Here is a 144179-nt window from a genome sequence, read left to right on the forward strand (position 1 = left end):
AGGAGGAGCCGTGAATGTGCTTGTTGAAGGAGTGGAAAAGTGAGGAATGAAAGATTCCCTAGAGTCCAAAAGATTTGCTAAGTTTCTTGTTGGGAACCTGGAAGGTCTCTAGAGAATGTAGAGCTGGGGCAAACCCTTTCCATCCTTATTTGCTGATTTAACTCTTTCTCGGCTTATTAGATACAAGCCAAGGCTTATCTTCTTAATGCAGCTTTTGCTGCCATCCCTCTGACAGTCTTGTCATCCCATCCCTCACAAGGCTGCCTATGTTAGGAGAGCCTTCTCTCTACCTTCATCTCCTGCAGCATTGCCCCGGGTGTGCTGGGGCTTTCCATTCTTCTGTTTGTTTGTCTAACCATTAGATGTTGGGCCCTCTGAAGACAGGGACTCTGTTTTGTTCATTAGTTCCTTAACAAGTACCTATCATGGTGATTGACACTATATGAGAACTCATTGCCTATATGGTGAGTCAATTGCTTTTCCTCTGGTTCTCAGTAGTTTGTATCTATTAATGAGTCTTATTAGCGGGTTGTTCCTGAATACTTCTCTAGCCTCTGTTGCCCCCGTTCCCTACCCTGCACTAGTTTCTGAGGGTTGCTGTAACAAATTACTACAAACTGAGTGGCTTAAGCTAATAGAAATTTATTCTCTCACAGTTCTGGAGGCTTGATGTTTGAAATCAAGGTGTTGGCAGAGCTGTACTCACTACCAAGGCTTTAGGGGAGAATACTTCCTGGCCTCTTCCAACTTCTGGTGGCTTCAGGCAACTTCACTCCAAACTCTGCCTCTGTCTTCACATGACCTTCTTTTTTGTGTGTTTGTGTCTTCTCCTTTTCTATCTCTTAAGAGGACATCAAGTTACAGGAAGTCCCTTACATACGAATCTTCAAGTTGTGAACTTTCAAAGATGCAAACGTGTGTTCCATCAACATCAGGCGTGAGTGAAATTGCAGCTTGCCCTCCGTCTCCTATTGCTGACGATCCTTCAGCTCTACCATCTCTCACCTCCCCTCCCTCCTCCAGTCAGTAACTCTTCTTGCCTCTTCACTCGATGCCAGTCCCTGTATGCCAGCTGTTGTACTGGACTACTGTACTTTTCAAGGTGGTGTACTGTAAGATTAAAAATGTTTTCTTTATTTTTTGTGTTTGTTTTTTAGGTATTATTTGTGTGAAGAGTATTATAAACCTATTACAGTACAGTACTACATAGCCGTTTGTGTTAGTTGGATACCTAGGCTAACTTTCTTGGACTTATGAACAAATTGGACTTACGAACGTGCTCTCAGAATGGAACTCGTTCATATGTAGGGGACTTACTGTATCAGATTTAGGGACCATCCTAATGCAAGACGATCTCTTCTCGAGATCCTTAATTACATCTGCAAAGACCCTTATATCAAGTAAGGTCACATTCTGAGTTTCTGAGTCCACCATTCAACCCACTACATCCTCTCCCACCAGTTTTTTTCAGTCACATGGTTTGGTCAACACCAGAGATGGGATCATTGGGTACAAGACAACCAGCGTGTCCCAACCAGTGGGCACAGAGGTTACTCCATACAGTGAGGGTCTCATGACCCTGCTCAGACTAAACAGTACCAATGAGACTTGATTCCAATTTATCTTTATGGGAAGCAGATTCTTTCATTTTCATTGGAAATGTGGAGAAAAGCATGTAGCCCTGGGAGCTGCTGGCAGCCTTACTGGCACTATGAAGAGAGACCCTGAAGAAGAACAGAGCCTAGAAATGGAGGGTCATAGGAGGGAGGAGAAAAGAAAAGAAGGGAGAAAGACCGAGAGAGAATCAAGAAGTCACATTTTTTCTTTGAAGCCCAGGAGAAAGCCCCACCTGATTTGTAACTAAACAGGTTACCCAGATTATTGGCCAATAAATCTTTTCTATGTTAAGCCAGTTCAGGTAAAAGTTTCTGTTATTTGAAACTGAAGATTCTAAGTTTATTTATACAATCTTTTGGGGAAAATTTAGCTCAAGGTGTGGACTCTCACGAAGATTATATAGAAATCTAATGTGTACATTAGGTTTATCTTCTTATATACAGTTGGCCATACTCCTTATTTTAAAATTAATGCTAATAGTCTTAAGTGAGCTGCAAACCCTAGGGGAGAGGCTATTAATAACTTACATTCATTTCTCTTCTATCTATTTCTGTGTTTGTTCCATGGTCAGTTCCACAGACCAACAATATTTTCAAGACTTTTCACTGTTTGAGAAGTTTCTCCTGAGATATGTGAAGCTAACATTTAAGGAATTTCTCCCATGTGCCACACACAAGACTGGGTGTTTTAACAGGCAATCTCATGTGCTCTTCAAAGCCAACTTGTGTATTAGGCACAACTGCTCCTACTGGCAGGTGCAGCAACTGATGCTGAGAATGTACTTCACTGATGTGCTTAGGATTACCCAGCTGATATTCGATGGATCTGGGTACTAACTCAGGTCTATACCACCCCAAATCATATCAGTATATCCTCCAGGAGCCAAGTAGCAAATGACAGGCTTGTAGTTTTCAGGGAGCTTAAAGTTTAACTGGGGCTATAACATCAACATGCATAGCATAATCCATTCCAATGAAAGAGCATTAGCTTAGAAGTTGGGAAATTTGGTGTCTTGACTTGGTGAAGGATACATAGTTGTGTATCAGGGGTCTTGATACTGTCTAAATTGTACATGGATTTTTGTGGATGAATGCAAATGTGCATTTTTCTAGGGAAAGAGTTTATAGCTTTCTATATACTCTTCTAGTTTCTAAAACCCCAACATATTCCAGACCAAGGTGGTATTTAAGGAATGGTTGAGATCAAGTAAGATTCTAATTGAGAAATTAACTGTGGAGAACTTTTTATGTGCACTAATATCCCACAAAAGATGGAATTCAAGTGAGCTGGAAAAGTTAAGGATGTCTACTATGAAAGGTGGCTTGATGGGATGAAGGCACCTGGAGGGTGAGGAATGAGAAAGGATAGCCCAGAGATTTACATCATATGGGTATTCCTGGAACTCGGTATTAAATTTTTCAGCTCAAGCTAAAGGAAAGAAAGATTTTGAGTTGCTGAGATAGCAAACAATTCACTTGAGGAAGAGAAGCATGACCTCTAGAATCTTTATAATTCAGAGAAACTTAAATTGCCATCGCCAGTGGTGTCAGGCCAAAAGAATATTGGCTTGAACTACAAGAAAGATTTGATAAGTTGGAAGGAAAGATTTAGTACCATTAAACGTAGAGTGATCTTTTGGAGCAAAAATATGTATCACTAGGAAATCTTGTTCTTCTTTATTCATGTTAATGCATCATTGACAAACGTGGAATCATGATGATGCATTGCTGTGTGTTTCTCCGAAACGTCTTCCTCATGTGTCCAGCCTTCTTCTTTTCCCCTGCTGACACAATCCCTAAGCCCTCACCTGCTCCTTCTTAGGCTATCTTTTAGCAGCCTCCCAGCTGTTCTCTCTACCTTTATTGTTTCTCCAGCTCAAGTAGGGAAATGCAGATGTCCTGAGATCACAAGTCAATATACAAGAGACTGCAACTTACAGGAGACAAAATGCATAGGTTTCCCTGATGCTTGAGCTCCAGAACCTTCCCTCTGGGTGTTTCTCAGTTCAAGCAAGCCATTTTCTTAATATTCTTCAGTGGACATACATTTGTATCTTCCAAAAGAGTCTTCAGTCCTTAGTGTGGCTTGACATGGCCTATCCTTGCCTCTCTGCCTTCTCTTCCTTACCACTCCCTGAGTGACCCCTGATGCTCTAAGCATTTCCCAGAAGGTTGGGGAAAGACTGAGTGGGATGCCACCTGTAAGTGACAGTGTCTGATTTACAGCTGGGTTGGACAGGTAGGAGTCTCTTTGTTTCCTTCCCTCAGAGCTTAGGCATACAAAGGTGGACTCCTCTCTTCTCTGGCCATTTATTTTTATTATTTTATTATTATTGCTTTTATTTTATTAATCATTAATAGTACTATTTTAATTTTAGATATTAGTGATTTATTCCATATCCTTTCTGTCACACAGCAGAAGGAATAATTACCTGCCCTGCGACAGCTACACTATGACCAAGATGAAAAGGAGACTCTTTGCTGACAGATTCAAGCACTGTATCTTTACATCCATGTTGTATGAGGGCGGGTGATGTCTTTGAAGAATATGGGTAAAGTAATGGAAAAAGACAAAGCTCATAAAAGGACATTAGAGAGAGAATATAAAACACACAGACACACTTTTGTGAGCTGCTACGCTGCATTAGCTATGAAATAAACATTACATTTAATTGTCATAACAATGCTACAAGGTCAATACCATTATTATACATATTTTATTGATGAGAAGACAGGGGTTTAAAGATGGATGGCTTGGAAGTTCAAAGAGAAAGAAGGACAAAATCAGAAGCCTGCTGAATCTGCCAGCTTTCATAGGGACAACTTTAACTCAGCATCATAAACTTGGAAAACATCCCTGTCCAGGCCACCAGATTACGTGCTGGTACTGAAGCAGTTTCCAACCGGCTTAACGCATTCTCTAACAAAGCAGTGAAATAACACTTGGCTTCCCCCATGAGGTCTTAACCTTTCAGCCTGATGGCCAGTCCTCTGATTTACACTTGCCCATGGCCACAGGGGCTCACTCTGCCTCTGACCTAATGACATGCCTAAGAGCCATCCCACTGACTAAAGGAGCTTCTGGGGTCTAGGTTTTACTACTAAGCTGATTTCAAGTGTCAGGGCTGGTTTATCAAGTTAAAGGGCCAAAGATAAAGTAAAAGGCATCCTTCCTTATCTCCCTACCTCCCCTCTCTACTCCCACCATCCTCCTCCACCTGAGCCCTGCTGAATGAATCTTCTTTAAGACAGCCTGGTGTATGTGTTTTCCCTTTATCTTCTTTCTTCAATGGACTTTCAAATTGTTTGGCTTTCTTTCAGAGTGGTCCTACAATGCTGAAAGCTCTGGGAGAATTGTGTTAATTCCAGTCCTTTTTTGACCCTTATTTGGGTCACTGTCTCTTAACCTGTACTGTCCAATAAGGTCACCATTATTTAAATTTAAATGAATTAAAACTAAATAGAATTCAACGCTCAGTTCCTCATTTCAAGTGCTCAGTGGCCACATGTGGCTACTATATTGGGCTGTGAAAATATAGAATATTTCTTCTTTGCAGAAAGTTCTATTGAATAGTGCTGTCTTAAATCCTACTTGTGGGTTTCCAGCTTCTAAATGGTAGAAATCTCCCAAACAGTATTCAGAGTGACATCAGCATTTACAGGTTAAAGTTGAGTTTGCTTGGCATGATAGTGGAAGCTTTTCTCTTGGTTTCCAAACTACCTTTCTAATTTCCTTTGTGTTAAAGTTATAGACTTTGGAGGGGGCTGATTTGGGGATAGGGTGGGAGATGTGGGGAATCTGTATGAGCAGTACCTAGCTGTTTTTTTCAGGGCCCACAGCTGACTGGAACATCTATCACATCTCCTCAGCTGTGTGCTGGCTTCCAAAGTTAATGTGAAATCTGGCCAAATTTTATTACCTTTGTGCAGATGGTGGGAAAACAAATTTTCAGGACATAGTTTTGTTTTTATTCTTCTTCTCTGATCTGCCATGCCTCTCCCTCAATCATTCACCTCCTCTTCCTTGTTTCTCTTTAATTTTTATTTTTCTCAGATGAACCCCTTTGGGCACATCCATTTGTGTCTCCTGTTCCTGAAGGTAGTAAATATGGTCCTGGTGAAATTATAACTATTTATAGATATTTGGTTTTATTTTTTCATCTCCTACTAAAATCACCTATTCATTCACTTCTGCATTCATTCATGCATCCATTTGACAAGTATTTTTTGAGCATCTACAATGTGCCAGGCCTGGTGGCATCCGTAAGCAACATCTGTGGGGTCTTGTGCATTTATACATTCACCAAAGTTATACATCAGGAAAGAAGATTATAGATGCTGGAAATTATTTAAAAAATAGTATAGCAATTCAAGTGTGGTGTGTGGTAAGAATAAGTGCAATGAGTTAAACATGCAATAAGACAATCAATCTAATGGAGTCAAGGGATTGATCAGGTTTCACTCTGGAGGCTGCATGCAAGTCGGGCAAACATCTGGAGAAGGTGGGTGTGGAGGTGCAGAGCATTTCAGAGCATTTCACACCTGTGTCAGGAGACAGCAAACCACTTCCAAAGCACTTGCCTCAGACCAGAGTGTCTATAGGGCAGAGCTCTATAGGGCAGAGAGAAAGGGGGAGCAGAAGGGGTAAACATGGTACAGATACTGGATGTGAACTAGGATGATCATAACATTTATCATTCAAACAGGGATCCTTGAGATCGTAAAAGTAGGTGCTTCTCATGATTATGCTGGGATGCGCAGCATGCACTGAGACTGTACTGGGTAAACTGGGGGGTATGGTCACCCCACTTTATCTTAAGAGCAATAGAACATCCTTGAGTCATTCAAAGTTGAGATATAGCTTGAGCAAATTTGCATTCTAAAATGATCTCTGTGCAAACTATTATATATAAGATGGAAAAGTGTCCATCATTGGATGAATGGATAAAGAAGATGTGGCACATATATACAATGGAATATTACTCAGCCATAAAAAGAAATGAAATAGAGTTATTTGTAGTGAGGTGGATGGACCTAGAGTCTGTCATGCAGAGTGAAGTTAGTCAGAAAGAGAAAAACAAATACCGTATACTAGCACATATATATGGAATCTAAGAAAAAAAATGTCATGAAGAACCTAGGGGTAAGAAGGGAATAAAGACACAGGCCTACTAGGGAATGGACTTGAGGATACGGGGAGGGGGAAGGGTAAGCTGTGACAAAGTGAGAGAGTGACATGGGCATATATACACTACCAAACCTACAACAGATAGCTACTGGGAAGCAGCTTCATAGAACAGGGAGATCAGCTCGGTGTTTTGTGACCACCTAGAGGGGTGGGATAGGGAGGGTGGGAGGGAGGGAGACGCAAGAGGGAAGAGATATGGGAATATATGTATATGTATAACTGATTCACTTTGTTATAAAGCAGAAACTAACACACCATTGTAAAGCAATTATACTCCAATAAAGATGTTAAAAAAAAAGATGGAAAAACAACAAGGTCCTACTGTACAGCACAGGGAACTATATTCAAGATCCTGTGATAAATCATAATGGAAAAAAATATGAAAGAGAAGATATATATGTATAACTGAAAGACTCTGCTGTACAGCAGAAATAAACACAACATTGTAACTAAACCATACTTCAATAAAATTTTAAAAAAAAGTGATCTCTGATTCCAATGAATTGCTGGATTGGGGGTAGCAAGAATAAATGTAGCAAGGAGACTGTTATGCAGACCAGGGTGGTGAGAACAGAAATAGAAGCAGCCTAGTTCAGGAGACAGTAAAGAGGGGGGAAGGGAAATCTACAACTTTGGTATCTGATGGGTAGGGACCAAAGAGAAGAGGTACATCCAGGAGGCCTCTGCTGGAGACTTTGGGAGTAGATGGAAGTGCTGGAGGAGGCACAAGGAGTTCATGGTGGACATTTGAGTTATCAGTGATGCTGGCACCTCACCCTCAATGCCCTTGGTTTTCTCACCTCCTTCTCTAATGTGATCCCCAAGCTCTGTCTCCAATACCAGATTTGCTCTCTGACTAGTTACCAGAGCTCTGACTGCTTTCTACATGTATAGTTAAGATTGGCAAGATATTTCACGAAAGAAGACATACAGATGACCAAGAGGCACATGAAAAGTTGCTCAACATCACTAGTTATTAGAGAAATGCAAATCAAAACTACAATGAGGTGTCACCTCACACCAGTCAGAATGGCCATTATCAAAAAGTCTAGAAACAATAAATGCTGGAAAGGGTGTGGTAAAAAGGGAACCCTCCTGCACTGTTGGTAAGAATGTAAACTGATACAACCACTAAGGAGAACAGTATGGAGGTTCCCTAAAAAACTAAAAATAGAACTACCATATGACCCAGCAATCCAACTACTGGACATATACCCTGAGAAAACCATAATTCAAAAAGAGTCATGTACCACAATGTTCATTGCAGCTCTATTTACAATAGCCAGGACATGGAAGCAACCTTAGTGTCCATCGACAGATGAATGGATAAAGAAGATGTGGCACATATATATAATGGAATATTACTCAGCCATAAAAGGAAATGAAATTGAGTTATTTGTAGTGAGGTGGATGGACCTAGAGTCTGTCATACAGAGTGAAGTAAGTCAGAAAGGGAAAAACAAATACAGTATGCTAATGCACACATATAGAATCAAAAAAAAAAGTACTGATGAACTTAGTGGCAGGGCAGCAATAAAGACATAAACATAGAGAATGGATTTGAGGACATGGAGGGGAGGGGGAAGCTGAGGCAACATGAGAGTAGCATCACCAACATATATACACTACCAAATGTAAAATAGCTAGTGGGAAGCAGCAGCATAGCCCAGGGAGATCAGCTTGGTGTTTTGCAATGACCTAGAGGGGTGAGATAGGGAGGGTGGGAGGGAAGCTCAAAAGGGAGGGGATATGGGGATATATGTATGCATATGGCTGATTCACTTTGTTGTACAACAGAAACTAACACAGTATTGTGAAGCAATTATACTCCAATAAATATCTATTAAAAATAAATTAAAAGAATAAAAATGCAGCTCCTACCTGAGACATTGAATAGACTGAACATCTGTTAAAATATTTTGAAATAGGAAAGTCAATGATAAATCTATAGAAGCATAGCTGTTTTTCTCATGGACAGAAGATTAGATGGCATTAAAGTGGGCAGAATTAGCATTCTAGCGATAGCATCTTGAATTATAGAGTACTCAGCAGCCCATGCCACAGTACCTTGTAATTTAGAGTTCTTTATCTTTCAGTATTGTGCTTGGTCCCGGTTTCTAGTTTTCTTTTATTCAGAGTCAGTCATCACATTTACTGTCTTTCCTGGCATTGTTTATAAGGGCTCTGGCTCCTTCATGGAGCAGATTCACACGTACTATATTTGGGTCTTAAATCAATCACAGGCTGAGAAACTGCACTTTATTCCAAGCAATTCATTTAGTATTTTATCAAGAAAATGTAATTAGGAATTTCTGAAAACAAGTTTCCAGACAATCAGGGGAAACAGCCACAACCAATTTATAAGATGGGTTGTGGCTAGCTGGGTGGAGACCTTAACCATTTTTATCGTGATGTAATTCTGTCACTCTCTTCCACTGACCTGCTGGGAGGTGAACATGATTCCTGATGTGCAAAGGAGAAATGAGAGATAAAAAGCAAACAGAAAGGTATGCTTGAATAGCCCACTTTAATTAAATTCAATTTATAATGCAATCTTATTTTGAGACTTTGAGTAATTTGCTGAGTGAAAGGCTGGGTGACAGACTAAAGTAAATAAAGGCACACATTCCAGAGGCTGAGGCAGGAGGTAGGCTAAGTACCTGGGAGGGAGAGGATCAGTCTCACTCAAAGTCCCTGGAAAAATCCCCTGCAGAAACATTCTTCCAGCTTCATCCTTAAGAAGTAAAGTGTGAAACCCTGTGTCCAGGTCCAGGGTGGCAAGTGCACGCTTCTGTGTATGTGTTTGCAGGCAGGTACAGAGACCATCCTGTATTCATCCAGACCCACTCCTACTTCTTCCTGGGCTCACTCCTCACCCTCAGCTCACTTCCAGCCCTCCTTGCAGTTTGGGTAACCATGTGACCGATTCCAGCCAATGCAATGTGAGCAAACCTGATGTGTCCTCTTCTTAGCTCTGGCCCGGGAAAGGTCTCCTTTTTCCTCATTCTTTGTGTCAGGGTCAAATCCCATACACTGCTTTGCTTCTGTATAGCCTGGAGGCTGAGAATGGCTTTTACATTTTTCAATGGTTGAAGAAAAATCAAAAAAGAATATTGAGTGACACATAAAAATTATATAAAATTACATAAAATTTTAGTGTTCATAAACAAAATTTTATTAGAACACAGCCATGCTCATTTGCTTATGTATTGTCTATGGCTACTTTCACACTATAGTGGCAGGGTTGAGTAGTCGTGAGGGAGAAGGCCTCTTCCTCCACAAGCTATATACATTTTTAATATATTATATTATATATATTATTCTATATTATATTATTTATTTTCTATTTATAAATTATAAATGGATAATAATAAATAGTATATATTGTTAATAATAACATAAATTATTTATATTAATTATAAATATATAATTAATTATATTTTATAATATAATTTTTATATGTTATTGCTATTATATAATTTATTTATATTTTTATAAAATATATAAATATCAAAATATACAAAATCTATTCTATATTTGTATATCTATATTATATAGACATATTTATAAATATATATTATAGCATATAAATAATATACAATATACATATAGCATATCTTATATACATTTTATATTATTTTATATATTTAATATATTATATATTTTAATATATTATACATATAAATTTATTATTTATAAATGTATAATACATTATATATAAAATACATATACATATATATATTTTTACCAATGTTTGAAAGATTTTTGGTACAGTTTTTTTTTTTTTGACATTCTTTTTTCTTATATCCTTTTCCATTTTGGTTTATCACAGGATATTGAATATAGTTCCTTGTGCTATACAGTAGGACCTTGTTGTTTATCCATTCTATGTATAATAGTTTACATCATATATATATATATGTATATATATATATTTTTTTTTTTTTTTTAAATTCACGGAAGGGCCCATGTAGAAAAAAGTACTTAGGATCCACGAAAGCCATGATACAGCCCTGTTTGCAACATAATTTTAAGTGACTGTAGTATGGCCATAACATACTTTACTCAATCAATTCCCTATTATTGGACATTTGGGGTTTTTCACAGTTGTGGCTGAAATAAAAATAGTAAGTTGGACATGCTTCAGTATAAGTTGCTGAATATAGCAATGCTTATTTTTTTGGAGCTACTCATCTTGCACACTTTGTCTTCTAAAAGTATCTATTGCATGGGCCCCTAAAAGTGTTATGGGCACCATGCCTGTTGTGTGTCAAGAATAAACTGGCCATGGTTGTAAAGGAATCTTTAAATACTCACTGTGAGTGAATAGTCAAATTTCATATTTTGGACTTTCAGTGGTGGGACTTTGGATGAATATTCTCTTATGTTTCCTTTTTCTTTATTTTCAAAAATCATCAACACTAACTATGTATTATACTTAAGAAAAAAATAGACATGAACTTTCTAAGACATGAGTCAGATTGTGCATCTTCCCTGCTCTACCCCCTTCCCTGGATCTGTTTCCTGTAGCTGTGTTTCCTCAGGTGTGCCACGGGGGCCTTTGCATCAAGACCCTTGGCATGGACCCTTAGGTTTAAGTCTTTAATCCCTTTTGAGTTAATTTTTGTGAGTGGTGTAAGATAGGGGTCCAATTTCATTTTTCTCTCTGTGGATATACTTCAAAATTGCTAAAAGACTAGATCTTAAATGTTCTTGCCATAAGAAAGAAATGATAATTGAGATGATAGAGGTGTTCCCTAAGCTCCGGTGGTAATCATAGGCAGTGTATAGATGCATCACACCAATAGGTTGTGCACCTTCCATGTATACAATGTTACAGGTCAATTACATCTCAAGAAAACAAAACGAGAAGAACACTTGGCAGACAAGTTAAAAATGTAGTTTGCAGAATGGTCCCTTAGCCCATCACAAGTCCCTGGAGCTGGGGCCCAGGAATTTGCATTTCTCTCTCCTCGATGGTTCTCCTACATACACAGAGAATTGTAGACATGCTGGCTTTTGGATCGAAGCCCCAAATGCATTTGACTTCAAAGTGCTTCACACCTGGACCTACCCACATCTACAGACCAGGTTCTGCCTTCTCCTAACACTCATCTTCATCCAACCCTCCCTCCCCAAACCCTTTCCTCCCCTTTACCTCCAGCAAGCAGTCAAGGAGGAAACAATAAGACTTTGTTCCAGGGCAATTAATTTTATGCAAATTTTAAAATAATGGATTTACAGGATACAAGAGATTTAGTCCTTTGCTATGCCCTTGCCACCAAATCTCCTGCTTCTTAAATTCACTGAGGGACTTGGGGTTTGATTCCTCAAGGCACCTCTGTGCAAGGATGGAGAGACCCTTCCCTCATATCCCGTCTTTTTCCTCCTGTCACCCCATACTACCCCACTGATTTGAAGGCGATGTTCCTACTGTGTGCCTAGGAGGTACGTGCGTGCACACACACACACACACACATACACGTACACATACACCTCTGTGCTTTTGGTAGTCTTCTTTCAACCTGGAACACTGCTACTTACCCTTCCAGTCCCAAAGAGAATGTTTTGTTTTTTGGGCCATTGCTGGATGGATCTTTGCCATGGCACGTCTACAATGATTTCAGCCTTATTAAGGTTTTGTTTTTACTTAGGTATGTTGATTTTAGAAAGAAACCCTAAACAGAAGGTAACTGCGGAAATAAATGCAATGCAAACAAAAGACTGAGTTCTGCTCTGGGTCAGGTTGGCAACTGAAGATATGTTAAAGACAAATTAGCACTGAATGGAGAATTTCTCCTTGTTTCCCACAAGGATAAAGGAGACCAAAAAATGGGCACCATATCCCCATGTCACTACTGTTATTTGACACTGGTCAGTGCATCATCTAAGGTCACATTTAGGAAACCTATGTGTGGTGGAAGGAGCAGAGAAGCAGTCTCAGAGGAACCTGGGGAGAATCACACCTTGCTTCTCCAGCATCCCAAGCCTCAGTTTCCTCCTGTGATAAATGGAAGTAAGTGCAACAGCTTTGCCATCTCACTGAGTCGTTTTAGGGACACGAGACCTCAGTGTTTTTAAAAACGTTTTGTTCTACTGAACATTTAGGGGCTAAGACAGGCATTTTTGAAATTTGATGTACTATGTTGATTGTCACAATGTTTAAGGGGCAAGGGACACATTTAGTGGATGGGGGTCAGAGAGATTAATTCTGCATATGAGGTAAGGTACTGACCATCAAATAATAAATTCTCCTGCGGTCTGTGGGCTCTCAATATTCCCCAAGCATACATTAATATTCATGTGAGTTACCTGCTTAACAGGTGAGTTCCCTGCTTAGTATGGCCTGAGCCCAGAAAAAGCTCCATTTTGCATATTAATAAAGTCTTCTTCCCCTCCACCCTCCCTTCCCTTCCTTCCCTCCTTTCTTCCTTCTTCCCTCCTTCCCTTCCTCCATTCCTTTCTTCCTTGCTTTCCTCTCCATTAAAAAAAAAATTGTCCTGAAATAATTTTAGACTCAGTAATTACAAAAATAGTACAGAGCTTCTGTGTACCCTTCAACTGGTTTCCCCCAGTTATAACATCTTACATAACCATAGCTCAATGATCAGAACCAGGAAATGACATTGGTACAATACTAAGTAATCCAGAGAGCTTATTCTTATTTCATAAATGTTTAAATGAACTCATTTATTTATTTTTTATCTTTAGTTCTATAAGATTTTGTCACATCTGCAGATTTGTGTATGCACCATCACAATCAGGATAGAGAACTATTCCTTCACCCCAAAGAAACTCCCTGGTACTGCTACCATTATTCATTCACTTTTGAGACATTCCTTTAGTTCAATAAATATTTGTTGAATGAACTAATAAAATAATAAATTAATATATAGATAGAGCCTCATTTCCTGGATCATTGGAAGAGTTAACTTAGTGATATCATAGCCTGAATGAGCACCTTGTGATAGAACACATTTTTGAGGATGATACCAATCCAGTAATGCAAATCAATACTTAAATCAGGACAATTACTACCTCATACAGCAGACATAGTACCCCGATGCCAGTTCTCAGTCAAATCAATTTAATTAACTAACAAAGGTAGTTGTTATGGCAACAATGCTACTAATCTGTCTCAGCAAATACTCAGTATAATTGACCTGTTGCTAGGCAACAACCAATAGGTTGGATGACAGATGATGACAAATTTCATCTGGTGCAGATGTTGCTGTTCAGTCACAAATAAGGCCTCTGGTCAAGGAGAAGTTTCCCAGAGAACATCATCCAGATGTCGATACAATATTTCTAAAGACCTACTATTGCAGTGATACACAGAAACAACCAAAACCCAAACCCACATTGTTTTATAGGCTGAAGGTCTAGCAAAATAGATATTATGAAAATTAGGACCAGAATGTGTACACATACTAAGCCCTATTTAAAATGATATCATTATTTTAGATTTTTAGAGGTGTGCTCAGTATCGCTGATGAATATTCCCTTTATCTCTCTATGTAAAAATAAAATACACATTTATAAGTATATACCTCTGATATGGAAAATATATAATTGGGAATTAGGCACATAGAATGATTTCATTCAACAATTCCACAGCTGTCCTGACTCTCTCTCTCCCCTTTGGTACTCTCATTCATGATGGCCTATACTTGACAATTTAAAACTTTACTTGTTTTCATTTGGGAAACCAACTAATGATTTCCTAGATTGCTAAGTAAGAGACATATCTCTTATTGTCTGCCTCCTTTCATCTGTAAATACAAGTGGCATATTCAAATGAGTGCCAAAGGGAATACAAGAGTAAGAATAAATTTTTTAAACAACACACTGCCCTTTTACCCATCCATATACCGCAAAACTGCAGAAGTGGGCCCGCTTGCTGGCTGAGCTGACCCCTGATAGAGATACTGAGAGTCTGGCTCAGGGGGGAGCTATGTTTTGTAGCATGAAGCCCTATGGCATCATAGCGGACACATGAGGCTCAAACTCTGAAGATTAGGGTCAAACTCATTCTTGATACTCTGAGCTGCATGGCCGTGGGTGAGTCACTTCTTCATCTGGACTCTGGGGGGATCCAGTAAGTCCTTCCCAAGCCCTGGGGACTAACTCTATGGTTCTGATGAGGCATCTTGTGTCCCTAGCCACAGGGGACTTAGTAGAAGAATTTGAGAAGGTTCCATCCAGCCCAATCCCATCCCCACCCCCTTACAGGAAGGAGGGCTAGGGACACCTGCCCGAAAGGTACACAATGTTGTGAACATAGGTGAATCTATCTATACCAAGACCAGCGTGATAACCATGTCGATATTAATGCTAAATAGTTATTTAAATAAGGTTTCATGAGAGTTATTGTTCTTCACAGAACTCTATTTAGAGGATGAAATGTGCCTCTTTGATTCACAAAGTGAGAAGTCTAGATAGTACTGTAATTAAGTAAAAGGAGGAGAGGGAAGAGAAAGTGGAGGGAAAGTAAAGAGAAGAATAAGAAGAGGAGGGGAGGGAGTGAAAAGGAGAGAGGAAGAGGGAGGGACAGAGAGAAAGGCAGAAAGGACACCTACCTTACTTTTGGGAGTGCAATTCCGATGCATTTGTGTTTGAAACATACATCGAAGTGTCCTTTTCTGATAATGTATTCTCAGGCTATTGGTCCAGTATTTGAATATATATATATATATATATATATATATATATATATATATATATATATATATATATATATATATATATAGTTTCTTTGAAGCAACTATTGCATAAAGGGAAGCTAATTTGGGAGGAGCAATTTTCTCAGAACTGATTGCAGAAACAGCCATACAATTATCTCAACAGAACACTTAGAACAGTGCTGAAAGGGCTGTGTCTTCTGATTTACCCTCATCTCCTGCATCATGGTTTAACTTCCTGCATCTAATCACTCCCAGAATGAGACAGACTGAGGGTTCACCTCCTGAAAATGACCAGTGATCAGGGAATACCCAAGGGTTGCAGTCTCAAACTCTCTCTTTTTGCCCTTCAAATCCTCCCCTCTCTCAGCAGACTGATATCTGAAGCAGGTACCTCCATGTCACACGCCTGCCTTCATGTAAAAGGTGCCTTTAGCCAAACTACCTAACTTTTCTGAGCTCCAAGTGATCAGTGTTTCAGATGGGAAATATTTCCAGGTATACTTTGTAAAGTGCTATACAAATGTAAGATGGGAATAGAAGTCATAGTAGAAATAACTAGAGCGGTATTTGGACATGCTCTTCTTTGGCTTGAACTTGAGAAATAAAGAGAGTGTATACATATTTGTTCCAGGCACTATGGTTTAGGCAAGATCAGGTAATAGCTAAGAGTGTGTGCTCTGGACTCCAACTGCCAGGGTTTGAGTGCCAGCCTGGTGAGTTAGTAGCTGGGAGACCCTGGGCAAGATATTTAATTTTTCTAAACTTCCATTTACTCTTAGGTAAATTGAGGAAATTCACAGTGCTTCCTTTACAAGGGCAAGGCAAGATTCAATGCTGCAATCTGTGCAAAGTGCCTGGACATAGTTTCCATTCCAGAAATGTTGGCCATTATTATTACAAATATCATTAAGCTCTCCTGACAATGATCCCCTGAGGTTGGTATCCTCTGCATTCTCCCCTCTGAGGAAAATGAGGCTTAAAGAGGTGAAGTAGTTTGCCCAGTGTCACCCCCAATAAGGGAGGGTGGGGACCAAGCCCAGGCTGCTTCCAAGGCCCACACTCTATCCACTCAGCTTAATGAGAGTTTCAGCTTCACGCTTCTCTCCCCTTGATTAGGTGTTAAATATTTACCATCTTGCCTTTCTTCCTCTCTACCCTCTTTAAAAATGGTTTAATTAAAATCATTCATTGAGCTCATGATAAAAATATGTAAATGTGATGATTTTTGTGAAATGAATCTATTGTTTCCCTTTCATTCCCAAAGGACTGTGGATAAGAGAGGATCGAGATTCAGGTCTTCCAGTGAATTTGAACAAGCATTTGATAATATGTTGTATAACTGATTTCAAGGTCTGGTGGCCACAGGCAGGACCCAGCAATTCATGTGTGCAAAGCACAACTGGACTCCCAGGCAGGGGCTGGTGGTGTAGGGGGAGCATTGCCTCAGTATTTCTAGGAAAATTGAGTGGAGTGAGTTTGAAGAGGCAGAGCTGGAGGAAACCCATTTGCATTTCCCCACTGGTCCTCCCCATGCTCACCTGTCAGAAGGTAACCGGGATGGTATTTGCTTCCTTCCCCTCTGAGGTCACAGCTGCAGAACGCTCATGCCCCTCCCCTTCCTCCTGCCCCATGATCCTGCCTGGCCTGTGCACTCAGTATAACTCAATGCTCTTCCTTTGTTCCTTAAGCACCTGCTCTATGCTATATTCTGAGGGTTCAAGTCCTTGCATTCAACACCTATTAGCCCAGTGAGAGTCACTGAGCCTGGCAGTGGGCTAGGTGAGTGCCCCCTTTCTTCAGATTTCAAGAAATCTAAGAATGGTCATGTGGACTTCAGAACTGCCAGCCTAGCCTGGGTCAGGGGAAGGACAGGCTCTTACTCAAGCACTCTTGACATTTTTTGTGCTCCCAGCCAATCATAAAGAAAAACAAACAAAAACAAACAAACAAACAAACAAAAACATGCCTCCAAAGTTTACTCTCCAGTCTAGCTTGGCTCGTTTAGGGGTCATTTTTTTTTAATGGTTCCCAAACCCTCTGGTATTAAATAGGAAAGGTCACCACAATAAACAGCCTCCACATCTAATGGCTTGGCACAGTGAATTTTATTTCTCACTCATAGATTAGGAGTGGGGATTGGGCAATAGGTGGGGGAACGCTGCTTGGTGTCTAGTTATTCAGGGATCAAGTCTTATTCCACTTTGTGACTCTGCCTTCCTCTAGTTCTCTCAAACGACAAGGATGGTTTGGGAAGCTTTTTTTTAAAAAATAAAAATTAGGATTCACTTTATTTATTTGTTTGTTTATTTATTAGTTATTATCTTTTTTAATTTTTTTAGTTCATATTGGTGTATAGTTGCTTAACAATGTTGTTTTAGTTTTGTGTGTACAGCAAAGTGATTCAGTAACACATATACAAGTATCTATTCTTTTTCAAATTCTTTTCCCATTTAGGTTATTACAGAATATTGAGCAGAGTTCCCTGTGCTATACAGTAGGTCATCTATTTGTTGATCATCTAATTTAAATATAGAAATATGTACATGTCAATCCCAAACTCCCTAACTATCCCTTTCCCCCTGTTTATTTTGTGAGTCTGATTCTGTTTTGTAAATACAAAGAACCATAAGAGACTACTGCAAGCAACTATATGCCAATAAAATGGACCACCTGGAAGAAATGGTCAAATTCTTAGAAAGGTACAATCTCCCAAGACTGAACAAGGAAGAAATAGAAAATATGAACAGACCAGTCACAAGTACTGAAATTGAAACTGTGGGAAGCTTTTACGGGCCAGGAAGCAGTGCAAACTTCTGCTCACATTCCAGAGCTCAGCCCCATGGCTGCACTACAAGGGAGTCTTGGAAGTGGAGTCCAGCCCTGTGCCTGAGAAGAAGGGGAGCATACAGGCTCTAGTGAGGGCCACACCTGTGTACTGTGGATTCCTTTACAATGTGAAGTCTTTGACGACAGGGATGATGGAACTGCATATGCTGAGCACCTTACTCAGTGCCTGGTGCTACTGTGTAAGTGGCAAATACTCCCTGGGGAAAAATGAGTGACTGAATCAGTTATTGAACAACCTAAGCTGTTAAATAATGATCAAAACCATGGACACAACCTCCCATCATTTGGTTATAGCATATGCTTTAGTCTACTTTGCTGTGTTGAACAATGCAGAAGGGAAGGGTAGCATAACTTGGACGTTTCCTAATCCTTCTCTAACTTTTCAACATTTCAATAGAAACTGCTTTCATCTCACACCCTTCTTCTCTGGACAAAAGTTTGCAGGGTGAGAGGCTCAGCTCCTTTAGGAGGTATTCTTATCACAGTTTTATTCCCTCCAACTCATCCCAGTTCCTCCCAGTTGCACTAACGTTTTATTTCCTTCTCCAGTCACAGAGAAGATGACATGAAGCCGTATCCTGCACCCTGTGTACCAAACAGCTCCTAGGAAATCTCTCATCTCAGACATCTAAACGTTATCCTTGATATAGGAACAGAGTTTTTTAATGTATAAAATCCTTTTCTATCTTAAAAATTTCGCACATTCAAGAGCATTGTTTTTCCTTAGACACGAAATGTCTAATCAGAGCCTCTAGGTTGAGTCCTTTGTTCTTCATGGCGTCTTCCCTTTCTAGGGTATATGATACACAGTGAATATATCATAGATTCAATGTTGGGCAGCATAGGACAATGGGATTTACTGGAATGTAAACCACAGTATTTTGGTAACTCAGAATACTGTTGCTCTTACAGTAGCTGTATTAAAACAAAAGTTGAAGAGCAACCTTATACTTCCATGTTCCACCTGCTTCCCCTTCTACACCCCCAGATTTCACAACACAGGGGCCCAAGGGGATCCAAAAGGGATCCTGTGATGGTTAACTTTATGTGTCAACTTGGCTGGGTCATGGTGCCCAAATATTTGATCCATCAAAACATCATTCTGGATGTTTCTGTGAGGGTGTTTTTAGATGAGATTAACATTAAATGGATGGATTTTCAGTAAAACATATCTCCCTCTAGCATGTGGATGAGCTTCATACAATCAGATGAGGGTCTCAAGAGAAAACACAATAAAATCCTCCCCAAAGTGAGAGAATTCTGTCCCCAGTCTTCAGACTCAAGACTGCAACATCAACTCCTCCCTGGTTCTCCAACCTGCTGGCCTGCCCTGCAAAACTTGGACTTGAAAGCTCCCATAATCTCATGAGCCAACTGCTTAAAATTCTGTCTCTCTGTCTCTGTCCCTCTCTCTAAATATATATACACACACACACATTTTGCATACACATATGTATTTTCATATACATATATGTAACATTATATATAAACATACATACACATACATATATATGTAAATGTGTATATACACACATGCATCAGGTAAAAACAATAACTCCAAATACCCCCTTTTTCCCAAATAGGAGATCCAAATAAAAAGTTTCAGTCAACTTGAAAATATAAAGTTTTAGAAATGAAGATGAAAGAGTCAAATGTCTACTTACATTTTTTCATTAATTTATTTACACATGCACATTTAAAATACCTGAAAAACACAGTACTTACATTAATACTATGAATGAAATAAATCCTAAAAATAAATAAGCATAGACTACTTGGAATTTTTGAATCACTTTATCAATTTGCATTGTATTCAGTTTAATTTGTTTGTTTGGAATTTTACAAAATCAAGAATTTTGTAAAGGTAGCACATCAATAGTACTTACTTAACATTTCAGCTCAAGAATTATCCCCTTGAGACTTCTCAAAGAAAATGAATATTTTAAGAATCTTGTTTCTCAAGATTCTTCTCTACTCCCCTTAATTTTAAGAAACACAACTTTTGAATAATGAAAGCAATCATTTAAAAAACTTGAGAATTCCTGATTTCTACTTATCCCATGAAAATGATTTTCAAAAAGAGAAACTTACAGATGCTGTAATAATTGTAGTTAAAAATACCTCTTCAGCTTCAGGGCATTCATAGTAATTTGAAGAGATTATTGACCACACTGATAAGGAACAGAAAGAACTCCTTTGGGAGAGTCAAACCAGGTTAGAATATGGGCAAAGTATCTAAAAACTGGATGAAACTAATTTTTTGTTCTACATTAAATAATTGAGAGATTTTTCTAAGTACCTGAAAACCTACATTTAGACTAATTCCTTCTTTTCTGAAAGTCACTTTTAGGGAAAATGCATCACTTTGTACTCAGATATATACAAGAGTGACCAGATAATTTTCTGCCCAGAATATTGGTTGGTTGTGGGGAGAGGAACTGACCTGGGGGCCACTTTAGAGCATCTTTCTCCCTTCCTCCCTTCAACATTCTCAATTTGCTGAATCTGGTGTAATGCAGGAAATGCAGGAGTGAGTTGTTTTCAATTCTTTAGACATGACATACTTTCCTCAGGGTGGTGTTGCCCCATAGACATATAATGTGAGAGACACACACAAAATTGTAAGTTGTCAAGTAGCACTTGAAAAAGGTAAAAAGGAAACAGGTAAAATTAATTTTAATAATGTATTTATTGAGCACAAAATATTATTTTTACATGCAGTCAACATGAAAAGCATTCATGAGATATTTTCCATTCACTTTTTTCCTAATAAGTCTTAGAAATCTAGTGTGGATTTTATACTTAGAGCACAACTCATTTTGGACCCACTACGTTGCAAAGCTCAATGGCATCTGTGGTTAGTTTCTATCATACTGGAGCATGCAGCTTGAGATATAAGTATATATATACATACATAAAAAATAAGAATAAGAATATACAATAATATATAGGTATATATATTTGTATATATTCTTATGTCTATTTTTATATATATTTTATATATTCTCTATATATGAATATATATTCTCTCTATAAAATATATATTATATATAATAATACATTCTATATATATTCTTACATCTATTTCTATGTATATTTTATATATATCTTCTTATATATATAATGTATAGAAATAGATATAAGAATATATATACTCTATTTCTATTTGTATCTATTTCTATATATATTTTATATATATATATATATATATATATATATATATATAGTTTGTGTTTTTTTCCAGCATAGAGGAACCAATTCTAAAACTTGCTGAGTGATTAAGTACATATTTTTAAGGGATGAGTTGGGGAAGTGGGACATTTATTTATTTATTTCCAGGCAGTTTTGTTCCAAATACATGAGTGTCATTTCAGAAATAGACACTTCATCAGTTTGGATCCTACTCTTGCCATTTTCTCTGCCATTGAACTAGAGCAAGCTGGTCTCATGCTCTCCTCCTCTGCAATTCATATCACTCCTTTTCTGTTAAGGCTCTGGGCTTGAGGTCCAAGTGTTATGGAGAGCTCATTCTTTGAAATATGTTATTCTGCTGTCTCTTAAAGCCTTCAAGTCTTAAATAATAATAAAAAATCAGAATGGAATTCAAGTTTCACTTATTAGACATTCAAGAGGAAATATTACTCTACTTGATGTTGACTATTTGAAACAATAATTAGTAATGATTAAAAAACTGTCATTTATTGAAAGCCTACTCTGCACTCCACCTATCCAAGGTACTTTGAAGTTTACTTTTACTTTATTTAATCCTCATAACTATACCATGAGAGTAAAAATACCTGATTCATAGATGGTTAAATGTGCCTTAAGTGAAATCCTTTGCTCAAGAACCCAGAGCTGGTAAGACATAAATAAAAAAAATTAAACACAAGTTTTTCTCTTCTGGTTCAGGTTCCATAGTATGATCCCGGGGCTTATGATTTTGCACTGTTTAGAGAATTTCTTCCAAGTAGCATTACTGAACTTTTATGTATTGCAGAACATCTGGCCCTAAAGTGAAAATAACCATGTTTGAGTCCTGACCCTCCTTTTATCACTTACTCTATGGCTTTGGAAAAATCATATAGTTGTCTTCTGCTTCCTCCTCTGAAAAATGGAATAATGAAGTACCCCTCAAATGTGGATTCATGAAGCTTGGGCATCTAAGTATGCTAGAGCATGAATTAAAACCACAAACACTAGAAGTAACCTGTTTATTAGTAGGGCAATAACCTAAATAAAATAAAAATGTGTCACATGTTTCAACAAAAATATTAGATATACAGGCATTAAAAGTAAAATTTTCAAAGAATATTAAATGTCTAGATTCTGGATGCAGTGTTAAGTAAAATTTTTTTAACTATAGAAAAAACAATATATACCATATGATCCTAATTTGGTAATTCACAGAGACATGCATAAACACTTAGGAAAAAATAATCCTGCCAAGAATCACATTTATTGTGGTTATCTTTGGGTCATAAATTACAAGTGTTTTTTTCAACAGAGTGCACTTCTATATGTTCCAAAATTTCTATAATGATCACATGTTAATTTATCTTCTTTAATAAGAAAAAAATATATATATTTTAAGTGGCATCTTTAGTTCCCAGGAAAAGTTCACTTTTAATGAAGACCATTTGATTCATCAAATAAAGTTTTCTACCTCCTACACTTAATGAACTATTTTAAGTCTCCTCTTTCCTTAGACACCTACTGTTCCTATTAATTCTAATACACTATCAGCCCTCATTATAACACCCCTGAGGGACCGTAGGAATAAGTGTTTTTTCCAACAGGCACAAAGTGAAGTCACAGGGAAAGTAAGGAAAATTGGAGACTTTCTAGTTCCCTTATGACCTAAGTGGTTTTTTCCTAAGTAAGGCTTCTGTGAGTTACTGTGTATATATCACAACAGTTGTAGATGAAGCGGTTGATCTTTTATGTAATAATGGTTTCTTGCTTTAGTTAGAGATACAAGGAGGATTTAAATGTCCGGCAGAACCTAAAGGCTCTCTAAAGGGGAGTGAGCCCCAACTGTGCTTCTATAGAATTCCAGGAATTGTGAAAGGAATTCTAGAAGATGTGGATTTGGTTATTTAGCTGCTAGTCGCCGAACATCCCAGAGACCCTAGTCTGTAGAAGGGCACTGGAATTTCCCCTCTCAAAACTGTGCAGGTGAAATGGAACATCTGCTAACACTGTTTGTGTTAGTGAGGGAACCATAGCTATTAGAACCAAATGCTAGTTCCTGTCTTCTGTAAGACTATTGGGAAGCTCTTCCCCAAGTTCTCCAATCAAAACTAATCTGACTTTGTTCAAATGTGAACACAGTGTGAAAGTCTCTTGATGCCTGTAGGGAGATCAAGGTGGAGAAGAAAAGGACTGTGAAATCAAGAGCAAGGGCAAGGTAGAACAACTGCTTGGAGTCTGAGATTCATCGCAGCTTGATTGTTCTTTTTGTGTGACGTGTGTGTGTGTGTGTATACATGTGTTTCAGTTTAAGTGAATAATGGAGTTGAAAAAATATATATTTCTAAAACTGATGCCCGCTGTGTTTCTCTAAGAATAGTCAATCAAGGAGGGTGTGTGATGTAGTGGGTGAACACTTCCTGTCAAGTCAGAATGATGGAGTTCAAGGTCTGCACCATGCACACAGGCTGAAGGACCTGTGTCAAGTTCCTTCAACTCTCCAAATCTTAGCTTCCTCTCCTGGGAAGAAGGGATAAGACCATCTTTCTCACAGTGTTGTGATGAGGATAAACTGAGTGGACAGACTGAAAAAACAATGGGTGATGATTATTGCACTCTAGTTAATAGATGACTCTTTTTCTACCTGATATAGCAAAAGATCACATTCTTTGAATTCAGACAAGAGTTTTAAAAGTGCTCCTCCATGTGTTTTCTCATTTACAGTCTTAAGTAGAATTGTTCATGGTGATAAAATATGAAACTGTGGACTGGATCAACCTTAAAATCTTCTCTGAGAGTCTCAGGGGCTTGTCTCTCAGGTGTTCCCTAACTTTTCCTTGCCGGATTCAGAGTAGACCAAACAGCAAGTTCAGATCTGTACATTCCCTTCAACTTTTTGTTTTTTTTTTAAGGCACTTGGTCCCAACTGCAGATGCCTAGAGGAAGATTTACAAGGGAACTGAGAAATTTTGTGTCTTAGGAAAGTTGTTTTTTTTTTTTTTTGGAGGGGGGGTACTTTACAAGCCAACATAAAAAAAAAAAAAGGTCCTTTTATGAAAGCTATCCATCAAATGTCAGGGATAATAATCAATTTTCTGTCACAATGAACTGATAAAAGCTTTCAGTAATAATGTCATGGGGGGGAAATTTGTGTTGGAACTCGAAACGCAGAGCCCTGATATCAAACGAATTCATAAAAGCTCAATGCCGCTGTAGCCCTCGGAGGCATGACAAAATACAATTTCTCACCCACAGGATATGGAATAATTCCCCTTTTTTATTTTTACACTGAGAGGAGCAAAAGGAAATCTGAATTTCAAAAAAAAAAATATTACACAATCCTGTTTTTGCAGGGGAACATTAGTGATCATTTTGGCCACTGATATCAGAAACCGTTCTGGTGATTTCTCTCACATCATGCAAATGGCTGCATAATGTCTGCTCGTCTTGGAATGTAAAATCAAATCAGCATTCTAATGCTACAAGCCGGTGATGAGCTTGAGAATAAATATTCAGGAGCACATAAAAAAAATCAAGGCAATCAAGAGGAGCCAGCGTCCTCACTCGGACTATAAATCTTTGTCTATTTCAATTGTAGGGCTGGCCGAATCAGTGTAAAATTCCAGCAGGGATGTCATCAATTTCTGTTAACCTCTCTATTCCTCTTTGTGTTGGCTCTGGGGTGATGGATTGGTTTTGTCACTTCTGCTCCGTTCACAGTGTGTTAACATGGAAGGGTGCAGGCAGGTTATGAGGAAAGGTTATTGCTGTCCCAGCCCTGACCCTCCCTTTCTCTCTTCTGTAGGATCACAGGGTCCTTTCACATGGGGTCTCCTTTCGGTTCCTGGATGCTCAGCTCAAAGACCACATGTTGGCTGGTCCAGTGCTGAATCACACTAACCCTAACCCTAACCCTAACCCTAACCCTTTAGAAGCGAAAATAGGCCTATTGATTCAGTTTCCAAAGGATCAGCTGGCAGTATATTAAGATAAGGGAAGGGAAATGTTAGGAAACTGGACTCCAAACACAACTCAGGCTCTGAGTTACTACATGGCCTCAGATATACCTGAGTCTCTCTTGGTGTCACTTTCTGAACTGTAACTGGCTTTTTCCAGCCAGAACACCAGTAGTTAACTGTATATTCTCACAGCATGCATAGGCTGTGACTTCAAGGTTGCAGGACAAAGTATGCTGTTTATTAACACATAGCTTATAACTGTGTTGTCCAGTATGGTAGCCCCTGGTCACATGTGGCTATTTCAATTTTAAAGTCATTAAAGTGAAATCAAATTTAAAATTCAGTTCTTCTTTTCACTAGCCACATTGCAAAGTGCTTAATAGTCATCTGTGACTTATAGATACTCTATTGGACAACACAGACATTCAACATTTCCATCATCATAGAAAATTCTATGGACAGAGCTGGCTTAGATTGAATTTATCTATACGGGTCTATGACTTTCAAAGTATTCACCAAGGGAAGGCAGATACTTATTTCAATAAGGTTGCCATTGTTGAAACATTGGAACTTAGTTATACAGCTATTAATCAAAGATGAAGCATGTTCATAAGGTAATGGCTTGCTTGGAAATTGACTCTAAAGGAATTCCAAAGACGTTTCAAGCTTGTTTTGAGTGATGACAAAGTTATTGAAATAAGTATGATAGAAAGAGCTTGTGGGCATTTGTTTCAGAGGGATCTGAATTCCAGACACAAATCTAACACGTCCTAGTGCCAAGACCTTGGGAAGTTCATTGAAACCCCTGAGCCTCAGTTTTCTCATGAGTGATATAAGAAATAATAATATCTTATCCATAAGTTTTTTTCTGAAGTTTAAATGAAATAACATTACAAAGAAATCTAGGAGGGTGCATTGAACAGAGCAGGAACTTAAAACACTTTTGCTCACATGATGTGAAAAATTTTGTACACCCCATCTTTAAAAAGTATTATGAAACTGTGCATTACAAGGGTAGGTGCAATGGTAATTTTAAACTACTAGAACATAGAGACAAGCACCAAGTATCATCTTGGGGTAGTGGTTGTGATTTCCTTATTTTGAAGTGGACTCTGGCAGATGGGTCATCTCCTGGTTCACCTTCCATCCTATCTCCTGAAGCCTAAGCCTTCCTGGACTGCCAGGATTGCCAGTTGCAAGCCTAGATCTCCATGAAATGGTGGATCAGCCACAGGTTCAGCAGGACATGCATGGGAGTCAGTCCCAGGGTGCTGTCTGTGGACTGGCAGTCCCCAAGCCTGGGATCTCATGTGGGTGCATTGGTCAGATTGTCCATGTCTCCAACTCCCAATAACCTTTATTGCCAAGGAACACTGGAGCCCCACGTGCAAAATGTGTCCTCCTGAGCAAAGCCCTTCTCCTTCTCAAAGGTCTTGATTCCCACTCTAGTCTCTGCACTTGGAGCCTGTTCAGTGGCTCAATATCCACCCCTTGTCTCCACCCCCAGAGTTAGTACGGACACTCCAGTATGGCTGAAGTAGGACATCCTGGCAAGGATTGAAGTCTAGAGACCTCTTTTGTTTCACGGAGTCAGAGCATTTCCACCTCTGGGTAACATGCTCAGGCTGTTTGTATCCTGAGCCACAGATCTTTGCCTTGTGTGTGGTGAGTGCACTGTAAATGTAAATATTTGATATACATTAAATAAAAGTGAATGAATCTTATGTGATAACATTATTATACAACATGTTAAGATATTACCAATGTCCAGAAGACTAGTTTGTTTGACAAAATAGTAGCATTATTCAATAACTATATTTGACTCATCGATTAATTAACAAACTTGTTAACTTACTGGTTGCCCTATTACCTTGTCCTAACATGTAAGGCTAGTAGTGAAATATATGGAGTAAACAGGATTAAAAGAAAGTAAGTGAAACAGAAGGAAGGGAAAATAATGTTGTTGTCAATGCACATTAGGTGTCTTAACGCCCAATATCTAAGGTAAAAAATGTCTCCATAACAGCAACGTTGCACTGAAGTTCTACCACAGGTCAATGATTTTCCTATATTATTTCTAAAGCTCACAACCTACTTGTTTTTTAAGCCAACCAATGCTCAAAGAGGTTACTATAATTAATTTTATGTGTCAACTTGACTGTGTTAAAGGATGCCCAGACATCTGGTAAAACAGTTTCTGGGTGTGCCTGTGAGGGTGTTTCTGGAAGAGATGAGCATTTGAACCAGTAGACAGAGTAAAGCAGATTGCCCTCCCCAATGGCAGTGGGAATCATGCAATTCCTTGAGAGTCAAAATAGAACAAAAATGTGAAGAAATGGCAAATTTGCTCTCTCTGTTTGAGGTGGGGCATCCACATTCTCTTACCTTCATATATTGACACTTGATACTTGGATATTGCTCTCAGAATGAATTGCATCACCTGTTTTCCTGGGTTTCTAGTTTCAGATGGTAGATCATGGGACTTCTCAGCTTCCATTATTACATAAGCTAATTCTTTATAATATATATTGTTTTATATGTATATATACGTATAAGTATATATCCTCTTATATACCATATTATATGTTTTATCACATATATAAAACATGTATAAGTTATATATGCATCCTTTATTATATACATATATATATTTGGTTCTGTCTCTGTGGAGAACACTTACTAATACAGAGGTTAAAACACTTGCTTAATGTCACTCAATAAATATTCTGTTTACTAATTCAGGCCTCTTTTTCTACCATATGAAGTTAATATTATAAAATCCAGTTTGGTGAACATCAAAATCTAGGAAAATGTACAATTATCCAAGTCTGTCGATTTCCATGATTTAGACAAACTACTGTATTTGGAAATGGATGTAAGTACATCAAATAAAGGTCTGTAACATATAATCTATAGTCTGGTGCCCCAAACAGTGTGACAAGATATTGGTCTGTCCTGAAGAAATTAATGACTACAGTTTAGTAGCAACAATTCCTAGGGAAGCAGAACAGTGTGTGAGTACAGCACAAAATCACTGAAGTAAGACCATGCACAGTGGAATTCTTGCTTTTCCAATGACCAGCTCAAGGACTACGAGCAAGTTATTCACCCTCAAAGGTCTTTGGTTTCCTCATCTGTAAAATGGGGATGCTGGTACCTACCTCACAGGGCTGTTGTGAGAGCTAAATCTGATAAACTATGTAAAGCATGTAACACAGTGTTTAATAGGGCTCAATCAATGACAGCTATTAATAGTTTCATAGTAACAATTCTTTTTCATGGGACTGGAGTGCACAAAACTTGTCCACATGCATGATTTCACTTGGTCCTTGCCTGCTCGAGTCAGTAGTGGCACTGAGATTACAATATCCATTTCAATGATGGGGAGACTGTGTTTCAGGAGGCTGCACAGTCCATTTGATTTCAAGTCTACAGTGTCTAGAAACAAAGTTGGTCTAGACAAATAACCCTCAAAGGAAAGATTTAACACATTAGCTGAAATAAGAGATTAACATTGCTCTGAGGCCAAATTAATAAGAAAATAGTCTGGTCAAAACTCCCCTTTGAGCTATGTGTATACATGTGATTGGACAACTGCATTTAGGGATGTAGAATAAGTTGACCTCAAGGTGGTGGTGGTGGGAGGGTATGTGAAAAATCCAGTAACAGGATAAAGGCAAGTGAAGGATGTATCTTTCTGAGTGTCACTTGTCCACTAGATTGCAAATTCCATGAGTGCAGGGATCCACCTGTTTTGTTTCTATCTCAAAAATACCCAGAGGGATGTCTGGTATATCATGAGCTTTCATGATTAGTGAAGAGAAGAATAAGTGAAAGATTGAATGGAGAAGTGAATGAATGAAACCACAAGGGAAATCACATCCTGACTGGTTAGTAGTTAGTAGTTATGGATAGAATCATGTGGAGAACCCTTTGAAAGGTAAGATGTCTGGACCTCATCCCAGACCAAGATAATCAGAATCTCTGGCTATGGCTCTTGAGCAAGAATATTTTTATTAGTACTCAGGGTGAAACTAATTTTCAGCTAGGAGTGAGAACCACTGATCTAGTCCTATCCATTAATTTAACAGATGGAAAAACTGAGGATCCACCAGCAGAAAGGACTTGCCCAAGGATTTGAGGCAAATCCATAGTGCTTCTAAAGCTAGGGGCTTTTGACATGAATCTGTGTGCATGTGTGTGTATGTGTGTGTGTAAATGCATACAATGATTTCTCATGCTGTAGTTTCCTTACACAAGCATGTGAATCTTTTGCTCCCTGACAGTCTTCCTCCATTGATCCTTTTTTTTGTATGTCTCCTTCCCTTGTAACCATTTTTTCTAGGGTTTTCCCCCCTTTAGAAGCTTCCAGTGATCTCTTTCATCCACAGACTGGGTGACGTTCCTCTACTCTGTGCTCCTAAATTCCTCTGGGTTTTCCAAGGTGAATGGGTTACAATGTATTTTTCTTGTGAATCCCTACACTTGTATCGCCCATCATATGGTGAACTCAAGGGCAGAAAGGATGTCTATTTTATCTACTTGTCTCCAGAGCTTAACACATGGGCTCAATTAATGGATAACGAATTAATGTGGGCCAGTTGCTTTACATACATAAAAGTGATTTGTATATACATATACATATCTGTGCTCATGTATATCATTTGCATAGGACTCATTTAAAACTTTATCATTTGAATGTATGTATGATTAAATGTAAGTGAGATAATTTAATCTAATTTGACAGAATTTATTGAGCACCTATTATATCCAAAGGTCTTTGTAAAAACAAGAGATTAATGAGAAGTAGGACACAGTCTCTGACCTCAGTGTAGCTCACAGGCTACTTGGTCAGACTTACTCACTAATTATAACACAGTTATTTTTTCAGTGTGTTAACTGTTATGACAGACCAACAAGCAAAACAGGGAGCAAAAACAATCTGATAGCATGTGGTATATGAAACATTAATCAAGTGGTTCTTAACCTTCCTTTGGAGGGCCTCTTTGAGAATTTGATTAAAACTGCTATGGAGACTCTTGTCGGAAAATGTGCACAAGGCAGATCCACTGAGGATTGCCCATGGACCTGTTGGCCACCCACTGATGCAGGATAAGCTTCTTGGCCCTGGTCACTACCTCGGTGGGGTTCAATGGCACCCCACCCTTGAGGTTTATGTGCTATCTATTAAGCCAGGGGATTTTCCTTTCAATAAAATTTAGCAACCCAGACACTAAACATGTTTCTAGACTCCTTACATCGGTCTCACAAGGTCTGAGGAGACCAGGAAGAAGTTTCATTTACTTCAGAGACACCAGGATATACACAACCAAGTGAGTTTGCTGTTGATGTGGTTTTAGCTTGACACGTGATCTGGAGAAGAAAACTGTAGAGCATTGCTGGCCATATCAGAGCTCAGCCACTATATTGACCATTGAAAGCAGCACATTCCCATTCTTCATGAAATGTAGTATCACTTCCTAATTTAGATTCTACATGTAAATGGATACCTCAGTAAGCTGAACTTGGACTCCATTTCTCCTGTGACATCACTCATCATCCCCTTGGCTGAAGCAACTTAAGGGATATTTTTCGCTTGGCACTCTGAAAAATTATTGAGGACCAAAATAGCTTTGCTCATGTGGGTTATATCAGTATTTACCAAATTAGAAATTAAATGTTTAGAATATATAATTATTAATTTATTTAAAACTAAAAATAACAAATTCATTACCTGATAATGGAAAGAAAATGTTTGTAATAAAAGATAATGAGTCCAACCCCAAAGTAAGACACTGAGAAGAGTGACATTATTTTATATTTTTGTAAATCTCTTTAATGTCTGACTTAATAAAAGACAGCTGGACTCCCATGTCTGCCTCTGCATTCAATATGTTGTGATATGTTGTTTTGATTGAAGTATATGAAGAAAACCCAGCCTCACATATTTGTGTCATTGGAAAAAGAAGGGGTATTTCATAGCTCTTCAGATAATTTGGGATATTCTTCTTTGATACTATGCCAAAACTTGACAAGAGGTAGTTTCTTAAAGGTTCGTTGTAATATGGAATCTGAAACCATATCAATGAGCTTTTCATGCCCTGTTATACTGAAATCTATTGGTCTGTCTTGAACTTTAAATGTAGTTAGTGATAGACTCATGCATGACTTTGGAAAATGGCTCACTGAGTTATGCAAATCTCCCAGATGCTGATACATTTCTTTATGTGTTATTACCCCCCAAAATCACCTTCATTAATATTACTACTGATCTCATCAGAAAAGTCTTTAATATTGGAAAGGAGTCAGAATCACGATAGCAGACACAAGTTTTACAAAGTTCTAATTTTAACTTGAAAGCTCTAATTTTATTATTGGCAACAAATACTATCTGTTGTATTTGTTCAAGTGAAAACTTCAAGCTCATTCTGTTCATTTTCAAAAACAGAATCTGCCAAACCCCAAGATCTGAATAATCATAGTTTGTCTGTAAGTTGTTGCTTCAAATGAAAATGGTATTCTATGAAGAAAGCGCTAGTTTAGATCACAACTCAAATAATCACACAAGTGCCTTTCCTTGAGACTACCATCCAATCTCAGTATGTAGCAGAAGTGCTGTATACACACTTCCCATTTTCTCAGTCACAATATTATAGAGACTTTGAGCTAGGTAGAATAATGGTCCCTCAAAATGTCCATGCTCTAATCCCCAGAAGCTGTGAACGTCACCCTACAAGACAAAAGGAACTTTGCAGATGTGATAAAGTTAAAGATCTTGAGATGAGATTTTCCTGGTTTTTCTGGGAGGGCCCAGTCTAAACACATTGGTTTTGTGAGTGGAGACATTTTCTTGGTTGTATTTAGAGGGGTAGATGTGACTATGGAAGAAAGACAGGGAGAGACACAAGGTGGCTGACCTTGAACTTAGAAGAAGGACGCCATGAGCCAAGGAATGCAGGCAACCTGTAAAGCTGGAAAAAGCCAGGAAATGGATCCTCCCCTAGTGTTGCCAGGCATGGATGCACCCCTGCTGACACCTTGATTTAAATCACATGGTAAGGTCCATGTCAGATTTCTGACCTATAGAATTATAAGATAAATTTGTATTGCTTTAAGATACTGTGATAATGTGTAGAGCAGTGGTACAAAACTAAGAGACACTTGAAGTCCCAGGTCAAGACATAATAGCATGAATCATTTTTATAGTTTCATGATGGACATTCTTAAATAAACCTGGAAGAGAAGGTGATGACTACCACTATTATTCAGTGCCACTGCCTTTACTAGTGTTAAAATGCCAGTAGTTTTGCCCACTTTGACTTGCATCATCAATGCAAAGGCCAATACAGTGAAAAAAGCAAAGGGCATCTTGGTGTTATTAAAAAAAATACCCTGACATCACAGACCCACTGAAAGAGTCTCAAGGTCTACCAGGATCTATGGACTACATGTTAGAATCACTGAATTGAGTTGTACAATGATTCTTTGAAGAATCCTGTAAATTTTTATCATGCCCCCTCTCATGTTCAATTTATAAACTATCCCAAGAATTGAATTAGACAGTGATGGGTTTCAACAAGCTAAGGTGAGGTGGATGTTTGGGCATCTTGAATCTCACTCTTTGAGAATTCCGTCCATAGTATTCAGATAAGTGCAAAGACATTGCTGGGAAATTCTCAGTGCAACGTTGGATTTTAACACATCAATAACCTTCTATAAGTTTTCAGTGATTTAATTTTGGTTTCTCTGTATCTATTATACCCCAGCATTTATTGATTTAAGGAAAATGAAGACATAAATACACACATCCTTCCATTTTGATGCATATTTCCATCCATTTCAATCAAGTTAGTCACTTGATTTCTTTCTCAGAGAATAAAATCGATAAAATTGATGAAGCTTTCCCATGTGGGCAAACTTCTTTGGGGAGTAAGTTGCAACCATTTGAACTGGAACACTTGGAGCTAAAAATGTATGCTGTGGGCTTTCAGAACCTGAAGATGTGCATTTAAAATGTTTTTAAGTGCTCTCATTAACAGATATGTTCTTTTTGATTGATTGGTTTTCAAAAAAAAAATCTGCAAGGGAACAAATTCAGTAATAGTTGAAAGTTAAAAGCCACAGAAATGTTTCGGTGGAAGAAACCAAAACTCTCTCTTTGATGAGAGCCAGGTGGGCATGTGACATCATGTCAACCCAACTGTGTAACATTAAACCAGACAGAACAAATAGATCTTTTGTTTCTGATTTCCAAAGCAAGGTCAGTATGATTTAGGTGAGGAAAACAAAAGCATTTAGTTTGAGAGTCACTTAGACAATTACGACTTTTGTTCACATAACAAATCTCTCTAAATTGTGGCTCTCCTCCATGCATGTGATATAGAACAATTTTATTAGCAACCTCAAAGTCTTCTAAAGAGGACAGGTTATGGAAACTGTTCAGCTCTTTGCTTCCTAAGGATCTCAGGAAGTTGTAGGTATAGCAGTATCAAGACAGAGGTAGAGGAAAAGCTGAATATCACTTCACGATGGAGGTGGGTCAATTGGGGATTCTCAAGGAGAAGATTCAAGTGGAAGGAGACAGGAACCATAAAAGCTGAGTAATGAGAGAAAGGTAGGACAAATAACCCTTCTGATGATACCAAAGAGGGGATTTCACCAAATGGACACACTGGCTGGGATTTCTTTAAGCTTATTGTTGAGTATGAAAGCTTCAGCAAAATCTACTGTTCTCATTAATGGCTTTGGTGCACATAGACTCATTCTGAGGAACACGAGTGAGTTTTTGAGTTATGCTTCAAAATTGTCACACACAACTGGGACAGCTGATATCTGAATACCATGTGAAAGCCAGCTGAAAGCAACTTATGTGAAAATACCTGTTGAGTCAGGAGCACTGTATACGTTTTTTTTTTTTTTTTTTTTTTGCGGTACAAGGGCCTCTCATTGTTGTGGCCTCTCCCATTGCAGAGCACAGACTCCGGATGCACAGGCTCAGCGGCCACAGCTCACGGGCCCAGCCGCTCCCTGGCATGTGGGATCTTCCGGACCGGGGCACAAACCTGTGTCCCCTGCCTCGGCAGGCAGACTCTCAACCACTGCGCCACCAGGGAAGCCCTAATTTTTAATTTTATATTGGAGTATAATTGATTTAAAATGTTGTGTTAGTTTCAGGTGCACAGCAAATTGATTCAATTATACATATATATACATCCATTCTTTTTCAGATTTTTTGCCATGTAGGTTATTACAGAATATTGAGTAGAGTTCCCTGTACTATACAGTAGGTCCTTGTTGATTACCTATTTTACATATGGTAGTGTGCATATGTTAACTGACCCATAGGTCTGTATTGATCCAGAATACATGGTGTGGCTATCCCAGTGGTTAAATATGTATAAATATAAGGACAATTAGTCTGGGCTTTAATTTTAGTCCAGTGTTAAAGACTTATTTTTAAAATGCTCAGTTGAATATTTGATATACACAGAAATTCTTCAAGCCAGTCTGTGCAATGAACTCAGGTGCCCTCACTCACTCTGTCTGTATGGCAGCCACTAAAACAGAGCTGTGGGTACCCCAGCCCCATAGGAGGCCTGGAGATGTGTATACAGGACTCTCACCTTTGTCTTGACTCCTCATTTCTTTCCATTTGTCCATTCTTTGGGTTTATCTCTTATGCTTGACTGTAAAATTCACCTTCCCTGCCTTGACCCTTGTCACTTTCTAAAGGTTCTTTTTGCTATTCCTGACTTCCCCCAGCCTCTTCCCCATTCCTGACTACCTCTGGATAACACTACTACCAGGTATGGCCTCTGGGACCCAGTCTTCATCCCAACCCAGGTGGCTGCTTCATAACCCAGGAGACTGGGTCACAGGGGAAGAGAATAAGGTAAGGTCATGTGGAGCAGACCTTTGTTCCAGCATGGTCAGTGATCACCGGGCCCATCTTGTTCACCACTGTGTCCCACTGTTTCTAAAACAATGCTTAGAACACCACAGCACTGAATGCTGAATAAACCAATAGAAGAAAGCGCAAGGGACTGGAGTGTGTTTATGAACTGAAACAAAAGAAAAGTTCATGAGCAGTCTCTCAGTACAGTCCTTAGGTTGACAACTTGGTAACAGTGTGAAAACAAAGTAAGCCAAAGAAATACCTCCCCTGAGATGCTTCATTACTTTCCCCATCTAGGTGTGAATGCCATTAAGGCAAATTATTGCCTCTCAAATATTTTTAGCTCGATGCCCATTTCCATCTGCATTTGCCTTAGAGGTACATGTTTTCAACTAAGTAATAGGACATACAAATTAAATGCAATTTCCAATTTAAACCTGTACAAGTGTCACTTACCAAGTCCCCCCGATAGTCCCAGGGGGCTGCCCATAGCATTGCTGGCAAGTATATTACTGTACTTGGTTCCCATTATTTAGTCCAAGAGATTCTTATTAAAATAAAAGCTGGTAATAAAGTTAATATTTTATATACTGCACAGCCACAGCGAATGTTTGGGCCCTAATAAATAGATTTGTTTCTGTTATCTTTGTTCTCATTTGTGTTATGTTTTATTTTATTGTCTGACATATACATATAAATACCCTCCTATGACATTTCAAGATTAAAGTTACCATGTACCACAAGCATTTAAAAATTAAAAATGGTTATAAGAAAAGGTTAGCATATTCAGGAGTCCAGAATTCTGGATGGATGCTGAGCTCTCAAGAACCTGGACTATCGTCTTAAACTGGATCTAAGCATCAGCCTGGGTAATAAACTGAGACCAATAAATAAACCATTGGATCTTCATTGGTTGACACTGCACCTTGAGACTATTTTCCCTTGTCTAGCTTTTCTCCCAATCCGCCCACCTGACAGCTGGGTGGGCCCCTCAGCCTCTGGTTCTGGTTACCTCCTATTTCCCTTAGCCCAACCGAGATTGACCTGACTTGGTTACTAGACCACGAGCTCCTTCATGGGAGGGACAGTGCTGACTCGTGTCTATTTTCCAACAGTAATGCAGTGGGTGCAGAGTAGGCACTCAGTTAAAGAGGCATTGTTGAAATCCATTTAGATTTAGGAACTCTCTGGCTAACGAGGACCCTGGCTTTTGCAATCAACTGATTCTTGTATTTCCCTCCTTTCTCCCCCATCACACAGTTGCTTAGCCCACAGCCCTTGGGCACACTTCTGGCATTATCTGTGCTTGCTCTTGGATATCTACTTCTGTTCCTCTACTAAGTGCACCTCATTTAATTTTTTTTTCAAATAAACATTGCAAGAAGACTTTGGCCCTGTAAAAAGTGGAGATTTGAGTGACTCACCAGCACAATCGATTACTTTAGACAAATCACATAACATTCGGACTATTTTCTCGTCTGGAAAATGAAGGGACTGCATTAAGTAACAGAACTCATCTCTTTCATGTCCTGCATGCTTTATGCCTGATTCTACAAGGATCAGGGGCTGGATAGTATTAAAGAAAACAAAATTAAAATAGCAAAATTTATGGGCTTTCTATCTGGCCACTATGGTTGTACAGTCTAATACTGCTGTAGTGTATTTGGATGGAGAGCTTTAAGATCATAAAATGATTTCCTTGAGAAGGACCTGTTTTTCCAGCTGGAGAAGGCATGTGGCAGTCTTGGAAAGCAAAGCACTCATTCACTGAACCACTGAGGAGGCTCAGAAAATGTTTAGAGGGAGATTGGAAAGCCACTGGGTTCTGGGTTTACCAGGCAGTGTGGCAAGAGCAGAATGAGAAAAACAAAACTAAACTAAACAAAACAACAACCCATTCATTCATTCATCCATTCATTAAAAAAATGCTGGTTGGAAATTTGCTATATGCTGTGGATGCTTGTGTCATCAAGCTCAGCTCAGAATATTTAGAAAATAAAGCAGAAAAAATATGAAGTGGAAGGCTACCGCCAGCTCCTGGAAGGTCTATACGTGGAGAAGGGGGTGGGTGTTATGTAAACTTTTTCTCTCTATGCGTACAACTTTTCATGTGCTTTCAAAGATGGTGGGCACATAATTAGGCATTTTGCTCTTCTCATTTTTCATTAATAACGTAAGCTTTTCCATGTTGCAGCATAGCTTTCATCATTATTATTTCATTCTACCAGAATTTAATTATTCTTTGCTCTGTGATTGGTTGTTTGGATGTTCCTTATTCTCCTTGTTTTATTACCAATAATCCTTCCATGAAAATCTTTGTGAACCTAACTTGTATTTGTTTTTAGTTTATTTCCTTTGAACAGGCCTTCCAAAATATTAAAGTATTGGAGCCATTTTTTTCTACTTAACTACGTATCAGTTTTAGGAAACCTTGGTTAACTCTTTCCCATACGAGACAAAAACAATCACCTTAGCTTTCTCAACTCTTTTCTTTCTTCTATATATTTTTGTTAGGTACCTTGTAATTTGTCAAGTGTTGGGTGATACCGCTCTGCCATCGTGACTCCTTCAGCTGTATGGTCAGAATTCTTTATTTAAATGGACTCAGTGCTCACTTCCAGTTGCTTTATTTGTTTCCCCCTTCCTGAATATATTTTTTATGATTCCTTTTTTGCCTCCATGGGTTTCATCATTGAGTTTCTCAAAGGTGCTCTCTAATTCTATCTTCCCTCAAGTTTTCCCTGTTTGAGAATGTTTCATATATTTAATGCTACACATTCAGCTATGGCTGATAGTAACTAACATGTATTGTTACAGGATTCTAATTAACAAATGACATTAATAAGAGATAAAGGAAAAATAATAGTAACATGGCCCCAGTGGTGACATTATTCATGTCTCTCTCAGCACTGTGGCACTTAAGGTTGGAACCTGGAAAGGACAAAGGTTTAGAGCTGAGGTTTTCACACAAAATGAAAGCAAACATCAATCCAAAAGATAAACACTTCCTGAAGAACATTTTTGCACCAATCGTTGCACAAAATGCTACACCAAACTCATCAAGCTTTGAGGGACCCTTGGAAGTAAATGGAAACAAGCTTGAAAAACTCTTATATTCTACCTTCTGGAATAAGTGTGAAATGGTCCATTTCCATAATGGGCAGGTAGAATTCTATTAATTTAGATTTTACTAAAGCATCACACTTAACATACTGACCTCTGTGAAAAGGAAACCTGGGTGAAGCTAGTACCACCCCAGGGAGTACACAGGCATCAGTGTGTGAGCCGGGAGAGATATCAGAGAGCATGCCCCATCAGGAGAGTGAGGGAAGGATCTGGGTTTCTGGGGTTTCAAAATCATAAGTTTGAGCCCAGTCCTAAGGAAGACCACAGGAAAGAGACTCAAAGAAAGTATATCTCCTAGAAGCTGTAAGTGACCTTCTTGACCTTGAAGTCAGGTCCTCAGTCCCAAGATGAGTTGAGAGTCTGCTGAACGAGAAAGTTGTGTTTTCATATGTGTTTGTCCTCTGCATTTGAAAGGGCTAAGGATTAGGATGTGAGCACCCAGAAAACAGGGATCCTCTAGCTGAGCTCTCAGCTTCCAAATAACAATTTCTATGCCACCAGGAAGAGGGCCAACATGGGGGATCTGTGGTAGGGCAATACGGATGGTAAAGATTCACATAATTTCCAAGAAATTCTGGAACCACATTTCTTAACCTGATATACACAGCTGGCTGGGGCCTTGACAGTATCAATGGGGTCCAGCTCCAAACACAAAGCTTCAGCCACATCCCAAGTCACTTCATATGTTTGGCTGATGTCCTGCGAGGGACTCTGTTCCACTTGTGCCTTGACAGATGACAATGCTGACCTCTGCATCTTGTTGGACAATCTTGGAGGCCTGGCTGATTGAAGCAAGGAGAGACGAGAGGCACAATCTCACCTTTCCACACTACAAATATACCAGGTACTCCATCCAAAGTTAGAAATGTGCCTGACATGGAGAAGTATGGCAAGTGTTTTCTAGATACAGGGAGGCCAGTTGAAGATCTAGCCGGGATACTGTAGGTTGGTTTAAATTGTTAATATATGAGTATGCTTTCATGATGTGCTCTGCCAATGACTCATTTATCCAATGGGGTGGACAAGAAATCTAGAAATCATTCTTGAAATCTCTTTCTCCCTAGCTGCCCCTCCCCAGTTCAATCACTGGCCTACTTCTGGTCAATTTCACACACTGAAAAAATATTCTGAATCCATCTACTCCTCTCCATTTCGCCCATGTCGGGATAGATCTGGTGACCCTTGTTTTCAAGAAGCCAACAGTCATGTTACTGTTTTTTCCATTGAGTTTTCTCACCTGGGATCCTCACCTTATCATCCATGATCCACACACCTCTGACTATTTAAAACCTTTAAGGAGCTTCCCCTTAGTGAGACTCAAACCTTGTGTGACCTGGCCATCTCCTGCCTTTGCAGCCTCACCTTCCTCCTCTCTCCCTTTCTCTTTGTACCAGCCAAATGGCTCTCTTTCAATTCCTTGAGTTTACTATGTCCTGCCCACCTCAGGGCCTTAGCCCATGATGCTCTGCCCCAGGTACTTGACATACCTGTTCTCCGCCTGTTCACCAAATAAACTCTTATTTATGTTGAGATCTCAGCTGGACTGTTATTTCTCCAAAGCTTCCTTGACAGTCAGACTAGATAAGGTCTCAGGAGACTTTCATGAACACACCCTATTTTTCCTTCCAAATCTCATCACAGTGTGTGCTTGTGAATATGTACAATTATTTGTTTCTTTTCTTCACTGGGCAGTAGGCTTCCTGATGGTTGTGTCCATCTGCTTTGTTCACTGTGGTGTCCCTACCTCACATCACAGAGAGGTGACAGCTGTTTATGAAGGTGGGCAGAGGAAAAGGAAGAGTAATTGACCTAGACTGATATTTAAACTTTTAGCTTATTACATCTCATGAGCTAACATCACTTTTTAAAATAATAATAAGATAAGCTCATATTCCTAAAATCAGCTGATTCCTGACTACGCCATGGGTGTAGGCCCTGGGGTTGAAGTGGAGTGATAGTTATGATCATCTAACTCCAAGGACTGACAAGCTAAAAGGAGAGGCAAGACAGGCAAATGTGTCCTTGATGGGAGGGACCATGACTCATTCCAATAATCACAGCACCTCTACTAAGGCTCGGACCATGCTGTTCTGTAATTACCTCTTTACATGTTTGTTCTCCCCACTAGGCTAATGATTCCACAGAGCGCAGAACTATCTGGTATTAATATCTGTGGTCCTGAAACTTTGTGGAGGGCCTGGTTTGCAATGAGTAGTTCAATAAATATTTCATCCACCAATGAGTGAATAAATGAATGAATGAACATCAATAATATTGAGTATTAGCTGGGGGAATTCTTTGTTCATTTCATATTTTTAATTTGGAAAGAGGCTACAAATGGCAAAGTTGTCTAGAAAACCTTCATCTCTGAGCTGGTGAACGCTCACCCATAATCAGCAAAGTCCATGGGTAGAATCCAGCTCTCATCCCCCAATAAGAATGCAGATGGTATAAAATAAGCATATTTAAAAATATGCATTGCCATGGGGTTGTATATCTATATAATGATACCTCTCACCATCTTGTGAATTCAGAGCCACTCTCTTTGCTGCCTGTTTTCTCTCCTGTAGTTGTTGTCCTTGAAACTAAGGCACAGTCAAGGTGCTTGATGAAGCCAAATGCTTCACTGATCTAAACAAAGGGCAGTTGGAAGACGTCTGGTTGGCATCCAGGGAGGGGGAGCCTCCGTGGAGAGACATGTCACATCCTTCCCTCCAGTTTTTTCTTTTTCTTTCTTTTTTTTTTTTTTTTTAATTTCTTGGCTGGGGAAGCTGAGATATGCATGTGGGTGAAGGGGAAGTTTTCTCCTGGAGAGGATTTTTCATTTTCTTTTTTTTATTTTCCCAAGGACCAGGGTCAGGAAGAATCCACCCCAAGGGTAGTTGGAGGGAAGAAAAATAACAAGGCACACGAGTGTCTGGGGACCACAACATTGCTCACATCCTCTATAATCATCAGTGCATGGCTTGGCTGTCTTGGTAATTTACATAATACCATCCTGACACCTTCACTTCAGTTATCCATCACTACAGCAGTGGTGCTTTCCTTCCTGGCACACGCTTGCTTGCTTTCTGTCTCTCCCTTGGTATCTCTCCCATCTCCCATTTTCTTCTTCTCCCTCTCCTCTTGCCCTCTTGCATGTTTATGCCTCTCTTTCTCCCTCTCTCCATTTGTGCTGATGTTTATCGGGCCAAGCAAAAAGAAGAAAAAAATAGATGGATTTCACATCATTTCTGTCCTTCTTGTTCAACTCACAGACATTCAGTAAATGATGAAGCACCAAGTCAATGAAGATGGGAAATATGCAGAAGAGAGCTCCCTTTTTGTGTAACAAATAGTATCAGTGGGGTGGGGGGAAGGGAGTTACTTTAATAAATTTATACATGAACACTGTAGGGGAAATGAGGACTTCAGTTTATCCATTGTTTTGAACATAAATCAGTTTACATTTTGCATTGAACATAAATTTGCAAATAGAGAAAAACTGGACACTGAGTATTCATCTTTCAGTATAATCCAAAGAGTCCATAAATAAATAAATCCAAGACTCACATGTACCTAGGAATATCATCAAGGTACTGGGCTGATGATTTTTCTGAGAATGTTTCATTTGGTTGTATCTATATGGTTGGGCCAAAAGAAAATGGAAAAATAATTGGAGGGATCAATAGTTTTTTCCCCTTCACACTATATGTTAGGGAAAAATAAATGACTGGAAAATTATATAAAAATACATAATAAAACTACTGCATAGAGTACATATTTTGTGATCTTAGTAATATACAGAGAAAATTATTATGAAATGTTTGACAAAGATTGAAGAATGCCAAGATCACTAGGGATGGAATGGCAGTTCATACCTATCTCAGTTTTGAAGAAGAATATTATTTAATTGAATTGGTTTTAATGGTTTTTCATAAACTTCATTCTCTCTTTTTTTAAATACCTATTCCACCCCATTGCTCTCCTTATTATTCTTTTTCTCTTTTGTTTTATTCTAGAATAGACAGTGTAGATAAATGGGACACATAGGTAAATAGTATCAGCTCTCAAAAACTTTCTTGAAAGGCAAGCCAAATGTTTTAGTCCTGCCTGTAAAGCTTTTTAAAAAAGAGATACTGATGCTTAGATCCCCACCAAGACAACTGGAATTGGAGTTTTCAAATGCAGAGCAGCCACTAAATTCCTACATATTCTAATAGCAAGCTCTCCACATGCTCTCTTCTTTTTGTCATTTAAATTTTCCCCATGCCCTTCTGGAATTTTCTAGACTCTTCTCTCTTGGTGGGATGCCATTAAAGCAGTGTCTGACTAGCTTTTTTATATAAGAAAGTAAATCATTAACAGGGGTCTTATGCTTATCCATAGGGACTTGTGGCTACCCGTACCAGACATCATGCTAAGAATTTCATTATATCACATGTCCTCACAACTCTATATGGTAAGAACTATTATTCTGTCCATTATACAGATGAATAAATTAAGGCTGGGTGGGGGCAGTAACTTGCCCAAAGTCACACAACCAGGAAGATGCAAGGGTTGTAAGGAGACAATAGAAAGACAAGACACATTGTAGGCATCAACAAACGATGACTGTGTGAGGTCACCATTGTTATTTTAGTCTCGGGGACTAAAGATCAGAAGCATCAGGGAGTAAGTTTGCCTGTGGTCAGCGGATGGACTAGCTTGGGAGCTTCTTGACGTCAGGGTTGAATTTATTTCTTTTGTGTCTTCTCAGCCCCTGGAACTACATTTGGATAGCTTTACTAGAAGTCAGCAGATATTCATTCACTAAAGTGAATCTCATCCTAAACACAGATTCCTATTAAGGATCAGGCTGTGCTGGGAGGGATGGACACATGGGTTTCCTGCAGGGACACCAGGTGGTACCCAGCACACTAGCTCTATTGATGTGGCACACAGCTCTTGTGCATCTCTATGCACAAACCCATCCTGGTTTCTCCTTGTTGCCTTTTGTTATAATAATGGCAAAGAACCCACCCAGTTTTTTATCTCACTAGCCAACTTGGACATTTCTAGTGAGAGACAAACCAGGGACTGTTGCAAAAATTGTAGCCATCTTGGTGTATTGAATTCAGATGCGAATGCCTCTGTCTCCATCACTGAACCAGACAATGCTACAAACAGAGGCTGTGTCTTAATCTTCCTAGCATGTCCTTCCTGAGCAAAGTACCTGCACAGAGGAGGACTTCAGGCTTCAGAACCATCCTAGCCATGGGGTGTGAGGGTCCTCTCTGGTTTTCCTCTCCCTGTAGCCCGGGATCTAGCACAGAGCTTGGCACCTGGAAGAGCACAGTTATTACTTGTGGAATCAGTGGATAAATGAGCAGAGGCATGGAATGTGTTAATATTTCCAAGTGTGACCTCACTGGGAGAATTCCCATTGGACAGGTCTCTCAAGGGATCCCTCTAGAGAAAACTGGCTCCCAAAGAAGAATAATATCTATACTCTTAATCCCTGCCTTCTCAATGGGCAGAGCTTTACATTTCTGCTTGCACACCCAGATGACAGACACCTCAAACAAAACAGAGTTTATAATGCAAGAAGAAGAAAATATATGCTAGAAAGGCTGGAAGAACCACAGCCTAGCTGAAGGGAAGTTTTTACCAGAAGCCCTGTGTACCAACTCAGTAGAAAACTCTGACCCTTCATCATTCCTCTAGAAGCTTCCATCACACCAATACCAATTCATGTCCTCCTGTTATAAGCTCTCACAGCATCCCGTGTGCTTTGCTTACATCACTGTCTACTTGAATTTTCTTTGTGTACATGCATCTTTTCACTTTCATTTATTCATTCAACAAACACTTTTGGAGCATCACTCACATTTCAAGGGTCTCTGCTAGATGTCTTGCCTAATGTGATGCTAGAGTCTGATCATTATCTGTTGCCCTAAGTAAAATGCAAGGTCAATGGAATCAGGGATCATAAATACACCTTGATCATCACTGTATCCCCACCAGTACCTGCTACATGGCAGGTCCTCAATAAACATTTTGCTGAAGAAACACATGAATTGAATGATCCAGGCCCTGTGCTGGACACTGGGGGTGCAGCAGTGAATCAGAAATGGCCCCTTCCCTGCCCTAGAGGGGCTCACACTCTTTGAAGTAACCCTTCTACTTAAGTCATAGCACATCAGATTGTAGCAAGGCACTCTGTGCCAAAGTAGAGACAGCCGTCAATATGCAACTGCTGGTGTGACAGGAACTTCCCCTGCCCCGTCTCCCCCTACCCCCCTCTCCAAGTCCTAATGAGCTGCTGGGAGTGAGACATCATGTCAAACCCAACTCTGAGTTCCCTACAGCACCTTCCACAAGACAGGATACCAGTAGGCACCTTGGGAGTGCCGGTGAATAGGACATTTGCATGGAGCCTCCCAGTCCACTAAAAGTCAGAGTCCTCAGGGCTGAATGTAACCATGTTGACCAAAGACAGAAACAAGATAACGATAACAGAGTAAAAGTGGAGTTGCCATGAGCTGAGTCCTCACCCGGTACCAGGCACAAACTAAACACTGTTCAGATGTGCCATTTAATCTGGACAGTATGCTGAGGGGTTACATTCTCATGTCCTCATTCTATAGGATCAGACACTTTCCCAGGCTAAGACATGTTTGCCAGGGTTAAACAGCTAGGTATGGCAGACCCAGGATCCTGACCCAAGTTTCCCTATTACCAGAGCTCGTGATCAGAGCCATACAAAGATGTCGGTCCTCCACACAAATGTCGATGGATCACTACAACAGGGGGTCACTACAACAGGGGGTGACACCCTGCTGTCCAGTCTCCTTCCTGATCAGGACAAATCCAAGTAGTGGCAGTTATAAGAATTTCAAAATTTGTCCCATATCTTCATTCATACATACTATCTAGGTAACACTTTTTAAGTGTCTTTATTTTCACAATTATTTGACATATGCTATGAAGCTCTCTGCTGGAATGTTCATGAGGTAATTGTGTACAGAATATATTATTTTTTTCCTAATAAGTCTATAAAGCTAGGCAGAATACACTTGGAATTTGCATGCAGAAAATAAATCTTATCAAACAACCAATATTGTGCTTCTGTCAATGATGGTTGTACTGGATTCTATTAGAACTTGATCAAGCTACATTGGTAGAAATCCTACCAACCACCCCAAGACCCTGGAACACACACACCAAAAATAAAAAAAGGCAGAAAGAGGGAAGGAAAATCAGAAGTCATTTGAGTATTTGTGGTGGGTGCCTTCTTTTTCCACAAGGTTTTGTTTGGGTATTGTTTTTCAAACCTACAATCTGCAAATTCAAAAAAAAAAAAAAAAACCTGGAGGCCACTAGCCTTTCACAGTGGCTTTAATTTTTTTTTTGGTTATGAAGTTACTTTACTAAGATTGGAGTTTATGCTATAAATTGAATTAAGGCACAAATATATACAGTTCATTTTGTCTTTTAGCACTATCCCACTCTTACTTTCTTTTGTGATAAAGAAAACCATTAGCTCCTGTCAGAATCACAAGGAAGGAGATCATTTTTATTGAAATAAGATGGAAATGATAGTGTCAGGCACTGAGTCCGAGAGATAAAATATTACATCTAATAAACACACTACATATGGGATTCGACAAGGGGTCCTTGAATTACGGAACAACAGAAGCTTCAGAAAAACAATAACATTAATATTGAAAAATAATGACTAACACTTCCATCTTGGAGAAAGCCTGCATTTTAATCAACAGAAGAGAAATTCAGGAAGCTCTGAGAACGTAACTTAATGATACCCAGCGTACGGAAAGAAGGTCGAAGATGAACGAATAAAATGATAGACATGGATGTCTGAGGATGTCTGATTCAGAAAAAATCAGGGGACTTTACCAAGAGGTAAATGGTATTTAAAATACTGCAGAGAAGTAAGTTAAGGTACAGATGGGAGAGTCTAACTTAGTAAGTAGTTTCAAAGGAATTGATCCGTGATGGCTGTCTGGTGTGCTGGTGACAAAATTTCCAGATCTGTACTCAGTGTCATAGGGGCCATGATTCATGAGTGACATCTACTTTAGGGATGGATAGGGTGGAGGGTGAAGGGACAGAGACTGTTGACATACTACTCTGCATTTGCCATCATTTATCCAAATCAATAGTTCTTGAATTTCCCCTAGAGGACATTTGGCGATGTCTGGAGACATGTTACTATGAGGGTTTGGGGGTGCTATGGGCATCTAGCAGGTAGACACCAGGGAGGCTGCTTAACATTCTGCAGTGTCCAGGGCAACCCATACAACAACAAATCATAATAATAACTATGACTGTTATCATTATTATTATTTGCCCCAAATGTCAGTAGTGTCATGTCAATAGGCAAAAATCTACTTTTCCCATTTCCCAATCAAAAGAGCCCCATCTACTCGTAACTGAGCCCACATCCAGTGCTCTTATGAACACACTTTCCCTTGCATACCTCTTACCCTTCATACCCAGCTTACAGGACAGAACAGCATGATTCACCCAAGACCATATTTGTTTCCTCCCAGGACCTAGCTCTTCACTTGATATGTCAAGATTCTTAAAAAAGAAATTGAATAGTATTAGTCACAATGTCAGAAACTACAGTAATCAACGGACAATTACAATAGCTACCACTTATTAAGTACCTATATGTGTCAGGAACAAAAGTCCACACTTGCCATAGATGGTCTCTGATTAAGCAGACAGACCTGCGGTGAGGCGTCATCATTCCCAAATTACAGATGGGGACATTTACAGAACAGTGTCAAGCTTACAAACCATAAAGCCGGGATCAGTGCAATTCTGTCTGACCCCAAATCTTGGCCTCTTTTGAGCTAGCTCAGGGCTTCTCAAGCTTGGGGTTAATGTCACTTGTTGGGGGTGGGCGTCCTGTGCACTGTAGGATGTTTCCTGGCTTCTACCCACTAGATGCCAGAAACACCCTCCTGCCGCATCATGACAGCCAAAACTGTCTCCAACCAAAAATGTCTTTGGACATTACCAAATATCCCCTGGGAGTCATGGTTGCCCTCAGTTGAGAACCATTGCCTAGACATTATGTGTGTAGGGTTTCAGCCCTGAAACACTACAGACACCATAGAGGGATAGTAAATGGTTAACTAGTCACTATAAATTTGGAAGAAAAAGGAAACAAATTCCATTGCAGTCTTCCTCTTTCTCTGCTGTTTGAAATGCATCTGCTTTATTGGCGACTGCATGACTTTGAGGTGTTTTCTTTTTTTTGTCACTGATTACTTGTTTCCAAGAAAACATATTGGAAGAATCCCACATGTATCCGATTCAGGCCTTTGTCCCGACTTGGTCTGAGTTATAATTTCCTGCCTGTCTTCTGGGCATGATTGCCTGATGCATTTAAGTACAGTAACTATAGGAAAACTTCACTGTTTACTGAGCAGCTACTCTATGACTAGTTCTCTGCTTCCCAATGGATTTGTCTATGACCCTGCTATGTAGAAATCCTCATTCATGCTTTTTTGACAGGGAGTGAAGTGGACCAAAGGTTAAGGATTCTTCTCCTGGTTAGCATGCAGGAGGGAGAAGAGGTCTTTGAATCCAAACCCAGGGTCACTTTATCCATACCATTGTCCCTCCAACCTCCTCATGTCCGTGATATGTATCCATATATTTTGCCTCTTTCTCTGTTATTAAAAAAAAATAAAATTTGATCACTGTTGAAACCAAGTGATGGGTAAGTGAGAGATTTTATGCTTTCCCCCACAACTTTTGTATATGTTTGAAGATTTCCATAATTCAAAAATTTAAAAAAAATTCTCTTTTCTACTTCCCCACAGAAAATGCAATCACTCATCTCATACTTGATGTGAATCTAGGGGCCTAACTACTGATATCCAGTGGCCTGCATTTATTTTGAATCCAAACTCATAAGTTGCCCTTTCTTTTCTGGAAAAGCTGGAGTCTTGCAGGAGAGCTATGTGCTTAGATGCCTCAATGAGCTATAAACTTCCTGAAAGTGCTTGCTGGAGAGTAATCTTCCACCTCGGCCTTCCTGGCCTGTATCCTTGGCCTCCCTGAGTGGCCTGGACCCAGCCTGGACAGCCTGATGCTCACTGCCTTGTGCTCTGTCTTCCTCACTCTCAGTGGCCAAATTGTCCCTGTGCCAGAGTGTAGATAACAATGAACTCTGGGCAAGGATTTGAAGCCACATGGATGGACCTAGAGATGATCATACTAAGTGAAGTGAGCCAGACAGACAAAGACAAATATCATATGACATCACTTACATGTGGAATCTAAAAAAAAAAAAAATGATAGAAATGAACTGATATATATAAAACAGAAACAGATTCTCAGACATAGAAAACAAACTTAGGTTTACCAAAGGGGAAAGGGGGTGGGAAGGGATAAATTAGGAGTTTGGGATTAACATATACACACTACTATATATAAAATGAATAAACAACAAGCTCCTACTGTATAGCACAGGGAACTATACTCAATATTTTGTAATAACCTATAAGGGAAAAGAATCTGAAAAAGAATATATTTGTGTGTGTGTGTGTATGAGTGTGTGTGTGTATAACTGAATCACATTGCTGTACACCTGCTATTAATACAATGTTGTAAATCAACTGTACTTCAATTAAAAAAAGAAAAAGAAAAAAAGACAAATTTACAACAATAACAACAAACAAACAAACAAATTAAGAAAACAACACAGTGCAAGGAAAGATTTCAAAGGAGACTTGCAGACAGTGTTCCTGTACCTTTCTCACCTGTTCATTATTTAAACTCTGAGAAAAAGAGAGAACTGGGGTGGGGAGAGGGGGGAGACATTAGCTCCTGAATATTTCAGGAGCATGTCTCTGTCCTAAAATGCAGTCTAGAGTCACTCCTAGAGAAAAGGCAAGGGAACAAGTCCTGTGACCTCCTTGGGTGAATGGACCCAAGGAATTCCCATTTTTTTCCCATCACAATGAAAGCAGGACCATAGGGTAGGCCTATCAGATTAAAGTTTTACTATGAACCCCATAAACATAGCCCTCCTCATCACCAGCAGGCTAAACATAGACATAGTGAATATAAATAGCAACTTTCTAACCTGTTTTGAAGATGAGAAAGCATTATGTGAAGCTGCCTTGAGAAGACAGAGCCTGCATCCCTCACCTTCTTTCTCTCTTTCTATCCCCTCTCCCCTTACCAGCACCTTCATACATGAAGAATTGCCACATCTAGGTTGTCCTGACCTGTGATCTCATTGAGAAGAAGAGTAGGACAGAAACGATCCATCCTGTTAACTTCTCCGCAAGAATCTAAATGTTACCTCTCCATCGGTGGAGTTGAGGTCCTCTGGGGTAGGACATTTAGTCCATTCAGGCTGCTCTAACAAAGTACCACTAACTGGGTGGCTTATAAACAACAGAAGTTCCGGAGGCTGGAAATCTGAGATCAGAGTGCCCGCAGGGTTGGGTTTTAGTGAGAACCCTCTTCCTGCTTGTAGACTGTCGACTTTTCCTTGTATCCTCACATCGTGAAAAAACTGGTCTTTCTGTGAACCCTTTCACCAGGGTTCTAATCTCATTTAGGAGGACTTCACCTTTATGCCCTAATCCCCCTTCAAAGACATCACCTCCTAATACCATCACAGGGGGGTTTAGGATTGCAACATAAGAATCTGGGGGGACACAAACATTCAGCCCGTTGCAGACATATTCTACAGCAGGTGAGTTCTCCAAATCATCTTTTTTCATGTATTATTTCAAAAACATCCCTTGCTCCTACTGTGAAATATCTGATACTGTGCTGAGCACTGCAGGAACAGAAATACTGCTACTACAATGAGTACTGCTAATGACAATAATGATAATGAATAAAAGCTTTGCTCTAATTACCCACAGAAGAGGGGGGAAGATAGGGAGGCCGCCAGAAGCACAAAAAAGCTATGAACACATCACTGTTACAGGTCAAAGAGAAGAGAAGAAAAGGGAGAAGACCAGAGGCTATTTTGCAGAATGAAACTAGATATAAGGTGTTAGGTGCGTAAGAGTTCAGTGGAGGGGTGGGGACGTGGAGAAAGAGATTTCCAGTGGTGGGAATGACAGAGAGATGGTGGAAGGAGAGGCGGGGCTGTAGGATGCCACTGAAAGGATAAGCCTGGACTAGATAGGGTTGTCCTGGGTGTGGTTTTTGTTTTTAACAATTTTATGGAGGTTTAATTGGCACACAGTTAAACTGTACAGTTTTTAAGTGTACAATTGGATGAGTTTTGACATCCTCCAAGGATGCCATCCATCCACAACCAAGATAATGGACATCACCATAATCCCCAAAGCTTCCTGCATGTGCTTTTTAGTATCTCCCTCTGACCTCTCCCTCAGGTAACTGGCTCCACCCCCAGGGAACTGCTGATGTATTTTTGGTCACTTTACTGATTTGTTTCTGTTTTCTTTCACTCAACATACTTCTTTTGAGATTCATCCCCATTGTTGAAAGTTTGGGTACCACTTTCCTTCTTATGTCTGAGTAGGATCTCATCACGTGGACATACCACCATTTGTTTACCCATTCACCTACTAATGGATATAACAGTTGTTTCCAGGTTTTAGCTATGACAAACAAAGCTGCTATAAACATTGTGTCTTTATATAGACATATGCTTTCCTTTCTCTTGGGTAATATATGTCTGGCTCATGTGATAGGTATGTAGTTAATATTTTAAGAAACTGCCACACTGTTTCCAAAATGGTTTCATTTGTACAGTCCCATTGCCAGGATGTGAGAGTTCCAGTTGTTCCAAAATTTTCTGTAATACGTGGTATGATACATCTTATAAGTTTTAGTCACTCTTTTGGAGTGTAGTAAGCTCTCTTGCTGCTTTCAAGATTTTTCTCTTTATAACCAGTTTAAAAATGTGTTTATGATGGGCTTTGGTGTGGTTTTTGTCATATTCCTTGTGTTTGGGGTTTGTCAAACTTTTTGGATCTGTGGGTTTACAGTTTTAATCAAATTAAAAAATTTTTCTCAGCCATTGGTTCTTCAAATATTTTCCTGAACCCTTGTGGTGAGCAACCTCTAAGACACCCCCAGATGGTCATCACCTCCTGATATTCACCTTCTTGTGTGGTCTCTTCCCATGCTCTGCCATGGACCACTACAACATGGGAGAAGTGATGGTATGTCACTTGCAAGATTAAATTATAAAATGCATGGTGCTTTCTGTTTTGCTCTCTTTCTTTGATCTGGAAGAAACCTGCTACCATGTTGTGAGGACACTCCAGCATCCCTGAGAAGACGTCCTGCATAGGGTTGCCAGCAACTACAAGAGTGAGCTTTAAGTGAATCCTCCCTCAGCTTGATGACTATATCCTGGGCTAACAGCTCAAATGCAGCCTTATTAGAGGCCCTGTGTCTGAACCATCCAGTTAAGTGTGCCTGATTCTTGACCCTCAGCAACTGTATGAGATAATAAATGCTGTCTTGGGTTAAGTTTTGGAGTTATTGCTTATGCAAGTATAAAGAATGAATACAGCCTCTTTCCCTTTCCTTGCAAAAATATTAGACTGACTGAAGTCATCCTACAGCTCATGGATGCTTATTTCAATTTTTTTCCCATCTTTTTTTCTCTGTGTTTCATTCTAGAAACTATTACTTTGGCTTCAAGTTTAGTCATATTTTTTTCTGAAATACCTAATCTTTTATTAATCCTATTGAGTGTATGTTCTGGTTTAGACATTATAGTTTTCATATCATTTTTTTTTTTAAAATAAACCACTTGATTGAGGTATAGTTGACATATTAAAAACTGTACATATTTAATATACTAAACTTGATGAATTTGGAAATAAGTATACATCTGTATACTTATCAACAATCTATGCCATAATCATATCCAACACCTCTAAAATTTTCCTTTTTCCCTAATTATTATATTATTATTATTTCTAATTTGTGATAGGAATACTTAACATAAGATCTGCCTTCTTAGCAATACTTTAAGTATACCATATAGTACTATTAACTATAGACCCTATGCTGTACAGAAGATCTCCAGGAATTATTCATCTTGCATAACTGAAGCTTTGTTCCCTAAGTCAAAGGGTACATAGACAGTGTAACTTTGACCTCTAGAAATCTGATTTGGCCTTTTTTATATCTTCTATGTCTCAACTTTTTGAACCTAAGGAATATTGTCATAATAGCTGTTTTAATATCCTCGTCTTCTAATTCTCTTGTGCATGAAATTTCTGTGGTCAATTTTGATGGATTAATTTTTCTTGTTACCACTTATTTTTCCTGCTTCTTTGCATGCCTAGTCATTATTTTTTTTTTTTATCGAATGCCAGACATTGTGAATCTAGCTTTGTTGGGGGTTGGGTATTTTTGTATTTGAATAATTATTTTTGAACTTTGTTCTAGGACCTGGTTAAGTTACTTGGAAAAAGCTTGAGTCCTGGCACTTTGCTTTCAAGCTTTGTTAGGTTGGGTCCAGAGCAATGATTAGTCTAGAACTAATTTCCCGACTACTGAGGTAAAACTGTTCTGAGCATTCTATCCAATACCCTGGGAATTATGAGTTTTCCACTCTGGCTGGTGGGAACAGAAATTATTCCTGGTAAGTTCCAAGAACTGATCCCTCTAATGTTTTCAGATGGTTCTTTCCCCAGCCTTTGGTAGTTTCCTCACATGGATACAATCATCTGTACTCTGCTCAAGGCTAGAAGGAGACCCTTCTCAGAATTCTTCTTTCCCCGTAGTTCTCATCTTTCTGCTACTATGCCCCACAAACCCTAGCATCTTGACCCCCTTAGCCTCCCAGCTCCATTGCTTCAACTCAGGAAGACCCCTGGGTTCTGCCTCAGTCCCATGTTCTGAAAACTCTGAGCAGAAAACTGGGGAAACTGCAGGATTCACATTATTTATTGCCCACAGTTCAGGGGTCCCTGCATTTTTTTTTTATCATGTCAATGTGATTAAAACTATTGTTTCATATATTTTGTGGTGAGGAAGTTAAATGTGGTCTGTATTATCCATGTTGGCAGGGAGTAGAAGTCTTTCCATGCGATTTTTGAAGGATCTCTGACTGATGTATGCAGCAGAGGCTGGGATGGTTAGGCTGGAGACAGGACATCTTTGGAAGAACGTTGAAATGTCTTCACAGGGGTGGGAGGGTTTGCATTAGGCTGGGAAAGTAGGAATGGAGAAGATGGAAGAGAATCTGGAGACAGTATGAAGTTAGAACTCTTTTCTAGTGAGAAGGAGCCAGAGGTGATTCCCAGACTTCTGACCTGGTGACCCCAGCTTAGGCAGGATCCTCAGGGAACTCCTCCAGCTTCTTTCTGGGACAAGCATATACTTCACTGTTCCCCCCATTTGGTTCCTTATCGTACCATGGAACACAACAAGGAAATGCTTAAAAAATGCATTGGAATGTGGAAAAGACATGCAGTCCTAAAAGGAATATGAAAATAAGTGAATATTATCTCAAGAGGAAAAAAAAAATGCACCCTTAACAATAGAGCTAATCAACAGAGCCTCCTCCAAGAAATTAACAAGAATCTTTCTGTCTCTAGATAACCACTTCATCTTGACCATTGTTGGGGATTTTTTTTAATTCCATAATTCATGTTCTTCTGCTATTATTCTTTCCAGAGACTTAATCTTATTTAAATTAAAAAATCACACACCTTATTAATTAAAACACCAGATGAGAGCAATTGATAATTCATGCAAGGGAAAGCAAACATCTTTTCTATAAATATTTCTCCTCTTGATTTTTTTTTGTACAGTATATCCTTGTAGATTATTTATTTAATTTATTTTTTTAACATCTTTATTGGAGTATAATTGCTTTACAATAGTGTGTTAGTTTCTGTTTTATAACAAAGTGAATCAGTTACATATACATATACATATACATATGTTCCTATATCTCTTCCCTCTTGCATCTCCCTTCCTCCCACCCTCCTTATCCCACCCCTCTAGGTCGTCACAAACCACCTAGCTGATCTCCCTATGATATGCTGCTGCTTCCCACTAGCTATCTGTTTTACGTTTGGCAGTGTATATATGTCCATGCCACTCTCTCACTTTGTCACAGCTTACCCTTCCCCCTCCCAATATCCTCAAGTCCATTCTCTAGTAATTACAAGTTTGGATTAGAACATAAAGTGGTTTCCCAAAGCTTAAATAATAAGCACCTAAAGAATCAAGAGGAGGACAGGAATAAAGACAGAGACCTCCTCTTGATTCTTTAGGTCCTTATTATTTAAGCTTTGGGAAACCACTTTATGTTCTAATTCAAACTTGTAATTAATAATAACCACTTAACATGTGCACAACGGTTCACAGTATAGAAAGCTCTGCTTTTTTCCATTATTTAATTTCATCTTTTTAACCATCCCATGAAGTGGGAAGGGCAAGGATTAATCATCCCCCACATTACAGAGGAGGAAACCAAGGCTGTAAGAGATGAAATAAGATGAAATAATTTCCCAGTGTCACACAGTTGCCAACTCAGCATCTGACTCCAAATTCAGGAGTCCTACCATTCTACCATACTCTGGGTTTTTCTCACAACTGAAGAATGAAAATTTTTACTTTTTTTTCCAAGTAGGATCTAGCTCTTAACATAACTCTACGCTGTTGAAACAGGTGAGGGGAATCTCTAACAACAGGAGAGTTTAAGTAAGGAAAGCATTGCTTCTTTCAGATTCTGTGAATGATAGCTTGATGGTTATATCAATACAACTTCAAAACAAGGAGAAGAGAGTCAAACCATCTTGTATCACATGTTATTTGGTGTCACGAAAGACAAATAAAATGAATAAATCTTGGTAGGTCTTGAATTAATTTTTCGCTATAGAAGTCAGTCAATCTGGTTTTGAGACTATAAAAATAATGTAGTTTTATTGGAAATAGCAAGGCAAATTTTCTTCTTGCCTTTAATGTCTATCTTCAATTTACTCTTTACCAAGTGGTCCTAGACAGTTTTTGAAATCAGCCAGCCTGATGGAGTTTTTGGATTCATTCTCCAGGCCCAGCTCAAGCTCCATTTCAATTCACAAGACCTTTCCTTTTAACTAATGCCACAGAGAACCTCCTCTACTCTGGACCACCTAAAGCCAAGTCCTTAAGAGAGTGGACCTAAAGTCCGTTTGTGTTCCATGGGGTGGACATCAGCTTGTGTTCTTTACCACGAATGCTGTGTTGTTTCACTGTGACCAGGATATAGATTTGGAGTCTGATGAACTTGGAATCAAATCCCTGTATGACTTTGGGTGCATTATCTACCCTCTTTGAGTCTCAGTTATTTTATCATTAAAATGACTTCAATAACCATTAAATGGGGTCTTGTGTGTATAACTCAAATAAATCCCAGGGCCTGGTGTGATGCTGCTTTGGCATACTGTTACATTCAAACAAATACATTTCAGCAACTAAAAAGTAGCAGAAAGTACTTCACACCTTATTTATCCTCTTAAGGAAATGTCAAAGAAAGAGGAAGAACACATAATGAATACACATCAGATATCTAAAAATTCCACTTTTCCCATCACTATCACATTGAAAATCCCCCAATTCTAATTCTCAACATTTTCACTCTCCTGCTTGCGATTCCAAATGTGACCCACACATTTTGCCTGTTTCTCTTTTTCTCTTTCATACATGGATCATTTGGTCTTTCTGGCTTTTTCTGTTTTCTCTCTTTCTTGCTTAATTCCCAAATTCTTCACAAGAGAGGAGGGTCCTTGATGTGAGCTGGCATTCAGGGAACTTTCTCCTTTACAAGTCAGAGGAATGGGTAAGACTGTGATTGTTCATTCATCAATAATTTTGGCTGAAGAACATACTTATTTCTGAATATATCTCATGTGACAGCTGACACAGTGCCTAATACATGGTTGGAACTCAATACTGTGCAGGTCCTTTTAACACAACCACAGGCAGAGTTGTGATGGTAGCTCTCAGCATGTGTATTCCCCATCTCCCCAAGTAGAAGACAAACTTCTGGAAGTCTATGAACCATGCTTAATAGCTTATTAAGTTCCTAGAACAAAGAACCATTCTCTGGTAAGTGTAGGTAGTCCATAGATGGGTCATTCATTTAATACAATGTAGTTCCTTCTACGTGTCAAGAATATTGTGCTAGACTCTTGAGATTTAACATGAAGAAGACACATTCACTACCTTCAAGGGTCTTACAGGTCTATGGAAGAGACCAGTGCAAAAAAAAAAGAAGCACCAGGTCCCTTCTACCAGACTGGCACATCCATCCCTCATCTGCCATGAGTTCTGGCTGCTAAGAGCCTACAGCTTCATGCTTCTCCAGGAAATGATCATGGCCCATGGAGTTGCCTTGCCCAGTGATACCTAGGAGGTTAGACACCCCCCCTCCCTTGTCAATAAGGACATGGCCTGTAGCCACTGAATGGTTGAGAGGGGGCATAAAAGCCTTGCCCCTGACTTCATGGCAGGACAGTTCATGCTCCAGAGCTCCCCATGAGATCGGGCTAAGACTGGGCTTCAGCTGAAACCACATCCTCTTCCCTGGCACTATCTTTATAGCTTTTACCTGGGAGTTTTCCCTCACTATACTACTTGCAAAAGAATGTCCATTCAGGCTCTGAAGCTAAGAAGCCTGACTTAATACACAGTGCTATCATATAGCTCAAGGTATGGTGGGCAGGGAGGAGAGAAAAGTACTCCTTAGAACATCTAGGGAAGCTTTACTAGGTAGGGGTACTCACATTTCATTTTGAGGGACACATAGAAGTGAGGAGGGTAGGCAAGGGATGATATATACAGAGTACCCATCAGTAATACCATGTGCATAATAACTGCTCAAAAAGGAATTTCTGCTCCTCCTTTCTCAATATAGACAAATAAACTATAGCAACCAAGTCATCAGAAAGTGAAAGAGCACAGCATTCTCAGAGAATGTTGAAAAGGTTTGTTGTCTGGAGCTCAAGGAGCCTGGTGGGGACTTGAAGGAGAGTGAGGTCCCTAAGGGGTCTATGTACAGTGATTTTGCTTGTGTACAGTGGAGAGCCAAAAGAGGTCTTCAATCAGAAGGATGATGTTGGGTCTGTGCTTGAAAAGATAATTCTGGTGGCAGAGGGAGGATAGATTGGAGCTGTAGGACAGGGGATCAGACAGAGAGTCATTGAAACTGTAGAGACAAGAGAAGCTTAAGAGATAGAGATGATCACTTAGCAGGATGGAGGCTTTAGACTTGGGGATGTATTCAAAAGGTTGTTAAAAGAATGATTCTTCAGGGTGAAGTGACCAGTAGAGAGGGAGCCAGGAGCCACTATAATAGTGAATGACAATATGCTGGCATCTTGCAGTGATAAAAATATTAAACCTGGACAAGGACTACTCCGTGAGCTTTATTGGTAAAAAGACAATTTTAATGAATGGTGCCACCCAAGTAAAACAAACATTATCCTCTTATTTGAAACCCCCTGTGGAATTTAAGACATCCCTGTCGTATTTAAAAGAATGCATTATTGTGAGTGCTAGGAGAAGGTCAGCATTCATTAGCAACTCTACAATAATAGCCAAAAAGTGTGAAGAGTGAGCCTGTGATTGAGGGAAACAATTTCAGTTAGAAAATAGACTCTCATTTCTAACTCTCGCAAGGTTATAACAGCAACCAGAAAATGAAAACACTTTTATTTTTCAAATTTATGAGAAAAGTCCTCACTACCCACTGTCAGTCTAGCTAGGAAAACATCTTCAGCTGATGTCGCCTTTTCTTCTCTGAACTTAAATAAAGACAACTATCAAGCAACAAAGACAAGAAGAGAGTGTGATGATTTCTCTATAAAATGCAAATGAAAATTAAATTGTTAGAGAAGGTTTCATTTTTAGTGTAGAAACGGAAACAGATGGATCTTCATGCCATTGTTCTGTGCGTACGCGTGTGTATGTGCATTGTCTGAACTGGCTATGTAAATGGGTGTATGTTTGAGCTCTCTGAGCTGGATGTGTATGTGGTCTGAACTGAGTGTTTATCTGAGACTGTTGGGGTGAAGTGCCATATTCAATCCAACACCCTTTATTTTTTAAGGTGTTACTATGCTTTCACATACTTTGTTTCTTTTGCCTTCCTTTATGCTGATGGATATGTATTAGAAAGCCATTTTATATTTTTTAAATTGAAGTATAGTTGATTAACATTGTTGTGTTAATTTCTGCTGTATAGCAAAGTGACTCATTTATACATATATATATATAAATATATATATATATACATTCTTTTTATATTCTTTTCTATTATGGTTTATCCCAGGTTATTGAATATAGTTCCCTGTGCTATACAGTAGGACCTTGTTGTCCATCCATTCTATATGGAATAGTTTCTATCTACTAACCCCAAACTCCCAATCTATCCCTCCCCCACCCCCCTCTTGGCAATTACGAGTCTGTTCTTTAAAGTGGGCCTCAGAAATATTGGGTGACATTCAAGATCTCTGAGCTAATAAAGGAGCAAAGAGCATGGGGCTGGGGCTGTGTGGGGGACAGACTTGGAACAATTTGCTTTACTGTGAAGGTACACACATCCAGCAAGTGACAGAGACAGGATGCAAACTGGAGTCTGCTGTTTTCAAAAGCTTCTCCCTCTCTTATTTGGTAATGTCATCTCTCACACACTAGCATAGAGGGAGACTCTAGAGGTTGGTGCAGTGGTCCCCAAACTTTGCACATTGGGATCGCCTGGGGCACTTCCATAGACACTGATGCCTGGGCCCCCACCCCCTCCCCCCGAACATGGTGAATTAATTGGTCTGGGGTGTGGCCTTAGTTTTGGAAACTGTCACAGATTCCCCAGGTGATTCTCAGGTGCAGATAAGCTTGGGAATCACTGATGTAGTGGTAAAGAGCAAGTTCTCTGAAGCCATACAGACCCGGGTTCAAATCCCAGATCCTAGACTTACTGTGTGACCTTGGGCAAGATGCTTGACTGTCCCATGTTCGGTTTCCCCATGATACTTACTCCATAAGCCTGTTGTGAAGAGTAAATGAGTTAGCAGGTATAAAGCACTTGGAAGTGTTTGCCATTATTATTTCACAAAAACAGTGATAAATGAACACAAAAAAATGAGCCTTTGCCTTCTCTTCCTGGGTATACAGGAGGAAGAATTTGCCAAAAAAAAAAAAAAAAAAAAAAAAGCCACAAAGTCCCCCACCAGAGCTGGAAGAGGGCTTAGGGCTCTCCTTCCCCACTTAACCATGTGCAGGTTTTATTGTTAGTAGCATAGAGGTCCAGAGAGTTTAAGTGACTGGCCCAAAGCCACACAGTGATTACAGCCCTTGGGGCAGGACCCAGGATTCCTTGCTTGCTCTTTGGAGCCAGTTCTGCTTTAATGTGGCTGCTCTGAGAGGCAATAGGGTAGGGCTCCTGGAGGCGGTGCTTGTTGATCCCAAGTAGAAGCTCACAGATTCCCTTTGAGCTGCAGTGGTTCCAGGTCCTACCCTCTCGAGGGACAAACCTCAACTGACCAGCCAGGTGGGTGCCGGTCATGTCTTCTCTATGTGTCTCTACGACATGCTCTGGCTGGTGGAGAGAATGTCTCTCTAAAGAGTCTCTGAATTGGAATCATCCCAAATGGGTTTGATTTGCCTTTCAGCATTTTGAAGGGAGACGTTTTCTCTCGTTTACCAAAGCTATCAGCTCAGCCACTCTGGAAAAGGAGGAGTCTCCTGGCTTTGTGCAGTCACAAACTCTAATCACAGGGGAGGTACCTGACTCATTCTGCGTTTGCATTTTCAGAGGTTGCTTAACTGGAACATATCTTTTCAAACAAAGTCCTTGGGAAAAATGTTGGCTTTTGTGTGCTGAGAGCCAGTAGTAGGAGTGGCAGAAAAGTGCTTTTTGGAATTAAACAGACATGGGTTGTATGCTGATGTGTGACACATGGATGCCTCCTCTTTGGTGCACCTTAATTTTCTTATCTTTAAAGTGGGGTTAATGCCTGCCTTCTACTGAAGCAATGAGATCATACCTGATAATACATATATCAGGTTATTAGTACAAAGATCTATGCCTGGCAGATAGTTAGAAATTAGGGCTTCTCTCTGTTCTGATATTTCATGTAGAGGGAATGAAGTCAATTAATCAGTGCATCGGAAAAAAATGTCCATGGCTCAATTTCCTGCAAAGCACCCTGTGGACGGTGAAAGCTGTGTCAGGCAGCATCCCTCCCCTCAAGGGGTTTGGAATTTAGATGGGAGTAGAAAATTGACACAATAAGTGCTAATTGATAAGGTAGATAAGGTGGATTGCTCAGGTGAGGCTGGAGGTAACAGGTGGCTCTCTGTGTTATAAGGCAAGTCACAAGCTAACAATTTTCAAGCTATTTCAGGCCTTTGCACATGTTTATTTTTAATAAAGAAAAAAATGAAATATAAACACATCCTGTGGGGAGACTCTGGTCAGGAAATTGATCATCACAATTGAGTGTTGCACGTGCAGAATTGGAAGTGAACCCCGCGTGACTGGCTCAGACCAAGTGACTCAGGACTTAACAGAGAAGGTGGCATGAGGCTTTGTCTGGGAGGAGGAGCCTGTGGGAGGGAAAGGCCAGAGAGGATGGAGAGCTAGGATAGACCAGGGTAGCCACGCATTCCTGGGAACTCAGGGAGGTGGGTAGAATGGAGATGGAGTGAAGAGAAGGAAATGGCTCTGAATTTGCTGAGCAGAGGGACTTGAATGTCATGGAAGAGTTTCTATTTTCTCCTATAGGTAATCAGGGGCCTCCATGTGACTTAGAAATAGAGGAGATATGCAATTAGGCTTGAGAGTTTTTAAGCATCCATAATGTCAGGTGTTCAGCCAATAGGACGAGCCCCATATTCTAGGAGAGGGCAAAGCAGGCATCTTGAAGTACAAGTTTCTCCTGAGAGGCATCTGGACTGTTTCTCCCCACCACTGGTTTTTTAGATCTATTTAGTATCTGTTATGCATTGAACACTAAACACGTTGCAAAATATTGCCTTTCAGAGATGCTTGAGTTTTGATAAGGAGAGAAACATCTATTATTTCAGGTGGGATTGATCAAGGTGTTTCTACCCCCAGTGCTTTTCAGAAAGTATTGCTTCAGTAATATGGAGCCATGTAGATTCGGTGGTTTGGATTGGATGCTTCTAGGGGTGTGAGCTAGGTGGGAGGGAAGCCCTTCCTGTCAGAGAGGTGAAAAGCAGTCCTGGGGACACCCCTCCTGAATGATGGACTCCAGGGGACAGGAACATGTTGGGGACTGGTAAATATTCACTGAACGAATAAAAGAATGAACAAATGAAAAGAAGAATGATTGATTCCAGCCCCCAGTGATACTTAGTATGTGGGGCAGAAAAATTAAACAAATGTATGCTGGGTAGTTTTTTTTTTTTTTTAATAGCCTTTTTTACAAAACATTCACAAGTAAATGTTACTGTCTTCTTGACGTTAGGAAAGAGAAGACAAGGCCAGAGACCCTGATGGCTCCTTGTCTGGGGTACCTCTCTTCTCACTATGGTGGCCATTCATTTAAACTTGTTTCTCTGTGTTCACACATGCATAGCTGTGAATCTGTGTGGCTGTCCATTTATTACCAAATCCCCAGGTGCTTTCAGGAGATTTGATTATTTTCTTCATTTAAGAAATGAGAAAACCGAGGCTTGGAGAAATGGTGTTCCATGTCAAAGGTCAAGTTTTGAGCCCAGCTCTGGTGGCCCCAGGACCCCTACTCTTACACCCACTCCCGGCAACCCTCAGGGGAAGTCCTCCATATGGTTTCCACATGTACTGTGTGCTCAGCTTTGATTGGAGAGAAGACTAAACGCTGTCCATTCGGGAATGGGATGTTATGACAGTGCAATGAAGAAAGGGAATGGGCCGCCTGCATCATTCAATATGGTAGCCACCAGCCACATGTGGTTCTTTAAACTTAAGTTTAAATAAGTTAAAATTAAATAAAATTAGAAATTCAGTTCCTCCATCCCACTGGCTGCATTTCAAGTGCTCAGTAGTCACATGTGGCTGCCAGATTGGACAGGAGAGATATAGAACACTTCCATCATTGTAGAAAGTTCTATTGGACAGCATTGCAGCCAGACTGTAAAACATTGTACCAGTGTGAGGGCTTGCTAATATTATGTGGGACTGGGATTCTTCATTAGGGTACACAGGGCTCTCACTGTTGTGGCCTCTCCCGTTGCGGAGCACAGGCTCCGGACGCACAGGCTCAGTGGCCATGGCTCACGGGGCCAGCCGCTGCGCGGCATGTGGGATCCTCCCAGACTGGGGCACGAACCCATGTCCCCTGCATTGGCAGCTGGACTCTCAACCACTGCGCCACCAGGGAAGCCCATTGCTTTCCTTTTTATACTCTGACCTTGAAGTCTCAGAGGCTTTCTCCCATTGCTCCTAAACATGCTAAATTTCAGCTTTGCCACAAATTTCTTTCACATATTCTGGTGATTCTGTGCAGCAGAAGTATCTCAAATGGTCTACAAACATACTCAGGGCTCCGATTTTATTCAAGATGAAACAAGCGCAGACCAGCAAGGATTCTGTGGCTTTTGCACCTCATAGAAGGTCTTTAATGGAAGTGAACTTTGGTGTTCTAACCTCCACCTGGGATAGAGATATTGAAAAATTGTCTTATTGTGGGATTGCCACTGGGGACACTGTCAAGCCCGTATGTTGTATTCTTTTTATGAGAACATCCTGGAGAAATTTATCTTAGACTTGAATTCTGAGTAACTTTTTACATTTTTCCTCTCTGAATACTATAGATCTTATAACTGGCTGTGTTTCCTCCTTTGCTTTAGTTGCTAGGAAGCTAGATTTCTAAGTTCATCTTAAAAATTGTGAAGGACCTTCTGACATCTATCGCTGTCTTTTCTTCTGTATTTATTTTACCAATCTACTCTCAGTCTTCTCTCACAGTGATTTTATTTCACTCTTCGTCTTAGTCTTCACCCACTGCATGTCAGGATTTATTTTTTTAATTGTTGTTTTGTTTGTTTTACATGCCTTCTTCAGCACATCTGGCCAGTATCCAGAAATAAGGAGATGGGTCATCAAATGTAAATGACTGATACACTTTGGGAAGTGGGGGACAGAAGTGGAGGTAAGGGGTAAGGGATGACCCAGCTTCTCTCTTGTGATCTGGGAGGTGACCCAAAAAGAAGGCCACTCCTTCAGAATCACATCACCTCTGCCCCTGAAGTTGGCCTTGACCAAGCCACACCTATAAGGTGAAGGCGGGCAGCCTGTCTGGGCACATCCAGTCTTCCGGGCTCCGAGCTGGGATGGCCCTGCCTAGCCCCACTCCTGATGGTAACTGGGAACATCAGAGGTGACTCACGTGAGCTTCTGGCTTCTCTCCTTACAGGGAGAGGTTTTCCCAGAACATGCATGTCCCACTGCCCTGACCTCACCTTCCCCTAACTGACAGCCCTAATTATAGGTCAGAGTAAGGGTCACCCCTGTCTCTGACCTTCCCAATTTCAGGAGCTGATTTACTCCTAGTGTCAATTATTCGTTTTCCTCTTGGGAGGAGGCTTTTATGAGACCTTGGTCAGGAGCACCAAGCTAGCTGGAGGGTGTGACCTACCTGTGGGCCAAGCCAGGAAGTTCTGAGCTTCTGGAAAAAAGCAAGTCCTGGCCCAATGAAGATGGCACGTTTCAACTTACTTGTGCTTCCACATGGCTTGTATTAGAGTTTGATTTAATTTTTACCTGATGTTTCACCTATTACAATGAGACATAAAAAAGGAATTTGCAGCTGCCTGCTTATCAGAAAAAGATCAACTGTTTCTGTAATTAATATGGAAGATAACAATTTAAAATAATAAAACACCCATAATATGCTTAGGGGAAGCAGCTTGTTGCTATAATTAGAATGAGAATCAAATTGTTCTGATGGCAAACACATCATTTATTGAACTGAATCTACTCTATGAATGGAAGTAAATAGCACAGCAGGAAAAAAAATAAACAAGCAAGAGATGCATTTCATAAAACTCTGGGTCTGAGTAAGCTCTCAGAAGCTTCCAGGGATGGAGCTTAACAGAACTGGACATTTCTGCATCGCCACGCACTGCACCACCCAAGCACCCCCATGGTGTTCATTCAGTGCCCTTTGAAGCCCTGGAGACTTTTCTAAAGTACAGCTCCGATTATGTCACCCCTTACTTAATCCCCTCCACCAGAAGCTTAAATATAAAAACATTTAAGCTCTAAGTACATGCACACACACACATACATGCACATGCACACGTCATACATACTCTAATTTCAACTTATGCTCCACTTCGCAATTCTTGTTTAAAGAAAAGTTCCACAGTATATATTATTTTTATAATTAACTTAAAAAGTTGTTTTCTTCTTTTTCTCCCAAGGCTCTCCATTATTCAAAGGTTTGCGTCCAAGTTCTCTGGGTGGTCAGTTCCATCTCTTGCACAAGTGCCAGCTCCCTGGGCTGCAGCTTCCTGGGCGATGCCAGGACCTTTGACTTTCCTGCATCTTCTGGATCTGACGCCTTTGTTTCTGCTGATTTCTTAGCCTGTGACTTTCTCTCCTTCCCTTCCTTGTCTGGAAGGTTCCCACTTATCTGTAAAGACCTGATGAAAATGTCATCTCCTCTTAGCAGTTTTCTTACACCAGCCCTCTACCCTGGGGGCATGACTAGGTGCTTTCTCCTCTGAGTTTTCATGACATTTCCTACCAACGTATATCAGAGCATTCTATGGCATTATATAGTTACTTGCATTCGCGTCTTCTACTCTCAACACATGTGAATGTGTGCGTGTGTGTTTATATGTCTGGCACATAGTAGGTATAAATGTTTACTAGGATGGTGTTAGATTAATCTGGGTGAGCAAGGACACATTTTGGGGTTCATTAGACATGTTAAGTTAATTTTAAAGTTCCATGGATTGAGTAAAATTTGAAAAGCATTTTGCCAAGTATGTTTCTCCCTATTTTGTAAAGCCCATATGTCTATTAAGGGGGGAGAAGCCATATGGTTCTGATTTCTTTACTCATAGATCAGCATTTCAGTTTTTAGGATATCTGATGTTCAAGATGCTGCCTGCACTGTGTGTATCAGTCCCTCTTTTTTGAATATGTTTTTCTTTGAACTGAGGAGATCGACTTTCCCCCAAATAGAAACTTAACCCACAACAGTGTAGAAGGAATTTTCAGTTCTCTACTTGTGAGGCTTAGGAGATACTTTCTCAAATGAAAAACACTTTCTGACTCTTGCAAAGAAAAAAGTGGTCACCCTTAAATAGAATCCCTAGGCCCAAGAGAAGCCAAGGCTGGTGACAATTTAAGTTGGGTCACATAGGTTTCTTTTTGGTGTGACTGATGGTTATCCAGGTGCACTGAGGAGATATGAATCAAATGCATTAATGAGTCAATAAATACATAAAGGAATGAAAGCCATCTACAGAGGGGTGATGTCATAAATACCAGTTTTAAAATTAGAAACCCTCTGAATATGGTCCCCCTATTGAAAGATAGGCTTCATGACCTATCTTCAAGTTTTAATGAAGATTTAATGAAGATCTTTTTGAGCAAAGTTTGCCAAACTGTTAGTCATTTATCTAATGCCTTTACAATCTTGGCCATATAGAAGTATTTTTTGTGCTATCACTTCATATTTCTTTCTAAATGTATTTATCTTTATTTGGTAAAGTATATAGACAAAGATATTTACACAAGAAACATTGTATCACTGTTGTCTAAGGAAAAATGATACTCCTTACTGTATAGTAACTCCTTATTTTGGAAAAAAAAGAGATACTTGTTACTTTTTTTCTAATTATTAATCTGTAAACTAGTTACAATTATCTCACTCATCATCAGTGGTACTCATACCCACCTTTGAAAGTACTCAGAGTGTATATCTGGGAGCATTTTCTAAAATGGAAGGCTGCATAAGTGTTCCAAACAACTATTATTATTGTTATTGAAATGATTAATATAACAACTGTCAGACACTATGTCTCAAGCCCTAGCCAAGGCATTTTGCTAAATGCACAAATACGGAGAATTAACTGTTCTCCACTATAGTGTCCTCACCTGAGAAACAGAAAGTGAGTTCTTTCAGAATGTGGGGCAAAATAGTAAAAGGGTTTTTTTTCCCTTTTCTGTTCATTTGTGCTTTTCTGTCCCTACCTCTGTGGGATGCACACACCTGGGTGCCAAGTGAAAAATGGAGTCAACTAAGTCAGAATAGCTAATTCTCTGGACATCTGCCACCACCCTTGTCCTCATGCAATTTCTTACACTGAGACTCATCAGATAATTTAGTAGCTCCATGGTGCAGGCATGGCCATGATGAGGATTCCCATTTTAAAAGTGAAGAAATTGAGGCTTCAAGGAGATTCTATTCCCAGGGCTTCAGGGCTTACAAAAGGCTGAGCCAGTTCTAGAAGGAGGCAAGTCTTTCTAATTCTTACTGGTCATGGCTACTTGATTTTGAGCCACTGAATAGGCAATGGAATGTATGGTGGAAGAGCAGGTCAACAAAAAATAATGAGAGGTGAAACATTGCTGAGAAAGTACAAGGTGTAAAATCCTCAAAAGAGCCCCTCCCTCTTTCTTTCTGTTTGAATTGAGCTCTGAGAAGACACAGCCCAGAAGGCCTATTCGTGACTTAACAGGCCATCTTTTGAACTTGGGAAATTTAACAAATGGATTATTAAAATAGAATGTGTCAGGTCCTAAGATAGTTTCTGGAGAAACAGAAATAATTCTTCTAGAAGAGCGTACAGTCTGGTGGGGGAGACCAACTGATTAGAAAAGGCACCAAAACAAACAAAAAAATTAAAACAAAAATGCTAAGGTCATGACAAAAATGAAGCTCTGTGCAATGTAACCTGGGAGAAGGGAGCAGGCAGAAATTATTTGTGTTAAAGAGTATGACTGTGCTGCATTTTCAGTGCTGGTTAATGAGTCAGGTCCCCAGATGCTATTTTCCTTTTGACTTTAAAAGCACTCATTTATAAAGAAATCTACCTTACTTTTCTCCCCTCTGTTAGTCATAAGCTGGTCATTTCCGAATCAAAATCTCTTCCAGTAGGCTTCTAAAGCTTTCACAGTGCAACTTGCCCCCCGTCTCATGCAGACCACAAGCTTGAGAAGGCCCCTAGCATTTTTTCAGCAGATACTGGAAAAGTCTCAACAATCCGAGTTACTACTGTAAAACAATCTTAAACTTGGCAATGAGAAGCAGAAGAATTCATTTTTAGATGTTAAAAATAAAAATGTCCATCTTCAAGTCAACACATTTCCTTGTTTTGGCATATCAAACCATCTTTAAAAACAAGGGAGAGAGAAATTTTCAGCTTACCTTTGCAACTTAAAATGATATTTAAAAAAATCCCCATTACTAAATTCTTGCATGATTTACTTCAAGAGGCAAGCTTAAAACTTCTTCATGCACAGACTTGCCAACCATGGGCAGGGGTGGGGTCCACCATCCAGTATAGGGGCGGAAGTTGGACAATACCGGGAAGGAGCCAATACAAAGTGAAAACCAACTGGTTTGTATTTGCAGCAGCCCCACCTGAAGGAGCTGGCAACAGAGGGGGAAACTCCTGAACACGTGGTCAATGACCGGGAATGGTTGCTGATCTGCTGACCATCTCTGCAAGTGGAAATGGCCCTTTTTAAATAGCTTCAAGAAATCCTTCTACACTGTTTCTGAGAATGTAAATTGGTGTGCCCATTATGGAGAACAGTATGGAGGTTCTTAAAAAACTAAAAATAGAGCTACCATATGATTCAGCAATCCCACTCCTGGGTGTATATCCAGAGAGACCATAATTTGAAAAGATACATGCACCCCAAGGACTTGAGGATATGGGGAGGGGAAGGGTAAGCTGTGACAAAGTGAGAGAGTGGCATGGACATATATACACTACCAAACGTAAAATAGATAGCTAGTGGGAAGCAGCCTCATAGCACAGGGAGATCAGCTAGGTGGTCTGTGACCACCTAGAGGGGTGGGATAGGGAGGGTGGAAGGAAGGGAACACAAGAGAGAAGAGCTATAGGAACATATGTATATGTATAACTGATTCACTTTGTTATAAAGCAGAAAGTAACACACTATTGTAAAGCAGTTATACTCCAAAAAAGATGTTAAAAAAAAGAAAAAACAAACCAAAAACAAACAAAAAAAAGATTTTTAGAGTCTGTTTTCTTGCAGTTGCATTGGAAATGATATCAATCCATGCATTCCTTTTTTCTTATTATTAAAAAGTGATCTCTTTATAAAAACAAAAACAAAACAATACATGTACCCCAATGTACCTTGCAGCACTATTTACTATTGTCAAGACATGGAAGCAATCTAAATGTCCATCAACAGATGAATGGATAAAGAAGATGTGGTACCTATATACAATGGAATATTACTCAACCACAAAAAGAGCAAGATAATGCCATTTTCAGTGACATGGATGGACCTAGAGATTGTCATATTGAGTGAAGTAAGTTGGAGCAGGACAAATATAGTATGATATCACTTATAAGTGGAATCTAAAAAAAAATGGTGCAAATGAACTTATTCACAAACAGAAATAGAGTCATGGATGTAGAAAACAAACTTATGATTACCAGTGGGTAAGGCAAGGGGAAGGGATAATCTGGGAGATTGGATTGACATACACACACTACTATATATAAAATAGATAACTAATAAGGACCTGCTGTATAGCACAGGGAACCCAATAGTCTGTAATGACCTATATGGGAAAAGAACCTAAAAAAAGAGTGGATATATGTACGTTATAGCTGATTCAATTGTCTGCACAGCAGAAACTAACACAACATTGTAAATCAACTATACTCCAATAAAAATTAATTATAAAAACAAAACAAAACAAAACAAACACAATAAAATAAAACAAAACAAAATAAAGTAGCTTCAAGCTTCTAATAAGTAGAACTACTTGGTCTGGGAGCTAAATTTGCAAAGGCTTTAACTGTTTGTTCTTGGTTTGTTTTATATCTTAAACACTGGGGAGTGTCTGCAGTTTTGTTATAGAGATATGAGCGGTGAGTTCTACCACCTGGAAATGTATGGAAGTTCTCTAGAATCTCTCTGCTCGATTTTCTCATTTATAAAGCAGGGATGGAGATGACACCCCTTCTGCAGAGCTGTGTGATAGTTAATTGCAGGCCATGTATTTAACATGATACCTGGACAATTTTAAATACGCAAAAAATGTTACCTACTATTACCTGATAATAATGACAATGGCAATCCATTCTTGCCAATCCTTACCAAAAAACTGTATAACATCAGTTTGATTGCATCCATTTTGCAGGTGAAAATAACTGAGGCTAAAATGTAAAGCTAATCTTTTCTAAGGCATTGCCAGAAACATATAGAACTTAAAATTTAAATGAGATCTATACAACATGACTTCAAAGCCCAGTTTTACCACCATCTCATCTGCTTAACTTGCAAAGGATTCTTGGGTCTCTTAGGCTGCTTACAAGAGTCCAGTGTTTGGATTTAAAGATGAAAAACTCAGTCATTCCAACTTGCTGTTTTGACTCTACAAAGCTCAAATATCATATTTTTTTTTTAGTTTTTGCTAGTGAATGGACTAAATATCACAAGTGATGATGATCATTTGTTGAGAACACTCCATGTGAGAGAATCTGAGACTCGTCTTCCCTAACAGAAAAAAAGAAATAGCAGGTGTTATCATCCCTGTTTTACTATTAAGTCTTACTGTTAAGTGGTGGAACCAGAAACAAAATCCAGATCTGTTGATGTGAAAAGCTCAGGCTCTTTCAAACAGCTGGCTTTTTTATAGTTTGTTTAAAGTCTAGAAGTAATGGGTACAGAAATTCTCCTATATTTCTATAGAGAGCAACCAGGATTCTGGAAACCAGAATTGGTCGCATTTAAAGAAGAACTTTCATAAGCTTGAATGCACCTCTTAGACAGTGAGAAATGTCATCTATGATGCAATTAAAGAAGCTGATTCCATTATAAAATGATACAGTTCTTCGAAATACTGTTTTCATTTCCTTTGGGTATATACCCAGCAATAGAATTGCTGGATCACATGATAGATCTATTTTCAATTTTTTTTTGTGTGTGTGGTACACGGGCCTCTCACTGTTGTGGCCTCTCCCGTTGCGGAGCACAGGCTCTGGACGTGCAGGCTCAGCAGCCATGTCTCACAGGCCCAGCCGCTCCACGGCATGTGGGATCTTGCTGGACCAGGGCACGAACCCATGTCCCCTGCATCGGCAGGCAGACTCTCAACCACTGAGCCACCAGGGAAGCCCTATTTTCAATTTTTTGAGGACCCTCCATACAGTTTTCAATAGTAGTTGGACCAAATTACATTCCCACCAACAGTGTATAAGTGTTTCTTTTTCACCACATCCTCACCAGCTCCTCTTTTCTTTTGTCTTCTTGATGATAGCCATGATAGCTATTCTGATGGATGTGAGGTGATATGTAATCGTGGCTTTGATTTGCACTTCCCTGATGATTAGTGATGCTGAGCATCATTTTATGTGCCTGTTGGCCATTTTGTTGTCCTCTTTGGGAGAAAGTCTACTTAGTTCTTCTGCCCACTTTTTAAATCAATTTTTTAATTAAGTTGTATGAGTTCTTTATATATTTTGGATACTAACCCCTTATCTGATATATGGTATGCAAAAATTTCTAATTCTGTAGGTTGTCTTTTCATTTTGTTAATTGTTCCTTTTGCTGTGCAGAAGCTTTTGAGTTTTGCTTTTGTTGTTTGTGTTTTGGTGCTGTGTCCAAAAGTCCATTGCCAATACCAATACTGAGGAGCTTCTTCCCTATGTTTTCTTCTAGTTTCATGGTATTAGGTCTTATATTAATCTCAGATCCATTTCAAGTTAACTTTTAGGAGTGGTGTGAGATAGAGGTCCAGTTTCATTGTTTTTCATGTGTTTCTCCAGTTTTCCCAGCTCCAGTTATTGAAGGGAATATCCATTATTGCAGCATTATTCACAATGGCCAAGATATGGAAACAACCTAAATGTCCATCAACCCATCAACAGTTGAATGGGTAAAAAAATGATGTGGTACATATACACAATGGTATATTATTCAACCATGAAAAAGGAGTATCCTATCATTTGTGACAACATGGATTGATTTTGAGTACATTATGTTAAGTGAAATCCATCAGACAGTGAAAGACAAGTATTGTATGATATCATTTATATGTGAAATCTAAAAAGGTCCAATTGGTAAAAACCAAAAAGTAAAATGGTAGTTACCAGAGGCTAGGGGGTTGAGAAGATAAAATTGATGTTGCTCATGGGTATAAACTTGCAATGTGTAGTAACAAGCTATAGTGGTATAATGCACAGTATAATGAATATAGATAACAATATTATCCTATAATTATGTAATGTGAAAAATATCACTACAACAATCATATTACAATATATAAATGTATCAAAGTAACACATTTTACACCTTAAATTTATACAATGTTTATGTTAAATATATTCAATAAAAATAAATTTAAAATGATACAGTGCGTTTATTTTCCACTTTCCCAATCCTTGGGTCTAATTATTGTTGACATCCCCTATACACTGTGAACTCTTTGGGGGCAAAGAGAAATTTATATGACAAATATGAACACAAGCAAACTGATTTCAAAAGCTCTTGAAAAATAAAACCTAATGAAATGCATTTGGGGAAACTAAAAAATGGAAATTGTAAGAATAACTTGACAATCTTGTAAAGAATTCTACTAAAGTGAAGGGATGAAGACATAGAAATTATCATATACTGTGTCAGATCCTGAAGTATGGATTTCTGGAGATTAGCTGTGATATACTAGTATCTTAAATATTGGTTCTTTTGTTTAAACTAGTTGAAATTAGAAATTAAGAAAAGTGGAAAGAAGGAAATTAGGCACAAATAATTCCACCACTCAAAGAGAAACACTTTTACCTTTCATTTATTTTCTTCTAAACTTTTGTCTTATACTTTAGAAAAATGCATTGGATTATACTTTATACATTTATTTGTATAAATAATTTAATTATTTGGGGGAGAAATTGGAAAAAAATATAAAAGTACCAAGATGACAATACACAATTATATTCTACAAACATTGAGGCATATGTTTTCCAAGTCTTTTCTACTATCATAAAAACAAAAATGTATCAGATAACATAGGAATACATTCCCTTTTTATAGGTAAAATACTTGAATGTTACAGACATCTTCATTTTTGTCCTGATAAGACAAGAGCCTTTATGCATTTTTATTTTATTTATATGCCACTCCAGTCACCTTCATATTTTCATTTCCCCATGTTATTGTTGCCTACAGTTTTAGTTTGAACTTGTTAAAAATTGTATAAATCATATTATACTTTTTATGGATGGTAGTAATTTAGAATCACCAATGTCTGACTGATTTCCTAGCTCAGTATGGTGTCCCATATTCCTTTACTTCCTTCTGGTTAATTTTTATCTTGCTGAAGAAAATTCAGAAAAGGTCTGTGGCTCTCTGAATCATTTTATATCCAAGAGTATCTTTATTTTACACTCACTCTCAAATGATTTATTTTTTACTGGGTATAAAATATCAGGTTTTAAGTTATTTTGTTAGTCAACAATTTTGAAGGTATTGCACCAGTGTTTTCTGGCATTGTGGTGTTTCTGATAAGAAGTCTGGAATATATTGAGTTCTCAGTTCCTTGTGGATAATATGATCTTTTTCTTGATGAACTATCAGGATTTTCTTTTAATGTTTGATTATCATGGGTTAAATAGAAAACTCACAGATACGGCTATTTATGTGCTTTTATTAATTCTGCTTGATAATTTGTTGACCCTTTCCATGTGAGGTGTTGTGAAGTTCTTTAATTCCAAGAAGTCCTCAAGTCATTATATCTTTAAATGATATCTGTTCTATTGGAGATTTAATTAGATAGATGTTGAATTTCTTCATTTATTCCTCTCAGATTTTCCATCTCTTTGCACTATGTTCTGGGGAAATTTCCCAATTTAACTTTCCAACTTCTGTTATTTAATCTTCATCCAAATCCAGTTTGCTTTTTAACATTTCTGTTGAGCATTTTATTTCAATTATTGGAGATATTACTTACAAAATCTCTTAGTTTTTTTTCAAAACTGATTGAACTTACAATTAAATTATTTTTATAACAGCATACAGAAACATTTGAACCCCTTTTCTGAGGGCTCTCTCTGCTCTGTTTCTAAGAGATACAATGTGCTAGGATTTTGTGTTTATTTTTTGATACATGCTAAAGGGAATTTTTATTTTCCTGATACTCTATTACCATTTAGATACACAGCTGAGAATCTGACTATCAGAGCAATATAGAGAATCTATCTTTTTTCTCTGGTTTCTTTTAAGACTTTCTCCTGTCTTTGGTGTCTACAATTTCATTATGATGTGTTCAGGTGCACATTTGTTTTCTGAGGTACACTTATACAGAATAGGATGTCAAGATAATAAGTGTGATGAGGTTTGACAATTTTATACATCTCTTTATAACTACCTTCCTCTCCCCACACACCCCTCAAACACACACACAGTCACAATGGAGAACATTTCCATTGCCCCAGGAAGTTTCCTCCTTCTCCAAAGTACTTTCTCCTATCCAAGTACTAACCAGGCCCGACCCTGCTTAGCTTTGGAGATCAGATGAGATCAGGCACATTCCCGGTGGTATGGCTGTAGACTCAGAGGTAGTCTCTGATTTTTAATACCATAGATTAGTTTTGCCTATTCATGGACTTCTTATACATGGAATCATCATGTAGTATTGATATATATGGTCTGCGTCCAACTTCTTTCACTTAATATAACAGCATTGAGGTTCACCCATGTTGTTATATTTATCAGTAGTTTGTTCTTTTGTATAGTGGAGTAGTGTTCCATTGTGTTATCATATAACAACTTGTTAATCATTGAATTGTTGATAGGTATTTGGCTTGTTTGCAATTTTTATATATTATGAATAAGGTAGCTAGGACATTCTTGTAAAAGAGTTTATGTAAACACATGTTTTGTTTTTTCTTGGATAGATTATTAGGAGTGGATTTTATGGGTCATAGGATAGGTGTATATTAAACTTCCTAAGAAACTGTCAAATAATTCTTCAAAGTAATTGTACAATTTTAAATTCCCCAGAAATGCATGAGAATTCCAGTTATTCTATGTCCTCACAGATGTAAGGTATTTTCTGTGGGTTTTATATTAGCAATTCTAGTGAATATGAAGTGCTGTCTCACGGTGGTTTATGTCACATTTCTTGGATGACTAATAATGCTTAGCACACATCCATGTACTTACTGGTTATTTCTATATCTCATTTGTAAAGTTTCTGCTCAAGGTTGTTGCCTAATTTTTATTGGGATTATTATTATTATTATTGATTTTTAGAGTTAATATATTTAGAGTTTATATATTTTAGAATATCATATATTCCAGATATGTCTTTTGACAGATTTTTGTACTACAATTATTTTCTCTCACTCTGTGGTTTTCATATTCATGTTCATAGCAGTGTCTTTTAGTGAGCAAAATGCTTAACATTGATGAAGTCCAATTATATTTTCTCTTGTGGTTAATATTTCTTGTGCCTTCTCTAAGAAATCTTTGCCTAACTCAAAGTCACAAAAATAGTATCCTGTTTCCTTCTAGAATTTTTGTGCTTCTAGCATTTCAATTTAGACTCAAGATCCATATAAAGTAATTGTTATGTAATGAATTAAGAGAGGTTACATTTCCATTTTCCCATATAGTTATACAGTTATTTAAGCAAAACTTCTTTAAAAAGACTTCTTTAGTCAGTTAATTGTGTGTGTGTGTGTGTGTGCGTGTGTGTGTGTGTGTCTTAGTTGACACCAAAATGTGTGTCTCTTTCTGGACTCTCTGTCCTGATCCATTGATTTGTCTGTCCTTGTACCAACATCACAACTTCTTAATTACTTGTAGTCTAGACACCAGGTAATGTTTTTATTTTTGGAAATAATTTTGTTTATTCTAGATCCTTTACAGTTCCATATAAATATTTATATAAGCCTGTCATTTTCTTGAAGAAGAAATAGCCTGCTGGGATTCTAATTGGGATTACATAGTCTATAAATCAATTTGAGAACAATTGCCGTCTTAACGTTGCGGTCTTCCAATCCATAAACATGGTATACATTTCCATTAATTAGGTCTTCTTTAATTTCTCTCAGCAAATTTCATTTATTTGTTGTCAATGTAGAAATCTTACACAACTTTTGTATTTGTATTTTGTACATTTTTTGTTTGATATTTTTATAGTACCATAAATGTTACTGAACTTTTAATTTCATTTTAAATTATTTTTTTGCTTAAATATAGAAATGTATTAACCTTGAATCTCATAAATTTAATACATTTATTTATTATTCTAATTATATATATATATATATATATATATATATATATATATATATTCTATAGGGATTTCTGTGCACACAATCAGGTTATCTGTGAAGAATGATGGTTTTACTTATTCCTTTCTAATATTTAAGCCTTTCCCTTTTTTTTTCCGTTGATTTATTGCACTAGTGATGACAGCAGACTTTCTCTCCTTTTTCTTAATCTTAGGGGAAAAGTGTTTAATATTTTGCTGTCTAGTATCATGGTAGCTGTAGACTTTTCCTAAGTGCCCTTTATCAGACTGAAAATTTTTCTTCTTCCTATCCATACTTTTCTGAGAATTTTTACCATAAATGGAGGCTGAATTTTATCAAACACTTTTTCTACATATATTGAAATAATCTTATCATTTTTATTCTTATTTGTTTATGTGATGAATTATATTAATTGATTTTCAAATATAAATAAGCAAATATTAACCCAACCTAGGCTAGATCCCTCAGAATTATGATGTATTTATCTTTTTTATATATTGCTGGATACAATTTTCTAATATCATGTTAGGGATTTTCACATATGTATTCATAAAAGTACTATTCTATTAATTTCTTTTTTAAAAATTCATTGTTAAGTTTTGGTATCAGAGTTATTCTGACCTTATAAATAATATGGAAAATATTATTTTTTTCTATATTTTCTCTAAGAGTGCAAGATTTTGTTTTTCCTTAAATTTTTGAAATTCACCAATGAAGCCATCACTGCCTGGAAAGATTTGTGGGGTTTTTGTTGTTTGTTTTGCAGGTGTGGTAGGCAGAATAATGACCTCCCAGAGATGACCAGAAATGTGAGAAGTAGCCTCCAGAACTGTGAGAAAATAAATTTCTGTTGTTTAAGCCACCCAGTCTGGCATTTTATTATGGCAGCCTGAGCTGATGAATATGGCATCTTATTCTTTTCCTGTGTTTTCAATTTTTAATTTATTTAATTAATTAAAATATATGATAAACTTAGAATCTCTACATTCTAGATTTTCTATTATGTAAATCTCTAGATTATTAAGTCTAGCTATTTTTGTTGTGTTTCCATTAACTCATGGTGAATTGTTATTTCATGCATTTTAGAGTTTTGGATTGTGAACTCTTCTTTAGTGGGAGTCATTGAAAACATTGCATCCCCAAGATAAGGGCAATCCTCCAGAAAGAGTCTGCCTTGCTTTCACCATAAACTCAGGAATATCTGCTTCAAAGTATTCATTATATGGTATCATGTCTAAAACTTTCAAAACTGACATTTCCTCCCTCTTTGAGCCTCCTTTGATATAGATAGAACTTCACTGTTGGCTCATTGTAACTATAGGTGAATATATTTCTAGCTATTCTTTGAGGAATCTAACTTTTCTGGCACTTGAATCTCAATTACTCTTATTTTAAAGGCCCAATATTTTGTCTCCAGCTCTCTACACGTTCACGTTCATTCAACTGATGTATTTTAATTATGAAGATGGGAATTTCATTGGTAGCTTGGAGTCAGCTTTTCTTACTGTCTGGGTTTTTGCTCCCTTTTGTTTTTTGTTGTCTTTTTTTTTTTTTTGACAGCATTGGAAATTTATTTATTTAAGGGAGGCCCATTACATTGTATCCTTTATTTTTAATGTGCTTCTGTAATGGGAGGAGTGTTAGATTATATATAGTCTTCATATGGCCAGAATTGAAAGTCAATACTCATTTTACAATGTTACTATAACCTGATGTCAAAAGTGGACACAGATAGAAATGTAAAATGAAATTATAAGCTAATATCATTAATGACTGTAAAAGCAAAAGTCCTAAGTAAAATTTAATAAAGAGATGTAAGCAATATAGCAAAAGATTATGTATCATAACCAGATAGGTTTTATTTAGATAATGAAGAACTGATCAATATTGAGAACCTGTCCAAGTTATTACTATATTAATAGTATAAGATATAAAAGTCATCTTATTATCTCAATGGACAATGAAAATCATTTAATAAGACAGCATAAAATCCTGAATAAAGGAAAATAATCCTTACATACTAGATATAATAGAAACCTTTCTTCACAATTCTCTGAAACTTCATCACATCATACTTAGTGATAAAACTATTAAACAATAGCATTCTTTTACCCCTTATGTAGTAAATATTTATTAACCACCTACTACATGATATTCTTCTAGTTATGGAAATACAGAAGAGTATATAGCACAGTCCTAGACTTTGAATTTAAATAACAGCAGGAAATACTTTTTTTTTAAGTATAATACTGCCATAATTTGTGAGAGATGATTTTAAAGTATGAGCACTAGTAAAGGAGTTAGTTCTGCAAGGTGACCTGAATCAGTTTAATATTCAAACGTTACATTTTCCTTTAAAACATCAGTACCAATTAGGAAAGGTAACCAAAATATTTCCCAGTAGCCATAATATCTATATGTCTAGTAGCAAACCTAAAAAGAAATATGCTCAAACTTTTTGAAGAAATGTATAATATTTTACAAAAGAACATTAAAATATTATGAATAAATTAAGAAAATACTATGGTTATGAGTTAGAAGAATCAATATGAACTTTCTCCAAAATTAATCTATGATTTTGTTGCAATCCATTCAAATCCAATCAGGATTGTTCTTCCCATGGACCGTAACAAACCAGTTCTACATTTTTTATGGTAGATGTATAAAATTTGCCAAAACAGTATTGAAAGAAAAAAGAAGAACAAAATAATTGGTTTTTAAGAACAATTTTGCAAAAAAACGTTTGTTACCTACAAGGTAAAATACATTATAAACCTAACAAAGAGAATAGAAGCAGACTGACATAGATAAGAAAGTTTAGCATATCTTAAAGATAGTACTTTAAATGATTGGGAAAAGGATGGCTTATTTCATCATGTGGTTCAATTGTCTACAGGGTTTAAAAGGGAGCATCAGTCTTCACCTCAAGCCATTTACAAAAGTACCTTTCAGATGAATTATTCTCATATTCTTATTTATACTATAAGGAAATTTAGGTGAATATGTTCTTGACCTTAATGTTGACGTCTTTAACGAGATGGCAAATCAGACGCTATTAAAGAAAAGATTAATCTACTTGACAATATCAACATTTAAAAATGCTGATTACAGGGCTCCCCTGGTGGCACAGTGGTTGAGAGTCTGCCTGCCGATACAGGGGACACGGGTTCATGTCCTGGTCCGGGAAGATCCCACATGTTGCGGAGTGGCTGGGCCCGTGAGCCATGGCCACTGAACCTGCGCGTCCGGAGCCTGTGCTCCATAACGGGAGAGGCCAAAACAGTGGGAGGCCCGCGTACCACAAAAAAAAAAAAAAAAATGCTGATTACAAGTTAAAAAACAAGCGATAATCCAGGAAAAAAATAACTATATACACCTATACAATATAGATCTACAAAATACCTACATAATGCCTACATATGTAACAAAATATAAAGAAATGATATCCAAATATATAGAGCACATGCAAATAAATAAGGTAATAGTAACACAATAAAAAAGACAAAACCATGAGCTGACAATGAAGAGTAGAGGAAATACAAAAGGCCAATAAACATACGAAAATAGACACTCTGCATAAAATAACATCAAGAAAATGTAAATTAAGACAGCAATGACATGCTCTTTTTCAATCATCAGATTAGAAACAAATTAAAAAGTTAAGACTATCAGGCTTTGATGACAGTATGAGGAAACAACATCTCCCTTTGGTTAACTGCTAGTAAAGTGTTAGATTGGAGAAGGTATTGAGCTACCTTAGCGCCAATAAAAAGAGCGTATTGATGCTAAGGTGTATCCACATAATAGGCTCATACACATCAGTTAAAACTATGTGCAGAGATTGGGAAAAGCCTTTACTATCTATTGTTAAATGAGAAAAGAAGTTTGCAGATCATGATGTAACATGCAAAGAATAATTATGATATAATTTTTTTGCAGACAGTAACAAAATACTGCAGGAGCCCATTATGAGGACTTATGCCATAGTGTTGACCAGCTCATGGAGGTACAATCATAGCGATATAATGATTGAGATCTTCATCATTATCATCATCATCATCACCTTCACCAACATCCAGTGCCTGGGGCAGTGATTGGAGTCATAAGAGCAAGCAGTCAGCATGTGTTGAATGAACAAAGCAGTGAAACATAAATATCCTTATCATCACAGCTGCCAATTATCTAGTGCCTCCTTTAAGTCAGAATGTATAATTGGTCATTTCATCCATGCTATTTAGTTTAATCTAATAATAATCTTTTTTTCCACTAGAAAAAAACTGAGATTTAGAGATGTTAATATAACTTACTAAAGATCAAACAGCTACTAAGCTTGCAAGCCAAAATTCAAATCCAGGTGTCTAGGATTTTTCTCTCTACCAGAATTAACTCCATATTCATAGACATCCGTATGTGAATGTCATATGCCTATAAATTATTAAAATTTTGATAACACATTCATTTTTTCTTGGTGTGGCTCTCAAGAAATCTATTCCTTTAAAAGAAATACAAAAAAGATGAGTTCTTTGAAAACAGCACCAACACAGTTTTAGTAAATATAATATTTATAAGACTTTGCAATTAATTTACAAATTTTTTACATCAAAATTTGCCCTGATGATCTTATTCTTTGGGGAAAACAATTGTTTCCTTTGTGATGTTTTCCCACACTAAAGGCAATTATTGTTGCTCCTAGCTGTAATAAAAAAATAACCAAAACAGATAGAAGTGTCTTCATTGAAATTGAGCTGAAACTCCCACTGTGGAAATAATCAGAAAATTAAAAGCTCTGCAATCTTGCAAATAACATTGCAACTTAATATTATTGGAACATAACATTATTATCTCTTTTTATAGGGAAAACAAACATAAATATATTTTAAAATGACACCATGATATTAGTTTTATTTTATTGAATGGGGGGTGACACAAAGAACAATACGTTTTTAGGACTGAGCAAATGAAACAATGGGGATTTATGAAAAAATGATACGATGCAAGTCTCAGTCTCAGGCAGAATCTTCCAAAGACAATGGTGTACTAAACCAGCTCCTCCTCCGTGATTTTCTAAGGTGGTTTCATCTACAATTCTCAATGGTGGCAACCGGGCACAGGGTCTGACACCAGCTAAGCATGCAATCAGTGTGGGTTAAATGAGTTTTTAATTAATATTGAAAAAGATCAAAGTCAAGTCCTTCCTTTATCCATCTCCCTCCCTTCTTCCCTCCACTATCCCTCCCTCCCTCCTTTCCTTCCTTCCCTCCATCCTCCCTTCCCTCCTCCCTCCCTCCCTTCCTTTCTTCCTTCCTTCCTTCCTTCCTTCCTCTCTTCTTTTATATTACTTTGAGTTATGAGGTGATATAAAACAAGATAGTTCATCTCTATAAATAAAATACATCATTTGAAGTCAGATAATCAATTAAACATACATCCACTGGGGACTCATCCCATAGAAGATATTCTAAGATATTCTACTGGACCTTCAGGATAGGACATCAGACATAACTTAATGTCTGGCTTCAAGAAAAGTCCAGTAGTCTTTGACTTTGTCCTTGTCCTTTTCAAGGATCTTGGGGCTACTGAAATGAGGCAGTCTTGGAAATGTTTCACAGGATGTGTGGTCTAAACACAGGGGAACTGGAGGTCATGTTACCATTTACAGAAATGTTGAAGTCTAAGAGACTTCTTGGGAAGTTGATGAGTTCGGTTTTAGACAAGTTGCATGGGTGTCAGAGCACTCCACTGGAGCTGTCCCCAAGCAGCTGGAAAGTTGAGAAGTTCAAGGGTTGATGTTGCAGTTTATTTTTATGAGAATGTAAATCATAAATTGGTCAGCTATTATTTTCTTAAACTGTGGGATGTGAATGTGAATTTTTTTTTCTTGGAATATCCCCACCCTCCTTAAAATAATCAGGATTGCTCTTCTATCTTATGCGTGGATAATCAGAGATAAGAGAAGAGAATTCAGCCTGTCTGGTTGATTGGCAGCTATTGGACAATTTTTTTTTTTTTTCCCGTACGCGGGCCTCTCACTGTTGTGGCCTCTCCCGTTGCAGAGCTCAGGCTCCGGACGTGCAGGCTCAGTGGCCATGGCTCACGGGCCTAGCCACTCCGTGGCATGTGGGATCTTCCCAGACCGGGGCACGAACCCGTGTCCCCTGCATCGGCAGGCGGGCTCTCAACCACTGTGCCACCAGGGAAGCCCGACAAGTTTTCACTTTCTTCTTAAGATGCTCAGACTTACACCTACTCTCTGACTGCCTCCTTAGGAGAACTAACTGGAATGGTCTCTGGACACTGTTTTGGGTACAACAATAATACTTTAGTAGGCAATGAAGTGGGAAGACCATAGGGATTGGACTTGAGCTTGACTCCCAGATCTGCAATGTACTAACTCTAAGCTGCCATGAAATTATCTTAATATCTTTTCTCCTTGGTCTCTTCATCTATAATATGGAAACAAATTCAGAGTCACATGAATGTGAAATAATAGGAGTGCCAGGCCCAGAAATTAGTTTAGATTCTAAGTGATCTGAGTTCTCTTCACTATAATTTTGGGTTCATCAATCAAGTGGTACTTTTTTCCCTTTTGCCATAATCCTTCGTGCATATTTCTCTCTCTCTCTCTAGAAACCTATAATCAAATCTTCTTGGGTCCCTCAGCTGAATTTTCCCTAATGTCCCCCCACTCTGAGAATAATGTCAAATATGATTTAGCCAACTTATAACAAGGTCAGGAGTCAGTCCATCAATGGCTTGGTTTCTGGGCTTCCTAGCCTCTGGAATAGGAGCAAAAGGGATTTAGAAAGTGTAGGCTATTTCCTCCCTCCTAAAGCCTTGCATGGCATGAGGGCCAGGCAATGATATAGCGCTGGGGCTTTCTTTTAATTTTCTTTCCTGGTTAGGTCTCTCTCCAGAGTTGAAACGAATAGACTGCAGATGGAAGTTATGTAAAGTATTGGCAACTTCCTTTTGGGATTGCTTTGTTTAAGGAGCCATTTTATGATCAGATAAGTGCTTTGATTATATATATATATATATATATATACATATATATATATATATATATATATATATATATATATATACATATACATATATAAGCAGTTTGAATATGATTTAGATCTGAACTTCCTGCAGACTGAAAAAGAGTTGCTTCTGTTTATCCAAAGTGCTTAATATTTAAATTGTAAGTTGAAGACATGCTTAGCTTTTGACTCACCTAATCAAGGTACCTTTTTCCAATTTGATTCAATCTGGTGCATTCCAAATAAGTTATCACTTATTGGGCACCTAATGTATATATGGCACCACACAGGGTCCTGGGTGCACAAAGATAAGTGAGATTTTTTAATCCACCTTTATCTTCCAAATGTGCCCTCACCTTGTCCACTTCTCTTCATCCTTTCAACTGTTTCCTACCCAGCCCCATCATTGCCTGGATACATCCATTCAGATGGGCTTCCTGCATTGAATGATCCTGACCATATTCTACCCAATAAACTGAATTATCTTTTTGAAATGTAACTCAGACCACTACATTCCCCTGCTTTAAAACTGCCAGTGGCTTCTACTGCATTTAGAATAACAGCAAACTATTGTACAGATTTGTCTTTTCTCCCTGCTTTTCCTCCATCCCCACCTCTTTGAACTCCTTTTAAATCAGGCCCCCACTTGCCCACCAGTTTTCATCCCTCAGCTCCTTCTCATTCCTGATGTATTTAGTGCCTCGGGGCCTCTCCACCAGCTGTTTCCTCTGCTAGGATGGTCCCCAGATTCACCTTCCACCTCCTGGCTCCTTTCTTTCTCATCATGCAAGTTGTCTTCTCAGAGAGGTCCTTCCTGCTCCTTTGGTCTACAGAGGATCTCTCAGTAGCACTGACCACTCTATGATACTGCTTGTGTTTGTTCATTTGTTTATCATTTGTCTCCCTACCACCACCCCGTTTCATTATAATTGCCATAGAAATAGGGTTGCACTTCTTATAGCTCTTTTCCTAACACCTACAATAGCTCAACAGATATTTGCTTAAAAGGTAAAAAAAAGGATGGATTTCTTTGATGTGTTCACAGGCTAGGGGAGGCGTCAGATAAGAATCCAAAATACTACAATAATCTAGGTGATACAAGAGCGATTCAGGGCTCAAGTAAGGGGTCCACAATCACAGGACCATGAGGGGAGGCTGTGGATGGGCAGTGGGTCATCACCAGTTGACATTATCTTGCTAAAATGCCCCACTGTGTTGTCCTTAGAAATATAAGTATGTCAATATTCACTCTTCCAGGAATACACTTGCACATGAGAATGATATATATATATAAGCCCAATGGAATTGTATCAACTTTGAGAAATGTTCCTGCTAATGAATGGTATTTGGTAGTATGATCCTCCAACTCACACATTTTCCCTAATTTATCTTCAGAAAGTTCCTTAGTGAGCTTAGAGTCAAATCATAGGGGTTAGTAATCAGTCTACTGTTTTAATGGAATCAGCAAGGCAAAAGCAGAGGAAATCACCAATGGTTTAGTGGGTGGAGAAGCAAGGGCTCAGGGTAAATGGCTCAGGACCAAGATCACATGCAATGAATGGGCTGGAAGGACCTCCTTCATGTGGAGCCTGATGCATTAGGTGGTTGAAACGTGAATGCCTAGTTGAGCTATAATATTGTGGATGTACCCTTGACCTCCACCTCAATTATAGATAATGCACACATTTTCTTTGGAACCCAAGGGATGCCTGGCTTTGTCATGGTGCCTTTTCTACTGATGCTCACATGGAGGTGTTCTGTTCTTTGCAACTGAATTTCTTCCTGCTTAAACAGTAAGTCAACAAAAACTTAAATTGAAGCCTCTGATTCTTCAATTCTCATAACCCATTAGGAAAAAGAGAAGAGTCTTTCATACCATGGTTCTCTGGCAGTGCAGAGGGCTGGGGCATCTTAGGGTCTCAGAGCCAGTCTACTGAGTATCAAAGGCCTCAGGATGCAACCTGAGAAACCCAGACATTATCCCTCACTGAGCAACAGGCAGGGGCTTTGAACAATAGACACTAGGTGGGCTGTAAGAAAAAGATGGATTCTTCTCTACTATTCCTCCTTTCTTGACTTGGTCTGTCTTGGTTTAGGCTGGGATCATTGTGTTGGGGTCAACTCTGTCCTGATATCTGCAAAATCCAAGTTTGCATTTGAAGCTCATCCACTCACCCCCAGTCTGACTCTGTCTTCCCTTCCACTTGGCTCTTTCATGTTCATCCTGGAGCACCTGGGGTCCAGCCACCACCAATAGTCTTTCTTGCCACTTGCCTACCTCTCTGTCCTTGGTCATGGTGTGTCCTCCTTCTGGGGGTGCTTCTCCTTAGCTCCTTGTCTCGTCTTACTCATCATCCAAAGCCCTGACAAAAATGCCAATCCTCCAAACCCTTAATCAGAGTTATTAATTTTCTTCTTAGGGATCTCTGAGGGTTTGGTACCTCCAATTGAACTCTCACTTCTTCTTCTCTGTTGGAGTCACATAATAATAATTATCACATAGTAACTCTACTCTGTGTGTGTGTGTCTGTCTGCTTGTCTGACTCCCTGAGATACTGAATATACAAATGGGCAATGGCCAAACCATATATGACAACAAAACTCTAACCCACAACCTCTGCAGGAACCAGCCCAGGAAACCAAACTACAACCTCTGCAGCAACTGGGTCCAGAACTTGGTTAGAACATTCGGTTAGAAGTTGGTCAACAGTTGCCAGTTTCCCTATGCCCCACCTCCACCTTCCAACTTAGGATCAACCAGAGAAAGCCAAATATGCTCCCCAAACCAATCACATAAGAAGCCTGCTCCTAGTCAGCCACCTCCAGCATTTCCAGGCCAACAGTCTCTAATTAGGGCACACCTGAAGCCTTCCCTTGTAACTCCTGCCAAGCTTCTTCTTCTCCAGCCTGCTTCTCCACCTGCCAAACACAGGTGATGGTAGCTGACTCCTTTTTAGCCAACTCTAAATCAATAGATTCTTCTTATTCTCATTTGGGTGGTCTTTATTTACTTCTGCATCCCCAAGACCCTGAACAACAGATATCACTATTCTTATTTTACTTAGGGAGATACCGAGGATGAGAAGGGTTACACAGTTTGGTTAAGTTCTCACAGCTGAACCAACAAAGCCAATGTTTGAATTCATATCTCTCTGATTCCAAAGCTATTCCTTTTTCTACTCTGTGGCCATTCTTCCACACACCACGGTGTTTGCATCTTTGTATCTCCTGAGCCCTGTACAGGGACTGGCATACAGCAAGTGCTCATCAGATAGCTCAGGGCTTGGGTTATTGCTAATGTTCTTAGGAAATGAGTCTCTATTATTTCTAACAGGTTTGCACTTTTGGAAGCAGACAATATATGTAAGTTCTGGTGAGCATTTCTGTTCTCAGAAAAAATGTGAACTGTTATTTATTGCAAAAAATAGCAAGACTAACTTTTTAATATACTGCTTAACATAATCATTCCTGGAAACTGTTTCCCTGTGGTGAAATAATGAAAAGTAAGAGAAAAGAGCTGCAAATGTTGTTTCTGAGCAAAAGATTAAAGTACTCTTCTCCTTGAGTTTTCTTCACATGTTTGAGTAATAGAATTGGTTGGTTGTCCTCACATTGTAAATTACAAACCCAACCACTCTTAAGCCGGTGCCCCTGGGCTGTGGTGTGTGCAGGTCATGCCATCAGGACAGGGCATTCTTGGGTGAAGCCCATTTTGAAGCATTCATTTTGTCAGGATCTGAGATACCTGATTTATTAATGAAACTATTTATAAAATAGCTTTGTGAGCATTTTATTTTTCTTTGGTTTTATTCCTTTCTATGGAAGTTTGGTAGTCCTGGGAGAATTTTAAACTAAGAGCCTGACATGGAAGAAACTTCCATCATGGAAAACTTGCATACTGGTGGAAGCTCTTTTATAAGTTTGCAAAGGTAGCTTAGGCCATAATTATATAAGATGTTTTTAAGAAGTGGATTTTCTTGCAGTATCCCAGGACTGGGAATTGGAGAGTTCTGAGTTCCATATGGACTCCTTGTTTTGAGTAGGACAGCTTGTGTGACTTTTTAGAAGCCTCAATTTTCTAACCTATAAAATAGGTAGAAGGGATGTCTTCCTTATTTGGAGAATCAAATGAGATCATGACAAATATGAAAGCACTTCACAAATTTAGAAAGGTCATGCAGCTGTCATCATTACTACAAAGCAAGCTATCCTTACAAAGCATCAAATGATAACCTACTACTTGTTTTCTGCATTCTGTCCTAACAAAATGAAATATCTATCTTAGACTGGTGAAACTTGTCATATACAGAATCCCCAATTTGCATCAGGAATCATGGAATTATTAGTATTTGTCAAGTCTTAAAAGATCATAAGATCATATAGTTCACCTCCTCTGTTCTGAAGCTCAGGGTCAAATGTTTCCAGGGGAAGACTAAGTGGGAAGTCCTTGAGGGGATGGGTTTGTATAAAGGGTCCGAGCCTTAATGAGTGTATTTTAGTGTTTTTTTCTGGAGCAGAACATCAAATTCCATTAGACTACAATGTGTGATGTCAGAAAAACAAGATGGTGGCCATAGTGGCCGGAGGACTTGGGGACGGAAAGTGAGGGATGTGGCAAAGAGGACACAGCCACAGTGTTTCTCTATGATTTCAGCCTCTTTAGCTGAAATAGAGTCTTTTCAGCAGAAGACTGTCTAACTGTCTGCATCAGTACTTTTGTACAGCTTATTACATGGACCATTGGTGTCTGTGTTCTGCGACTGATTTTTGGCCTCACATCTTTTAGAAAACTCTGGTATATCTCATTGTACTAAAGGAACCAATGCAGGATGGTGTGTCTTCTCAAGTTAGGATTCCTCTTGATGGGGCTGAGTCTGCTCCCCTGAAAAGCTGTCATTGCTGTGGTGTAGAAACCAGTGGCCCAGAAGTAGGACTCCTTGTGACTCATTGATCCAGTTGTCTTGCAACAGTGCAGAATCTTCTTCCAGTGCTTTTTTTCTGCCCAAACTGCAGATTTCTGTGCTTTGTTTGAACAAGAGTTGGAAGGGAGGGTTGAGACTGCTGCTCTCAAGTTTAGAGGGGCCATTTCTGAGCTACCTGGCACACACAATAACCTGTCCTTTGACTGGCCGATGGGGCTTTCTGATAAGGGCCACCTGATACGTCTTAATGGATGCAACACCTCCTCTTGGGGGCACGCACATTCCTCAGATGTCTGGCTCCAACCTGACAGCCTTTTGAACTTCCTATATTCTGAAAACCCATTACTTGACTTAATAATATGGGGGAAATTTGAAGGCTGTCCTTGCCAAGGTTTTCTCAGACATGTCGAAAGGAGATGTGGTTTGTAAGAAAGGAGTTTTGAAAATTATCTCTGCAAATGATCAACATGCTCAAGTCTCTCCTTGACCCTGTGACACCCCCCTCCCCACACATTCTTGCCTCAAAAGAAGGGTTCTAACTAGCTGTCTCCTGTTTGTCATACTCCAATGGCTTATCAAATATCTTTCCCAAAGCTTTCCTATTGGTCCCACGAAACTGATTTCCATGGGCCCTATGGATTAGTTGCCAGTCCTACTGAACCACTTTTGTCCTTATCGTGAACTTTCTGCTATAGTTGACCCTGATAACCACCCTCACCTTCTTGGGACTCTCCTGAGCTTCTGTTTTCACCAAATTTTCTATTTTTCTTAGTATTGCTTTCCCCTAACAGGTTGAATTCTCCAGAAGCAGATTCTAAAATGAAGTCCAGGGTGAAAGGTATTTATTAGGAATCAACATCTTTGGGGAGGGGGGCATTGATGAAGGCACAACAACGCCTTAGGTAACTTCAGGGTCTCTGTGGGGAGTATCGCCTATCAGAGTGTCCCATGTCAAGGAGAAATGAGCAGGTCTCTACTCCCACCTGGCTCAGTCACAGACGCTTTGCTCCTGGGAAGGACATGACCTCTGGCAGAACAGCTATTTACAGTGGGGAAGATCCTGAAGGAGCTGACAGCTGGATTCTGTTTATAGAGCAAACTCCCTGCATCTGGGTGACAAGTCTAGGCTTAAAGGGGAATCTGAGGGAGGCGGCCCTATGACCACCTCATTTTCCTTCATAGGTCCCTTTGCACCAGGTGGTCACACACCCCCCTGAGAATGATGAAAGCAGTGGGCTTTCTCCTCAGAAGAAAGATGCACATGTGCCCACTGGTAAGTACATTACCGACAACTTGAAAGGGTTCATAAGTGTTTCAAAACCCACCAAAGGGTCCTTACAATAGATAGACTTAATCACAGTCAATCTGTCATTATATCTGATTCTTCTCAATATACTTCAATTCACATCCAAATATATCCCAAGAAAAACTCAGAAGTCAAGCGCTTCTGGGTCCTTTCTCCTGAATAATTTTATTTAATCCTCACCACCCACTTCCACGTTGGGTAACGGTGGTGCTATTTATGTTCTAGGAAACCAAGGTGCTGAGAGGATAAATGATTTGCCCAAGATCACACTGATACTAAGTGGCTGAGGTCAGTTGTAGTAAAAAAAAAAATGTTCTGCTTACTTCTACAGCTCATGTCTCTTCTACTTTATCTCCCTTCCTCAAAGAGGTTCTCTCTCAACTCTCAAGGAGCTTGTAAATTAAAAGGGACCTGGGAGACAAGAAAAGTATGCAAATAAACACAGTGCAAGGACAAAGAGATAAGTGCTATAATATAGCCAGGGACACAATTTGTATGAGAAGGAACATCCCCTTAGGTTCGTTAAACAAGTGATAATTTTCCCCTTCAGAGTCCATGTGAGAATAGTTGTCGGAGATAATTAAATGGTCTTTTTGCTTATACGCTGTTGACATTTCCATAGCAGACATTTCTAGACTTTAGCTGGTTATTTAAAAAATATTTATTAGGCATTCATTCAGCCCATATGACATCAATAATTATCTTTATAAAATAACAAATCATACACTTTACATATATAAGCCTATATATCTTCTAAGGTTTCACAGATTCAAGAGGGGGCTGTGATGAACAGCATATTGCACTACAAAGCCATAGAGAAGCAGGTGATTGTTGTAACACAGAGAGGACCTGACGTTTTTATTCTCTATCTCTTGCACAGGCTCATTTAAAATGGCTTTAATTATAAATGCATATTATTCAGACAGCAATGTGTTTGTTATACAGTATATAACACACGCAGTTTTACATGTTCTTAATGACAGTTAGCCAACATTTCCTTTATTAACCTCTTAATCTATAAGTCCTCACTATTTGTCCTGATACTAAAGTGGTAGGCCTACAAGGGATATCCAATAAAGAGTCTAAATGAATTAGTCAATGGTTCAGTATAAAAGTGAGTGAGCAGATTCCTTATTGTCAAATACTTGGACCTTCTTTAAGATCTCATCCTACTGTTGTTTTGATTTTGTTTCATTTAGATCTACATTTATAATTTTTGACAAGGATTCAGCTGCCTCTTCTTTCATTCTGAACTTTGTACTGATGCTGAAAACTCGACCTCTGTGTACTGGTGCTGAATTGAATCTCAGAGACAGAGTTTTGGGTAAAGTAGAAAAGAATAACTTCATTGCTTTGCCAGGTAAAGGGGGACACAGTGGACTCATGCCCTCAAAAACTGTGTGTCCCAATCCGGGAGGATTTGGTGATGAGTTTTATAACCATGGGTCAAGGGTGGAGGTGCTGGTAAGGATTAGGATGGTGAAGGGCTTGAACTCCTTTAATCTGGCCTCAGGTGGTCTCTTGGTGAGCTTCTCAAGGTTATCAAACTGTGATCTTCGATGAAGAATGTTAACATCTTCCATCTTTGTTGGGGGTTTTAGTTCTGTAAAGAGCTCAAAGATATTGTTATGTTTATGCCTTGAGGTAGACCTAGGACCCCGCCCCAAGGCTGCACCTTGTTTCTTGGCTGCTCCTCCCTTTCTCTGCATCCCCTCCCTTCCCTGATTAGCAACTGTTTGAAAGGCTTCTGAGCCCCACAGGGCCCTGCTCAGTTTCAGTACTCTCAATTTAATGGACTATTGAGAATCCCTATTTATGTGGCCATCAAACCCTTGAAACCCAACATGTACAAAGCTAAGTTTGGTAGCAGTGATGTCATGGTGGTTAACATCATGACTTTAAAACTCCATCTGTCTGGGTTTGAATCCTGGCCACTTACTAGCTGTGAGACATTGGGCAAGTTATTTAATGCCTTCATTATTGAGTGTTAAACATGTGAGTTACATGTAAAAATCTCCTGACACATAATAAAGCTTATAAATGTCAACTCTCATCATCATGGTCAACTCTTAGATTTTCATTAAAAGGTGTGAAACCAAGCAGGACCCTGTGGGGCTCCTAGACATGGAAGCCATTCTGTGTTCCCCATTTCTTGTTTGTAGGGAATAGATTCCAGCCTCCATGACTTTATCTGAGTTCCAAAGAGCAGATTTGAACTCTTGCATCAGGGAAGGAAGGGGATACAAAGACAAGGGAGGAAACCACCTGAGGCCAGATTAAAGGAACCAGAGAAGCTCATCAGGAGGCCCCCTGAGGCCAAATTAAAGGAGTGCAGGCCCTGCATACACCCTGATCCTTATCAGCAACTCCACCCTTGAACCACTGCTACAAAACTCTTCACCAAATCCTCCCAGGCTGGGACACACAGCTTTTGAGGCATGAGCCCACTGTGTCCCCCTTTGCCCGGCAAAGTGATGAAGTTATTCTTTTCTACTTTACTCAAAAACTCTGTCTCTGAGCCTCAACTCGGTACTGATGCACAGAGGCTGAGTTTTTGGCATCAAGTGTGTACTCGCTATATAATCTGATCTGCACCCATCTGCACCTATCATCTTTGCTTCCCCAGCCTCTTTTCAGCCTCACATTCAAAACTTCCAAAGCATCTCTCAAACCTACCCTCATGATTTTTCCCACCTTCAGTGCCCTCGTTCCAGGTGTCCTCACCTGCAGGCTTGATTACTGAAGTGTGTTCCCAACCAGCTTCCTAGCAGCCAGAACTGCTGCATTTAAACCATAGATTCAGTGTTTTCAACCTCCTTGCTCAAAAATCTTCAGTGGCTCCCACCACCTTAGCTTTAAGTTCAAACACTTTAGCATCATGGCACCCAATGTCCTCCATTACCTGGTGCTGTCTCTCTCCCTAGACTTCTCTCTCCTCATTTCCTTTTATGCCAGTGCTCTGACCTCTAACTGTTTTGAAATTTTAAGTTTCCCAAACATGTTCTACATTTTCCTTTTCCTTTAGTCCTTTGCATATGAATTACTTCTTCCCTCTACATACAGTACCTCTGCTTAAATCCTATGAAGCTCTTTTTCTGGAAGCTGTCCCTGATTACCCAAAGATCCATGGGGTGGCTCTTTATACCTCATCACTGCATGTTAGGAGGATTTTTAAAACCTCACACAAAGGGAGAAGAAACATAGGCATGTAAAAATGGTCCCTGTTCCACGCAGGATAAGGAGAATGCGTGTGTGAATGGGGACTTCCCAGAACACCTGTGTAGCTCACCTGGCCTTAACCTTCCAGAGGCTTAGAAGTTGGCCACATCTGCTAGGGCCTTGATATCAGAGCTCCTACAGACCCTCTGCTAGGCAAGGGTGTTTTAGTTCTCCTCCTTCCCTGGCTGCTGTTCCAGAATAGAGTCCAGGTTTATATAAAATGCTAGGGATCACTGGTGCTTATTGGTCCAATCAGAAGAAGTATAACCTGTGTCTTTCTGGACCCTGCAAGAAGGAATGGGGTGAATGCACAAGTCCAGTACTCCACAGCTCAGACAACAGTCTCCTGGGCCATCCCTCTTTGTGGACTTCCTCTTCTTCTCTCCTACCTCTCTGAGAGCTTTACAAATACATATAAATGAAAATACGGATGATATTGATCCTTATCTAGTAGAATGCAGGGAGCTGGGGATCCAACACATGGCTCTCTGCTGTGGAGGAGGAGGGTATGTGAGGAGCCATGGCAAAAAGATGGACTTGACGGTCAGACCACTTAGGTTCACCTAAGTTCTGGGGCCACCAGAACCTAGCATCTGAGTCTCAGTTTTCCTATTTTTACAGTGGGAATACTAATAGTGGCAATCTTCTGCCATTTAGCAAGAATGAAGTAAGCTAGCACATAGAGTGTTTAAAAACAATCCTGGCACAAAGTACCTGCTTAGAGTCGGCTATTAGTTGAAGCTCTTGCTATCCAGTTGAAGAGAAGAAATCCATGCAAAGAGAGGCATTTGAAAAGTCAATTCATTGGGCACTTCGGGGCTGAACTTTTGTTTGAAGTCTTGTCCTGTCTCTTAAAGAGTGTGGGGCACACCCTCATCTTCTTCACCTCTAAAACACGAATGACAAAGCTCATAGAGTTCTTAGGAGGTTTAGAAATAATAACACAGAGAAGGCAGTACAAAAGTACCTACCCAATCTGAGTGAACCCACTCCTCCTTGAGTTCCCATAAAGATTGAATGGCAATGATGTTCATTTCTTGTCAGAGGAGCTAAGAGATAAGAACTGGGTCACTGATCCAACTTGTGAAAGGGCAGCCAGGTAAAGGAAGAAATTATGAAACCCTGTCAGTGTCTTACCTGGGGATGAACGGTGATGGGAAGGAGAGAGAGCCATGGACAGACCCACACAGAGAGAAAAGACTCACAAGTTCTCTTGGTGGAAAGTCATGAAAGGCAGAAGCCAGGAGTTCAGGGAGTCGACTGAGGCTGCTGTTGCTGGAGCAGAGGGAGGGTCCCCTCCAGAGAGCTCCCTGCAAGTAGGACCAGAGACTCGGGCATGCCATGTGCCTGGCAGAGTCAGTAGGAGCCAGCACCTGGCACATTTTCTGTTCCAGAAGATACTCCAAGCCAAGAGAGAGTGCATTAGGAGGAGTTAAAGTACTGAACGTAAAACAAGCTGTGTTTTTTTAGACAATCATTCTCAAAGACAGTGAGTGAAATTTGTGCCACTTTAAATAAAGGATATGTCAGCAGGAAAAAAAAAAAAGAAGAGGAAGAAGAAAGATCCCCCCGCACTTCTCCCTGTAGTACTGCAAGACAACAAACAGAGCAGTGTGCCAACCACAGCCGCACCCAGCACTTTCTTGGCCATAAGCTGTGCTTCCTGCATTTTTTTCTGTGACTCACTCCCACTGCCTGAAGTCGACTATCCTCTGCCTCAAGACTTCTTCAGTTTTCTTTCTCCTTGGAGGAAGCCAGCAATTCTCTGGCAATAACTTCTCTCTATTAGCCCATGTGTAGCTGACTGGACTAATGTCCATTGAGCATCTCATATGGGGCTCAAGAGGAAAGGGCAAAATTCTATACAACTTAAATAGTTTGTTTTACTCTGGAAGGAAGTCTCACTTCTGGGATGGAAAAGACTCTCAAACAGCCTTGGAAAAATCTTTAGAAAATAAAATAACAACACCAAGGGAAGTTTGTAAAGCACTTCTTTTTAAAGAGCACTTATGTTCATGACCTCATTTAACAAACCAAGCCTACAAATGGGAAATGGGGCATGAATTAACCCTATTGCATCAAGAAGGGTAATTTGGAGAACTGATTTGACTTATTGAGAATTACTTCATCAATGATGGAGAAACTTTTCAACTTTTCAGTCATCCAGAAATGATGAATTGCCTGCGGTCAGGGAGGGTGAAGCCATCTTTAGGAGTGCTGGCTGTGCCCATTACCACCTTCTCTGTATATCACTGTCTCCCTGGCCATCTCAGGAATGGGCCATTGGTAGCTGTGGTTTTACTCAGTAGTCCTGCTTTCTGGTCAGTGTTGTATGAACCAGGTGTGCAGAGTACTGGTCAAGGATTAGAAGGAATGGAAGTTCTGACAGTTCTGCTACAGCTACCTTACATTTTGAAGTTATGTAATTTAAACAAAGTCTAAAACAAATCAGTGCCTGTATTTTCCCCTTAAACAGGTGAAGACTTCAAAGCCTTTTAATTCACTGTGAATCCCACTCATTTCCCCTAAATACCCAGTTGTTATCCAATATTTTAGTTCTAACTCATTTTTTATGCACAAAAGCTTAACAGGAGCAATAATCATGAGTATTATTATATAAAGTCATTTTTGATTTAGCACTCCCAATGTATACTGCCAATGTGTTTAATAATCATTACTTCTTGCTTCTCACTTCTTTTGACTTAATTTTCATACTAAAGTATCTCCTATATTTCAGTAAATATCTGTGGTTAGAATTTCTCCCAGTCTTTAAATATCTGAAAATCTGTTTTTTGAATCTGATAAAGATTATGTCATCCATAAGTAATAGAGGGTCCCTAAAAGTAAAGCCTTAAACTAATCAGAGTTTTGCTTTTCTCATTCACCAATAAAGTCAGAATCAGGCTAACCATAGCTTGTATAGGAGCCCCCACAATATACTCAGGGACCCGGCCTCCTGCCATGTTTCTGTTTCAATGGCCTGTAGGTCGCTTCATATTCACAATATGGTTGCTGGAGCTCCAGCCTTTTCTAAGTTCCAGGCAGAACCAGTGAAAAAGGCAGGAAGCAAAAATAAAATATCTGTTGACTTGACCCTTCCAAACAAATTACAGCTATTACATTAATTTCTAGAGGCACTTTATCCATTGACACTTCACAAATTGCTTTCCCACAATTTTCTGTGTTCTTTCCACCTAGTCTTCTAATAGAGAAGTTTGAAGCTTCTGTATTTTCAAACTTAATTTTCATATTTTTCTCCCTATTAATCCTTCTGAAAGACATAATTTAAGCATTCCTCTACCTCCCAGCTTGCTAATTCTCTCTTTTTTTCTGTCAAGCCTACTGTTTTACTTGGTTATTGACATTAAAAATAAAATTTTCAATGATTGTATTTTTGATATCTAGGCTTCTTGATTGGTTATTTTTCCTACATGCTTTCTCTTGTCATTTCTTGCTTTATGGATGGTGTTCCTTTACATCTCTGGAGATATTACGTATTCTTATTGTTAATTACCTTTCAGACTTCTCAACTTTACATGGCTTCATGGAGTCAAGTTCTCCCAATTTTTATTCCATAGACTATCATTTGTAGTGTTGTATGTTTTATAATTCTTATGTTCTAAGTCATTTCCCATGGGCATTATTTTCAGTGGACATTCTCTTCCTTGCATGGCCTGAGGCATGGAGATAAAGTTTTGGGTTTGACTCCTCCCATACAATACAGAGTTCACTGGCTATGAATTAATTTGGTGGGCCTTGAGTTGGGTTTCTCTATTCCATGGGTTTCTCTATTTGAATTCTGTACCCACCACTATGCACCTTTGGGGATCCCATCTCTCTCATCAGTTACTGCTTTCACCATGACTTGGGGTAGGCAGAAAGCTTCTGACTGGTGGGTTGAGATATTCTGATCCCAGTTCACAGAAGGGGCAATTCTTTGTTTCATGCTTACTCTCTTTTTCTTGCTGTTCTTGGGCTTGTGTCCTAGACTCTCATACCTAGAGGTGGGGTGAGGTCCAGTGAGTCAGCTTGTAAGCTGGGGTCTGGTCCATATTCTTCAATTTGGACCGCAAGCTCAGGACTCTATGAGTTTCTTTTTCATTTCTGGCCTCTGCATATTTTCTTTCTGGCTTTGGAGCTCAGTGAAATATTTGTTAGAAAATTTATATGTATCATCTAATATTTCCATGTGTTTAGAGCAGGAAGGATGGTATTAATATGCTTCACAAGCCATCTTGACCTGAAATCAAGAAACTAGTCTACAGGGGGAAGAGTTGTAAGTGGCATTGAGAAACACTATTTGCTCAGGGCTGGTTGCTTGGATTGAGAGCAAGAACATTGGAGGGTTCACAGCTGCCCTGTGTATCATGTATTTGCCTTAAAGTTGAGCTGTAGAGAAAGAAAAATGCATGGAGCACATTTGCTGAGTGAGGTCAAATCAGGAAGGGGAGCCCACTAGAATCCCAACAGCTTTCTGACTTCTGTTTTCAGTCTTTTGTATGGCCATACTACTTTCTGTGCTTGATTCCATAACATTATCCATTATCCTCTGTGTGTGTGTGTGTGTGTGTGTGTGTGTATAGAAACTCATTGAAGTGGTTCTCTATACATGCAGCCAAAGGCGTTCTCATCAAAATGTGGAATTCAACTTCAGACCCACCAAAAGCCCAACTCAGATTTTCTGATTGCCTCTGAGAGTGAATTGGCTTGTTTGATCAATAGCAGAGTCTTGTGTAGGTCATTTCAAGAAACACAGTTGAAATAAGAACATTTCAATAAGCCACAAAGTGGAGTCTTCCTAGTTAATTTCTGTGTGTCATCACAGAGTTCCTGAAAGCAGTTGGGGCAATTGCTTTAAAAATGGGCAACATTTCATTGTGTTCTCATTGTTGAGTAAACCTAAACCAGTAAGTTAAAGTTTTAAACTCTCAAATTTGTAATTATGAATAGTAGGACTATTTTCAAGGTTAAAGTCATCAATGTAGTTGACTAGGACAAAGCATTTTTTAATAAATGTGTGTTCTCTCATCCTGTCCTCATCCTATTATGAGCAGGTGCCCGAGGAAGAAAGAGCCAGTGTTGCCCTGGTAGGAAACTTTCTTAGAGGAAATCTGGTGTCACATATGGGCAGGTGGCCAAGGGGGACATGTGTGCCATTGGAGGAATGTCCATATCCAATCTTCAGCTGTTCTTGGAAGAGCTCTCCATGGCTGAAGCCTGCTCTGTCTGATTAGTACCAGGAGCAGTAATTTGACACTGCATGTTTTTCCCCTTGAAGTTCAAATGCCTTGTGAGAGAGGCAGGCAAGTTCATATGAAGCTGTTCCTTAGCTTCTCTTGATTGTGCTGCTGCATTTCCTCAGCTTGGCCTATGGCTTCACCAGTTGGTGTTCAGAGTCCACAGTCCAGAGATGGACCTCACCCTATAGACATGATTTACATAGGAGCAGAATGAGGCAGCCCTTGTCCTGGGCCTCAGAGGAAGCATTTGGCAAGTTTTAAATATTCTGCTTATTTTTCCAATTATGCATTTTAAAAAAATTTTTTTTTTTTTTTGCAGCAAAGGACCAAAAGTGACTACAAGTTAGGGATGGGCAGAAATAAGCTGAATTTACATACTGCCTAGTTGTCCCAGATGAGACTGGGATGCTCCTTTCCAGGCAATGGACTGTGGGAGAACACTGCTTGTGAAATGCAGGAGGGACACTTCCCTGTGCAAGATGGACCACATCCATGCGGGTGTCAGCCTGATGATGAACAGCTGGCATCTCCCAAAATGAGACATGATTTAAATGTGTGTGTTTGCACACTCACACGTGTGCACATTATCAGGAGAGGGTGAAAAAGAGGCTTCATTAGAAGTGTGGGCCCAGGTTGTGTGTGCCCTGGATTACTTCCCCAGCTTCTTAATTCATCTCCCTTTCTCCACGTTCACTCCAGCTACTCTGCACAGTGACCAGCACCATTTTTCTAAACAGCACCTCTCACCATGCCTCTCTTTAAAGCTGCTTTTCAACCCTTAAGACAAGTACAGGCTTTCAGTCATGGGGTAGGGGCTGCCCACAACCATTGTTGCCCACTTGCCTTTCTTCTGTTCAGGTGAAAACATGAACCTGATATAAACACAGTTTAGTTGGGTTGCCATCCTAGGAAACACCTGTAGGAGAACGTGAACATGAGCTGGAGAAGAGTGTAATGACAAGTAACTTACCACCTGGAGCAGCAACCAGAGCGTAGTCCATCCACTCTACTCCACACAGGATGAGGGAGCTGAGATTCTGATTCTCCCAGACCTTGTGGGTGTTGGTTGATGCTGTTTCTGGGGCACTTCCCAGGCCCTTCTGGCCTGAGGTCCACATGGGCAAAGTGGGCTTTTATGTCCAGATGAACCTTTCAGCAAAGAAAGGAAAGTACTGACACCTGGAGCAGGGCTTATGTGCACTGATGCTCTAAGGATGAGAGACATGTAGGAACCCACCACATCACCCTTTCTCACCTACAGAAAGTGTACAATATAAAGACATACATAATGCAGAGTTAAGGAAACTTCTATTCTTACCATGACCCTTTTTCCTCTAGTCCATCCCTAATGATGCTAAACTCTTCCAGCTCACTGTATATACCTGAGATCCATTTATTCATTCATTCACTTATTTATTAATTCAATAAAAAGTTACCAGTTGTTTAGCTTTAGTCCACACACTGTGGTGATGGCTGGGGATGATATCTTGAATGTCGCACGTGAGCTTGATCCTCATTGAACTTACAACTTATTGATGGGCCGTGGAGCCAGTAACATGCAGACCGGAAAGCAGGGAGTTACATTATATTGTGTCAAGTCCCGTGATGGGGGAAGGACAGTCATATGGGAACATCTAAGAGAGATGTACAGACTTAGCTCCAGGAGGTGGTGAAGCCTCTCCAGTAGAAGTGATGTTTAAGCCTTGAGTTACTGAAGGATGGGAAGTCATGTCTAATGTGGATAATGTCACTTGGCAGAGGAACTGTCATCTTTCTTGGATCCAGTGACAAAGACTTCACACACACACAAACAAGCTTCCCTAGAACAAGTGACTTTGGCAGGTGGTGCTTTTGTCTGTGCTGAATGTGAATGGCATGTGTTTCCCCCCCCGGGACTGGAGCAGCCACAAACTTCCAGCAGCACTGCCTTGTTACTCCCACTGGGCAGTGGTATCATTCAAGGCATTCTTCTTTAACAGATTTATAGAGAAGGACCTGGCTGCTCACATTAGCTGGAGCCAGACAATGCCTCTCCAGATAATTCTACACTGTGGGGTCAAGAATGAGCTCTCCTTAGAAGATGGTGGAGGACTTTCCTTGACCTTTTTCCCCCTAATGTAATCAAGAGTTGTGTCATCCTTTCCCCTCTCTGCACATGGTTTCATTATTTGCAACAAGAAATGTGCACACCTTGAAACCGAACAGTATTATAACTGCTGTTTATTTCTGAGGAACATTCCAGCACTTTCCCATCTCCATATCTATCACCCTTCAACATAGCCACTATGGGAAGTTACAAACTCTGTCCAAATATGTTGCCTCCTTAGATCTCAGTTGTGTGTGTGTGTGTGTGTGTGTGTGTGCATGTCTATATGTGTTTTAAGGGCAGAGTGGCACTTCCCAATCAACATTGGGGGTTTGGGGTCTATGACTTGTGTTGCTAAGATGCATCAAGTCAAGACAATGACTCACTGAGGGGCCTTCTCCAGCTGTATTGAAGGTATGTACACCAAGCAATGTAGCACCAATACTGGCTTTTGGTAGATGCTCAAATATTGTTGAATGCAAAGTCAAATGCTGTGAGGGGGAAAAATTAGCTAACTAAGAAACTTTAAAACTTAATTTTTTTCCAGCTTTATTGATTCTGGGTCTATATAGCCAAGCTTTTTAGGTGTTCTTTGATCCTTCCCAGGGAGAAGGAAGACATTGCATGTAATCCGTCTCCACTTCATCCATTGCCTGGAGTCTTGCCCCTGTGGTTTCTTCTCTGCCAAAGAACTGTTGTGACTAGCCAAGTGACTGAAAAAACAAGGAGGCTCAGGAGAAGCCCAGCCCTCTGGGTTCTGGGAAGGTCACCATGTGCAAAACATGTCTCACTTTTGGGGCGATTTGAGGTTTGGTGATTACTCCTTTAGACCTTCGTCTACTTGAATCAATACTCTGCAGTGGAAATGTTGCTGGTGGAGATTTGAGGCCCCCAGCTCTGCTGCTAACCCACTGTGTAGGGCACTTCAGAACTCAGTGCCTCAAGTGTAGCATCAGCAGGATGAAGGGTGAGGATGACATCAGGGTATGTCAATTTTTGTTGTTGCTGGTGATGAGGAGGGAGCTTGGTTCAAAGAAGGCAATCATGGAAGCCTTAGCTGGGAAGCATAGGGGACCAGGACTCTGCCCCTTAAAGCACAGAATGTGCATGCGAGGGTGTGTCTGAGGGGGCTGTAGCTCATCGGCCCAGCCCCCGACTTTCTTATATCTCCAGCATACTTACCCTAGGAATCCCTGAGGGCTTCCAAGAAACCTCAGTGATTCAGAGTAGGAAAGTCTGGGAAAACCAAAACAAAACACTGGATTAAATTGCTTCTAAGCCTTCTTCCAACTCTAATATTTCACAAGCCTCTGGATTAAATCAAAGGACGGTATTCCTCTTTTTAGAGACGGGTCCTCTGGGAGAAGTTCCTGGCTGTCCAGAAGGTACCTGCTGGAAGCGAGTATGACACGAGAAAGGCAGAGAATATTAACCTTGGCACCTACTGTCAACTCAGAGCTTCAAGGACAAATCGAAATTCAGCTCCAATGGGATGTGAGCACCACCAGGGCAGGGGAACTGACTCCCCAACCCCTATCACAGTCATCAGCATATAGCAGGTGCCCATAAATAGACTAAATTCATGAATAAAGAATGGCCTTTTGACCTGAGCCTTAACCCTGGCTTTGTCGCTGAGCCTTGGTTTTCTCATCTGTAGAATGCGGATGACAACACCTTTTTCATGGAGCTTATTAGGAGGCTTTAATGGCAAAACATCTATAAAATTTCTGGCTCATAGTAGGCTCCGAATAAACAGAGTTATTATCATCCTGTATAGCAGGTTCAGACACACTGACTGGGTCTAATGTAATAAGACAGAAGGTTATAAGAGGGCAGGAAGGGGCTGCCCAGAGTCCAGCCCACAATGAGCAGGCTAAGAAAGGCCAGAATGAAGGAGAGCAGGTGTTTTTGGAAAGGGAGGAGGTGTCCAACAGTGGAGACGAGTAGCCTTGACCAGGTTCCCTGCCTACCAGTCATCATCCTGTGAGGCCCTCAGTGTGGTTCAGGATGCTCTGTGTCCATTTCCCATAAATGCTCACAGTGACTCTAAAAGTGTTTACTAGCCTTAACCTCTCAGGTAACGAATCGATCCTCAGAGGGGACCTGCTGTGGTTTTAGATGAGGTGGGTGGCGGGTCTTCAGCACAGCCTTTGATTTGGGGCATTTGTCTTAGGGTCAGTGCTGCATGTGCAGGTGGATTTCCCCTGTCCCCCTGGGTCCCCGTGGAGCAAGAGAGATTCACCACGTCCCTCTTCCTATGGAATGTGGTGCCGAGATAGACTCACATCTCCATCAGTGTCACCCCACCCCATCATGACCCTCCTCTGCCATCTCTGTCCGCACTGGCAGGTAACCACTTGTTCCTGTTAGCAGAGTCTGTTGTGATGAGAACATTAATTTCTTGGTGTGGACATGTGTCTGTGTCACTCGTCAAGAGAAACATCACACACCAGCAGGTGACCCTGCCCTGTTCCATCGGGTACCATCATCTGGGGGAAACAGCGAGTGATTTGATGATGTGGTGATGTCTGCAAACCATGCCACGTGGTCCCTATGCCATGCTCAGGTTACTGTAAATAATGATTGTTTACGGAGTCAGGAGTCATCATTGTGTTTCCTTATGTTCAAACAGCCCTTCACAGCTGAAAGAACATGGCAAGTCCTGTCACTCGCATAATCCATGAAGAATGCCTCGGGGGAAGAGACACTGATTCTGTGTAGAGACAGGGAAACTAAGTCCTCGAGAAGGGATAGGATAGAATGTTCCCAGTGTGAAAAGTGGCCAAAGAGTGAAGCCAGGATTTGGTACCACTAACCAATAGTAGTAACAGCAGATCTAGTGCTAAGTCCTTAACTCCAGAAGTGTCATTTCTCACTAGACCCTAATCTCAAAGGACACATTCATTCACATTGAAACTCATTTAAGACCTAAGGCACAAGCTATAGGAGAAAACAGGTAGTATGATTCCATTTACATATAAAATTCAAAAGCAGGCAAACTTAAATTACAATATTAAGACAACAGTTTCCTCTAAGACGGAAAAATCGTCCTTAATTTAGGGGGTCTCAAGGCATCCTGAGGCTATTTTGCTTCCTTCACAAAGGAGGTCCCAGTACTCAGGGGAGGCTTAAATTGATAATTTTTACCATTAAAATAAAGAAATCTGTATTGTGGGAGGTAGTTTTCACTGGGTAGGCCAAGATAGAAGTGGGGGATTCTGAAAATGATGTTAATTTCCCTTATGCTCCAAGACCTAAATATCAGTGGAGACCCTTAGATCCAAATACTAGGTACCATTTTCTTGTGCATCTATTATGTGCCAGGCTCTGCTCATAGCACACTTTCTACATTGTTTCTTGTAAATTCAGCATCTAGGGAGAGGAAATGTGTGATCCATACACGTCATTTGGTTTTTATTTTAAAGATTTTTCTACTAAAATGTTTGTAGCCTACACTTTTTTACACAAAATACTTTGGTAACATACTTTTTTCCTTACAATTTTATCTGGGGCTCCAGAGAAACAGAATAATAATTCCAAAACTACTGTTTTGCAAATCCCATGCCTTCTAAGCTGAGGACAGAGGCAGGAAAGAGTAACCTCATCTTTGGTTACAGGATAGAGTGTGGCCTCCGGAGAGACAGAGGGATCTGACTTAAAAGTCTCATCAGCTTCCCAGCAGTATGGCTCTGTGAATGTTACCCAACATCTACAAGCATTGGCTTCCTCATCTTTCAAATAGCTTTCTGCTCTAATGTGATACACACACTCCTGAAAAACCTTGCATTCTGCAAAGCCATACACTAAAAATAACAAGGCTTATGATCAAAATCTCGTAAAGAGAAGAGCTAACAGCTCAAAAGGCAGGTGACTTTGCAACCAGACCTCCCAAAATATATGAATAAAAGTGTTGGTGTTCAATGTTAACAGATAGAAGCACGTAACCATAACTATAGTTCTTTATTTGTAATATAAGGTAAAAGATCCTGCTGGAAGGGAGGTGGAAGGAAAGGTTAAGGGCAAAATGTATCAAGACTGGGGAATCCATGGACTAATCCCTTCTAGGAAAGAGCTGGTGGTGAAACTGAGATAGAGATAGAGATAGAGAACAGGTGTCAGGGATACAGGACTGTTTTCTTCCCCAGCTTGCTGGGACCCACAGGGCTAGGTTACTTGAAGTTTAGCTATTATTACTGGATGGTGTGAAATTTAATATATAGGAGAAAAAAAAATCTCATGTGAACCAAACTCCTCTTCTGCACGGTGCAGACAGTGTTCCCTATTCCCTATTTATTTACCTCTTGGATGTAAGCTAATTCCTGTTTCAGGAATATGCTTTAACATAGAACGGATTGTTATATCACCTCATCAGTTGTTTTGATGCTTACATGTAAGAAAGTTAAAGGGTTTGACAGTGCCTGACACTTAGTAGGGTCTTCATAAACTCTGGCTCTCATTTGTGCTGTATCATTATTAGTTTTAGGATGAGTAGCTATAATTTCGCAATAATGAGTTGTCTGACTCCTAGTTCAAACATTTTCTTCAATTTTTTTTGAAGAGTATTAATCTATGCAGAGGGGGCAGGTTTCAGTAACATCCTGAAACCTCTGGGAAGCTTGTGTAAGCTGATGTTCCTGTAGAGGGTCCACTGGAGAGACTGAACCATAGAGGTGTCCTGCAAGGGAATGCAAACACAAACTTTCAAATGTAAATCTCCTTGAAAGAGCCTCTTCTGGAAAAGTAAATTTAGGTCCCATTGATTGATTCTGCGGTATTTGTCAAGATTGTAAATAGAAACTCTGTTAGATGTGACCAGAGGGTAAATGCAACATACATAAAATATTAAGCTGATTAAAGAGTATCTTTTCTATCTTGATGAAACTTGTGAGGTCTGGTACGTAGTGCAAAAAAAAAAAAAAAAAAAAACCCACCAAAATAGTCATTTTGAGCACAAAAGGTAGGTGCTGGGACCCTACTGTTTAAAGAAGAAGGCTGTATCCTTCCAGGGAATCAAAGAGAGAAGTGGAGGAATTTGATATCACATCACCTGAAGATCAGTTAAAGAAAAGGCCTCCTTTAGCCTCAAGAAAGTAAACTCAGGGGCACCTATTGTTACATTCAACTATCTCACTTATTTTATAAGTCCCAACAGGAGACAGATACAGAAAATCAGTACAGCTTAGACTAATAATGAACTCTCTAACAGTGGAATCTGCTCAACTCTGGAAGGCTATGTTGTTAAAAGCAAGTGTGTTATCTCTGAAGATATTTAACCAGAAAGGGCGTGGCCACTCTGTGAGCTGTGAGCGGGTTACCTTGCTTGGCCCTGCTTCCCACTAAGACATATATGTGGGATGTTCTCAAACTTTAAAAGAGCCTTCATATGAAAGGCAGCCCAAAGAAAACCAGGTGTTCACCTTATGTGCATTACAAACTATGATCTTTAGGACAGCCCTGTAAATTGAGTGTTACATTAGCTTGCTAAGGCTGCCATTAAAAAGTACTGCAGACTGGGGGGCTTAAACAACAGAAATGTATTTCCTCATAGTTCTGATGGTTGGAAATCCGAGACCAAGGTGTTGGCAGGATTGGTTCCTTCTGAGGCCTCTCTCCTTGGATTGTAGATGGTTGTCTTCTTCCTGTGTCTTCACGTGGTCTTCCCTTTGTGCTTGTCTGTGTCCTAATCTCTTCTTGTAAGGACACAGTCATATTGAATCAGGACCCACCTTAAAGGACTCATTTTCATTTAATTACCTTTTGAAAGGCCCTATCTCCAAAAACAATCACATTCTGAGGTACTAGGGGTTAGGGTTTTAAAATGTGAATTTTGGGGGGCACACCATTCAACTCATTCTGGGTGTCATTACCACCATTTTACTAATGAGGAAAATGAGGCACCAAGGCTCAGCGATTCACCCAAGGTCAAACGATGAGTCAGTGCAGAGCTGGGATATAAAATTGGACCTGTCTGAGGCCAAAACTCACCCCTCACCCCTAAGCTGTATTGGCCCATCTGAATAAGGCATATAAGAGTGGCTGCTCAGGCTGGCTTCTTAGAGAAGCTGGAATGGGGCCCAGAGTAGGCCCAAGGGCAGGAAACAAAGGTCCCCAAGACCTGGAAGCTGGGAGGCAGTGTGAAGTAGGACCAGGACACCCAAGAACCAGGTGCATGTGGACTCCTCTTACCCTTTCAGTCCTGTTGGTGCCTGGTCCAAGCTTGTGCAGATTTCCTAAAACATCCTCAGTGGAGACAGACCTACCAGAAAACTGCACCTCGTGTATTCCTATGAGAGAAAGCAGCTTCCTCGCTGCAAAGTCAAGGGATACTGTGATGAAAGAGTGAGATGTGAGCCCATTTCCTTTTCCACATCAGAGATCCTGCCCTGGTACCAACAATGGGAGGTCGGCACACTGCTAATTGTTCTGGGAGAAGAAACAGTGATCATCACACGTGTGTGCAGACACACCAGAGACATAATAAACACAGTCTAAAATATCCCCAGCTCCAGTACAGGGCTGATTTGCAATTGTAAATCCATTAGTAGCATGCATGAATACTAAGAGCATCAGAATGCGGGCTGTGATTTCGCCAAGGAAACTGACGTGCTTTTCTGCAAGAGCAGAAACACACACCCTGTGGAAAATGATTTTCTTCCTGTGCAATTAGGTCTGCCTCTCAATTTAAATCATTTTTAATAATCACCTGATCAGTGGTATATTCTTAAGAATGAGTAATATAACCCTTATGTTTACATTAAACATGAACCATTAGACAAAAAAAGTGCTGCTTCAGCTTGAAACAACCACCCTCTCTCTGCAAACAGTGGTTGCAAAACTGATGAATTCATGCAGGCAGGGGATCTGATAGAGCTACCGTCCTCTGAAAGATAGGGGTGCATTGTTTAGCCCTACAGAGTATGGGTTGGCAAACTGTAGCCTGCAAGGCAAGGCCAGCCCACTGGTTTTGTAAATAAAGTTTTATTGGAACCATTCAGTTATGGATTATCTACAGCAGGGGTCCCCAACACCCCAGGACTGGGCCTTCCAGCAGGAGGTGAGTGAGGTGAGCGGCAGACGAGTGAACGAAGTTTCATCTGCCGCTCCCCATCACTCTCATTACCACCTGAACTATCCCCCCACCCTCACCCTGCGGTCCATGGAAAAATTGTCTTCCATGAAACCGCTCCCTGGTGCCAAGAAGGTTGGGGACCACTGATCTTCAGCTGCTTTTGCACTACACCAGTAGAACTGAGTTGTTGCAGCAGAGACCATATGGCCCTCAGAGCCTAAAATATTTACTTTTTGGCCCTGTACAGGGAAAGTTTGCTAACCTCTGCCCTAGAGACTCATGCCAGAAAGACACCTTCTCCATTACTGGCAGCTCAAGACTCTCTTGAAGCTGGTTCTGGTTCTAGACGGCTTAGGCCAGTGAGAAATAATGCTAGTGGCTGCCAAATTTGATTCCAGACAGTATATTTCACTCAACTGCCAACAGCAGTTTCTAACTTAGAAAAACCAAGAAAACCACCAGAAAAAGAAGCAACTAACATAGAATGAGTTTATCCATGTGGTTGGGTGTGGATGTCCGTCCTAGTCTTGTTACCCTCAGACCCACTCCTCACTCTGGACTATTTGGCTCTTGGACATTTTCTCCAGACTCCTCCCCTGTCAGCTGGCTTCTGCTTGGGGGTGGCCACTGGGGACACAGGCAAGAGAACTGGAGAAAGGTGCAAGGGAGAGGCCAGGGTACTTCTCCTCCTCTCTCTCTGTCTCTCTACCATGGATATATCTCTGCCCGCAGCTCCACTTACTCTCCAAGACAGTAAGCACTCATCGAAGACTTTATACCTAGGAAATAACACAGCCAAGAATCAAACTTGGCTATGGCTCTTTCCAAAGGCTCTTTTCTTTGCCACATGAGGTTTTCTTTGAGAGAATGTGTGACCTTGGGTTGCCTGCCAACACCCCACTGTAAGAACCTAATCAAAGAGGGGTGAAGAATCCTTTAGTTAAATTACCACACAGTGAAGGGAGAGGGCACGCTCAGTCGTGTGGCATACAGGTTGGGACAAGGAGGGAGATCAAGATCTGGAACAAAGCCAGGATGATAAATTCAACCCAAGAGTAAGGACTGTTATACACATTACAATTTATTTTGCCTTCTTACCTTAAATAAGTGGTTATCAATGGGGGTAAGGGTGGTTTTAACCCCCTAAGGGGGGATTTGACCGTGTTTGCAGACATTTTTGGTTGTCAGAATTGGTGGGAGGGGGCTGCTGGCCTCCCCACAAGGATGCTGCTAAATATTCTATAACACACAGGGCAGCCCCAGAGCAAAGGAGCCCGCACATTTGGGTCCCAAAAGTCAAGAGTGCTGAGGTTGAAAAACCTTCAAATTAAATATATTTATCTGACAGTATATAGAAATTGTGGCTCAGTGTATCAATATGATGAAGGTCCCTGGCTAATCTTAGGAAAATATATCCCAATGGAAGATGTATTTCCTCCATAGCTGACCTCATCTGCCATACCGTCCTTCTCATAGGCATGTAAATTATTTCAATCTCTTCTTCTTTGATAACTTCATGTGGCTATCCACATTTCACTGCAATTTCAATACTAGTTTACCTAAGAAAATGTATTCCAGAAACAACTAAAGAAGCTGAATAAGAAATACCATGTGTATCTTTTTTGATTTTTAAAGGCAGATTGAAATGTATTAGAAATAGATACAATACTTTAGACTTTTTCCTTTTTGGTCAAATCATGTTTGATTTGATTAATCTCAGCTGAACAGGAGTTTAACACTAGGTCTTTTAAGTGAGATCATTCCTATATTAATGAGTCCAGACTGATTTCAGTAAAAAAAAATGATTAAAAAACTAAAATGTCCCTTTGCTGTTATTCAAATGAATGGAAGGAAAGAGGTGGTATTTTTGAAGCTCACTTGCTCTCTCTCCCCATTTTTTTCCCAGACTAATTGACTTGGATCTGGTTCATCTTGAGTGGGTTATGTTTTCTTATTGTAACAGCCTTTCCCCAGCAAAATCATTCCCCTCACTAATGAGCTCCATCCTCCTATGATAGGGAGATAGTTTTAAAAACACCCACTGTTCTCTCCTGTTCATTTGAATAGTACCAAAGGGACACATTTTCCCATCATTTCTATCAGAGAGATAGGGCAGGATCTCATTAATAAAGAGATGATTTTACTCCAAAGAACCCTCAGCATTGAGGCCTAACCTAGAACAGAACTTTGACAAACACGGAGCCCCTGCCATTGAAACCACTCCCTGAGCTGTCCCCCAACCCAGTGTCACTGGAGTCGGGGTTTCGCTGAGGGAAGGCTGTCAGCGAGGGGCTGGCTGTGCCCTCGATTCCCAAGCCTGCTGTCTTCTGCTATAAGGCTTTCTGCATGAAAGGTTTTTCCCCTTTAAACAGCGCTGGATTTCACAGTGGTCATACCAGAGCTGATCCTTGACATGCAAGGGTCCTTCTGCCAGTTATGCAGGTCAGAACGAGCCCTGCCGTCAAGGGCTCCACTTAAGCATTTGCCCAGCTCTGTCCTCATTCCCACTCTCTCCTTCCCATCACAGTGCCACGCATTCATCTTTCTGGGTCACAATTTCTATTTCTTAATATTCCAACTCACTTCCAGACTCCCTTCTCTGGCCTGCTGACCCCCAACCCCTGCTTATTCTCCCATCGGGTAATGAGCTTCAGGTTAGATACCTGGTCTAAGACCCCCGGGGACCTAAAAATCTTCCTGCTTTGGATTAGTACCCTGCCCACTCAGCCATCCACATCGTTCTGATGCTCTGATGGCCTAGGGAAGAAGTAGAGCTCAGTGGTTAGACATGGGGCTCTGGAATGCCCCAGCTTGAATCTATGCTTTGCCACTCATAACCTTGGGTAAGTGCCTTATGTTGGGAGACAATTCTCCATGAGTTTCTTGTGTTTCTGCACATCTTATGAGCAAGACACTGACTGCTCTTTGCTCTGAACTAGCAAACAACCTTGGAAGATAGAGATAGTATCTCCCTCCAGAGGAAAGGGCTGGCAGGCTGACTACCCATTAGAAGAGATTCAGGTTCCCAAAGTTGAGGGGTCCTCTCCTGTAACAACTTACTGCATGTGCAGGTGTCACATAGCCCTTGGACATTGAGACTCAGGGAGTAGGTGCAAGATATGCTGATATTTTGGCTGTTCCAATAACTGTGATTTAAAAACTCTCCTGTGTCTTTGACCCAGAAATCTCATGTCTACCAGGAACCATGAAACTGTGACAATCTACCTTGTTAACTCGTAGGTAACATAAAATCTCAGATGTTTCACAATTCTTGACAACCTTACTTGTTCAGAGCTTCAGTTTCCTCATGTATAAAGCAGGAGAATAATAAGAGTTCTTCCTTCATAAGGATGATGTGAAGATTAAATGTGTTAATCAATGTTAACTCTGAGAAACATTGGCCAACACCTAGTAAACATTTGGTTAATACTAGCTACTTTTTAACAGTGCCACCTTTATCTACAGACTCAGTCTCCTTGTAGCAGAGGGAATGATCCAAGGGTTTGAGAGATTAGTAGTAGAGGGACCACCCACTCCAGCAAAATAATCTAGTTCTGTTGTCAACTACAATGGCCATTAGAGACAGGAAACATTCATAATTTTATCCTCAATTGGGAAGGGATTGATAATTTCCCCCTTCTCATTCGAGTTACCACCTGTGACTGCAATGGACCATGTCTTATTTTACCATTGTCCCTTGCAACAACTAGGTAGTTACTCAAGAAATCCTTACTGACTAAGGCTGAATGTATGACTACACATTTTTTAATTAAGAATTTATTATTTTAGAGCAGTTTTAGGTCCATAGGAAAATTAAGGAAAAAATATAGAGATACACTCTGCTTCCACATAGGCATTGCCTCTCTCATTGTCAACATCCCCACCAGAGTGATACATTTGTTACCACTGATGAGCCTACATTAGTACATCATAACCACCCAAAGTCCATAGTTTATATTAAAGTTCACTCTTGACCTTGTACATTCTATGGGTTTGGACAATGGATAATGACCTGTATTCACCACTATGGTATCGTACAGAGTAGTTTCTCTGCCCTAAAAATTCTCTGTTCTCTGCCTATCCATCTTTTCCTCCTTACTCCTAACCCCTGATAACCCTGGATTTTTTTTTTTTTTTACTGTCTCCATATTTATGCCCTTTTCCAGGATGTCATATTCTTGGAAGTATATCGTAGGTACCCTTTTCAGATTGGCTTTTTTGACTTACGAGTATGCATTTAAATTTCCTCCATGTATTTTTATGGCTTAGTAGTTCATTTCATTTTAGCACTGAATAATATTCCATTGTCTGGATATACTACAGTTTATTTATCCATTCATCTACTGAAGGACATCTTGGTTGCTTCTAAGTTTTGTCCATTATGGTTAAACCACTGTGTACATCTGTGTGAAGACATTTGTGTGGACATAAGTTTTCAGCTCCTTTGGGTAAATACCAAGGAGTGTGAGTGCTGGATTGTATGGCAAAAGTATGTTTAGTTTTGTAATAAACAGTCAAATCTTCCAAAGTAGCTATACCATTTTGCATTCCCACCAACAATGAGAATTCCTGTTGTTCCACATCCTCACCAGCATTTGGTGTTGTCAGTGTTTTGGATTTAGGCCACCCTTTAACAGGTGTATGTGTTGTGGCATCTCATCTTAATTTGCATTTCCGTGATGACACAATGTGGACTATGTTTTCACATATTTATTTGCCATCTGTATGTCTTCTTTGGTGAGGTGTCTGTTAAGGTCTTTGCTCTCCCTTTTATTTATCAAGTTAGTTGTTTTCTTATTGTTGAGTTTTAAGTAACAGCCCTTTATTAGATGCATCTTTTGCCAATATTTTCTCCTAGTCTATGACTTGTCTTATCTTTCTCTTGACTTTGTATTTTGAAGAGTAGTTTTTGCATTTTAATTACTTCTAGCTTTTCATTTATTTCTTGCATTGTTTTGTGCCTTTGGTGTTGTATGTAAAAGTCATTGCAATACCCAAGTTTTATTTGTGGTGCTTTGTTACACAGTTATAGATACCAGAATACTTAGAAGATTTTTTTTTTGCATTTTATAATGATAAAAATTACTATTAACAATAAAGATATAACAGTTCTCAATATATATTAAAAAAAGACATGTGGGCCTCCCTGGTGGCGCAGTGGTTGAGAGTCCGCCTGCCGATGCAGGGGACGCGGGTTCGTGCCCCGATCCCGGAGGATCCCGCATGCCGCGGAGCGGCTGGGCCCGCGAGCCATGGCCGCGGGGCCTGTGTGTCCGGATCCTGTGCTCTGCATCGGGAGAGGCCGCAGCAGTGAGAGGCCCGCGTACAGCAAAAAAAAAAAAAAAAAAAAAAAAAAAAAAAAAAAGACATGTTAGCAACATTCATAAAGCAAGAATTACATGACTCTAATTAAATATACTTGAAATCATGGATGAAATAATTTCTTAGGAAAATATAATTCCTTAAAACTCAATCCAGAAGAGAGAAAATGTAAGTTATTTGATCCCTACAGAAGAAACAGAGACATTTGTCAAAGAGATTCCTCTAAGAAAAGCAACAAACCTTAATTGTTTCACAGAAAAAATTATTTATTTATTCATTTTTAATTGAAGTATAGTCAATTTACAATGTTGTGTTAGTTTTAGGTGTACAGCACAGTGATTCTGAAAAAGTATGTGTGTGTGTATATATATATATATATATATATATATATATATATATATATATATATATATATATTCAGATTCTTTTCCCTTATAGATTATTACAAAATATTGAGTTCCCTGTGTTATACAGTAGGTCCTTGTTGGTTATCTATTTTATATATGGTAGTGTGTGTATGTTAATTCCAATCTTCTAAATTATCCCTCCCTGCCCCCTTTCCCCTTTGGTAACCATAAGTTTGCTTTGTATGTCTATGGGTCTATTTCTGTTTTGTAAATAAGTTCATGTGTAACTTTTTCTTTCTTTTATATCCCACGTACAAATGATATCATATGACATTTGTCTTTCTCTGTCTGGCTTCTTTAACTTAGTAAGATAATCCCTAGGTCCATCCATGTTGCTGTAAATGGCATTATTTCACTCTTTTTAAAGGCTGAGTAACGTTCTATTGTATATATATATACCACATCTTCTTTATCCATTCATCTGTTGATGGACATTTAGGTTGCTTCCATGTCTTGGCTATTGTAAATAGTGTTGCTATGAACATTGGGGTGCATATATATTTTCAAATTATAGTTTTCTCTAGATATATGACCAGAAGTGGGATTGCAGGATCATATGGTAACTCTACTGTTAGATTTTAAGAAATCTCCATACTGTTCTCCATAGAGGCTGTACCAATTTACATTCTCAGCAACAGTGTAAGAAGGTTCCCTTTTCTCCACACCCTCTCCAGCATTTATTGTTTGTAGACTTTTTGATGATGGCCATTCTGACTGGAGTGAGATGGTACCTCACTGTAGTTTTGATTTGCATTTCTCTAATAATTAACAATGTTGAGCATTTTTTCATGTGCCTTTTGGCCTTCTGTATTTCTTTTTTGGCAAAATGTCTATTTAGATCTTCTGCCCATTTTTTGATTGGTTTGTTTGTTCTTCTGATATTGAGAAAAAATTATTTTTGTTAAGTAAATATATGCAATGATGGGTAGGCTGGGCTTAAGTAAGTTGTAATGTATCTCCCCTTAGGTAAACTGAGACCACTCCCCTAGATGATCTCTAAGGCTCCTTCCAGCTCTGATTTTCAGAATTAATTCATCACACTGGTTCCTGTAATCAATTTCTTTCCACTACACTGCTCTGCCTGATACTCAGAGATGGGGCTTTCACAGTTTAATTTTTGTTTTTGTTTTGTTGTTTTTCAGTTTTTTAAAATACAAAATTATGGTTTGGGGTCACTGGGGCCATGAATTCTGGCAGCAGAACAATTGGAAAAAAAATTCCAAGATGAAGCTGGTAGACGACCTAAGTCACAACTACACAAACCAGATGTATGTTTGTATTTGGGTCCATTCACTTGAGAAAAAGAGTTTAGAGACAAAACTCTAAACTCTAGTTGAGGCATTTCACAGTCATGCAGGAACTGTTAGAAGAAATCAAGATTTTGAGAACAGATCTGGAGAATAAAATCTTGAGAAGAACCAGATAAAACACAGGGGGTGGGGTCCTTCAAGAATTTCAAGAACAATTGTACTGAAAAGAAAGTTATGAGAACGATAATTTTGCCAGTTTAAAAGTTATTTTCATATACTTTATCTCTCAATAATATGGCTATTATGATTTCCTTGTAGGCAATGTACTATACAGTTATTGTTTTTCCAGTGAGAATTTTCCCACTGAGGAATGTAAAACAACAAAGATCTCAGCATTTATATGTGGTAAAACTAAGATTCTCACTCTGGTTTTCCTACTCTCAGCTGTTTCTACTGCTCCCTACTAGCAAACCAGCTACACCCCCAAGGCTGACATTAGAACCTCAGAAACTAGCAAAAGAGGCATTTTCTGATTAAAAAGAGACAAGAATCTTGAAAGAATCAGAACTGCCAAAGTGGGCATGGGCTGCTTCTAAGAGTGGAGTGTTTCGTGCCCCTGGAGGATTTTAACTGGAAGCCAGGAGAATTGTGATTAAGGAGGGATTCATAAAAAGAGTAGAAGGTTAGAGCAAATAATCTGTTAAGCTGTTTCTAATTCTAACCTATTAATATAGGGTCAAAGTTTCTGCCCATCCAACCTCCCCACCTCAACATCAATTAAATGGAGAATGGAAAGATGAATCCTTGTCTTTTTCATGTTCCCCAGGCTGGATCGGATGCCTACTCTTCTCATATCCCCCCAACCTCTGCAGGCACATCTTCTATTAGAGCACCTGACCATACTTTGTACAATTATCTCTTTAAACATCTGTCACTCAAACTAGATCCTGAGATCCCAGATTGCAGGGGCCTCCACTTATACATCTTGACTCTACAGAGAATCCTCTCTAAGTAAATGCTTGTTCAACTAAATTTAACTTTTTGACTGAGCTGACAATGTGAAAACTAACTCTGCCTCTTATTTAGCATTCTTTTGCTTATTTTACCAAATATTCTTCTCAAATCCCTGTCACCAGTTTCTTTCACTTCTTAGAACATACTCTATCCTGCATATTGTATCCCTTGGAAACAATGGCTTTTTTTGTTTGTTTTCTTCCAAAACACCAATGTTTCTCTCCTTTTACAAACAGAAGGTGACAGAATATGGACTTTCTTTCCCCCCTGGGAGTTCTTTCCACTTAGTCTGCAGCCAATTGGTGTTATTCATTTACTGGGTGTAAATTACAGATCATGTTTCTAAGATATTGATAAAAATAGTGATTAGCAATTGCCTGCTTAATAGAGAAGAAAAAGGTCTGGCCCGGGTCTAATGGGAGTTGACAGGGTTGTTTTATTAATGTTTCTAATTGATTCTTCATTTAAGTGGAAGCCATCGTAGTTTAAAAGATGGCTGCTAACAGGAATAGACAACTGGTAATAAACACCTTTCAATTAACATGCCAGATACTTTCACTTATAAATCTGTCCTTGTTCAGAAAAATTATTCAAACTAGAGTATTGATTTGAGCAGACCTACTTAAGACAGTCTGAAAAAGAGAGAGAACAAAGCAATTGTTTCCCATTATTACTTTGCACACACGTTTTTTTCCATGATGAGTTTTACATCCCTCACGTCATTGGTACCTTTGTTGTAATGTTTATATGTGTATACAAAACAGAGCAAAAAGGACTATATAAAATATGTAATTTCAGTATGATATACTTTAAAGAAAATTTTGTGTGGGCAGTTAGAGACCTAAATCCTACAGCTAAGTGTATCATAGAGCAATTTACTTATTTATTAAACTTTCATATAATATTTATTCTGTAGCTGACATTATTATAAATGCTTTACAAATGTTAGCCAAATTATTCTTTCTAACATAGCCATGATGTGGGTGCATTTACTTAATCTCATTTGTAGGTTAGGAGTCTGAGGCTTGGAGAGGTTAAGTAACTTGCCTAAGGTCACACAACTAGGAAGCAGTTGCACTGAGATTCATTTCAAGGAAATCTGGCCCTAGAGGCCTGTACAACTTACCACTTCATGATTTTACATGACAAATTTTCACAAACACTTTCCCATTTTATACCTATTCTTGGGGGACAGGCATTACTGTTAGTTCCACTTTGCAGATGAGCAAAATGAGGTTCTTGTAATGGAAATTTCCAGGTTGGGTCTTAACTGATAAAACTATAGTTTCTTAGACCTGAATGATGGTAGTAGTATTCAAATCAATTCTACCTTTTGTATTTCCATCCAAAACTATAGCTTTTATTTATTTTTTTCTTTTGCTGTTTGCCAATTGTAAAGTGAATACATATTTATGTCAGAAATCAAATATATTGAAAAATCAAAAGTAAGTTCACCTTACAACCCACAGACTAATGTTATCCCTTTAACACTTTGAACGTATTTTCAGACATATATTTTTTGGCTTCTGTCTTTGTATAAACAAAACCATGCTATATTTTTAAATGCCATTTTATAGCTTGCTTTAATCCTCAAAAATGAGTCATTGAAATTTTAATTGTCAATAGAGCTATATCTGTCCCCTCATTGATGGCATATTTGTTCTCTGAATAGATATACCACAATTTATTTAACTGAAATCTCCCAATAAATATTTATATGATCACCTTATTTCAAATTATAGAAAGCAATCCTATGGAGTCTATATTTTTTAAAAAATCTCAATGAATTCTTTCTGTATATATAGATACCCCTTTGACAAAATTCCCAATAGTAAGAAACCTGGTAACTGTCTTCAAGAATAAAGGGGAGAGTGATGAGTTTTCTACCATTTCTTCTGAGAATAAAAGGTGATTATACTGTGTCCAGAGACACGGTTGGCCCTTCCCATCATCCAGTAGGTTGGCCAATGGGCCCTTCAGTGGGTGCAAGATAAAATTAATAGAGAAGAGAGATGGGACAGCAGTAAGATGCAGTCAAGGACCCCTATTCCAGCCCCTTTTTCATACCAGCAGTATGCATCCTCAGTCTTACCCAATTCCTGTTCCTTGTCACTTGATGCAGTCATGAGGATTTCCTTCATTTTAGCAAAGGCAACATTTGAAACTGGTCCCAAATCTCGTAGGCAAATGTACTACATACCTGCCAGCTAACGAGAGCTGTCAAAATGTAATTCCTCATAGGGACACATGATCGTCATTGCTATTCACACCAGGAAACACCATAACCAGCTACTTAAATAAAATGCTGGGTAGTTATTATACTAGACCAAATCATTTTATTAAAGGATGATGGAAATACCATCTTTTAATGAAATCAGTGCACTTACAGACCTCTAATATATAGAAAGAGAATCAGGTGATGCAATTGGGGCACAGAGATTTTTTTTTTACCAGTAGAGAATAAAAAGAGAGATTTCTCATTTTGAATGCACTTAAAATTTTTTTTCTATAGCTCTCCATATATTTAATTTTATCTCTAAATCTACACCTATCTACTTAAATTTTGCACTATATGCATGTGTGTGTGTGTGTGTGTGTGTGTGTGTGTGTGAGAGAGAGAGAGAGAGAGAGAGAGAGAGAGAGAGAGAGAGAAGGAGAGAGAGGTTGGAAGACAGAGAGCACCTTCCTTGAAGTATACATCAACAAGAATATGTTGGCTAAAAATTTATCAGAATGACTAGGTTAGGTGTTTGGGATGCTATTGCTTCATTTCTGATCAAGTGTAAGTTTTGAATTGACCACCTCTTGAAAAAACAATACTGGTTTCCATCAGAAAAAAATGGTTTAGCTAAGAAAGACTTCTATAGGTTGCCATGGAAGGCTGAATGAATAAAGTGGGAAAATTGACAAAAAGTTCACTAAAATGAATTGAGACAGCAACTTTAAATGGAACTTAGAAACTCACATGCTGTTGTGAGAGTGCTAAACCAAGAAAAAGAGGCTGTGGCAAAGAAAGATGTCTAGAACTTTGTTTCACTGTTAGCTCTTGGAAATGGACTCTGTCTTCAAGTGTCTTCAATGTCCAAGGATTCAGCAGTTGTCATCAAATCCAGTTATTCAATTAAGTGTCAGGAAAAGAGGACCTTTGAACTTGCTCAGCATCCACTTGTCCCATTTCTAAAACAGCTTGAATACCAGTGGTGAGGTATGAAATGACTTAGCACACCTAAGATGGAAATTTATACCTTAACTGAATAATTTCTGTTGCTATACATCTTCTGCCCTCTTAGGACTAAGTTTATGGAAGCAGACTATAAGCATGGATTTCATAAAGTTGTCTCTTCTTGATATTTACTTTCCATAGAAGAAGCAGAAAATATATAAATACAAATATACATATATTTATATATACATACATATACACACACACACATATATATATATACATGCATATACAAACACACACACACATACACACATATTTATATACCTCCACAAACATGCACAAAAAGATGGATGTAGATAGATGATAGATAGATACACATATATATTTAACACTCTTTGGTAGCCATTTCTACATTGTGAACTGAGATGACTCATGCTAACAAATGAACATTACCCAAGGTAACCTGATAGATAAGATGAATTTCTTAATTTATGACACAGAACACCCCTTCTTGTTTTTAGCCACTTCACTGAAGTATTATTTGCATACAAAAAGCTGTACCTATTTAGTGTATACACTTGGTGAGTTTGAAGAGAAGTAGAGACCCATGAAACATAACCAAAATCAAGTTACACATCACCTCCAAAATTTCCTACCACCGCCTTCTTTTTAAAAATTACTTATTTTTAAATATTATTATTTTTCTTTTGTGGTAAGAACACTTAACATAAGATCTACCCTCTTAGAAAATATTTAAATATCCAATACAGTATTTTTAAGTATAGGCCTTATACTGTTCCCCAAGACATAGTCATTTTGCATTACTGAAATTTTGTACCTTTGGACTGACACTTCCTCATTTCTTTCTCCCCACAGATCCTGGTAAATACTCATCTATTCTCTTGTCCTATGAGTTTAACTCTTTTATATTCCTCATAATAGTGGGATCATATAGGATTTGTCCTTCTGTGTTTGGCTTATTTTCCTTAGCATAATATCATCTAAGTCCATCCATGTTGTTGTGAATGGCAGAATTTCCTTCTTTGTTAAGGCTGAGTAATAGTCCACTATCATTTTTTTAATGCATTGTCCATCAATAGACATTTCAGTTGTTTCTATATCTTGAATACTGTGAATAAAGAAGACTTATTCTTTAAAATTCTCAAATAAGAAGTGAATGTCCTTGCTTTTTGTATAATACAAAATATTTCATGATTACTGTTTTAAAAATCATAAAGCTCTTTGTGGTCAACTATGTGGTTGGTTTGCTGTTTGGAATTCTCATTGCAATAATTCTATTTCTTCATTCTTTCCATGATCAAAAGAATGGAGTTGATGAGTGTACAGATTTTGTTCCTGAATTATGTTTAAACATGGTGGGTATTAAACATACATTTCTTTTCAGCACCTTTACTGAAAACCAATGAAGTGAGAGAGAAAGTAGCATTAAAAGTATAAAATCAAAGTATAAACAGAATTAGAAATTCAGTCACAGCAAGTGAGATATGTTAAAACATGGAGGATGGCAAGCCACTGTTGATATAAAACAGAGAGGTAGAACCTTATTTTCTGCAGGAAGATGATAATAAGAAGCAAGCACATCCTTGTTGCAAGAAGAAAGAAATGAAAAGAATAGTTTTCTCTGAATGCCAGGGTGCAGAGTGGTCTGAAAATTAGAACCGGGTCACAATTGAGTAAATAGTAGTAATGTGCCTAGATCTTTTTTTCTACTCTATATAGCCAGATTTTTCTCTCCCACTCACACTCAAAGGAGACATGTTTATCCTTTAGAAAGGTGGAACCAAGGAGCCCAGGATTTTGAAATTCCAGACACAGAGTTCAGGTGCCATGTTGAAGAGAAGGGGAGGAGGTATATAAGTGACAGATTACCCACAGAATAGCTCAGACAATATCTTTCCTCTAAGCTCACATACTCAAAGCCTAGCTCTTCTGCACTAGGTAGGACATTTGAGGATGATCTTTGCAAAACTGATCAGCTCAATATAATAGAGCTGAAGTTAATGACATTTGAGGATTTCCTAATTGCCACACAGTGAAGGCCCAGAGTTGATAAACCCTGTTTATGCACATACAAAGTCTCAATGAACTTTTCAGTGCACCATTCTTAAGTATAAATGAAAACAATAAGGGTTTCCAAACAGTTTAATAAATTATTTAATGTTAAAGACAGAAACAAAGAAAAACTTAAAGGAAAGGGACATAAAAGAAACAGCAAATGCAGTGAGCAAAAGAAAACCTAAATAAAATTTCAATTTATTACTCAAGAGAAACGATGGCCTCTCTAAAAAAAATTAGAAATAGAGACTCCTTAAAAATTAAAAATATAAAATAAAAATTAATAATTCAATAAGAGGGTTAGAAAACAAAGTTTAACATTCTTCCAGAAAATCTATAAGAAACATATTTTTGAGGTAAAGATACCAATAAGTTGAAAGTAAAAGGATGGAAAAAGGTAATCAATGTAGGTAGTATCCAAAAGAGCTCCAGTGACTACATAAGTATCAGTAATAATAAACTTCAAATCCCAAACTGTTACTGGAGTCAAAGGAGGACATTCTATAATGATAAAAGGGTCAAACCACTATAAATGCACAACAGTTGGGACTTCCCTGGTGGTGCAGTGGTTAAGAATCTGACTGCCAATGCAGGGGACAGGGGTTCGAGCCCTGGTCTGGGAAGATCTCACATGCCGCAGAGCAACTAAGCCTGTGCACCACATCTACTGAGCCCACGTGCCACAACTACTGAAGGCCATGTGCCTAGAGCCCGTGCTCTGCAACAAGAGAAGTCACTGCAATGAGAAGACCATACAATGCAACAAAGAGTAGCCCCTGCTCGCTGCAACTAGAGAAAGCCCTGTGCAGAAACAAAGACCCAATGCAGCCAAATAAATAAATTAAAAAAAACCACATAACAATTATAAACATATACACACTTAACAACAGAGCTTTGAAATATATAAAGCAAAACTGACAAAATTAGAAGGGAGAAATAGACAACTTGACAGTAAGTTGGAGAATTTAGTAGCTCACTTTCAGTAATAAATCAAACTAGGCAGAAGATCACCAAGAAAGTGGAAGACTTGAACAACTCTATAAACTGAGTTGAACTAATGGGCATCTGTAGAGCATTTCACTCAACAGCAGAACATGTGTTCTAAAGTACACACAGAACATTTTCCAGGATAAACCATGTCTTAGGATTAAAACTAACCTCAATAAATTTCTATGGATTAAACTAATACAAAGTTTGTTTTCTAATGAAAATGGAATGAAATTAGAAATCATTAACAGGAAGAAATCTGAGAAACTCATAAGTATGTGAAAATTAAACTTTGGATAGGTCAAAGGAGAAATCACGTAGTAAATTAGAAAATAAGTTGAGGCAAATAAATATAAAAGCATGACATACAAAAACTTGTGGGGCGACTTCCCTGGTGGCACAGTCATTAAGAATCTGCCTGCCAATGCAGGGGACACGGGTTCGAGCCCTGGTCCGGGAATATCCCCCATGCCACGGAGCAACTAAGCCCATGCACCACAACTAATGAGCCTGAGCTCTAGAGTCCATGAGCCACAACTTCTGAGCTCATGTGCTGCATCTACTGAATTCCATGCACCTAGACCCCATGCTCCACAACAAGAGAAGCCACCGCGATGAGAAGCCCGCACACTGCAATGAGGAGTAGCCTCCGCTCGCCGCAGCTAGAGAAAGGCTGCGTGCAACAACGAAGACTCAAAACAGCCAAAAATAAATAAATAAATAGACAAACAAACAAACAAACAAAAACTTGTGGAACACAACCAAAGAAGGACTTAGAGGAAAATATATAGTGATAAATGGCTATATTAAAAAAAAAGATGTTGTGTCAGTAATCAAACCTCCACCTTAAGAGACTATTAAAAACAGAGCAAACTACATGCAAAACAATCTGAAGGAAGGAAAAGATTAGAGCATAAATAAATGAAACAGAGGATAGAAAAATAATACATTTAATCTTTGGAAAAATCAACACGATTGACAAACATTTAGCTAGACTGACCAAGAAAAAAAGAGAGAAGTCTCAAATTACTAAAATTAGGAGTGAAAGTGGGGATGTTACTACAAACCTTATATAAATAAAAAGGATTATAGTGAGATACAATGAATCATTGCATGTAGTAAATTAGATAACCTACATGAAATAGACAAATTCCTGGAATGACACAAATTACCAAAAATTACTCAAGAAGACAAAGATAATCTGAATAGATCTGGAAAAAGTAAGCATATCAAATTAGTTAATGAAACAACTTCCTGCTAAGAAAAGCCCAGGACCAGATAGATTCATAGTGATGCATGAGTTTTAAAGAAAAATAAACCTACTAATCCTTCACACTTCCAAAAATAGAAGGAACCACTCCTCAATTCATTCTATAAGGCCAGTATTACCCTGACACCAAAACTAGACAAAGATGTCACATGAAAACGAAAGCTATAGACCAATATATCTTAACAATATAGTATCAAAAATACTAGAAAATTCTAAAAATATTCTCAAAAAATACCAGCAAACTAAATACAGCAGAATTTTAAAAGTATTATACAACATGACCAAGTGATACTTATTCTAAGAATGCAAGGTTGGCCTAACATATGAAAATTAATCAATGTAATATACCATAGAATATAGAATAGAGGACACATGTCTTCTCAATGGATGTAGATAAAGAATTTGATAAGGTTGGACACCTAATGATGATGACAGTAATAATAATAATAATAATAATAATAATAATAATAATAATAATAATAATACAAACTAGCAATATAAGGAAGGTTTTTCAATTTGAAAAAGGGTATCTATGAAAAAAACAGAGTAACATTATACTTAATGTTAAAAGACTGACAGGTTTTCCTTAGGATCAGAAATAAGTAAAAGATTTTCATTCTCAATCCTATTCAATGTTGTACTGAAGGTCCTAGCCAGGGCAGCTAGGTGAGGAAAAGAAATAAAAGGCTTTCAGACTGTAAAAGAAGAAATAAATCTATCTCTATTCAAAGAAAATATGATCCTGTATATAGAAAATCATAGGGAAGTTACACATATGCCATTAGAACTGATTAATGAAAGTTTCAGGGTACAAGATTAAAATACAAAAATTGGTGGTATTTGTATGTACTAATAATTACAATCTGAAAATAAAATTAAGAAAACAAGTCCATTTATAATAGTACAAATATAAATAATTTAATCAAAACAGAGCAAGACTCGTACAATAAAATCTATAAAACATTGTTGAATTAAATTAAAGAAGACTTAAATAGATGATGGACATCCAAGTTCATGAATCAGAAGTCTCAATATTGTTAAGATGGCAATACTCCACAAACTGATGTGAAAATTCAGTGCAGTCATTATCAAAATATCAGGTGAATTTTGGGTTTTTGTTTTTGCATAACTTGACAAACTGATCCTAAAATTCATGTGGAAAATCCACATGGAAATATTTGGGTCACAAGAGACACAAAATATCCAGACAAGTCTTTTAAAAGAAGAACAAAGTTGGAAAATGCAAATTCCCCAAATTCCAAAACTTACTAGAAAGCTATGGTAATCAAGACAGTATGATATTGGCATAAGGATAAACATAGATCAAAAGAAGAAAAATTATAGTCCAGAAATAAACCCTTATGCTTATGGTCATTTGATTTCTGACAAAGGTGATAAAATACTCAGTAAGGGCAAGAGTAGCCTTTTTAACAAACTAAGTTAGGATACCTGGATATCCACATGCAAAAGAATAAAGGTGGACCACTACCATATACCATATACAAAAACTTACAGAAAATGGATCATAGACCTAAATGTAATAACTATAGGAATAAAACTATTAGAAGAAACACAGAAACACTTGTTTGTGATATTGGATTAGGTAACAATTTTTCAGATATAACACAAAAATCATTAGCATCAAAAGAAAAGTAGATACATTGGGCTTAATTAAAATTTAAAAAATGTTTGATTCAAAGGACACTCAAAAAGTGATAAAAACAAAGCACAAAATGGGAGAGATTATTTGCAAATCATATACCTGTTAAGGCACAGGTATCCAGAATATATAAAGTACTCTTACAATTCAAAAAACAAAAACTACAACAACAACAACAAAAAACCCAAAATAACCCAATTAAACAATGGACAAAGGATTTGAAAATAAATTTCTTCAAAGAATATATACAAATTGACAATAAGTACATGAAAAGATTTTCATCATCATTAGTTACTAAGGAAATGCAAATAAAAGCCACAATGAGATACCATTTCACAATCACTTGAATGGCTGAACTTTTAAAAAGGTAGACAGTAAAAAGTGTTAGTGAGAATGTGGAAGAATTGGAACCCTCACACTTTGTTGGTGGGCTTTTAAAATGGTTCAGCTACTTTGGAAAACTATTTGGAAGTTCCCTAAAATGTTAGACATAGAATTATCTTATGGTCCCCCAATTACAGTCTTAGGTATATACTCAAGAGAACTGAAAAAAATATGGCCAAGAAAAACTCATACACAAATGTTCATAGCAGTATTACTCGTAATAACCAAAAAATGAAAACAACCCACATGTTCACCAATAGAAGAATAAATAAACACAATGGAATATTATTTTGCCAAAAAGAGTAAAGAATTATGGGTACATGATATAACATAGATGAACCTTGAAAGCATATGTTAAGTGAAAGACTTGATTCATAAAAGGACCCATATTGTATGAATCCATTTATATAAAATGTCCAAAATAAGCAAATTTATAGAAACAGAAAGTAAATTAGTGATTGCCTAAGGTTGGGGAAAGGAGGGATAGAAAAATGACTGCTATTAGGTACCCATTGTTTTTAAGGGGATGAAAATATTCTGAATTTAGAATGTGACAGTAATGGTAGTGCAAATATGACTAATAAAAACCACTGAATATACGCTTTAAACTGGTGAGTTCTATGGTATGTGAATTACCTCTCAGGAAAGCCGTCATTTAAAAAAATCTTCAGCAAGGAGAACCAACAGACAAAGATGAATAATTAGAGAGATAGGATAAGAAAATGAAAGAAGGGATCCAGAATGAATGCCTCAAAAAATAGCACTGATATGAAATGTCCAAAATAGGTAAATCTATAGGAACAGGCTATATTCATATATCCTTATGTATCTGACCATACAGAGAGGAGTTTCATAGTTCTGCCAGGAAGTGTGGGGATGAATTATTGGTAGGTACATTAAAAAAAATGACAAAGAAATAAGAAAAAATATATGAAGCAATTATTACACTCAAAGGCTGTACAAGAAATACAATCATAGGATTCAAAGTGGCTCAGCTGTGAACATTATTTTTATAGACATAACAGGAACACCAGATATTGAATTAATTCAAAATTATACTGAAATAATATTTTGAAAATGTAGAGAGCAGAAGTGTGTGTAGGAAGGATGGTGTAAGAGATCATGTCAAAAAATTGAAAAGCATTTCAAGAAATTGCAGCAGTACAAGCATGTTATTTAGAAATATGGAGGCATAAATACCAGTAAGAACAGGTTAAAAGTTGAAAATGCTTGTTCTGGGGAGCTGATTATGGAGTGTAAAATTGTGGTACCCAGAATTGCTTTGGTTTTATTACTGAGTTTAAAGCACAATTCAACTTTTTAAAAGTATATATGTGTAATAATTTGATCAAAACATTAAATAAATAAAAATAATTGAATTGGTCTTCACAAATTATAAGGTATAAATAGAAAGAACACAGATCTAGAAGTTAGGAGCACATGGTTGACGTCTTCTGCTTACCACCTCTTCTGCTTTCCACTTGTGTGGTGCCCGGCAATCTGGACATGTTTCTGATCCTCTCTCCTATATTTTGTATATTCCATACTATCCTTGAGAAGCTCCCGTGCGGTAACACAAGAGTGGGTTCTTTGTAAACTCTGCAAATGTGGGTAGGTATTACCTATAACTGCTACAATTTTTTAATTTGTTCATTCACTTATTCATTTATTTTTGAAATATGAGATCCTTAAGAACACATTGAATAGAGTTACCATAACTGGGTATTTCTGTATCATATACAAATATGGGAACCCCATAGAACTAATAACAGGAGTCACAATGATTACAATAATTAACATATTAATGTACAAGGCTATTGATCCTCTCTTTCAGGCTTTAGATGGAGAAACTGTTGCATGACTCAGACCTGAGAAGTATCCTGATTATTTCCAACATTACATTTTCCCACATACTCCTTGCTCCAGAAAGTTCATTTGAAATTTAAAATATTATACTTGTAGATGTCCGTACTAAATTGTTTAGTAGATTGAGATCCTTATTTTGGCTAAATAATCTATAGTCATTGAATAAGTGAATCAGCATCATTCCTCTGGAAGATGTCACTTGGGAAATAATTAATTAACTCTCCCAGTTTTTAATGCTTGGGAAGATCCACCTTCCACAAAAATCAGATCAATGGAATTAATAGAAGACATAAAAGGATAGTAACAAGATCCTGACAAGGTATAAGAAAATATATATTTGAATAAAGACACTATGTATTTTGGGTGGACAATTTGTCACTGTAGTGACTGACAACCACTGATCTAGTCAAAATCATTCATTTTGCAGATCAGGAAGCCGGGACTCAGGTTAAGTGATTCATTCGAGGTCACTTAAAGTTTTAAATGATGTGTACTTTTGTGTTAAAGATCAGTACCTATTATTTCATTTTTTGGAAAATATATTTTAAGTGTCAGTATGTAAATAATAATAAATGGATAGTTGATGATTAGAGTTAGTATTGATTGTGGATGCTAATTATTGTGCTAAGTGCTTTATTCAAAATCAGCTCTCAAAAGCCCTAATGCATAGTTACTATTAACTTTTTGTTCTGAAAGGTAACAGGTTCTGGGTTAAGCTTACTGGCTGAGAGGATTCACTTATCTTGCTCAGTGCAAATTAGTTGAAGGAGGAGACAAGACTCAAACCCAGGTCATTCTAGAGCTTTGTTACTAAGCCCTATTACTGGATCTGGCCATAACGTAGTACGTGGAAAAATGAGCCGTGAAGTAACTAGTGCCCCTGCAGTGGAGGGCACACAATGCTGAAACATCAGATATTCTCCAGGAATTCCATCAGTCCAACCATGTACTGGGCATGGTGCTAACTGCTGCTGATGCAATTTTGGGTAAAGCAGACATTCTCTCTCTGTCTGTGTGTAGCTTTTATCAAAAAGTCACACATTAAATATATATATATATATATATATTTAAAACAGGATTAAGAACAGTGAAAGACATGCAATGACCTGGGAGGGGGTACAGAAGAAGGAGGACAGAAGGTGAGCATCAGGTAAGGTCTCTGTGAGAGAGTGGCAATTGTGTTGAGGACAGCAGCAGTGGGAATCAGGGTATTTTAGGGACTTCTTAGATCATCCAGATGCTAGAGGTGACAGCAGGTACTTTGGCCTTCGCTGGAGCCATTGTGAGTCTTGGAGGGCCTGGGTTTCCTCGTGGCACCTTCTTGCAGGCACACCAGCAGCATACTGGGGGCAGCCAGGAATTCCTGGATTGTCCTTCTTCAGGAGCTTGAGGAGAGGAACGAGGCTTGCTCTGAGGGGTGCACAGCATCTCTGGGGGTTTCCTGAGCATTCCATAGAGAATAGCTCCAAATGGGAGGGAGAGATTGAATCTCCTTTTATTGTAGGCAATTTGGGCTTGACTTGTTAACATTTGAGACCCTATTATGGTGTGTAGAAGGCCTAATGGTGCTCCCCCCACCAAAAAAAATATGGTCTGGTCCTCATTCCCAGAACCTGTGAATGTAACCTTATTTGAAAAAAAAGGGTCTTTGCAGATGTGATTAATTTAAGGATATTAAGATGAGGAGCTTATCCTGGATTATTCAGACAGCCCCTAAATCATAACAAGTGTCCTTATAATGCAAAGTCAGATGGATATTTGAGACAGAGGAGGAGGAGATGACATGACCACAGAGGCATTGGAGTGATGTGGCCACAAGTCAAGGGATGCCAGCAGTCACCAGAGGCTGGAGGGAGCAAAGAACTGAGAGTCCCCTAGAGCCTGCAGAGGGAATGCAACCCCACCAGCACCTGATTTCTGGCCTTCAGACTTGTGAGAGTGTCCATTTCTGTTGTTTTAAGCAAACTTTTTGTGGTAATTTGTTACAGCAGCCTCAGGAAACTAATATAAGGAGTGCTTTTTTCCTTTGTATTCCCAGGAAATTGGACTCTCCAGGTGTTATAATAATAACAATAACTAGCATGCCTTTAACGTACTGTATTTTATTTTTCAATTGTGGAAGGCCAAGTTGATCATTCCCTATAATGTGTTTATGGCACATCATTGCCCCCTTGTCATTCATTCATTCATTCATTCATTCCCTTTCATTTTTTTTACACTTTTCACTATGTTTCAAGTGTTTCAAGATGTCCTTTCAGGTGTACATTTGACCTGTTGATTTTGACTGCTGCTTTGTACCTTGTGGTCTATAACCCCCTTTCCCCATTTGACTGTCCATTTTACCAGTAATGGACCGCCAGATTGCCTACAATAATTTGCCACCACAAATAATGCTGCAGTGAACTTCCTTATGCCTGTTTATTTAACGGATTCAAGAATTTATTGGGGCTATAATATGTTGACTAGTATTTATTAAGCTCTTATATGGTAGTCACTGTGTGAAGCACTGTACAGTTTTTTTAAGCACTTATTTTCCATCTCCACTTGAGAAGCTCAACATCATAGCAAAAACACATTATCAAGAAATAAAACTGGGACTCAAACTAGGTCTATCTGACCCATAAAACAAACACTTCTCTTTGAATTTTGGAACCTTAAACACGATCCTTAGACTTTGAATCATTGAAACGCTGTATCTAGTGGGTCTGCTTGTTAATGATGGGATAATCATGGCTTCTTAAATATGGACACGATTTATGGATTACTGAGAACATACATATTATCTCATTAAATATTCCCCATCTAGTTGAAGAGAACAAGGAGGGATTAAATGATATGCTAGGAGACATAGAGCTGATAATAGGATTAAAACTCAAGATCGAGTCTTCTGACCCTAAATTCAGCATTGATTTTTCACAAGATTATAGCAGAACGTACATTCGTACATTCACACATCACCTTTGGAGAGGATGTTGGAGATCATGAAGATTAAGTAGGTGTTGTCTGTGATTGACACCAGCCAACATGACTTTTGATGGTCAGTTCACTGAGGGACACTATCCATAGAAAGCCAATGCCATTGTCTCAGCCTCCTCCCTGGGAATTGCCCTCCCTCTGTCTTATACTGATTTATAAACCCAATGAGACCTCATTACCATGCCCAACTCTCATGTGAAAATTGGGATAAGTAGACAGGAGGCTGAAGCAATGGCTGTACTAAACAAATTAGTTGTATAAACAAATTTCTGGGGAAATATTCCAACTACTTAAGAGCACACACTGTTTTCAAGCATCCTCAAGCACTTCACAAGCACCCTTTGCAATACAAACAAATGATGGACTAATTACAAACCATTCTTATCTATTCATTAAACCTCATCCTCTGAGGGCCACTACTTAACTGAATGCCAGTCTCCTTCTGGTTAGTACTTGTCCTTGAAGGAAGTAAAATGGGATAGCTTTAAAAATATTTTCTAGATCCAATCTCTCACCATTCAGTCAGAAGTTCCTTCAGATAATGCCTCTGAATTAGTGAGGTTTTGTGGTCACTGTGTCTTAATGTCTTATTCACATTGCCCAGAATGTACAAATCGAAGAAATGTGAAGCCCATGACGGTATTTTCCTAAACTGTACATCACTTAAGGATTATCTGGAAGGGTTTAAATTGTAGCCTTGATTGAGGTTTTGTCTGAAAATAAGTTTAACAGCATAAAAACAGTAATGGCCAAATATTTAGAAAGGAAAATGCCGTGGTGGAATTTGACTTTTAGGTAATTTTAGGATTCTCTCTGCTTCATCTTTGGTCCATTAACCAAGGCTACTCCACCCACCATGTCTTATGCCCAGCCAATAACTACAGCAAGAGTCAAAATCCCTGCTGTCCAAGGCTCTCTTGGAGCTCCTCCTTTCCATCACTTGCCCATGGAATCTAGCCAGCATGACCTCAGCTTATTGCTGTGGTCCTCATCTGGTGACTTTAAACCTGAACTTGGGCACCAAGCCAGTCTCCTCCATATTTTCTATTATATTTATTGCTTTCCCCTGCCTTTCCTTCCTCCTGGCGTCAGCTGTTCAAGGTTACCACTCAGTTCCATGACTTAGGCTTCACTGCAATAACAGGCTCTCCTGCCAGGGGGAATCCACTCCAGTTTTGGGTCCTTGGTTAAAGCCCAGCTGGATATAGTTAGTTCTTCATCTGCAAGATAGATTCTTAGAGAGTATATTTGTTTCCTAGGGCTGCTGTAACGAAGTATCACAAACTTGGTGGCTTAAAACACTAGAAATGTATTCTCTCTCAGTTCCGGAGATCAGAAGTCCACAATCAAGGGGTTGGCAGAGCCACGTTCCTTCTGAAGGCTCTAAAGGAAGGATCTTTCCTTACCTCTTCCTTGCTTCTGGTGGTTGCTGACAAACTTTGGTGTTCTTGGCTCTGGTTGCTGCTTCTGTTTCCAAAGGGCAATCTCCCTGTGTGTCTCTTCTCTTCTTATAAGGACACCAGTCATAACGAATTTAGAGCCCATCCTAATCCAGTATGACCTCATCTTAACTAATTACATCTGCAAAGACCCTATTTTCAAACAAGGTCACACTGTGAGATTCCAGATATATGTGAATTTTAAGAAGTATTATTCAACCCAGTACAGACAGATACAAAAACTTGTATCACATCAGGTTATTGTTTTGAGATAGATCTAGGCTGACAGAAAAGTGTTTATTTATCCATTTATCCATCCATCCATCCATCCACCCATCCACCCATCCATCCATATTTTCTAAGCAACAATTATTTGCTAAGCAACAATTATGGACTAAGTAACAATAAAATCAGCAAAACCTGGACCTTTCTCTCAGTATTTACAGTTCAGAACAAGTGTTAAAAAACAAAACCGAGGAAAACGATTTCAGGAGAAAATGACCACAAGTTAGGTGTGGTGGGAATTCCAGGAAGAAAGAGACCACATCCAGTAAAATAAACTAGATAAGACTCTGTGGAAGAGACACTTTTTGAACATAATCTTGAGATACAAAAACATATGAAAAAGGGCTCATGGGAAAGGAATGCAACTAAGAGATCTATGCAAACTTGGGTCAAAAATATCCCACCATTTTATCTGAACCCAGTTTATTTCTTAAGGAAACCCTATGTGAATTGGACATATACATATCTCTTTACTCATCAGTATTTTCAGGAGAGCAACTATGCCTAACCAGTGCTTAAATTGTCAGCCGTGGATTATAAAGGGGAGGGTGTCTGCTGTTGTAAATTTCCTGGCATGATGGCTCCATCAAGATATTTCCACGTGTATAATAAGCTGCAGAGGACAAAGTTCAAGGCTGAGAATGACTTAGGCTACAAGTGACTTCTTTCCCTATAATCAATTATTAAGTTGATTACACCATGTCTTGAGAATACATTGCTAAATGACAGAATCTCTCAGAGAACATACAGTCTTGATTCTCTGTAAAATGACATAAAAATCCAGCACACAGAAATCCCATCCATTAGAAACTAGCAGGGCAGCCTGGATGTCGAGTAATTAAAAACAGCAGTCTTTAAACAAGGCTCAAAGATATTCAGATACCCCAAATATAGCTTGTTTAAATATGCACACATGCACACACATGCATACACAGGAAACCTCTGGATCCAGGCCAGACTTGGTGCAAGTACCCTTCCTTTTCCAAGCAGAACGCTCAGGCAGGGAGTAAAAGACCTCACTGTTGGGAGGGCCTTAGATGGATCATCTTTGTGCTTACAGCTTAAGATCTACTCCCCAGTCTTCTAAACAAGTAAATAATTGAAGGCCATTACTGCTTTTGGGGCTCTCTCACAGGCTTCTTAGGCTCCCATCAAAGCCAAGCTCTGTGTCAAAAAGCAGCAGCCACACTGAGCAGAGTCTCAGGGAGACTACTGATTAATTGCTTTTGCATTTTGGAAGTGCGTCCAAAGATGTTGTACAATAGTGTTTGTTTTTGCCCTTGCCAAGCCTTGTTTAGGAGGGCTCTGGAGGATGACAGGGATGCACTCAAGATGGTGAGAGAGGCGCGAGTGATCAGCCCAGGTGTGCTTGCCAACTCTGCTCCCAGGGAAGCTTCTGAAAGCAGGTACGAGGAGAGTGGGGGTGGGGGGCGGGTGGGAAGGGATGAAATCCACACCGCTGGTCATGGCCTCAGCCACTCCACGCCTTCTTCCTTGGCATCACTGGAGACTCAGCCTAAATAAAGACCACCAATTAGAGTTCTGAGAAATCCTCGATTTGCTGGCAGTAGGGAGGCAGAAATAGGAAACCAAGGAGAGGCTTGCCCTCTTAAGCCTTGTGGGTGCCAAAGGCCTTACTGAAATTCGGTAATAGATGATGGGGAGCACGGACTCATTTCGTTCCGGCAAATTCTGTCAACATCAGCAGGCCTCACACTGTGATCTGCCTTTCTGCCTCTCCCTCTATCAACTCCACATGTTGCCCCAGTGGCTGTCTTTGTACTTAATAGAACTTGTCAAAACTTATCTATCGGTTGCATGGAGGGCAGACGTGGGTGGTCAGGGGAGGGCCAGCTGGGTGCGGACTGCCATTCCTGGTGGCCACAGACATCCCCCTGCTCAGTTCTTCTCTAAATTAAGGGGACATTCTGATGAGTCACTGGGTTTTTAAATAATTCTTACACTGGCCGCTGGATTAATAGCACATTTGTGTTTATTTGAAATCCCAATCTTTACTTTCATGTGGATTTTTGGAGGTTCTCAAAACTCTGAGAGAAATAAGCCATGTTTCCATTTGTTTGGAGGAGTTTTTAATACCTTGGATGTATATGTTTATGAATGTAAATATACACAAATATGTAAAGATGTGTGGATGTACATTATTTTGTATATTTGCATATGTGTACATTTAGCAATGTGGCCATCATATTATATGTGTATGTACAGATACATACACAGTAATGTTTATGTACAAATTGTCATGGACATAATATTTACACATACTCACAAGTTCATATATATATAAAATATAGATCCATATATAAGATCTATATTTCCATAAGATGTTATGGAAAAACCTGAACACATTTTTTGGCCAACCCAATACATGATCTATATTTTTTTATATATATTTATATATAAACATCATATATACATACTATATGTGGTATGATGATGTTATGGCCAGGCTGATTGTGTGTGTATATGTGTTCATACATATATATACACACCCACATATATTAATATATATGCACACATCTCAATATTTGCATATATATATTGCATACACATACATATGCACATATATGCATACACACACATACACACACACATCACATACTCACACACACCCCAGTGTTGCATACACAGATGACCTTTTCTGTCCCTGAGATAACAACACAGTACGTCCTTCCAAGAAATCGGTCTGTGTCACTCCCAGTGACATCTCCCTGCCAAGAGTCCGATGTTCCCTGAGCTGCATCCAGTGCCACTGGCATTCTGTGTGGCTGGCCTCTCTCTGGGACTTACCCACCCATTACCTGGCCTGAGAGCCAGGGAAAGGAGATTCTGGTAATGGACCAGCTGAAAATTATCCTTGGCCAAGTAGGAATCCTGCAACCCTGACCTCAGGCCTTTCCCTTTGTGCCACCGAGAATTCCAGGAGGAGCCCCAGATGGGATGGCAAAGTGGTGTGACCTGGTCATTTTACCTTAAACATGTAGGCGGCACATGTGTATGGTGGTACAGTCTGAGGTGCTGGAATGAGCATGGGGGTGGATCCTGTCGGGCCTGGGTTCTGCAGTTACTAGATGCAAGATTTTGAACAAAACTGGATTTCTTACTGGCAAAATGAAGTTATTAATATGTGTTATTTGGGAAAATAATACTAAGTGCAACTAGTATACTACAACCTCCAGATCTCAAGAAATAAAATCCCATAAAACCGTTTATATTTCTTGCTCATACCACAGTCCAATGGGGATGAGCAGAGCAGGAAGTGGAACAGGGACTTCCTACTCCCTGGAGCTGGTGGGTGACTGCGGCTCAGTTCTTCTGGTGGCTCTGCCATGCTGAGTGGACTCAGAGTGCCCCAGTGGATTCTCTCCATCTGACCAGCCAGTGAGCAGAGTGAGAGAGCACAGAGGAGCGCAGCATGGCTTTTAGAGGACAAGTCTAGAAATGGTGCATGTCACTTTCAGCCATATTCCAATAGCCAGAAATGAATCTTATGGCCCAGCCTAACTGTAGGAAATCTGGGAAATGTAGTTTAGTTGAGTATCCAGGAGAGGAATGAAACGGGTTTGTTCAACATCTATTTGACAGGGTTGGGAGGATTAAATGAGGTCCTGTATTTAGAGCTGTCAGTATAGTACTACTTACTCATGTCACTGTACCTGCTTTCATTATTGTTATTGCTGCTGCTGCTGCTACTATTGTTATTATTATTATTATTTGCCAACAAGAAAAGAAATTGTTAGCAGCATTCTTTTAAGTATCTCATTTTAAGATGGTGTGATTACTATAATCAGGAAACATTTGCATATATTCTGGAAATAGGAACAAAAGACATGATACCTTTTTTCTAAATTTCTAACTTATGGAATATGTTTCAATATATATCTATTTATCATCTATCTTACTTTGGCGTTGGTTCTTGCCTGCCTGTAAAATACTGTCATCTTGCTTTCTGAGACTATTAGGTCCAGGCATTCCACCATCCAACAGGTGGGTTCCAATTCTTTATGTGCTATGCTTGTGGAAGGTCATTTCCCTGATATTTGCAATTACTTCACAGTTGGTGGGTTTTTAATGCCCCACATCTTTGCCACAGTTGAGAATAAGCATACATGGACTCCAATTCTTCTCCTTTAGCTGAACTAACAAATGTTTACGTCCTCAAGACTTGTCCCTGATCAGAAACTCATGATTCATCTGAATTCTTAATTTATTCATAACCCTCCTATGCAAATTAATTCCCACCTCCAGCAGATACCTAAGGTCCATCAAGTGGCAAGGATTTGTGCTGGGTCTGGAGGAAAGGGTCTCATACCTGAAGCTGGGAAATATCAAGTCAGGAGAATTCACCGGGCTTAAAGCTGAAGCAGAAGTTGAAGCCAGCATTCTGGGGGAGAGTTCAAAGGGCTCATCAATGCAAAAGACCAACATTAGTCACCGAGTCTTAGGATGTTTAGAGCAAAAGGAGTTGAGAAAATGAGCAAAAATACTGTCATCTTAGCGTGTTGGTCCCCAGGTCTGGATTAGAATTCTGATTCTGTTATTAACTAGCCATACAATATTAGGAATCCACTTTCCTTTTCTAGTTTAGTTTTCTTATCTGCAATGTGTAAAACAGCAGAACCAACCTTTAAGGAGATGGTTTTGAGGATTAAATGAGATAATGTAAATAAAGTCCTCAGCACGACACTCAGCACATAAAAAATGCTTGATTGAAAAGTAGTGCAGGGCTTCCCTGGTGGCGCAGTGGTTGAGAGTCCGCCTGCCGATGCAGGGGACACGGGTTTGTGTCCCGGTCCGGGAAGATCCCACATGCCGCAGAGCGGCTGGGCCCGTGAACCATGGCTGCTGAGCCTGCGCGTCCGGAGCCTGTGCTCCGCAATGGGAGAAGCCACAACAGTGAGAAGCCCACGTACAGCAAAAAAAAAAAAAAAAAAAAAAAAAAAAAAAAAAAAAAAAAAAAAGAAAAGAAAAAAGGAAATTAGTGCAAAACAAGCAAACCAAACATAATGACCACTTCTGGCTTTTAGGAGGTACCCAGAGGGGGCTAGGACTAGCAGAGCCGCACAGCAACTCTAATAAATTCATTTTCTATCTCAATTGACCAATTGACCCCTATATCAACAAGAGAGACTGCATCTGGCGTGACCCTCACCCTCCAACACCTTTTCAGAAGAATGGGTTGGTAGAGAGTAGACCTTCTGCCCAGATCACGGACATGACGGACTTGTAATTCAGTGGAGACCATGTTTTGCTTTTGGAGCTAAACAGCCCTAGATCAACTTGTTGTAAATCTGAAATGTCCTATGCTCTCTCTGACTTGTATACACTATGTCCCCACCACTGTGAACGCAAGATAATTGGGTATCTTCAGTTGTGGAAGACTGTGCTTTTCACTATTCTGTGTGTTAGGAATTTCATGCTGCTTGTTCACGTCTCAGTTTTCCACACTAAATCATTAACTCCCTCTATGTCCATAGAACTGTGCCAAAAGGGAAGAGGGGGCCAGTATTTTTGTTGTTGCTGAATGTAGGAATGAATACATAGCAACATTAAGAGGTGATTTTTCTAGAGCATTTTCTTTTGGGATCACAGAAGTTGGATACATTTTTTTCCCATGCAGCACTATGTTAAATAGGTATTTGTTCATTTCTCCCCTGTAACATCCCCTCCATCTGGCTCATAGATAAAGGTAGACCAGATCACAGAGTTAACTGTTCTTCTGGAAAGTGAACATGACTTTGAGCTGGGAATCTTAGGTTAGAACCCCAGATGTGCCACAGAGCATCAAATGAACGTGGGCAAGTTACACAAAGTACTTGTTAGGAGCTGAATGTGTCACCCCAAAATTCATAAGTTGAAGCCCTCCCCCTCCCCTCAATGTCATGGTAGGGCCTTTGGGAGGTAACTAGGATTAGGTGAGGTCACAAGAGTAGAGTCCCTATGTTGGGATTAGTGCTCTTATCAGCGTCATGAGAGAGCTTTCTGCCCCTGTCTGCCTCTGTCGTGTGAGGATACGAGAAGTCAGAAGTCAGTAACCAGGAAGAGAGCTCTCACCAGAACCCGACCATGCTGTCACCTTGATCTTGGACTCCTAGCCTCCAGAACTGTGAGAAATAAATTTCTGTTGTTTATAAGACTCCTGGTCTATGGTATTTTCATGGCAGCAGCCTGAATGGAGTAAGTACCTAAGCCAGAGTTTACTCCTTTGTGCAAGGAGGAAGCTTGACTTCATAGTCATGAAGGCTGTGTTTCCAGACATGTGTTCTGATGACCACCTGGATGCAGGTCCTGGGCCTTCCCCAGATATTCTGCCTAAGAAGCTCTACGGGTGGGTCCCAGGCATCTGCATTTTTAACAAGCTCCCAAAGTGATTTGAGGGCACGCTGTTTTCTAAAGTTCTCTTTTGCAGAAATATTGTAGGATCATAGCCCTGCAGGGTGCTTGTCTTGCAAAGGGATTACTTGCACATGTGTGATTAGCTCACCTCTTTACACTGTAATATAAATTATGTTGATTTTCTTTTTTAGAAAAGCTTTCAATACACGGTTTCTGTGATTATTAAGAGATTCAGCTGTATGGTCACCTCCTATGGAAATTCTTCCCATAATATCCCCCTCCCTTGCCCTCTCTGCTTTCTGTGCATCCCATTAGGCTGGCCTGATTGAGATAATTTTATATTCCCACAGTGTATTCCCAAACTGCAAAGCTTGATCAGTAAAAATTTGTTGAACAAACCGATTAACAAATCCGATTTTAAGCTCATTCAAGATTATCTTGTTAGAGCTATTCTCAGCTTTTATTCTAGAAAGGGGTAGCACCACATCACAAGTACGTCCTGCATCCTGCTTTCCCTCAATATTATCTCTTATCTGTTCTGCACACATAAGAGTAGTTCTTACCCTGCTAAGCAGTAAAGGAAACAATGACAATGTCCCTGCCCTCCAGGAGGAATGGCAGGGCTGCCCAGGAAGACAGAGGTGTAAACAGGCCATGGGAAATGCCTACACAATGGTCCCACCTGCTGGGAGAGCAGAGAAGGCAGGCCCTTCACCCCATCTGCAGGGTCCTGGAGGGCTACCCAGGCCAAGTACAGCCTAAGCAGAAGCCCAGAGAACCAGGCAGAGACAGAGGGGCCGACGGAGGAAAACCAAGTGTAAAGGCACCTGCACCTTGAACTTGGCACGCTCATATTTTGTCCTTGATTTACTCTCTAGCTCTTTTACATCCACAAGTTTCCTCTCCTGGCCTGAACTGTAAAGTTACCATGGGTGTTCACTTTCTCTTTTTCACTGTTTTTCTCAACTTTTATTGGAGTATAGTTGATTTACAATGTTGTGTTAGTTTCAGGTGTACAGCAAAGTGAATCAGTTATACATGTACATATATCCATTCTTTTTCAGATTCTTTGCCCATATAGGTCATTACAGAGTATTGAGTTGAGTTCCTGTGCTGTACAGTAGGTCCTTGTTCGTTACTTATATTATATATAGCAGTGTGTTCCTCAATCGACCTAGGCCAGGCTTGGGTGTCTCAAGGCTGTGACTCTTTTTAAATTTAGGACAGTTGCACATTTGGAGGACTACATACTTTTGGTGCCTTTCTGCTATGTGTTTTTTTGTTTGTTTGTTTGTATGTTTTATTTATTTATTTTTTATTGGAGTATAATTGCTTTACAATGGTGTGTTAGTTTCTGCTTTATAGCAAAGTGAATCAGTTATACATATACATATATTCCCATATCTCTTCCCTCTTGCATCTCCCTCCCTCCCACCCTCCCTATCCCACCCCTCTAGAGGGGGAAGGGTAAGCTGTGACAAAGTGAGAGAGTGGCATGGACATATGTTTTGTTTGTTTTTACTGCAATTTCTCCCTTTCTCTTTCTTCTGCTCACACAGCAACCTGTGCTTCCTTCTACGTGAATACTACCTGTCCAGGGTCACAGATTCAAACACCTCCCTGGGCCAGAAAGATGATGAATGGTAGTTATGGATATGGGGAGTGGTGGAACCTCTGAGGATCTAGATAGCACATGCCCTATTTCCAATTCACTGTCTTGCTCTGAGCCAGCCAAACAGCCTCTGCTTGGTGGATCTGGACCACTAGCCTCCCATGTGCGACCTCTCTCAGTGAGGTCCCAGGGGCAGAGCTGATGTGTTATTTATTTTCCAATCTCTGGAGCTCTGGGAAGAGTAGGTATTTAGGAACTGTTTGTGTTTGAATCAAAATGAACTTTCCCAACGGAACTTTTGAAAACACCGGCTGTGCAAATTCTGATCCACCCTGCGTGATTATCCACTCAGTCAGATAAAGGTAAATGAGTAAATGGATGAGTAAGAAAAAAGAGACTCTGAAATGATAGGAAACTTGCCTCAGATGATTCACCTAGTAAGAGATCAAGTTAGGATTTACATCTAGTGGTGCCTGGCCCCAACCACTGTGGTGTTCTGTGCAACACAGGAAAACAAAAATTGCCTATAGTAACAATTCGATCAGAAGATTTCTTTTTAGTTGGCAAAAAATTCGTCAAAGGTCATCCTCATCATGTCATCCTCTTGCTTAAAACTCTTCCCATTGTTCTAAGTGCAAAGACAAAGTTTCTTAATATGGCCCATAGGACCCTACAGGGTACAGACCACACAACTCCCTTGCTTTTGGATCTTAACCTTACAATCCTTCAAGATTTCCTTGTTCCCTTGGAATTTGCACTTTGTTTCCCTCTGCTGCAAACCCCTCCCCCATCAACCCCTTGCTTAAGACAAATTTATCCTCTTCCTTCAGCTCTTTTTTTTTTCTTTTTTCTTTTTTGGCTGTGCCATGTGGCTTGTGGGATCTTAGCTTTTAGACCAGGGATTGAACCCAGGTCCTCAGCAGTGAGAGCGTGGAGTCCTAATCACTGGACCTCCAGGGAATTCCCTATCCTCCAGCTCCTTACTTTAGAATCTCTTCTCCAGAAATCATCCTCTAACACCTCTGCCCATATTGCCATCCTCCTCCACGCTGTCCCTTTACAGCTGAGCTCACACAATCGTGCATTAACCACCTAGAGTGTTGCTTGGACTGGCAGAGACAATGCCTATCTTGTCCTGTTATACTGCCAATACCTAAGGCAAGGTTTGGCCCAGAACCAGTGACCAATAAATATTTGTTGAGTGAATGGATGGAAGTTGCCCATTATCAGGGATGCATGCATGATTGTCAGCCAGCTGGCCAGTCTTCAAAGATGGAGCTGCTGGGAGTTGTGTATAAAAGGTGGGGAAAGGGTAGGGTTAGGATAGCTGATCCTGAGAATCCCTTCTGGGACTCTGAGTCTCCGCTGTCTCTCCCAAAGGTCCAAAGGACATTTATGGGGCTCATGCTGCTTGCACAGCAGTCTGAGACCTGTATAAAGTAGGTCAGGTACCATGATATAACTCGACAAGTCACTCACGAGAGACCCTGCTGTCCCAAACAATTCAAGTCAGAGAACCAAGCCACGGCTGAATAGGCAGAGGACGAGGACGTTTATTAAGGTGATAGAACATAATGAACCCAGGGCAACAGGGCGATGTCTGACTCGTAGTAAATCAGTTACCAAACACTGCAGCAGTGTCCCCTCTTCTCCGTGGCAGCAGTGCTAACTGGTGACATGTTAGGTCAATCAAGGCATATGCAGTCACAGTCGCTGTAAAAACAAGCACTAAAATCCCTTTTCAAGTCTAATTTAGTGCTTGGATTTCTACTGGACCCTCCCAATCACCTTGCATAGAATATAATGACAAGGTGACTTTGGGACAGCTCCTCTCCCAGCTTCTTCTACCACCTCTGGACTATTTCAACCCTCAATTTTGTGGCAAGCAGCTTCCAAATCTGTTGAAAGTCAACAGGGGTTAAATACTCAGTCATTTTAGGAAAAGAGACATATATCAGTCTCTCCAAAGAGGGTTTAGCAAGCAAGTGACAAAAAGGATTTTGAACGAATGGGTTGATCAGAGGTAAATTGATTATGAAGGTTCCCCTGATGACAAAACTTCTGCTAGATCACTGCTGACTACAAAAAAATGCCCAACCTTCTAAAATGGTGTTTGGTGTCTCCTTCAATCTGGTGCCCACCTGCTTCTCGAATTCACCCCATCCCCTTTGCTGAGTGCACAGGGTTCCTCATTCTCCAAACTTTTTGCCATTGCCCATCTCCACGGAGAAAACTTCCCAGACAACCCTCTCCTCACACTACTGTGGCCAAATGCATAAACACACATTATAGCATTTATTAAATTATTAACTCATGTCCCTGCTGGTCTGGCCCCCCCCGAGACTGTATATCATCAAGGATAGGAGCTATTATTTAGTGTTTTCTCATATAAGCCTCAGTGCTTGGTGTAGTTTCTGGCAAAGAGGTAGTATCTCATACACAGAAGTTTAATTCATCAAAGAGTGAGAAGACAGATGAATGAATGGATGAATGCAGGATTGGGAGGCAAAGGGTTGGTCCTGCAAAAATGTGGACCTTTCTCCAAGAGCCAGCTGAAGCCACTGAAGAGTTTACAGGAGGGACTTATATATCTGCCTTAGAAAAATCAATCCAGCTACAGGGAATGGTGGTTGGAGAGACCCCAGGCAGAGGGACTTGTGGGGAAGATGTAAAAGTCCACCAAACACATGATGGTGGCCAGGTGAGGTGACTGTTGGGCTAGAAAGAAATTAATGGATAAGGAAGGTAATTAGGACCTAATTTAAACAAGACTTGGTAAATATTTGAATAAGGGCGGTAAGGATGGCTTCCTGATCTCTGACATGAATAAGTGGGTAGATAGAAACACTATTTAATGAGATGGGAAATTGTTTTAAGTTGCATAGTGACTCTTTCCAGAATTATTTTTGACATGTGTGTTAAATTCCATAATCATATTAATAAATTATTAGTTGACTCTAGTGTATCTTTCTAAAATTTTTTTCATAATAAAGGGTATGTGAGTTAAATTGTACCCATTCAGAGAACTTGCGTGCATTTCTGTTGCCTATGAATTTCTGTTTTAATTAGCTAATTTTGTTGATCATAATTTGAAGCTCTTTTGGTGTTGATTAGGTTGAGGTTTATTTTTGTTCTGAGACCTTGTATATCTGACAATATATTTATTTTGCTTTACACTCAAAATAAAGTTGACTACAGAAAATTCTTTGGGTAAAATATTTTTTTACATCAGAATTTCATGGAGATTCATATTTAGGGTTGCAAAGGAAAACACACATATGCTTGTTTCATTTTTCACAATCACTGTGGTGAAAAATATCCTCTTTGGGTCTAACAGGCAAGTATATGACAACAGACGGCAGTACCCGTAAGTGTGTGTCCATGTTGTTTGGACTTCAATTTGTGAGTCTGGAAGATGTAAATGAAACTTTTGAATACCTTGTGGAGAATGCAGAAGAAAAGGTAGATGACCTAATGGATTAGGTTGAGAGAGTGTACGTCTTTGAAAACTATGGCAGAGGCAGGAGACCATAAGCTCCAAGATTTCCACCAGAAACTTGGAATATTTATACATTGGTACTGAATCGTTATCACAGAATGGACAATGCATTAGAAGCCTGCCATAGCAAATTTTAATGAAGTTAAATGTTTGCATTATTTAACAAATCATGGACCAAATGTCTCCATGCACATTTTGGACAGGACTGAATATCAAGGGCCCCTTGGTGTGGACCACATGCCTCAGTGACTATTTTGGAAAGAACCAAATGTCCTGCAAGAATAAAAATCAGTAACGTCAGTCCTATTCACCCTGTGATGTAAGAATATTACATCAAACTGCAGTCAATTACTTCTAACAAGCTATTCCCAGAAAGTGAGAAATCAATTTGAGCAGATGTATTTTTATGGACAGTAATGAATGATATCTTTAAATGTGAAATATTTCCTCTTTATTAGGCATTTTAAAATAATGTGTCATATTTTCATTAAATTTTATAAACATTTCATTTCAAATACTTCATCATTTGGGACATAGGGAAATTTGAATTTATAGTTGATCAATATATAAATTTTAACAACTAATGTGTGCACCAGAAAAGACTGTTCATTAAATTCCAATGCATTCAATACTCAATGCATTCACTTCTCAGTTGAAATTAGAAAACACTTATAGTCTCTAGTACTATTCTAAATACTGGGGACACAGGGGCAGTATTGATCCAGGTCCTTTCCTTCAAGGACCTCACAGTCTGGAGTGGACAGATATTCAAACGAATCATAATGCTGAGGTGAGTGTACCACAGGAAGTAGGGAAGTGCCCACGGAGCAGGGAATGATTTATACTCTTCAGAGTGGTTGAAATGAGGTATTGAGAGAGACTTCTAGGAGGAGGTGGTTTCTGAACTGAAATGTCACAGGGGCATGGGATTTTAAGATGTGCACATAAACCTGTAAGCAGTTTCTTATTCCTGGAGCATAATATTCAAGGAGGAAGAGATAGGCACTGAGGCTGGATCAGAAGCGCCTGTGACCCTCCTAAGTCCTTTAGAATTTATTCTTATTCTGAGAGCTGCCAGGAGACAATCAATTGTTTGTGGCAGGGCAGGAGCCTAATCCCAAGGTGGCCCCTGAAACATCTGCCTCCCTACTTTCCCAGGATCAAATATATGATCATATCAGGATGACATCCTTGGAGCCCACTTTGTTTTTAACAAAAGGAAGGTCATCTCGTGCAACTTGAGGTCACAGGAGGGGAGTGGCACCTCCTGCCTTTGCTGGCTCCAGGCCCTACGTCAGTTCCAGAGTGGAGGTGCTCCTCTTCTGAACTTTCCCCACACAGGTGTGCACCAGGCTCTGCCCTCTCTCGGCCCTGGTTTTTATTTCTCCCAGAGACAATGGGATTCTAAGTGCATCGACCAGGAAGGGAGGAGGTTACATCTCTTTTCAGGCTGTGGCCCTGAGCTCTCAGGCCTTAACAATGGCTTGGCTGATAGCAACAGGCTGTTGAAGACTTATTGTCTCTCTGAATTTTGTTGTTTGTACTTTTTTCTTCTATGTGAAAAGAAAAGGGGCCATTCTTTCCAGAATCCAACACATTTTTTCTTCTCCCCAGTCACTCAACAACCTTGAGCTTTGCAGCAGTTACAGAAACAACTTTGCCTCCTGGCTCTGCCCTTCAGAGGCCAAGGCTTCTTTCTCAGGGACAGTAGGTTGAAGATTCCCCCAGCAATCAATCCTTTCTGTTAATAATAATGATAAATGCCATTTGTTGAGCACCTTTTCACATGACAAATACGAAGCTA

This window comes from Mesoplodon densirostris, chromosome 4 (genome assembly GCF_025265405.1).
Source record: "Mesoplodon densirostris isolate mMesDen1 chromosome 4, mMesDen1 primary haplotype, whole genome shotgun sequence".
Lineage (NCBI taxonomy): Eukaryota > Metazoa > Chordata > Mammalia > Artiodactyla > Ziphiidae > Mesoplodon > Mesoplodon densirostris.